Source organism: Biomphalaria glabrata, chromosome 13 (genome assembly GCF_947242115.1).
Source record: "Biomphalaria glabrata chromosome 13, xgBioGlab47.1, whole genome shotgun sequence".
NCBI classification, from domain to species: Eukaryota; Metazoa; Mollusca; class Gastropoda; family Planorbidae; genus Biomphalaria; species Biomphalaria glabrata.
The window spans coordinates 2734324-2878502 of record NC_074723.1 but is presented as its reverse complement, the minus strand read 5'-3'; the positions used below and the strand labels follow the sequence as shown (position 1 = coordinate 2878502).

The window sequence follows — 144179 nt, the reverse complement described above, 5'->3', positions numbered from 1 at the left end:
GCTTTCCTGGCTGACTCAGGCAACCCATTCCACGCTCTAATAGCACTAGGGAAGAAGGAGCGTTTGTATTTATATAAAGGAGGTTGATAGATAAACTATCCAGCGTTGTTTAATAGCTCCTTTTTAGTAGACATTAACTGACGCGTGAAATCTGACATGTCTCCACAATTGGTTTTACCACTGGTATATTTCTAGTGTGAAAAACGGGTGCTGGTTTTAATTTGATGAAATTAAAATCAACAGTGATTGATTGACATTGAATTCTGCGAGCTTAACCAATTAGATTTCTGCTATCTCTGAGACTAAATGAAATGACTTGAGAAACTGAAAACCTCCTCCCGTTTTTATCCTCTTTCGGCTCACAATCATCTTAATTTTTTTTAAACCTCCCAACTGATTTGAAACCAACTGATTTGAAACTCTTTTCTCTGCTCCCTGACCAAAGAATCTTTCAAGATTTGGCAAGATCAGACCAGATTGACCTTTGTGATTTCCATCTTTCACCATTCCCGAAGTTCATCGCCCACCACCAAAAAGAAGATTTTTTTGTTATCCAGAGGCGTGTCATGACTAGTCAAAGTCTAGAAAGTACCAGCTTAATGAGGGGTGGGTATGAAAAGGGTGGGGGGGGGGTCATCCTTGACTTTCAGATCAAGAAAGAAGAGTAGGAGGAAAGATGGCAATGTCTGAATCAAGACATCCAAAGTGGAACTTAAAACTAACAAGCAAATTTATAAAAATTCTTTAAAAAAAAGGCTTATCTAAGGAAGAACTCTGTCCTTACATCTCTCGGCAATGTAGAAGACATTTCTCTTATTTGATATCAAACAAAATAATTAATTACCAATATTTTTTTTTATAAATCGGTTAATTTTTAAATAGGTTCATGTTTTGCTGGGTACAATAAATGATAGTTTAAAGTTTCTACTTGATCTGAGAATGGGTTGGGAGAAATACCCACACACCAAATGTGGGAGAAATACCCACACACCGAGTTCATTTCCAAATAAAAATCCTGGATTAATTGTGTTCGTGATTTACAGCCTTACAAGCTCCCAAATTTTAATGACACATAATCTACATTTCTGTGAAACACATCTTCTGTAATAAAGCGGAACGATACTGTTATTTACAGGAACAGAACAGACACAACATCGGGCTTTTTTCTCTTCACTTATAAATGTTTTAGGGAAATCAAAGTAGACTGTAGCATAAGAGGATTAGAGCTTCGCGTGCCACCAAAGTGGTGTTCAGCGATAGGAATGTCTGAAGGTTCACAGAGAGATAGCACTTGGGTCAATACTCGGAAATAGATATGCCAGGTCTACGTAATCGTGTGTAATTTTCTACATGCCAGGTCTGGTTAAACATGTGTAATGGTCTAAATGTCAGGTCTGGTTAAACATGTGTAATGGTCTACATGACAGGTCTGGTTAAACATGTGTCATGGTCTAAATGTCAGGTCTGGTTAAACATGTGTAATGGTCTAAATGTCAGGTCTGGTTAAACATGTGTAATGGTCTAAATGTCAGGTCTGGTTAAACATGTGTAATGGTCTACATGACTGGTCTGGTTAAATATGTGTAATGGTCTACATGCCAGGTCTGGTTAAACATGTGTAATGGTCTACGTGCCAGGTCTGGTTAAACGTGTGTAATGGTCTGCGTGCCTGGTCTGGTTAAACATGTGTAATGGTCTACATGCCAGGTCTGCTTAAAGATGTGTAATGTTACAGGGAGGAATGGCTATATTGGCATTCGGGCAAATGTCCAAACGGGCCGATAAGAGCCAACCAAGGGACCGAATGGTTGCTATTTTTTTGATAACGTCACCAATAGCCCATAGCCTAAGGATAACATATACGTTAACATTTTAAAACTACTTTCAAAATTAAGGTCGCTAATTAAAGAGTGCCTAATTATCCGGTGCCTAATTTTCCGCCTTGTCAAAAAGTGCCTAATTATCCGGTGCCTAAATTTCCGGGTGCCTAATTATCCGGGTGCCTAAATTTCCGGGTGCCTAAATATCCGGGTGCCTAAATATCCGGTGCCTAAATATCCGGTGCCTAAATTTCCAGATACCCCTCACACAGACACACACACAGACACACACACTTGCCTCTCACCAAAGACGTGAACTACGGTGTGTATCTTTTTGTGCAGAAGAGCCAGGGAGAGGGGGCATACCGTTGTAAACACAATTAGACAAAATATTTGTTTTAATTCATGATTCCATTTTTTTCTCTGTTTCTCTGTTTATTTCGGTCATAAATATGTCGAATGAAGCGTAGGCCTGACTTTATTTGGTCTAGTTTTGATTTTAAAGGAAAATTACAGTCTAAGTTGAGCAAATAGTTCTAGATCAGTACATTTGGACTGAGATGGGACAGAATGGCGTCTTTGGTATAAATACTTTTGAAGTCTATTTCTATAAATATATATTTTTTTTAAAAAATATTTTACTGAAAAAAAAAATTTGTGTTCGTTTGTTGGAAGCTTCTGTCCAAGGTCACTTGTAATTATGTATCTCTGAAACAGAAGATGTCTTTAATCTTGGCACTAGACGCACAGATCAAACAGACAGACTTCCTAAACAACATGTTTCAATTCCAAAGCTTCCATCCCACTGATAATTATATTCATACCGTTGGTATTAATATGCTACCAGCTAATTACAGCCAAGCCAGCACCCAGTTTATTAGTCTACATCGTCAATATCTCTTTCTCTCTCTCTTTCTCTCTCTCTCTTTCTCTCTCTCTTTCTCTCTGTCATTCTCTTTTTCTGTCAGTTATTAGCTCACATCTTCAACATCACTCTCTCTTTCTCTTTCTTTCTCTCTTTCTCTTTTTCTCTCTTTCTCTCTTTTTCTCTCTTTCTCTCTTTCTCTCTATCTCAGTTATTTGCTCACATATTCAACATCACTTTCTTTCCCTCTTTCTCTCTTTTCTCTCTCTCTCTCTCTCTCAGTTATTTGCTCACATATTCAACATCACTCCCTTTCTCTCTCTCTCTCTCTGTCAGTAACTAGCTTATTAGTTATTAGCTTACAGCAGGGGTTCTCAACCTGTGAATCGCGACACCTTGGGGGTCGACTGACGATTTGCCAGGGGTCGCATAAGACCATTGAAAATAAGGGTTGTTGCTTTATAGTGCAATACGTCATCTATATTCTTTTAATATTTTTTTTTAACTAGTCACATGAGTATGCAACATAAAAATGGTGAGTACGAAATAGAATAATAAATTAATGCATGTCACAATTTTATTTATTTATAATGTTATCATAATGAGAACTCTTTATAAGACTACAGTGACAATTGTTTCGTGGTGAAACCTAAACCTTTGGCAACGCTTATCAAATGTTTACATTAAGTGAACTGTTTAGCGGTTCTCAACCTTTTAAGCTCGACGAACCCTTTTTACAATCCCCCACTCTGCCGCGACCCCCCCCCCCCCGACACACACATACAGCAATAGAAGAGTAGACAATAACAATCCATATTTTATTTTCGATGGTCTTAAGCGACTCCCCGGCAAATGGTCAATCGACCCCCAAGGGGGTAGCGATTCACAGGTTTGAGAACCCCTGGTTTAGAACATCATGAAAAGCACAGTCACTTGGACTTAAGATTTGTGGGGTCGCCGAATACTTTAGAATCGTAAAAAAAAAAAAAAGGGTTCACCGACCTAAAAATGTTGAGAACCGCTGGCTTAAACCTTTAACATCTCCTTTTATTGTTATTTTCATGACCATTACCTTGAGACTAACTTACATACTCCTTCGCCGTTCTGTGCCTTTGACGTCAAGTTGTCTCCCAAGAGTTGTGGAACTTCATTAAACAGGCATGAAGGTTGCCGCGAATGACGCAAACTAAATGTATATACAGTGACACAGTGTACTTAACAAAATTAGAAGGGGCGACTAAGTTAAATTTAAAACGAGGCAGTGACCTAACACCACAGTGCTCTACTTATTTATAAAACAAAAAAAAATTAAAGAGAAAATAAAATGTAGGTTAATTCTGCTAATGAAATCGCTACCTGGTCCCTTGATAGACAGTATTTCATTATACTCCTCTGGAATTGTAAAGGATAGTTGCTGTTTTCGTTTTTTTCGGGCTTTGTAAAGTGGAAACATAAGATCATATTTGTAAATACAACACTTTGTGATTTTTTGTGTGTTCCTGCGTCATGAATGTATGGATGGTGTCCCAGGTGTGTGTTTACGCTATGGAATATTATCAGGAAAGTTGAACCCTGACCACTCATACCCAGGCCAGCCCTGATCACCCTTGTTACCTTTAGACTACGGCTTAATTATCTTCAGTAGTGAGTAAAAATTGACTCTGTTTCACTCTGTCTCTCTTTTCTCTCTCTCTCTCTTTCCCTCTCTCTTTCTTTCTATCTCTTTCGCCCATTCTTTCGTTCTCTTTCTCTCTTTTTTTTCTCTATTTGTCTTTCTCTCTCAGTCTGTCTCTTTTCCTCTCTCTTTTTCTCTCTCTTTTTCTCTGTATCTCTTTTTTTCTCTCTGTCTCTCTTCCTCTTTTTTCTGTTTTTTTTCTCTCTCTCTTTCTCTCTCTCTCTCTTTCTCTCTCTCTCTCTTTCTCTTTTCTCTATGTCTTTCTCTCTAAGTCTCTCTCTCTGTCTCTTTTTTTTTTCTCTCTCTCTTTTATCTATGTCTTTCTCTCTAAGTCTCTCTCTCTGTCTCTTTTTTTTCTCTCTCTTTTTCTCTTTCTCTCTCTTTCTGTCTCAGTCTCTCTATGTCACTCTTTCTCTCTCTCTTTCTCCTTTTTTTTCTCTCTCTCTCTTTCTTTCTCTCTTTCTCTCTTTCTTTCTCTCTTTCTCTCTTCCTTTCTATTTTCCTCTCTCTTTCTCTTTTCTCTATCTGTCTTTCTCTCTAAGTCTCTCTCTCTCTGTCTCTTTTTCTCTCTCTCTCTCCTTATTCTGTCTTTCTCTCTGTCTCTCTCTATGTCTCTTTTTCACTCTATTTCTCTTTTCTCTATCTGTATTTCTCTCAGGACGTCATGTGGCCAGCAAAACAACCTACTTAAGCTAGGTACCCATTAGCGTTGGGTGGACTCTGGGGAGCCCTAAAAATCCCGAAATTCAAAATCCCAGTGTTCACCGAGATTCGAACCCAGAACCCCAAGTTTGTAAGCCAAGCGCTTTAACTACTCAACCACATCGCCATTTCCAAAATAAAGATGACAAAATACATACAATTGATTTTTCAAATTTTTTAAATGCTCTAATATCACATTGAAAAAGTACTGTCCACTGATAAACTTAACGGTACTTCTTTTATTGATAACAAACCTATATGGTACTGCATGTATTTTGGTTACATTTTTTCTCATTAACAATTAGTTCCTCGTTCCATATGCTATGACAAATTTGTACAAATACTCCTTCTTCAACGGTGCTATAAGAGCATGGAATGGGTTGCCTGAGCCAGCCAGGAAAAACCAGTGACTTTGCAGAATTTAAGTCTAGATGCATGATGCGTAGAACGTAATCATCTTTTTTTTGAAGTAACGTCTGTATTTTATAAGTTACAGTACTGATTCAAAATAATGAATGCACTTTCACGCAATATAAGTTAGGATTTTCAAATCAAATATTTTTTTTTCGTTTATATATTCCTAGTATAAGTTGAATGTGAAAAGGCAGAAGAAGGCTGGAATTTGGTGATAAGACTTATGACATAAACTGAAGTAAAAAAAAAAATTGTGCAGATAGACGTTTGGCTGGATGATAAGCTGATAAGTAGTCTCGCTTATAACGCGAAAGTTCGACATCTACATTCGGGGATGACAACCTATCCCGCAAAGACGACGATCGTATGCCATTAAGAAACTGGAACAGACACGAAATAGAGCTTTGAGATTCATAACAAACGAATATTCACATTTGACTAGAGCAGGGGTTCTCAACCTGTGGATCGCGACCTCCTCGATTTACGATTTGCCAGGGGTCGCCAAAGACCATCGAAAAAGTTAATTGTTTTTGTCTATTCCTCTATTGCTGTGTGTGTGTGTGCGGGGGGGGGGTCGCGGCAGAGTTGGGGATTGTAAAAAGGGGTCGCCGAATTAAAAGTTTGAGAACCGCTGGACTAGAGTACCACCTTTAGTAAAACCACTAAATTTAGAAAGCCTTCAGGACAGAAGACTCAAAAGTAAAATTGCAATCATACATAAAACACTGAACCATAATCTTCAAATACAAAAACAAAATTTAATAAAATACTCAGAAAGACACAAAGATAAAGGCACATTCCTCGTTCCATATGCTAGGACAAATTTGTACAAATGCTCCTTCTTCCCTAGCGCTATTAGAGCATGGAATGGGTTGCCTGAGCTAGCCAGGAAACCAGTGATTGGCGGAGTTTAGGTCATTGGTTAATATGCATGACTAAATGTATGACGCGTAGGACGTAATCATCTTCTTTTTTGAAGTAACGTCTCTATCATATAAGATAAGATAAGATAAAGGAAATCTTTTTCTCGTGAGCTGAAGCGGTGATGGCGTAGCACCTTAAAGACCAGCACTGGCGCAAGTTTGGTTTAACGGACAGAAGAAAGCAGCAGGCGACTCTCTAACGAGAAAGCCGGATATGTCTTCCCAAGGCGCATGCGTGAGATACGCTCAAGGCCATAGGAGATCTACTTCAAGGACAGGCGAAGACGTCAAAAAGAGAACTCTAAACTGACAACCTGCAGACAATGTCCGCGCTGAATTAGGCAAACTGTAAGGATCAAGGCTAGGTCTGCGGTGCCACGTGAGATGCTGTATTCGTTTTTAAGCTTTGGACCCGAGGAAAAGATTTATTATTATTATTTACAAGTTCTGATTGACTGCGCTGTAAATTTCCCCATTTCAGACCTTGCGATCTACGTGGCAGATGATGTAAAGGTCATCTGTTTCTCTGGCCCACGGTTACTTTATCCCAACTAATGCCCATGAGAGCTGGGTGGACTCAGAGGCGCCCTAAAGATCCCGAGTCGTCACAAGGATTTGAACCCGGAACCTTCAGTTCAGAGGCAAAGCAAGCACTTTATCACTTATCCACCGCGCCTTCTGAAAGAGATAGACTGAAAAGATATAAACTGAACTATAATAAATATCCTCACCCTGGTAGCTCAGAAAGCCCTTTCGCTTTAGCAAACACCCAGGAGATGAGCGTTATCGCTTCTGAATGAAATTGTAAGAGACATTTGTATTTATGTGCGTGTTGGGGGTGAGGGTATCCGCTTGTATGCATGTGCGCATCTTGGGGGAATTTGTGAATGAGAACTGCTGATCGCTTCTATGGAATCTGCTGTGTCTCATAAGACATGAGCTCTGCCTATGACGCCTCTCTTTATCTGCCCTAGGGAGAGGCGTTGATGATACGAAATCCCGGACTCTTATTGTAGAGGACTTCTGTTTCACGCTAAAGCAGGTATATATTGCATGGTCCCTAGCGAGGACACGACCCTATGGTCAAGGGGTAATGGAATTAAATGAGGCAAAAGCCACGACTATAGCCAGGTCATCGAAGGAGGAAGTATTGAAAGAGGGAGGGGGGCAGTCTTGGGCGATGACGCTGGAATAAGGAGTGTGGAGGGGGGTTTCGGCTGTAAAATTTCTATAGCGCCCCCCCCCCTCCTTTCAATCTCAATTATCCCAACGCCACAGCTTCGTCGACAAACGAAAGTGCTTGTCTCCAAAGACAAGCAAATGAAAAGTCTGAACCGGAAATGGACCCCCCTCTCCTTCCCAGCGTTCCACAATCACCTTCCTCAGTTTGAATGACAGGCCTGCGATCTTCTGTAATTTTACACAGGAGAAGTGTTTAGCCCCCGGCCACGACACCCACTCCTAGCGCCGTCCGCCCCTCCCCCCCCCCCCATCTTTCACACTAGCCTCGACGCAATCGCGGACAAGGTTAATTTAAGTCTTATTTCGTCTGGACAAGTCCGCTTATTGCTAAATGCAAGAGAGAGAGAGAGACACTGTGGATGTATTTATAGACTAGGTTGCATCCATCACGAGATGCACGATTGTATCATAAAAATCAGAGAACAAACAGAATAAACATTGGGGATTATGTATACCCGCGTAATTCCAGATAACAAAGGAAGTTTGTGTTTTACTCAAACTCGAGGGCGGCCCCTGTTGTGGTACAAATTGTGAACAAAACGTAATAGGCAAACTTTACTGTGGAAAAAGGTCAAACACTCTCTCACTATGTTATACACACTGTCTTTCCAATATACACACACAAACACGCAATCTCTCTTTGTAGTATACCTACACTTTACCTCTCTATTATATTAGTCTGTCTGTCTGTCTGTCTCTCTCTGCACGAGTTTACACATCTGTGCGAGGCTATATACTGATCCAGGCGTTTACATTTACATCTGCATCTGTTGCAGACGACATCGTCTGCCGATTATAGATTTCTTTTCGTCGTCGTCTGCGCATCTTTTAATGAATTTAATTACCCTTTCGCGAAGTGCTGCAAATTTAGAATTACATGGAAGCCGAGTGGTTCGTCAAGCTTCACTCATTACCTTAAGCCCTGGTAAAAACTTGCATTTTCAGAGACCATCCCAGTCTGATGGGTCTTACTTACTTAGACTTAGGTCTTCCAGCTCCGTTCAGCGCATAGGGCGACAAATTTACTCCACAGAGATCTGTTAAAGGCGACTTTCACATCCATGTGCCCATTTTGGTTAATTTATTTGCAAGACACTGCCATCATATAATAAAGGACCCACAAGGTACATGTCATAATTTTTTATTTTTTTTTAAATCCGCGTTAACGAAATGAAAAGAAGTTTATGTTTCACACACACTCGAGGGCGGCCCCTGTTTGTCTGAATTTGTTATTGGTTAGCAATTACACACACAAGTTTTTTACCAAGACTTTGCACCAGTGCGCTCCTTTTTAATCTTCGGAATCGAAGACATTGCCATAATATAATAAAGGACCCGCAAGGTACATGTCATAATTTCGTTTTTTTTAAATCCGCGTTAACGAAAAGAAGTTAACAAAAGAAGTTTATGTTTCACACAAACTCGAGGGCGGCCCCTGTTTGTCTGAATTTTTTATTGATCAGCAATTACACACACAAGTTTTTTTAGCAAGACTTTGCACCAGTGCGCTCCTTCTTAATCTTCGGAATCGAAGACATTGCCATAATATAATAAAGGACCCGCAAGGTACATGTCATAATTTCGTTTTTTTTTAATCCGCGTTAACGAAAAGAAGTTAACGAAAGAAGTTTATATTTCACACAAACTCGAGGGCGGCCCCTATTGGTCCGATTTTTTTTTTTTGGTCGGCAATTACATACACAAGTAGTTTGTATATACTGAGAGCGACGGACTTGAGAACGATGATTTCAAAAACACTTTTTAAAAAAAAATATTTTAAACAACCGGTTTATGGCCGGTTTCTTTGCAAGACACTGCAGTCCGCCTTAATCTTCGGAATCGAGGACATTGCAATAAAATTAACCACAAAAGTGCATGTCATAATTTGTTTTTTAATCGGCGTTAACGATATTCTTTAAAATTTGACAGTGTATGTATATCTTTGAGAAACAAAAAAAAAAAGTCATTATCTAATTTGCAACACAGTGAAAGCTCTTGTTTGACTGTTATAGTTCTTCAGAAATGTTTAATCAAGTTAAAAATTAAAACAAAATATTGGCTTAAGTTTTTTCATCAACTAAATTTTTTTTTACACATGATGCCACACGGCTTTTGTTGGAACTGCGGCAAACGACTCAAACATCGTAAGTGTGCAAACACAATGGGACGACTCTTTGCATCACAAGAAACGAATGGAATGAGACCTCATTGACTACTATCAGCTGTTTAAAGTAGGGATTGATTTTTTTTTTAATTTATGTTCATTGTTTGTTTTAAGTTGACAGACAAACAGAGGTGTAGCTAGGGTGGGGGGAGGGTCCTAGTTTGAAAATCCCCCGGGTCCCCACTTGAGGGTTGCAACCAAATGAGTCTCCGAAATGTGTTTTTACATTAAATATTACGCCATTATCTCACGTCATGATGTCGAATGTCAAAATGCAGGGGCCCCTAAAGAGGTCTAACTCCCCCCCCCCGCCCCAAAATCCTTAACTACACAACAATTCAAAAGACAAAAGTATAGGATCTGGGAATGTCTCGTAGAAACCTATAACGGAGCCGCCTTATAATTATTTCAGAATCTACACGTGGCTTCACTGTTATACGAGACATCGGAAAACCTGAGCCTCTCTATCGATTACTGAACTTATATAGCAAACATAATCTTGAACCAAATAAATACAAATTTTTGAAGGTCAAATCAACCTTGGAAAAACATCTGGGTCTTTTCATTTGGGAAATGGAAGAAGACCCACACACGTGTCATATAAGCTAACATCATCTGATTGGTCAATGTTGATACATAGTAAATTAAGTTCTTCTGATTTTAACCTGATTGCCAACCTTTTCGTAAATATTTGATGAATTTTAATCTAAATAATGGTCGAATATTTGTTGAATATTAACTATAGAAAAAAAGAGGGAGAGAGGGGTTGGGATTGATTATTATAAAAAGGAGGCAGAAGCGGCTTCAGCGGGGGGGGGGGTAGCTATTTGGGCAGCCATGAAGGCCCTGCTCCTTAGAGGTCCCCGCGGTAATCTTTTGTCACGCCAGACCATCTTACGAATGTTGATATGACGCTCGCCCAGGCATTGCTAAGGCTGCTTCTGGCGAGTGGGACAAACGCAAGCAGGCCCCGCACCTAAGAGGGCCCAAGGTGAAGGAAAACTTTCGTACCGTAAGCTTATCGTACAAATATTCTTGGATTGATGTGATACTCTCCCAGGGCCCCCCGCATTGCTAAGGCTGTTTCTGGCGAGTGGAACAACCGCAAGCAGGCCCCCCACCTAAAGGGGGCGGGGGGTCAAGAGATGAGAAACGTTCTAACTGTCAGCTTATCGAACAAATATTCTTGGATTGATGTGATACTCCCCCAGGGCCCCACGCATCGCTAAGGCCGCCTCTGGGGGAGGAGAGAGGGGGGGGTGTCACTTTTACAATGAGACCAGAGATAGAACAACACATTTCAAATGATATATGATACTAGACTATCCCGCTCGGGAGTGAACTGCTCATCTTGGCTGATATAGTAACAGTATACCATTGTTCTTTCTAGGTAAAAAAAAAAAGTCCTTCCTATCCTACCAATAAAAAAAAAAAAAAGAGAGAAACTGCCCATCTTTGGTCAGCAAATGTCATCGACCGCCATTAGTCAAAGACACCTGTTGTGCTGAAAACCTACCCCATTACAGCCCCCTCCCCCGCCCCTCCATCTTTCACCCTCCACAATCACTTTCCTATTTCGTCGTCCACGTCTGGAGATGGATTTGAAAAAACTAGACAAAGACAGATATCTGCGCATGCGTTGTCACATTGGCAATAAGGTCTGGGGGAAATACGAGGTAGCAGGATAGAATTGTAGCCCTTTATACAAATATGGAGATTACAAGAGTCCCTCTCGCTCCCTACCTCCCTGGAGATACGTTGTTTTTTTTCCTCCCTTCCTTTTTTTTTCAATCTTTAATACACTGACCAGGGCGTGATGGATATACTATTGAGAGGGGGAAAGGGGGGGGGGGGGGTAATAGGAGACGAGGAAAGATGATGAAAGTCTTAATGTTACATCGTCGTTAACTTGAAGCTAAGGAGCTCAATAGCAAGTCTGTTTGTTTTTAATTAATTTTTTTTATATATGATGTAGGGATGAATGGTCGTGTGGTAAACACTCAGGATTGTTGTCAGTCCAGAGTTCGAGCACTACCTGTGACCTGTGATGATCTCCAGTTCTAGGAACAAGTCTGAACGCAAGTCCTATACAGCTGAAGTATTTCCAGGCACGTATTTTTAGCGCATTTGTTTTCTGACCTAATCTCAAAACTAGTCTCTGTTAATGTCATAGAGAAGAGAAAAAAAATGTACTCAGGGGCGGATTGCGACAATAAAAAGCGGTGGGGCCAAGGTCATAATCGTTCTTTTTATTTGTTCAGTTGTTGTTTTTTTTTTACAATGCTTATATCAACTCACTATGTCTGTCTATCTGTCTGTCTGGTCAAAAGTTTATATACGTTATTTCTCCCAACACTCATTCTCGGATCAAGATAAGACTTTGCACAATTAATTATTGGGATAGACGAGACATGAATCAGTAAAAAAAATTAATTAATTAATTAATATACTGGTAATTTATTACTTTTTAAATTCCGGCTAAATATGTAAGATTTCGTCCCATTACATAAGTGAACACACGTTATTTCTCCGATAACCATTCTAAAGTTGAAACTTTAAAAAAAAAATTATTATACTTAACAAAACGTGAATAAATTTAAAATTAACCAATTAGTCAAATTGGTATTGGTAATTAACTATATCAAATAAGGAAAATAACTTCTACATTATTGAGACAAATATGTGCGTGCGAAGTTCTTTCCCTTGGATAAACTCTGTTTTTTTAAAAAGGATTTTTATATTTAGATTGTTTCATTTATATCTAAAGCGGCTTGGTATAGCATAGTAACGCCCTGTCCGCCATTCTCCCCAGAGGCGGCCTTAGCAATGCTCGTGGCCCCATGCCCGAGTGTCACACCAAGCCCACGAATATTTGTAAGATGGGCTGATGGTGACAAATGATTATCTTTGATCTGAGGCCCCCTATGAAGCGCGGTGCCTGGGCCGATCGCCCCACTCGCCACCTCCTATGTCCGCCTCTGTATCCATTGCAGTTGGATATGAGTTTAAGACTTTGTGGTGAAATAGTTACTATTTGTTTATGTTTGTGTAACGTCGTGAGAATGTGTTCACAACATTGATTTAGTGTGCTACTGTCCAAGTCTCTTTCGTCAGTTCATGTGTCGTTCTAGTTTAATAAAGCCTTGTTTTAGGTTACTCTTCAGTGTTCCTTTAGTTCTTATTACACGTATCTACCTTGATTTTTTAGTTCTTATTACACGTATCTATCTTGATTTTTTAGTTCTTATTACACGTATCTATCTTGATTTTTTAGTTCTTATTACACGTATCTACCTTGATTTTTTAGTTCTTATTACACGTATCTACCTTGATTTTTTTAGTTCTTATTACACGTATCTACCTTGATTTTTTAGTTCTTATTACATGTATCTATCTTGATTTTTTAGTTCTTAATACACGTATCTATCTTGATTTTTTAGTTCTTATTACACGTATCAATCTTGATTTTTTAGTTCTTATTACACGCATCTATCTTGATTTTTTTAGTTCTTATCACACGTATCTATATTGATTTTTTAGTTCTTATTACACGTATCTATCTTGATTTTTTTAGTTCTTATTACACGTATCTATCTTGATTTTTTAGTTCTTATTACACGTATCTATCTTGATTTTTAAAGGAAAGTTTGAAAATAGGTCAAGTCTTATAAAACTGGATTCTATTTCCACTAAATACGAAACTATTTTTTTTAGCGCATTACTAATGAGTTAAAGAAAGTTAACTCTCGCTAGTTTGTCACAAAATGGGCTCAAGGAGTTGTCAAAGTTTGCTACAGTCCGAATCAGAAACCCCATTTGCAACGAACCATGCTGAGATTACTCCCTTAGAGCACGTGAAAGAAAGCGGGCAGTGAGTTTTAAGGTCGCCTTCTCCCCGTACATGGACAGACAAAATGCCGCACACGAACCAGTTCTCTTTCAAATCCTTGTCCCGATCGTCCTTCATACAGAATGTGGTCAATACCACCACTTCAGTCAAGTACAATTTCTTTCCCTTGTTCGAGATACCAAACAACTTATTACCAATAGTTAATTTACTAATTGGTTATTTATTTTAATCGATTCTTGTGCTGTCAGGTAAAAGAAATAATTGTGCAAAATTTCAGCTTGATCCGAGATTGGGTGTGGGAGAAATAGCGTGCTCAAACTTTTTACCAGTCAGACAGAGTTGATAAGCTTTGTAAACAAACAAAAAAAGACCTAGATGTACAGGAAACAAAAAGGAACTAGAAAATGTAAAGAAAAAAAAAAAGAAAGATTTTTATATTGACATATACACAAAACTCCTTTATAACTCCTTGTCATCAAAATCTTTCACATATGAATGAGTCAGAGAAAGATCGTAAATAAATATCAATAAAAAAAATGTTGATTATGTTAAAAAGATTTTTTTTAAATTGGGTTTGGGCTGCGATATTTAAATCAGATGCTTCATATGACGCCATTCAAGCTAACAACACATAAGGCAAGGGACCATACTCATATAAAGAATCACAACTCTGGTAATACATTTATCAAGTTTTTTTTTATTTTGCTGCCATCTGATAGGGGTAAGCTAATGCATTTGAGGCACGCGGTGCTATTTTTAGACTAGGAATATTAACAGAGCTGCTATTTACAGAGTGAACTTACATGATAGGCTTTTAAATACCACTCTTCTATAATAGAACAAGATTTTTGTTTTTTAAATATGCATCCATCATGAAATAACATCCCTTTATATGCATCTGTCATAAGGTATTAATGCATAATTATGAATTAATAAGTAAACTGTAGGTATATTTCTCTGTTCTAAAATAGTTTGTCTATATCTTATCTTATAAAATACAGACGTTACTTCAGAAAACAAGATGGGCACATCCTATGTCAGTTATAAAGAAGTCAAACAGAATGTTACCCTGTTATAACATAATTTGTTGTTGTATGTCTTTGTTATAAAATAATATTTCAGAGTTTCCTCAGTTGTAGGATATTTTTTAACTTTACAGCTACAAAGTTGTCTGGAGCAAACAGATTTGGGACATGTTTGTAAACAACTGCCCAGACAGATGAACTTAACACAACTGCTAATTCGTACATCCAGTTCTGTGAAATCATGATTGTACCAAAGAAGAAAATTAAAACATTCAGTAATAATAGACCCTGGATGACAAACATTAAAAATTAACATTCGAGAAGTACATAGAAGTCTATTTATAAAGCGCTGGTTATGAGAGTGTATGTGTTTAGTGTGGGAATGTCGTTCGCATGTGCATCTATATTGTGCATCTATATTGTGCATCTATATTGTTATTGTATAGTATTTACGCTGAGGTTGTCAATTGTAGTCAAACCGAATTTCCATTTGATTGGATCAATAAAAGTTATCTTATCTTATCTTATCGTATCTTTAGCGGATCCGGTGTACAGAATACAGTAAGTGTTGACCTTCTAAATATTTTGCCATCACAAAAGAGATACAAGACACCGATAGCAAAGACAAACACATAAACTCCTTCTTTTTTTCCCTAGCCATCAGATCATATAATACAATTTAAATATCTGATATAAACATTTCACATGTGAATTATGAGTGATTCTGATGTGAATGTATTTTGGTTTTCTATAGTTATAATGTTGTTGTTTTTTTTGTTTGGTGTAATGCACAACTGCTAGACAAATTTCCAATATAATAATAATTATTATTTTAAAAGGTTTAAGATAAATTATTGCACATTTTTTCAGCATTGTAGAATTAAATTACGGAATTATTTCGCTTTTAAAACTAATTCTTATATTATAGTTTTCAACAGTGATCTTCCAATAAAGTTTTCTGGACATTTGTCAGTTTATTTCAAAAAATCTGCTGCCAACTTTCCACTTTTTTATTTTAAACGTTTTTCTTCAGGTTTCCTAATACCGCGTTCACAGTTTCTCCGAATCGCTTTCCCTTCTTTTTCTATGTGGCTGTATTTTACAAAAGCTTATATGATCAAAAGCTCTGTCTGGTACAAAATCTTGTACACGTTATTTCTCCAACTTTTCATTATTGGATCAATTTCAGCAAGCTGAAACTTTCAACCATTATTTATAGTCGATAACAAATCGCAAATCTCTTGTGTCTGAACACCAATTTAAATAATTGGGAAAAAAAAATGTTGTTTTAAGCTTTATTTTTACGTAACAGATGAGGTAGGCCAATACAGATTATTTCGTTCTGCTTGTATGATAAAAGTAAAGTTCCCTTTTCAGACCTTGTGGTCTATAGGGCAGATGATGTATTGGTCATCTGTTTCTGTGGCCTACGGTTAACAAGGGTGTCATGTGGCCAGCACCACACTATTCCTCAACTAATGTCAGGTACGCATTAGAGCTGGGTGGACTCAGAAGCGCCCAAGGATCCCGAAATAAAAAATCCCAGTCGTCACCAGAATTCGAACCCGGGACCCTCGGTTGTATGTACTGCTCTTATTCGTGTTGCTGTTAATTACAAGAAATGTTTTATGAAAAAAAAAAGACACATTAGTCCATACAGTAAAATCTGGAACATTCCCTGAAGTAAACATGCCTGAGCTTGTTTCTTTGATAAGATTAAAATGTAAATATGTGGCAATATCTACGAGTCCAAATATTTTGTCTGAAATATATTCCAAGTAATCCAATGTAAACACATTCATCTTGTTTAGATATCGGATTAGTAGATGTTGAAAAAAAAATATAATTAAATCTACAACACGATTTTTAATAATTGACACAGTTTATGCATTTCGGACGATATGTCTTTTTATTAGAATACAAATGAAAAGAGAATTGATTGCAGAAACTCTAGAATCTGCGATAACAATACAAAGTTATCAACACTGCTGATAGCATCAGCGCAAACAACCAGCAAACCAGAGTTTTATGGACTTTTAAAAGGGAGGATTTAACCCAGCAAAGTTCTCACATGGATTGTATCGATGATGGTGATGACCTAAGCGGGAGATTGGCAAACGTTTTGGGAAATACATTTTGGAAAATCTGGCAATCCGTACTACACTTTTGCACAAACTTTGAAACAATGGCACATATTTCCTGTAGTCAGTGAATAGTATATACTCAGCACTAAAGTAGGACAGATTAAGGCTTCAATCATGACTTTGAATTTTCTAAATATTTAGTTAATTCATATTGGTCTAGTCGATAATCGTATTTTCAGAAGCAAACATTGAAATAAAAAAGTAAGTCCAAAAATGTTATTATACTAGGCAAGTAACTTAGAACTTGCTCGGTGTTTAGGCGTTGCTCGGGTGTTTAGGCGTTGCTCGGGTGTTTACAGTTTAGGTGTTGCTCGGTGTTTTAGAATCTGATATTTTACATAAAACTTAAGGAAGATTGGAAGGCCCAGAATACATGGCGCCTCGATTTTGGAAGCAGATGCCAAGCAGATAGGCAAGACGTGGGGACAGTTTGAGAGAATCTCCCAGAACCGAGACGCCTGGTGGTAGGTGGTTGGTGACCAACGCACCAGACGGGCCTACAGACAGAGATGTGATGAAATTCATTTTATATATTGTGTAGTTTTAAAGCTGTACTTACCACGTATAAAGTCCAAAGCTTGTTCTAGGCCGTAAATATCCGTATCACAGTCGTCTTTAGCAAGGACTCCAAGATGTACTCCTGGAATAAGAGGCTGTCCGTACTTCCCATTAATGTGGTCCAGGGTGTACAGCATCACCTCCAGGGCTTGTATCCCTCCCTGGTCCATAATCCTCCCACAGCCGTACTCTTCCGATCTCTCGTGGATCATGTGCAGGGCGCCGATGGTAATATCCCCATCAACCAAGCTGGCCAGCTCCCTAATAGGCCAGGTGTAGTTTAAGTTGTGCTTGGGCGCCAAGCGAACCGTGGAGTCGGACTCCACCAAAAGATCGTCCATGCCTTCAGCGAAGAGGTCAGATTCTGGTTTTCGCGCCTTGGTAAGGGCGTTGATGTTGGTGGTGGGGTTTCGGTGATGGCGGCGGGTGTTGTGACGGCCGCTGCGCCCCGAGTCGCCATCCTCTTTCCCCATCTCAAACAAGTGATCGGAATTTTTGAAGAAGTTTTCCTGGAATTTGTAGCCATTGAAGTTGTCGCTGGGAGTTGAAGTCATATGAAAAGAGTTGGTAGCGAATGAGGTGCTTGCCAAAGAGGCTACTCCGACAAACACCAGGAAGACGCCGAGATGGAAAGAATACGGCCTATGCATGCCTTGATGTTTAAGCTTTACCTCCCCTGATTGGAGTGATGGTCCCTTTCCTTTTTTGGCTTTCATTCTTAAGTCCAGTTGCTTGCCTTTAACTTTCCGGTATGAGCATGTCTATATCAATGTATTGCCTAATTTAATCACAAAACTCAGATACAAGTTACAGGGAGCATAGTCCTCCTGCCAAATAGGATCATTCTCTGCGTGTTGAATATTGAGAATTAAATGTTTTAAGAAGAAAAAGTTTTGATGAATGTGAATTTTATGAATTCAATTCACAATCCCAAGCCTATAGTTTTTTTTTTACAACGTAGCCCAATGCGGTTGTAAGGTGAGCTTTCGAAACAAAGTTGGAAAGTAGGTTTTCAAAATGAGGTTGGAAAATAGCTTTTCCTAATGAGCTCGTAAAGTAGGTTTTCCAAATGAGCTCGTAAAGTAGGTTTTCCAAATGAGCTCGTAAAGTAGGTTTTCCGAATGAGGTTGTAAATTAGGTTTTCCAAATGAGGCTGTAAAGTAAGTTTTCCAAGTGAGGCTGTAAAGTAGGTTTTCCAAATGAGGTCGTATAGAAGGTTTTCCGAATGAGGTTGTAAAGTAGGTTTTCCGAATGAGGTTGTAAAGTAGGTTTTCCGAATGAGGTTGTAAAGTAAGTTTTCCGAATGAGGTTGTAAAGTAGGTTTTCCTAATGAGGTTGTAAAGTAGGTTTTCCTAATGAGGTTGTAAAGTAGGTTTTCCTAATTAGGTCGTAAAGTAGGTTTTCCTAATGAGGTTGTAAAGTAGGTTTTCCTAATGAGGTTGTAAAGTAGGTTTTCCGAATGAGGTTGTAAAGTAGGTTTTCCGAATGAGGTTGAAGAATAGGTTTACTGTGGACATAAGAACAATGAAATGTTATATAGAGTTTGACCTATTATTAGTATTATACTTACGATTTCAAATACCGTATTTTACAATTAAATTAAAACCAGTGGCGTAGCTAGGAATTAGCCATCAATTGGGGGGGCGGCGGGCTTGAACTCTTTGGCGGCCCCTGCATTTTGCGTTTTATATTTAATTGTTAATGTAAAAAAAAACCACTCATTTGGGGGCCCCCTTCAAGTGGAGATTTTTCAAATTCCCCCCCCCCTCCCTCACCCTACCTTAGCTACGCCTCTGATTAAATCTGAGCGGTGGCTGAACCAATAGCTACAGAGTAAGATTAAGAACATCACGAATCTATGAACAACACATCAAACCATCTTTTTCTCCTACAGACTGATGGTCATATTTTAATTCCAGTTTTAATCGCCATTCTTAACAATGATCAGTTTTGTGTATAGAGGAGGCACAGCAAAATTTAAAAAAAAAGATTAATACAAAAAAAAAAAAAAAAAAGAAAAGACAAAAAAATCAAAAAGAATTTGCAAAATTTTGTAAAAAAAAAAAAAAAAAAAAAAAAAAAAAAAAAAAGATTTTGTGTGTGTGCCTTTGTTAAGGTACAAATTTCTCCCGAAAATTCTCCAATTCCTTTCATTCTCAATTTTTTTTTTTTGTTTCGAAACTTGGCCACCCTTGACATTTTTTTGTCCCCCGCAGGCGCCACAAGTCCTGGTAACGTTAGAAGTCGTTAGGGCCCCAAATTAAAGAAGTGATCGTCATTTCAACATAATTGCTTCAAAACCACTGCCAACTACAGAATAATGATAACATCGTGAAGAAGATAAAGAGAGACTGGAAAGAGATAAAGAAAGAAGCCAAAGAAGAAAGAAAGAAAAAGAAAGAAGAGAAAGAAACAGGGTGAAAGAGGAGGAGGGCGAAATTTAATGGGAGGAAAGGGAGTAAAAACTGGAAGGTAAGAAAGATGAAAAAATAGGAGGGAGGGAGGAAGGATGGAGGGAGAGGGGTATAGCAAGAATGAGAAAAACAGAGAGAAAGGGAAATGAGGAAACAGAGAGAGAAAAGATAAAGAGAAACAGAGAAAGAGAAACAGAGAAAGAGAAACAGAGAAAGAGAAACAGAGAAAAAGAAACAGAGAAAGAGAAACAGAGAAAGAGAAAAGAGAAAGAGAAACAGAGAAAGAGAAACAGAGAAAGAGAAAAGAGAAAAGAGAAAGAGAAACAGAGAAAGAGAAAAGAGAAAGATAAACAGAGAAAGAGAAAAGAGAAAGAGAAAAGAAAAAGAGAAACGGAGAAAGAGAAACAGAGAAAGAGAAACAGAGAAAGATTGACAGTCACAGATTCAACCGTCTTTCAGCACAATCATTGACTCAGGCTGCTAAAACATTTTCAATTTACCCACGGAAACTTCGACCACAATTAGGCCTCACATTTCTCGTGATAAAACATACAAATGCTTAGCGAAACTCCCAGACCTGCCTCTCCCCTTCTCAACAGAATGACAGAAGGGATCTTCTTGAAACACGGGAATGACGGGATAGACTAGGAGAGGAAAGATTGCTATCCATGGATAGAGGTTATCCAATGCAACTTAACGCTAGATAGAGGTTATCCAATGCAACTTCACGCTAGATAGAGGTTATCCAATGCAACTTAACGCTAGATAGAGGTTATCCAATGCAACTTAACGCTAGATAGAGGTTATCCAATGCAACATCACGCTAGATAGAGGTTATCCAATGCAACTTAACGCTAGATAGAGGTTATCCAATGCAACATCACGCTAGATAGAGGTTATCCAATGCAACTTAACGCTAGATAGAGGTTATCCAATGCAACATCACGCTAGATAGAGGTTATCCAATGCAACTTAACGCTAGATAGAGGTTATCCAATGCAACTTAATGCTAGATAGAGGTTATCCAATGCAACATCACGCTAGATAGAGGTTATCCAATGCAACTTAACGCTAGATAGAGGTTATCCAATGCAACATCACGCTAGATAGAGGTTATCCAATGCAACTTAACGCTAGATAGAGGTTATCCAATGCAACTTAATGCTAGATAGAGGTTATCCAATGTAACTTCACGCTTGATAGTGGTTATCCAATGCAACTTCATGCTAGATAGTGGTTATCCAATGCAACTTCACGCCAGACGACCAAACGACAGTCCAGCGCAAAATACCTTAGGATCAGGCAGCTATCCAAAGTCAAATGGAGCACTCAAAATGTGCTCTGAGATTTAGGCTCACTTGTTTCTTACAAATTAGAAAAAACACAAGGTTACAAAGACGGTTTGTCTGGAAACAAATACTCAAAATCGGCCCCTGATGTGGTTCACCCAGGCAGGTAAAAAGGCCGTATCAATAGTTTCAGAAAGAACATCATAATTAAATTCTATCAAAGACAAATGACAGAGAAGAATGGAGAAAGAAGGATTAACAGATCTTGTGTGGTGCCCCAGCGGTCCAGCAGACCAAAGGATAGGTTGAATTCAATGTGAAGCTAAATGCGAACCTGGCCTAACTGATGTCTTATAATGAATATCTAATTGATCTCATTGTTTTGTAAAGTGTCAATCTCTTATTCAAATCCTCAAAACAAGAAAAAAACATTTTCTTAAAAAAAACAAACATGATATTTCCTTTCCTAGTAATGTAGCACTACAGGTCACGAGATAATAAATTATTGTTTTAAATTATGTCCAACTTATATGCATGCTAAATAGCTTTTTTTTTCTCTTAAAAAAAAAAGTAAACATTATTTTTGGGTAAACTTAGTAGTTAGTAGGACAGAACACTTACATAACGTAGCAATACAAAAGTTAAAAAAATAATAATTTTTTAACAAAAAGTATAAAACCATTTGCATAAATATGTTTAAAATATGGCATATGATATTATCCACTACTGAAAGGCCTCACATTTTTGTTACTATTAATAGTGAATAGTTATAAAAGTGGTGTATTTTTATGAAAAAAAACTGTTTGCATAAGTGATTTAAAAAATTAGATTACAGAAAAGAAAAACGTAGCCGTTGCATCAGAACTTTGAATGGACTAAAATATTATGATGTCAGATTTTCACTATCTTTTCTAGTTTACGAGATCTAAACGGGACGGACGGACGGACAGACGGACGGACAGACGGACAGACATTTCACACAAAACTAATAGCGTCTTTTCGCCGCTAAAAAACGATATTTAAAACTGTAAATAACGAAAATATAGCGATGTGTTGAATGACTCTGTTGAAAGCAAATCTTTTCGTCCCCTTGGAATGCTCAATGTGGCTAAACATGAAATGTTGGTTCTATGTATAGAAATTTCAATTAGCCTGCAAGTCTTCCGTATCTGGCCTTGACATCGAGTGCTATTAGTAAGTGATCTTCTGAACCCTGATATTTGGTTTAAATCTTTTTTTGTTTGGTAGAGTTTTCATCCCTCTCCCGATCTCTCTCTCTCTCTCTCTCTCGCTTTCTCTCTCTCTCTCTCTCTTTCTCTCTCTGTCTCTCTCTCTCTATCTCTTTCTCATTATCACTCACTTCACTCTTTCTCTCTTAATGTTTCTTCTGTCTGCCTCCAAATGACTTTCTGACTTTGTATTTCTCTCTCTGTCTCTCTGTCTGTCTTTCTCTTTCTGTCATTGTATATCATTATTACTTTCTTCTATCTTTCTCTCTCTCTCTCTGTCTCTTTTTCTCTCTCTATGTCTCTGTCTCTTTTTCTCTCTCTCTCTCTCTGTGTCTCTCTCTCTTTCTCTCTCTGTGTCTCTCTCTCTTTCTCTCTGTGTCTCTCTCTCTTTCTCTCTCTGTGTCTCTCTTTCTCTCTGTGTGTCTCTCTCTTTCTCTCTCTTTCTCTCTCTTTCTCACTCTATGTGTCTCTCTCTCTTTCTCTCTCTGTGTCTCTCTTTCTCACTCTATGTGTCTCTTTCTCTTTTTGCTCTCTCTCTGCGTCCCTCTCTTTCTCACTCTGTGTGTCTCTCTCTCTTTTTGCTCTCTCTCTGCGTCCCTCTCTTTCTCACTCTGTGTGTCTCTCTCTCTTTTTGCTCTCTCTCTGCGTCCCTCTCTTTCTCACTCTGTGTGTCTCTCTCTCTTTTTGCTCTCTCTCTGCGTCCCTCTCTTTCTCATTTTGTGTGTCTCTCTCCGTATTTCTTTCTCTTTCTGTGTCTCTCTGTGTCTCTCTCTATATATCTGTCTCTCTGTGTCTGTCTCTCTATCTGTCTCTCTGTGTCTGTCTCTCTGTGTCTCTCTTTCTTCCCAGTCCTCAAGGGCATGACGTCAAACCCTTTTTAAAAAAAAAAATGTTTCCATTTGCAGCTTCAGATATTCTACTGCATAAACAAGTGCCAGTTTTAGCACAGTTGTGCCAAATGTCTGAAAGCGCATCATCAAAGCCCTTGAGGCGTCAATCATGTATGTTAAGGATTCGCCTCACAAGGCGCCTAGGGCGATCTAAGGCGCTAAGCTGCGCCGCACGCTCCCTTTGAACAGTCTCAGTATGACGTGACAGAATGTCGAAGTCGTCAAAGAGAAACAATCCAGTGGAAGGAACGTCTGCAAAAAAAAAAAAAATATATCGGGGGACGGTCGGTCGAGATATTGAGCCCGCGGGCCACGTTCGTGTCACTTAGAGAGAAATGACAATTACAGGGTACAACAATTACTCCAAATACATTCCAAGCTTAATTAGTATAATCTGATTGGCAGGGAGAGAAATTTGAATATCTAATTATGGCTCACGATTATTTAAACAAAGATTAGATCTCATCAAATTTAGCATTAACGTGTTGGTCAATTCGTTATTGTAATCATCTTGACCTCAATGTGATGGGCGTTGTCACGTTGACCAATGTCCCTCCTTACCCACATGTTGTGTTCTCTGTCTTGTAATATTCTGGAAGTTTAAGTACTAAATACTTAATCAGAATTTCGTATCGAAAGGGGAGTGACGATTAAGCGGTAAAGCGATTGGCTGATTGATTTTCGAAGACTAATTGAAGAATCAATGCATATCACTGAAACATAGTTACAGCTGTCTTATGGAATTATTTCATGAAAGATGATTTTCTAAAACATGCATGTTTCCTTAAAGGGAAACTCATGTGGTTTTTCAAATTTGAGTTATTGACATAGTTGAATTCTGCGTTAAAAGTTGTAATAGTAAACATTGTACCATTTTTTATTTAAATGCTTAGAAACATTTATATTTAATAAATTAGTCAGCAAATTCTTGACATCTAAAAAAAAAACGGGGTTCTATGAGATTTTGTTTTAAGCTATGTCAAACGTCACTTCCCTCAACAATACTGTAAGAGAAACTAGATTTAACCAATCGTATCGCTTCATTCTTACAGTAGCTGTTAGGCTTAGTGACGGCCTAGTCAAGCGCTATGATACAGTTATATATACATGTATAGATAGATCTAAAAGCATTAAGATAACCAACTCGAGAAAAAAAGTAACATTTTCATCTAAGCCTCTCCCTGTCCCAAAAAGTAAATAGATCGTGTGTCTGACTGATTCGAACAAGCTGGTCAGTGTAAGGCTAGTCGAGACTACGTGTAGTCGGTCATGAACCAAGCGATAGTGTTTGTTGTGTGTTGAGTGGTCAGGCGAGAAAATACACACTGCCGTGGTTAGTCAAGCATGTAAATCTACTTTTAATACGCATTTTTTCTTGGCTTACAAGATCCTAGATCTAACTGCATAGACCAAGATATATTTCTTTACGAGAGTGTAAACTTTACTGTATGGTCTCCCGTTATACATTAAGTCAATAGATTTAATTAGTAGGCTAGTGTGACGTCACATAGAAACCCGGTGAAAGTCTGACTGTTTTGGATGCGCAGGAAAATTTCTTCGGAAAAACATCAATTACTAAGTTATTATTGCAAAGAAAAAAAAAAAGAATCATATATTCATTATCTGTAAATCAAACCACATATTATATCAAAAATTGTCAAAACCATCGGAGTTACCCTTTAAAGACGATCTGCACCCAGGACACCACGGATGTAGGCTACAACTGAGAGATTTTATCCAACTTTGAGGTGTGCGGTGGCTGAGTAGTTAAGCCTTTTGGCTTCAGAACTTGGGGTCCTGGGTTCGAATCTATGTGAAGACTGGGATTTGGAATTTCGGGATTTTTAGGGCGCCCCTAAGTCCACCCAACTCTAATGGGCTACCTGACTTTGGGGAACGTAAGGGCGGTTGGTCGTTGTGCTGGTCACATGACACCCTGCTCGTTAACCGTTGGCCATAGAAACAGATGACCTTAACATCATCTGCCCCGTAAATCGCAAGGTCTGAAAGGGAAACTTTTGCCCAGCTTTCAGTCAGGTTGTTTCAAGGTCACTTGTCGTCATCAAGAAGCAGATATAAACTTCATTCATAAAGCGCTAGTCGTGCGTGGGTGCCTGTTTGTTTGTCTGTCGTGTGTATTTTGTTTCTGTTTAATTGTTATAGTTGTTATAGTTATAGTTGTCATAGTTATAGTTATTATAGTTATAGTTGTTATAGTTATAGTTGCTATAGTTATAGTTGTCATAGTTATAGTTATTATAGTTATAGTTTTTATAGTTATAGTTATTATAGTTAGTTGTTATAGTTATAGTTATTATAGTTATAGTTGTTATAGTTATAGTTGCTATAGTTATAGTTGTCATAGTTATAGTTGCTATAGTTATAGTTGTTATAGTTATAGTTATTATAGTTATAGTTGTCATAGTTATAGTTGCTATAGTTATAGTTGTTATAGTTATAGTTATTATAGTTATAGTTGTTATAGTTATAGTTGCCATAGTTATAGTTGTCATAGTTATAGTTGTTATAGTTATAGTTGTTATAGTTATAGTTGTTATAGTTATAGTTATAGCTGTTATAGTTATAGTTGTTATAGTTATAGTTGTTATAGTTATAGTTGTTATAGTTATAGTTGTCATAGATATAGTTGTTATAGTTATAGTTGTCATAGTTATAGTTGTTATAGTTATAGTTGTTATAGTTATAGTGTTTATAGTTATAGTTGTTATAGTTATAGTTGTTATAGTTATAGTTGTCATAGTTATAGTTGTTATAGTTGTTATAGTTATGGTTGTCATAGTTATAGTTGTTATAGTTAGTTGTTATAGTTATAGTTGTTATAGTTATAGTTGTTATAGTTATAGTTGTTATAGTTATAGTTGTCATAGATATAGTTGTTATAGTTATAGTTGTGATCGTTATAGTTGTTATAGTTGTTATAGTTATAGTTGTCATAGTTATAGTTGTTATAGTTAGTTGTTATAGTTATAGTTGTTATAGTTATAGTTGTTATAGTTATAGTGTTTATAGTTATAGTTGTTATAGTTATAGTTGTTATAGTTATAGTTGTTATAGTTATAGTTGTTATAGTTATAGTTGTCATAGTTATAGTTGTGATAGTTATAGTTGTTATAGATATAGTTGTCATAGTAGGACAAAGCTTGTCAATAAGCGGACAATTTTTTATCACGAAATTTGTTGCCACCAGACGTCAGATTTAAAGTGTTGGCGTTTTTAAAATTAGGAAAAAAAAAACAAATTTAAAGTTTGTGACCCGTCGAAATATCGAAACTCCGATTTTTTTTTTCTTTTGAGGAGGCCCCCTCTCTTGTGGAGTCCCCGGGTCAGTAGCTCCGCTTGTCCTCTCTTAAATGCGGCCATCCCGTCAATCCTCGGCCACTTCCGGTAGTCACATCAAACTTGTTCCCGTGTCGTGAAGAACTGACAGGAATGGTCAAAGACGCGGCAAGAGAATCTTGCAGATAACACGAGACGACATCAGCTTAGGCGGTCACGGGGGGGGGGGGGCTCAACAGTCATCTAACTAAGGCTGTCCCATCCCATTAACTCCATGAAACAAAGTAAAGCACAACGCCGGCCCCCACTGTCCAGAACACTCACACCTCACAAGGCAAACCTTTCCTCTACCTCTACGTCACACCCAAACACACATACACACACACATATACTTTATCAGTGTAGAAGCTTAACGAACATGTTTTAAATGGCCGCTCAATCTGAACAGATTCTAATTTTCTTTTTCTAACTGTTAGCTATGGGAATGTTTTAAGTAAAACAATTATGGAAACACAAATCACTGCGATTCACACACCCGTTTTTTTAAATAATTCCTTTGATGTATACACACATGTATGAATTAACTAATCGCTATTCTTATCTTATCTTATATAATACCGACGTTACTTCAAAAAAGAAAATGATTACGTCCTACGCGTCATGCATTTAGTCATGCCTATTAACCAATGACTTAAACTCTGCCAAGTCACTGGTTTTGCTGGCTAGCTCAGGCAACCCATTCCATGCTCTAATAGCACTAGGGAAGAAGGAGTATTTGTACTATATTTTCCTAGCATATGGGACTATTCATGATATAATAGTCTAATAGTTTTGATTTTGTATATCTCCTGGAGGTGGCAATCTGAACATATAGGCCTACAATAAAAATAAACTTCATAGAATCCTACTGCTGGTAAAGTCATTGGCAAAAAAAACAACAAAAAAAAAAAAACATTAGGCCAGCTGTTTGAGAAAAACATTCATGAAAAAAACTAAAAAGATTCTAGAAATAAAAAAATCACCCTTTGGGTCAGGAGTTTGTGATTTTACCATTACAGAAAAAAATAGAAGACACCAATAGCAAAGACAAATGAATACAAAAACTCGATTGTTCCTCCTGGCGATCGGATCTTTAAATAGAAACAATCTGATACAATCTTTTCCCATGTAAATTATGAGAGAGTCTGATGACCATGTGAATGCATATTTTGGTTTTCTATAGTTATCATGTTTTGTTTGGTGTAATACACAAATTGTAAGACAAATTTACTAATGGATAATAAAAATTATTATTATTATTATTATCATTCCTGCTTTTCGTTGAAAAACCATCAACATTTAAGATGTAAGATTATTTTTTTTGGACTTTCAAAAATTACCTAATGTTGGGGAGCTAAAAGGTGGTTGATGGAACAGAGGTGCCCCACGGAAACGTTTCAAAGACCAGCTTAGGCGTCAACTTGCCTTAGCTGACATAGAAGAGAGCACCTGGTTGCATGCAGCTTCAGAACGAGACAACTGGCCGCGGGATACACATTTGAGACCAAAATAAAATCCGCTGCCAAGGACAGACGCAGACGGGGAAAAGAAAATCTTAACCGACCAACTGCGAACAATGGCTATGCCTGCGCTGGATGTGGCAAAATATGTAGGTCACAGTTGGGGCTGCGTACCACGGGAAATACTGCATTCCTCATTAATCTTCAGACTCTAAGACAAGCCTTATATTAATATACATCTCATATACGTGTAGGTCAACGTGACATTGCTGATTGTAAATGGCGTGGGAGGAGAAGAAGTCAAGACCTTGCCATTTCTGTCTAGGTATTCCCAACAGGTTTTTTCTAATCCGTAGATTAAGAATTCTACATTAAGGGACGCAATATATAGAAAGAAATGTATCCATAACTAATTATTCTAATTACCGTCATTTTTTGGGGGGGAATATCGGAAATTCCCAGTTAAGATAAGAAATACAAATGTGTAGGGAAAAAAAAAAGACAACAGAAGTGTGAGTAAATATAAAAAAAGTGTTGTTTATATATCTAGCTAATAGCCTCCATTTCCGATGTCACAATAACAATAAACAGAAATAGCCAAAAGTTAAGGGCGGATAATCTTTCGATATTTATGGAGGCTAAGTGCGCTTGAACTAGGAAGGGGGGCAGAGGTTCGACACCCGACCCCGGGCAGAGTTGTGCTAAGTGAGCGCCTGAAGGCAGCACGGAAAAACCTTCTCCTAGATACCCCCCCCCCATTGGTCCACAAATGAGATTGGACCAAAGCGCTCTGAGCATGCTATTAGCATGAAAGTAGCGCTATATAAAAGCCATAATTTATTTATTTATACTGTATCACTGTTTTACTTCATGAAAATGTTGGAGTCCAGATTTCTTCCCGCAGGCCCCTAACATTGATGCCCAAGAGGTTTGTTATAAAACAGAAAAAGAAAAATGGCAAGAGTTTCAGAAGGAAGGCTTGCACCATCAAATACAGCGTTATTCAAATTTTGATTTCTTTCAAATGAGTCCCTTAAAAGCAGTGGCGTAGCGGGGTACCCAGATTCAAGAAAAATGGTGTTTCACTTCTGCACTCAGAAACTAGAAATTCTAACCTGACAATAAATAAATAATATTAGAAAAAAAAAAAGGTTGAAACAAATAGCAATGATGCCCAAATAGCAATGATGCCCAAATAGCAATGATGCTCAAAATAGCAATGATGCCCAAAATAGCAATGATGCCCAAATAGCAATGATGCCCAAAATAGCAATGATGCCCAAATAGCAATGATGCCCAAATAGCAATGATGCCCAAATAGCAATAATGCCCAAATAGCAGTGATGCCCAAATAGCAATAATGCACAAATAGCAATGATGCCCAAATAGCAATGATGCCCAAATAGCAATGAAGCCCAAATAGCAATGATGCCCAAATAGCAATGATGCCCAAATAGCAATGATGCCCAAATAGCAATGATGCCCAAATAGCAATGATGCCCAAATAGCAATGATGCCCAAATAGCAATGATGCCCAAAATAGCAATGATGCCCAAAATAGCAATGATGCCCAAATAGCAGTGATGCCCAAATAGCAATGATGCCCAAATAGCAATGATGCCCAAATAGCAATGATGCCCAAATAGCAATGAAGCCCAAATAGCAATGATGCCCACATAGCAGTGATGCCCAAATAGCAATGATGCCCAAAATAGCAATGATGCCCAAATAGCAATGATGCCCAAATAGCAATGATGCCCAAATAGCAATGATGCCCAAATAGCAATGAAGCCCAAATAGCAATGATGCCCAAATAGCAATGATGCCCAAATAGCAATGATGCCCAAATAGCAGTGATGCCCAAATAGCAATGATGCACAAATAGCAATGATGCACAAATAGCAATGATGCCCAAATAGCAATGATGCCCAAATAGCAATGAAGCCCTAATAGCAATGATGCCCAAATAGCAGTGATGCCCAAATATCAATGATGCCCAAATAGCAATGAAGCCCAAATAGCAATGATGCCCAAATAGCAATGATGCCCAAATAGCAATGATGCCCAAATAGCAATGATGCCCAAATAGCAATGATGCCTCCCCCCGCGAATAGGTTCATCAGGCTCGCCGAGACGTCGGTAGAAAGTTTAGGAAATCCCCCTAAATTGACAACCCAGTGATCGTCAAGTCTGGACAATTTATGAACAATTTTAACCGGAACTGTTGTGTAAACCGTAAACTTGTGTTAGTGTCTTATGTGTTGTTGGCAAGGTAATCTCTTCAGTACTGAATAATAAAAAATTGATTAAAAAAAAATATGATGAGAATAAAAAAAAAAAAGCAGTTGTACATTTTTATCTTATCTTATAAATTACAGACGTTACTTGAAAAGATAAGATGATTATGTCCTACGCGTGTTCCTGTGTTAATCTAGTCGTCTTCATCAGTGACTTAAACTCTGTAATAACGTTGGTTTGACTGGCGGATTGCTGTAATAGCAATATGGAAGATGGCTACCTGGTCGTGCGGTTTTCGCGCTGGACTGTCGTTCAGATGTTCCCGGGTTCAAACCCTGCCCGCTCCCATCCCCCGTCGTCCGGCGTGAGGTTTGGGCTAAGAAGGAAATTATCTTCAACTCTGTAGGAACATCTGAAACATGTAAAACAAAACAAACAGGAGCACTTGTACGAATTTAGCCTAGCATAGGGAATAAGAAATGTGCCTTTATCTTCGTGTCACTCTGATTTATATTTTTTAAAAAATTATATTTTGTTTTTGTATTTTTTAAAAAGACATTAAAACAAAATGTACGGCCTTTTACCAACGCCATGATTCTTAACGCTTGAATATCTTCGTAAAAGTAGTAAGCGGCTCTATGGGCGATGGCGTATCAACTATGGCATCAAGGGACTCGATGCGCCCGGGCCCTCGACCAACATGGGCCCAAAAGGGTTCTTGTAGGGGGGGGTAATTCGAATAGTTCAAATTCTTACATAATTTTAGTTAAACCGTTACGTGTTTATATCTTAATGTATATTCCTTTTGTATACTTACCATAATTGTAAAATAACAATCTAGGTAAATCTTACTGCTACAGTTTCATTTTGACGTCAAAATGAATTCCGCACACCAAGAGTTGCGATAACATGGAAGCCAAAACGAGGAAAGCGCAAACAGGGACGTCCTCGTATTACTTGGCGACACACCGTCATGGAGGACCTCAGAACAGTGGACACCAGGTGGAAGGAGGCTTCAGACATTGCCAGTGACAGCTCTTTATAGAGACAGCTTGCCGCCCAATGCGCCGAACGGCGCGGGAGGACCTAAGTCTAAGTAAGTAAGTCCAAGTCTTACTGCTACAGCAGTGATGCCCAACCTCATTCGACCAGCGGGCCATTTTAATTAACGACACTCGTGTCGCGGGTCACATGACTGAAAAGGGAAAAAATAAAATGAACTAAACAAAATTTGACTTTAAACTAATTTTATGAGAAACCCATGGATGTAGTACTTACATTAATTAATGGGATATTTGAATTTTTTTTTTTCACGCGTCGGAAAATGGGTTCATTTCTCTACTTCAAATGTGAGCAATATTTTAGCAAGTTTTACCACCGACTAATTTTCTTGTCTCTTTGTGTTAAATATTCCCACCAATGCCGCCATATTTGTTTCATAATGCTGTTCATATGCTGTTTTTTTTTAGTTAAACAGCCACACGTTCTGTATAAAACAAATATGTTGGCTTATCATCATGTTCCACGTAAAGTAAAGATCCGTTCACTTTTCCTGGTACATTTTCCATTAAAGTGTTCCATGTTGTGGTACCGATGCATTCGAAAAAATGAGGGCCCTAACGTAGGTAACGCTTCATTTTTTCTTTTTCTAAACTTTGAATTGATGTTTCGGCGGGCCGGATAGAACCACTTCGCTGGCCGGATCTGGCCCGCAAGCCGTATTTTGGGCATCACCGTGCTACAATATTAACCTTATTAACGGGAAGTAACTCTATAATTGTCAGTATAATGCCTCATTTAATTCTGACGTGTTAAATTTTTAAATAATAATAATTATAATAATGAATGTAACAGTCATAGAAACAAATTAGTCAATAAGGTGAAAGTGCTATACATTTTATTTGTTTCTAATATTGTTTTTTTTTATATATATCTTTCTCTTATATTTAGGTGTATTCTTACTTGTTAAGATATACAAATTAATTATATGAGTAAACATTACAATCAACGTTCTGTAGCTATTGTAATTTCAAATGAAGACTGTAACTGATGTCAAAATCTAAAAAAATGAGATGACCTAAAAAAAAAAAGGAATATAACATCAATATCTTCAGGATTGTTAGTCTAGAACAGGGGTCGGCAACCTTTTGAGTCGGAAGAGCCAAACATGACAATTTACAAAATTTCGAAGTTTTTAAAGAGCCACACAGTTTTTTCTTGCCAGCTATGAATAGTTCTCACACTATGAATTTTTTTAAAATGAAAAAAAAAAAAATAATAATTCATATAAGTAGTGTTTTTCACAACAAATTAGATAAGATATATATGGCATTATTAAATAATTATTTTTTAATTCGTTAACAACTAAATAAGTTAGACATTTAATTACAACACTAACATGTACTTCAGTAACAAACAATTGAGGAAACAAATTCAATGGGAGCATTGGCTTTGCATGGTTTTAGAAAGTTTGGAGACATTTTGTCTCATAACTTGTTGCTTTTAGTTTCAAACACAACTCTAAATGTTCATTTGTTAGTGGGCTTCTTACTTTACTTTTAATTATATTCATGCAAGAGAAAAAAGGCTTGCACGAATAAGTCGATTCATAGATGGTCATCACTCCCAATGCCAACTTCTTCACCTCACTGTAGCAATCTGGAAGATTATTCCATGTGCCGAATCAACTCGTGGCATTCCTTAGAAAGCTGTCCACTTTTGTTGCGTTACATACATTTCTGGACGTACAACTCTTCCAACTTGCTTTTCAACTCTGTAAATTTTCCACCCCACAAAGCTTTACTTTTTAAATCGATCAATTGCATTTCTAGAGATCCAGTATCAATGTGGATTTCGTTACTATTTGTGTTGAGATGGTGTACTAGGAATGCTAGAATAGTTTTGTAGGTTTTCAACTGCTCAAATCTATCAAGAAATTCCTCTTTGATTTTTTGTATAACTGTGATGAAGTAATTTGTGTCTAAAGTTGCACTGATTGTATCGCAATGCTGCTTTAGACATTCAAAATGAAATAATTGACCGCTCTGATTATCTTCGGCAAAAAGAATGAATTGTCCTTCAAAACAAACCAATTCTTATACCAAAACATAGGCTGGGTTTCCCTTTCCTTGCAGCTTTAGATTCAGCTCATTTAATTACTCTGTTAAATCAACCATAAAAGTAAAAGTTTTGCAACTATATGTCGTTCTCTAATTCGATGTGATCAATGCCTTTTTCATTTAGAAAAATATATATTTATTTCATTCAAGCACAAAGCAAAACGTTTCATCCCCTTACCTTTGGAAAGTCATAGCATTTTTTGGGGAAGAAGGAGGTCGGTATACTGAGTCTCTATTTCCTTAAAGTGGTAGAGTGCCTTTCACAAGATGCTGTTAACAATCTTTACCAAATTCATGACCTCACCTATTTCGATCGGAATTGTTTGGGCTCACAGTACTTCTTGGTGCATTATTCAGTGAAACGTAAGAATTTCTTGGTTTATTTTGCTCCGACGAATCGTTGTTGGCCCTTTTTTCCTGTCATACTTCTGGCTCTATCAGTTGCTATTTAAATGATTTTATCTAAATCGATCTTATTGTCTTCAAGGTATTTTCGCTTAGCTTTCTCTCTATCGTCCCCTCTAGTTTGTCATGAGAGCGGTAGAAATCCTAGAAGTTCTTCTTTTGGACTTTGGGAAGACATATACCTGACAAAATGGGCAACTTGTGCCGAGTCTTTATGTTGCAAGAATAATTCTATAGCAAGTGATAAGTGTTTTTGAAATCACGAAACAGTTCTTCAGATGCAAGTAGGAAGCAGTCTTTGACATACTCATCATCTGTAGATGGTATGCGTTTTTGTGCAATTTCTAGTGGTACCGCAAAGTTGGCCAGAATAGCATTACTTGTAGATTGTTTCTACCTTTGAGATCATTCGCTTCTAATCATTTACTTGAAACAACAAACTATACGTCACAGCCAAAGCATGTGGTTAAGATGCCAATTCGTCTTGCGTCAAAACGAATTAAAACATCTGACGACGGCGTCATTCGAGAGCTTCTGACGGACTGACAACAGTGACGACGCGTGCAATGGGGGAGGGGTGTGGCGAAAAGCGAGTACAAGTGGCTGAGAGATCGAATCGGCGCCTAATCTTTGTTAAAAGATTCAAAACTATTTTCAAAAAAATGTTTCCATAAAATAAATAATATTTGCGTGTGGAACTAAAGAGCCGCAGCTTCACATTCAAAGAGCCGCATGTGGCTCGCGAGTCGCAGGTTGCCGACCCCGGGTCTAGAACTATGCTCCCCGGAGCATTAAAGTTCAACGAATAATTGGAGTCATTAACTTATATGCCTTCACTACACGTGAATTAATTCCGCAGTAAATGCAGAACAGAAAGATTGATTTTATTAAGTCTTCTCGGAAACGAAAAAAATTCTATAACATCCCTACCAACTTTAAATCCAGATTTAACTTTAATTTGATTTTAAAAAAGGCAATTAATAAGAAGACTATCGACATTCCTGAAAGAGTACCACAATATTCTAAAACAAAGTATTAATATTTTACTTGCGTTTCCCGCCATCGGAGGCGCGACGGCTGAGTGATTAGGCGTCCTTGACATTGCTTATTTTGATTTCTATTTCTTTCCAAATCTCTCCAAATGCCACCACATTTGATTCTATTGCTATTGACAAATAGGGTGTTGTTCTCTTTCTAAGCTAATAACGTATATTCATATACCGTCAAGTTGGTGCAACAGACTCAAACAGTTCTACTTTGTCTATTTGTATTAAACCACACGGCGTCAAAAAATCCCCCCAAAAAAACATGCAAATATTTTTTTATGAGAATACACGAAAAATGATACAGCACAATACACATATGTTAGCAAGAATACCAGAAACTCATAGCGCATTTATTTATTTTTTTTTAACAGATATTTTTATAAAAGAAACATTGATTTAACTGTATAGAATTTAGCTCTTGTTAATATAAAGGGAGAGTGATCCTTAAAGGATTACGGGCACGACATGGCCTAAATTGTGCCGAATTGCCTAAACTCAAAACTCAAACTCACAATCGTATTCCTTGTATAGAATTTATTTATTCATATGTTAAACAATTTAATCCTCAATATTTTTATTTACACCCAGACGTTATTAAACGAGGTTATAGCCCTTGGATTCACGGAGACGTCACGAAGCTATAGCCCATGGATTAGGTTTATCCAGACTCCCAAGTGGACAGGTCCTCACATTGCTACTGAACTGTTTCCACTAAGTGTCCTCTCCCAAGGGTCCTTATTGTCCGAAAACGTGTGACCATAAAGCGCAACTTAATGTTAAGAACCTTGACTGAGCTGAACTGGATGGCTTCCTGGTCGTGAGGTTTGAACTCTGGATTATCGTCTTTATGGTTCATGGGTTGAGCTCTGCCCTCCGCATTATTTGATGTAATGAACTTCTATTCTAAAGGGAACATCCGGGACACGTAAAATCAAAAGCATATAGTTTTCCCTCAGATTCCAATGAGCAGGAAAATAAAATCTATTTATAGAAGAAGCTTGATGAAACCCAAATAAAGACAAGAACAATAACCTTCCAAAGTGTTATGTGCACAATGTAAACCAATACGAAGTAACAGTAAAATGGAATAGAAATAGTTTGCAGGTCATTCAGAAGGTAGGGGGTAAAATAAACCATAATGTTTACAAATAGCCTTTAGATCCCCTGGCAATCAAATCATTAAATAAGAACAATCTGGTAAAAACTTTGTCACATGTAAATTATGAGTGAGTCTGGTGTGAATGTACACTTTGGTTTCTTATAATGTTTTTTTGTTTGGTGTAATGCCCAAATTGCAAGAAAAATTTCCATACGGACAATAAAGATTATCATTATTATTATTATAAAAGATAGATAGGTAATTATATAATAATTAAATATTGTTTGGCTTAGAACAGTTATTCTCAAATATTTACCTCAACAGAACGTCAGAGAGCCTCTGAGTATTTAGCGTAACACTTTGCTTATTTTAAAAGAGATTATTTCAGGTGGAGGCCTACTAGTTTAAGTATTCCAGTAGTTCTTGGAGCCACCCAATCAGGCCTTGAGGAACACTAAGGTTCCGGGGAACGCAGTTTGGGAAACACTGATCTGGACTTATAATTTCGGTGTAATCTACGAGCACTGACAACGACGTAACGTGATAGTATCTTAAAGGGAAACTCCGATGGTTTTTCAAATTTGAGTTATTGACCTATTTGAATTCTGCGTAAATGGTTGTAATAGTAAACATTTTACTATTTTTTATTTAAATGCTTAGAAACATTTACATTTAATAAATTAGACAGTAAATTCTTGACATCTCCAAAAAAAAAAAAAAACCTTTTAGGTTAGGCATACGTCACTTCCATCAACAATACTGAAAAGGAAACTAGATTTAACCAATCGTATCGCTTCATTCGTACAGGGTCTTGGGCTTAGTGACGGCCTATTCCAGAGCTATGGTACAGTTATAAATACATGTATAGGTAGATCTAAAGGCATTAGGATAACCAACTCGAGAAAAAGTAACATTTTCATCTAAGCCTCTCCCTGTCCCAAGAAGTAAATAGATCGTGTGTCTGACTGATTCGAACAAACTGGTCAGTGTAAGGCTAGTCGAGACTACGTGTAGTCGGTCATGACAAGACAACCAAGCGATAGTGTTTGTTGTGTGTTGAGTGGTCAGGCGAGAAAATACACACTGCCGTGGTTAGTCAAGCATGTCAATCTACTTTTAATACGCATTTTTTCTTTGCTTACAAGATCCTAGATCTAACTGCATAGACCAAGATATATTTCTTTTACGAGAATGTAAACTTTGCTGTATGGTCTACAGTTATACAATAAGTCAATAGACTAAATTAGTAGGCTAGTGTGACGTCATATAGAAACCCGGTGAATGTCTGACTGTTTGGGATGCGCAGGAAAATTACGTCAGAAAAACATCAATTACTAAGTTATTATTGCAAATTTAAAAAAAAAAGAATAATATATTCATTATCTGTAAATCAAAACACTTATTAAAAATTGTCAAAACCATTGGAGTTCCCCTTTAAATAAAAACTAAACCTATTTTAACGAGAGAGTTGTCTCCCTTCTTACAGCTGTGGCGCCCCCACCTCCACCCACAAAAAAGAGTACATACTTATTAACAAAAAATATTCAAAGATATATTGTATGACGAGGTCAGAAGATTAAACTATAACTTTAAGAATGCTGTGCTATTAAATTGCCAACAAAAAGCCAATAGATCAATAAGATCGATATCTTACCAAAATGTTTACGAAGCCTGTCCATTAAAAGCACTTGTCCATTCACAGTAGCCAATTGATTTAGGCCGCTCGACCACACATCCCTTCTTTGTATCACACATTTTTTTGGTCATTACAAAACAGATTTTTATGATGTCACATTAATTATAATCCAAAAAGAAAAACAAAAAAAAAAAATCATGAAAAACTAGAGACATAATTATCGACAAATACGCAACAAAATAAAGTGCAAAAAAAAAAAAATTTAGAATTTCTATTCCAGACCAAGTTAACTCAGATTGTCGTTTCTATTTCCGGTTGCCATACTAAAACAAACTCCTGAGGATACGGGGTGAAACAACAACAACAAAAAAAAAAAACTGGAATAGATCCGTTTGGTGACCACTAACATATGGCCCCAGGGACAGTATCTTTTTCCCACAGCTTGTTATGGCTTCTTAATGATCGCTGCTTGAAAGCTCCAGTGTCGGTCCTCCCCGATTTGCTTTGACTAACATCGGTGTGCGTGTGTGTGTGTGTGTGAGTGTGTGTGTGTGTTTCATTTTCTGGAATTCACGTTCTCAACGATATTAACAGCAGCAACACACACACACACACATACGCACACGATAAGACGTTTAGGTAAATGAGTATTTCTTGAGATTCAACTGAGAGAATTGATAACTTACTTAACTATTCGATTCAATTGGTACTTTGTGTCATTTGGTACTTTGTGTCATTTAGTACTTAGTGTCATTTGGTATTTTGTGTCATTTGGTACTTTGTGTCATTTGGTACTTTGTGTCATTTGGTACTTTGTGTCATTTGGTACTTTGTGTCGTTTGGTTTTTTGTGTCGTTTGGTACTTTGTGTCATTTGGTACTTTGTGTCATTTGGTACTTTGTGTCATTTGGTACTTTGTGTCATTTGGTTCTTTGTGTCATTTGGTTCTTTGTGTCATTTGGTTCTATGTGTCATTTTGGTACTTTGTGTCATTTGGTACTTTGTGTCATTTGGTACTTTGTGTCATTTGGTACTTTGTGTCATTTGGTTCTTTCTGTCATTTGGTTCTTTCTGTCATTGGGTTCTTTCTGTCATTTGGTTATTTGTGTCATTTGGTTCTTTGTGTCATTTGGTTCTTTGTGCCCTTTGGTTCTTTGTGCCATTTGGTTCTTTGTGTCATTTGGTTCTTTCTGTCATTTGGTTCTTTCTGTCATTTGGTACTGTCATTTGGTTCTTTGTGTCATTTGGTTCTTTGTGTCATTTGGTTCTTTCTGTCATTTGGTTCTTTCTGTCATATGGTACTGTCATTTGGTTCTTTGTGTCATTTGGTACTTAGTGTCATTTGGTTCTTTGTGTCATTTGGTACTTAGTGTCATTTGGTTCTTTGTGTCATTTGGTACTTAGTGTCATTTGGTTCTTTGTGTCATTTGGTACTTAGTGTCATTTGGTTCTTTGTGTCATTTGGTACTTAGTGTCATTTGGTTCTTTGTGTCATTTGGTACTTAGTGTCATTTGGTTCTTTGTGTCATTTGGTACTTAGTGTCATTTGGTTCTTTGCATATTGGTTCGTGTTTTCTTTGAATTGGCCCATTTGTTGTTCAAAGGAATTGAATTTTCTAGAGAGAGTTTCCAAGAGACGCAAGCGTACAAAAATGTGGTCATGACCAAAAAGAGCATCAGTCTTAACGTCGAGGGCTACGCCTTTGTCTTTCCAGATCGTCCTGAGCTTCTGCTGCCGCAGATTGTGCGATTCTCGCCCGTAGTTCAGGTTGGGTTTCTCAGACAGTATCGAGGTATTTAAAACTTCTGACAATTGACAGTTTTTCGCTTCCAATGTCCATTTTAAATATTTGTCGGCTATTAATGTGTTTTTGTAGTGATTTGCATACCATATGCTGCGGAAGTCTTGTCTATGCCCATCACCTAGTCAGCTAACTCATTGGCCATATATGTCAACGGCAAAGCCATGGAATCAAGGTGCTAAAAAAAGGATCCTGGTAGAACCTACAAAGACCACAAAAGAAGAAATTTGAAACAGGATCACAATAGAAACTGAAGCCAGCGATGACCTGGTGATCACACACACACACACACAAACTGTATGGCCATATCATGAGATCCTCAAGGCTCGCAAAGATCTTCCTGCAGGGGACAGTACCAGAAAGAAGAAGAAGAGGAAGACTAGGAAAGCGATGGGATGACGACAGCTACTCACATAGTCGTGCAACGTTTACGCCTATTTACAATATCTAGCCTATAATAAACAGTCCTATTTCCCAGATATGTTTGGCATGAGAACAATACACATGCTGTGTCGGGATTCGAACTAGAGATCCCTTGCTAAGTAGTCAGGGGTTTACGCAACTCAGCCAAACATCCCGTTGTTGGACGTAGTTATTATTTTCCTTAGAAGAAACGTCTGCAATTTTATAAGATAAGGTTATAAGGTGAGGTGAAGTTAAAAGAAAAAGGTAAGCCAAGGTAAATAGGTACGGTAAGGTAAAAATTGTAGAGTAGGGTAAAAAGGTAAGGTAAAAAAAAAAGGTAATGTAAAAAAAAAGGTATGGTGAAAAGGTAATGTAAAGGGTAATGTAAAGGGTAATATAAGATAAAAGTAAGGTAATGTAAAAATGTACAGTAAGCTAAGGTTAAAAGGTATGGTAAGGTAAAAAAAATGTTTAGTGAGGTAAAAAGGTAAAGTAATGATAAGGTAAAATGTAGGGTAAATTAAGGTAAAAAGTTTGGGCAAGCTAAGACAATAGGTACGTTACGGTAAAAAAGTAAGGTAAGGCAAAAGGTAAGGTAAAAAGATAAGATAAGATAATGATTCTAAACAAGATAAAACTTCTCATTTCATTAGTCCATCAGACTCAATGGCGCCCAGACACTAGATTCAGTTTGAAAAGAAATGTCAGTTTCTGGAACATCGAGGACTACATTAAACTGGAGCACAAACAATCTGGTTATTCCTAATAAGCTAATTGGCCAGCGTTAAGTCTTGGAGGTATCAGGGGCAGCTAATCCAGCTGAGTCAGACAGTCCGAGCTTTCATCTTTTTACTTCACTATTACATTAAAAGGGAACTCACTCTAACTGTCAGAGTATGTCAGAGACGGACGCATATTTCCGTGCAGTGAAATTAATACCGAGGTTAGGGACCCGACTCTGACGTTGTGGAAAGGGAGGGGGGGGGCTGAAGGCAGAGGCGTAGCGAGGTACCCGTGGGCTCGGGTTCATTAATAGGACTTAGGGCCCCTTACAATAGATTAAGTGTGACTGAACCCAAGTTGAGCAATACTGTATCTAATGTAAGAGCAGATATCCAAGAAAAGAACACATACGACAGACAACACATACGACAGACAGCACATACGACAGACAGCACATACGACAGACAACACATACGACAGACAATACATACGACAGACAACACATACGACAGACAACACATACGACAGACAAGACTTTTGAGAGAATGACAGCATGTGCAGAAATCCCAGACAAAAAAAGAAAATGCTTGGAAAACAAGAAAAAGTAACCCAGCAAAATATTACAACAAAATATTACAACAAAACAGCGAGATGCACCGAGATGCACCGAGCGACCACACATTCAGCCTGGGAGCAAAGTGTGGATGCAAAAGAAGCCTGGCGATTTATGGGAACCAGCAGTGGTCATCTCAGAAGCGGAGACCCTACTGCAGGGGTGGGCAACCTTTTTGCATCGAGGGCCGCATTTTTTAAAAAATTGGGAATGGCGGGCCGCATATACGATTTAAAAAAAATTGAAGTTGTCTTTTTATAAAAACAATATCCCCGCAAATATGCAGTTGTACATATTGTGCAGTATTTTACTTTTTACACTCGTGCACAATGTTCCGGAACTGTGGAACTAGCTTACTAGTAGTTGCCCTTGTGACTGCTGTCAAATAACAGTCAGTCAACTTCGAGCAGTGATTATACCTGTTTAGGTTTTTGAAAAATGTTTATTCACTGAATGAGACAATATATGTTGCGAAAGTTAAATGTCGGGACGAGCTAAGCCTGTCATTGTTAAACATCACCAGATTATGATGACCATGTCCTTCAATTGTGCATACTAAAACAAGGGACCCGAACAACACTCAGACCCCGAAACCCTTCCATGTAACAAAACCTATTTGGAGAACTGCCCGATCTGGAAACCAGTACTATTACTATGCAAATTTTCCCAAATAGAAATTTGCAATTATATGCAGCTTTGTGCAAACTTTGCTGTTTAAATTTTATGGTTGGGATATATACAAAATAATAATAAAACAACAACTATTTTTATATTCAAAGCACGAACTCCATCAGTTGTTACACTTGCCATCTTGTTTCAAGCATATTCAATATTTAACACATTTATTGATAGCATTTAATAAATACTAGCATGAGATTGTGTCTTTGACTGAGTGTATTGATGTATAGCCAATTAGCTTAATCTTAGTTTACTTAACACTTTTTATAATGAAACAGTTTCAATAATTTATATAGATATTATTTTTAATATATTTGCATTTTAATATGTATGTACTGTGGGCACACCTGATTTCTGTAGGTGTCGGCGGGCCGCATAAAACACTCCGGCGGGCCGCATGTGGCCTGCGTTCCGTAATTTGCCCACCCCTGCCCTACTGGGTAAAAACACCGAATGGGATACCATACCGAAGAAAAAGAAGAATGTTAAGAGACACATGTAGAAGATCATGGGTCATGCCTGATATTTTTAAAATGGACAACCCAGAGACAGTCATCAATGGTCAAACCACACAGCCAGAGAACGTGAGCGATACAAATGTGCAACAGGAACAGACTAACACTACCAATCCGCCGCCTGTAATAACTCGATATGGTAGGCAAGTTCGGCCACCAGTACGTTACCCTGACGCAGATAATTAGATACATGTATATCTTTTAATTATTATGCAATTTGTATATAATTAATGTCTATTTGTAAACCTAGACTCTTGTTTTTTTTTTTACTACACATTTTATTATTTATATTGTTACTATTGATAATATTATCTATTGAATATTCTGTAGTGTTAAACATGTATTCAGTTTACTAATTTGTTTATAGTGAGACAGAGAAATCATTTGTATAGTCAATTGATATCTCAAAGCTTTTAAGAAGGGAGATGTGACAGTAAGTGTATGTGTTTTGAGTGGCTGGTAGTGCAGTGTGTGTGCCTGTGTATGAAATGACCAGTGGACCTTGAGTGTACATGGTTGAGTGAACAGCAGTGTGTCAGGACTGTGTGTAAAAGGAAGTCAGCTTAGAGCACAAGTGGCTGGAGTAAAGAGCATAAATAGAGACTAATAAAATCATTGTGTTTAGTGAAGCTCATGTTGTTTTAGTGGGTCTATTACAGTCATCAGCAGCAGACTTCTTGGACATGTTCACAGAATGTCAGAGCAGGGTGCCAGGACATCAGCGGTGTCATCAGCAGGAGACTCCTTGGACATGTTCACAGAATACCACAAGGTCCGCTTCCACAAAACATTCTGTACGGTGAGCCGCTGGTCGCCCACTTCTAAAATATACTGATGCATGCAAACACGACATAAAGCTTTTCAAAATCGACACTAACAGTTGGGAGATAGAGCACTGGATAGATCCACATTGGAGCAAGCATAAGGGAAGGGTCATTTTTTTGCAGATGGCTTACACACCGGAAGTAAAAAGTAAAGTAGCAATTATACATAAAACACTGAACCATAATATTCAAATACAAAAACAAAATTTAATAAAATACTCTGAAAGACACAAAGATAAATGCACATTCCTCGTCTCATATGCTAGGACAAATTCATACAAATGCTCCTTCTTCCCTAGTGCTATTAGATACCGTTGTAATGGTTACCGATTCCCAGTCCTGACTCCAAGCCATGGCTGGCTTAAGGGAAAGTCCAAATTGGTGGAAGAGGCATTAGGCGCCGCAAATAACATCCGCCTACTTATTGGAGCTGTCATCGTTATGCAGTGGGTGCCCTCGCACTGCGGCGTGAGGGGCAATGCCGTGGCTGATGCTCTAGCACGAGAAGGAGCGCTGGCCGTGCCCGCTTTCGAATCGCCAAGTACGTTCCAACAGGCTACGACAGTAATACGAGAGTGAGTACATGAAAAGTGGTTGAAATCCTGGGATGACTCCAACACTGCCAGGGGAGTCTGGCAGCACATGCGCCGCCCAAATCGAGAGGACCCGTGGTGGAGGCTAAAAAGGTCGGAACAAACAACAATAGCGCAGAGGCGTACGGGACACTGCCCCATAGGTGCGTACTTCGCCCGGTTCCGGCCAAATTTTGATGCCCGTTGCCGACACTGCGGGGAATCAGAAGAGACGGTGGCGCACGTCTTGCAAGAGTGTCCGCAGCTCCGCGAGCTAAGGGAAGACGTATTTAGTGGTTCACTATGTTTGTACGGAAGCTATGAGGCACTACGCCAAACAGCAGAGTTCCTTACCAGGGCACTACGGGAGACCTAGGTCCCCCTGCCTTGTCACCAATCGGAGTTCATCTCAGTGCTATTAGAGCATGGAAAGGGTTGCTTGAGCTAGCCAGGAAAACCAGTGACTTGGCAGAATTTAAGTCATTGGTTATTATGCACGACTGAATGCATGACGCGTAGGACGTAATCATCTTCTTTTATGAAGTAACGTCTGTATTATATAAGATAAGAAGATAAGAAAGAAGGGTGAAAGTGCAATAGCGCCTGGTGACTACATATGCCCAACCTGTGACTGCAGCTGTGTATCAAGGATTGGCCTCTTTAGTCACACGAGAAGTTGCAAAGGGGAAACACTTTTCCTCAAGACATAAAATAAGATAAGATAAGATAATTTTTATTGATCCAGTCAAATGGAAATTCAGTTTGACTACAATTGACAACCTCAGCGTAGCTACTGTACAATAACATGATAGATGCAAATACGAACAACATTCACACACGAAACACATACACATTCACAACCAGCGCTTTATAAATTAGACTTCTATGTACTTCTCAATGACGACAGATGATCTTGTAACACTCTGACTGAAAGTGGGATAAAAGGAGCTTTTAAATCTTTTTGTTTTAGTCCTAATGGAAAGGAGACGACCATTTCGTTCAGATCTTATGTAATAGTTGTTTGATTTAAGAATCGTGAGTGTTTTGGAAAGGCAGATTGAAGGTTATAAGAGTCTGTTGTATTTTTTAATATCCCAACATGAGTTATCATACTAGCAATGTAGGAAGGCAATACTAGTATATAGTCGCGCTAAAACTTGAATGAATTCAGACATTTCTAAATTATGTTTCTTCCACCAATAATTAGTCCTATATGACTCTTGCAGTGAATAATCGTCTCATCAACAAGTGAAATGCAGAGATAAAAAAAAACTTAGGTCTAGGTGTTAAAACTCACATACATTTCCCTGGCATTTAGCTGACGATTTCGATGTAGCTCTATTTGAGGAAGTGTGTCTCAGCCTAGGAGTACACACACTCTTTAATATCGTCTAGTGGTGAATTTAGAGGAGCTACTTGTAGGACACAATAGCCCGAAGGATGAAGGTGTGGGCCATAAATGACAGAGGGGTCAATATTTAGACATTTCTTGTAAACTGAATACCAACTGACATGTTTTCAAGCTTAAATATCGATTTCAAAATTAAAATTAGTATAATTAAATGACAAAAATGTCGTCTGAAGTTATGAAATTTATTGACGTCTGCTAATTTGACAACAAACCGGAAGTCTCTAAGGTTTTATTAAGTATCGATTCCTTTTCAATTAATACTAATGAAACGTCTTTATCAGTGTTTGTGGTTGGGGGGGGGGGAGATAAGAATAGAATAAATATATAACACAACATTCAAGTGTTAACTGAAGCTATTTGTTTAGAAATAAGAACAAAAAATGCATCTAATTTATAAAGCGCATTTAAATATTTTTTTGTGTCTATTAATTAACTTTTTAAATTAGTTATTTCTCAAATGAGAAACCAAATTAACACAATTTGTTATTAATTTAGGTTTTCGCATTAGAGAGAGAGAGAGAGAGAGAGAGAGAGAGAGAAAAAAGAGAAAAAGAGAAAGAAAGAAAGCGTGAGAGAAAAGAGAGAGAGAAACAGAGAGAAAGAAAGAGAGAGAAAGAGAGAAAAAGAGAGAGATAATGAGAGAGAGACAGAAATATGGAGAGAGAGAAAGAGAAAGAGAGAGAGAGGTAAATAGACGAAAAATGGAAAACGTAGGGAGGCAGAGAAAGAAAGAAGTTTCGATGTAGATAAATATTTTTTTTTCATTGAAATTTAACTGATGGTACTACGGGAAGTTTTACTAGTATGTAAATATCTTCATTTCTGAAGGGATTGTTTGAAACTTGGAGGCTAAGTCAACCCAAATATAAACGTTAAGTCGTCTTTTCTTCCAAACATTTCCGAGACATGAAGAGCTGCAAAACAAAAAGGAAAACCCCAGACCTTCGCCAACAGTTGCCTACGCCAAACATTAGGTATTGAGTGGCCCGAAGAGATGTGTACCATCAACTAGTGGAAGAGAGCTAAGATATGAATCAGCGATAATGTAGCTAGATAGGACACGCCATTCGAAAATCAACTATCGTACGTTGCATAACTGGCACTTGATTGGAATCCGCAAGGAAAGTGGGCACTAAAGAAATCTGGAAAAAGTCATCAGCGAAGTTGAAGCTGCTGGTAAGACATGGAGGAAGACAATAAAAGCTGCTTAGGACAAAATTCCTTTGAGAAGTTTGGTTGAGGCTCTATGCATCCTTGGGGCTCACAGAAAAAAAATCAAACACAAACAGCAGAGTTGTGTATGCTGAGCGTACAAAGACAGCATAAGAAACATTCTCCAAGATGTCTCTACATCTCTATGGCTCCCCACAGTTGCGAAACACCTATAAGTAAACACACAGAAATGAGATGAATGCCTGGGCATTAGCTATGGCCGGAACGATGTCTCCCACACTACTATTTTTGCCTCTCTACACAGCTGATTAGACCAAAGGGAAGGGGTAGGTGTGGAGACAGGTTTGGATCAGCAGAGTCACAGAATCTGTCAATGTGTAGCGCTTTTAATAGCTTCTGATTCTTCAAGAGTAATCCCAAAGCACTCATATGTTTGGTTATAGCCCTAAAGCAGAGGATGATTGTATCCGCGGTTTTCCTCAGCCATGTGATTCGTGGAAAGCTAGCCAAGATTTACAAGCCACTCCTGCCTGGTCCAGTGTTTTATGAATAATTGCTACTTTACTTTTGAGTCTTCTCCCCTGAAGGCTTTCTAAATTTAGTAATTTTACTAAAGGTGTTACTCTAGTCAAATGTGAATATTCGTTTGTTATCAGTGGCGTAGCTAGGGTGGGGGAGGAGGGGGGGGGAGAATTTGAAAATCCCCTCGGGCCACAACTTGAGGTGGGCTCCCAAATTAGTATTTTTTTGCATTGAATATTAAATATTACGCAAAATGCAGGGGCCCCCAAAAAGGTCAAGTCCCCCGGGCCCCCAAATGATGTCAAACTCCTAGCTACGCCCCTGTTTGTTATAAATCTCACTACTCTATTTTGTGTCTGTTCCAGTTTCTTAATGTTTTCTTAAGTTGAGGGGTCCCAAACGGAGGATGCGAATTCTGTTAGTGGCCTAACCAAGGTTAAATAACATTTTAGTTTTATGTTCTTATTTGATCTATCGAAATTTCTTTTAATAAACCTTAACGCTTTGTTTGATATTTCTTTTCAAACAACTATACAATCAAACTGTGAAGTAATTCTGCCCTCCTAAATTGTACCTTTTACTCAATTATTTTACAAGAATGGATCATAAAACAAAATCTCCAGAAGTCGTAAAGATTTTCCTACAAGGAACAGTACCAGGCCAGACAGAGGAAGTGATGGGAGGTAAACATTTAGGAATGGATGGGCATGTCTATGGACGATACTTTAATCTTTTCAAAAGAGAAAAGGGAGGGGAGAGAGACGGTCGTTAGATCACGGGTGGCGCCCAAACGGTTGAACAGACAAAGAGGTAAGTGAGGGTGATTATTAATTTATCCATAAAGATTGTAAAATTGTAACAAAGATTGTTTAATATTATTGGTCAGTATTTTTTCGAGCCTTGTTGACGTTAAGGCTCCACGTTTATATCGGCCGTTTAGGCCCCACCTGTATTAGACGTTAGGGCCCCACCTGTATTAGACGTTAGGGCCCCACGTGTATTAGACGTTAGGCCCCGGGTGTATTAGACGTTAGGTCCCACGTGTATTAGACGTTAGGCTCCACGTGTATTAGACGTTAGGCCCCACGTGTTATTAGACGTTAGGCCTCACGTGTATTAGACGTTAGGTCCCACGTGTATTAGACGTTAGGCCCCACGTGTATTAGACGTTAGGCCCCACGTGTATTAGACGTTAGGCCCCACGTGTATTAGACGTTAGGCCCCACCTGTATTAGACGTTAGGCTCCACGTGTATCTCATGCGTCAGGCTACACATCTAATAGAAAAAGTTCAATGCTATAATCTAATAAGCATTAAGTTATACACAAAGATTGTAAAAGGATGAACTGTTAAATACTATTCGTCAGTATTTTCTCGAGTCTTGTTGACGTTAGGCTCCGCGTGTATATCGGCCGTTTAGGCCTCACGTGTATTAGACGTTAGGCTCCACGTGTATCTCATGCGTCAGGCTACACATCTAATAGAAAAAGTTCAATGCTATAATCTAATAAGCATTAAGTTATACACAAAGATTGTAAAAGGATGAACTGTTAAATACTATTCGTCAGTATTTTCTCGAGTCTTGTTGACGTTAGGCTCCGCGTGTATATCGGCCGTTTAGGCCTCACGTGTATTAGACGTTAGGCTCCACGTGTATCTCATGCGTCAGGCTACACATCTAATAGAAAAAGTTCAATGCTATAATCTAATAAGCATTAAGTTATACACAAAGATTGTAAAAGGATGAACTGTTAAATACTATTCGTCAGTATTTTCTCGAGTCTTGTTGACGTTAGGCTCCGCGTGTATATCGGCCGTTTAGGCCTCACGTGTATTAGACGTTAGGCTCCACGTGTATCTCATGCGTCAGGCTACACATCTAATAGAAAAAGTTCAATGCTATAATCTAATAAGCATTAAGTTATACACAAAGATTGTAAAAGGATGAACTGTTAAATACTATTCGTCAGTATTTTCTCGAGTCTTGTTGACGTTAGGCTCCGCGTGTATATCGGCCGTTTAGGCCTCACGTGTATTAGACGTTAGGCTCCACGTGTATCTCATGCGTCAGGCTACACATCTAATAGAAAAAGTTCAATGCTATAATCTAATAAGCATTAAGTTATACACAAAGATTGTAAAAGGATGAACTGTTAAATACTATTCGTCAGTATTTTCTCGAGTCTTGTTGACGTTAGGCTCCGCGTGTATATCGGCCGTTTAGGCCTCACGTGTATTAGACGTTAGGCTCCACGTGTATCTCATGCGTCAGGCTACACATCTAATAGAAAAAGTTCAATGCTATAATCTAATAAGCATTAAGTTATACACAAAGATTGTAAAAGGATGAACTGTTAAATACTATTCGTCAGTATTTTCTCGAGTCTTGTTGACGTTAGGCTCCGCGTGTATATCGGCCGTTTAGGCCTCACGTGTATTAGACGTTAGGCTCCACGTGTATCTCATGCGTCAGGCTACACATCTAATAGAAAAAGTTCAATGCTATAATCTAATAAGCATTAAGTTATACACAAAGATTGTAAAAGGATGAACTGTTAAATACTATTCGTCAGTATTTTCTCGAGTCTTGTTGACGTTAGGCTCCGCGTGTATATCGGCCGTTTAGGCCTCACGTGTATTAGACGTTAGGCCCCACCTGTATTAGACGTTAGGCTCCACGTGTATCTCATGCGTCAGGCTACACATCTAATAGAAAAAGTTCAATGCTATAATCTAATAAGCATTAAGTTATACACAAAGATTGTAAAAGGATGAACTGTTAAATACTATTCGTCAGTATTTTCTCGAGTCTTGTTGACGTTAGGCTCCGCGTGTATATCGGCCGTTTAGGCCTCACGTGTATTAGACGTTAGGCTCCACGTGTATCTCATGCGTCAGGCTACACATCTAATAGAAAAAGTTCAATGCTATAATCTAATAAGCATTAAGTTATACACAAAGATTGTAAAAGGATGAACTGTTAAATACTATTCGTCAGTATTTTCTCGAGTCTTGTTGACGTTAGGCTCCGCGTGTATATCGGCCGTTTAGGCCTCACGTGTATTAGACGTTAGGCTCCACGTGTATCTCATGCGTCAGGCTACACATCTAATAGAAAAAGTTCAATGCTATAATCTAATAAGCATTAAGTTATACACAAAGATTGTAAAAGGATGAACTGTTAAATACTATTCGTCAGTATTTTCTCGAGTCTTGTTGACGTTAGGCTCCGCGTGTATATCGGCCGTTTAGGCCTCACGTGTATTAGACGTTAGGCTCCACGTGTATCTCATGCGTCAGGCTACACATCTAATAGAAAAAGTTCAATGCTATAATCTAATAAGCATTAAGTTATACACAAAGATTGTAAAAGGATGAACTGTTAAATACTATTCGTCAGTATTTTCTCGAGTCTTGTTGACGTTAGGCTCCGCGTGTATATCGGCCGTTTAGGCCTCACGTGTATTAGACGTTAGGCTCCACGTGTATCTCATGCGTCAGGCTACACATCTAATAGAAAAAGTTCAATGCTATAATCTAATAAGCATTAAGTTATACACAAAGATTGTAAAAGGATGAACTGTTAAATACTATTCGTCAGTATTTTCTCGAGTCTTGTTGACGTTAGGCTCCGCGTGTATATCGGCCGTTTAGGCCTCACGTGTATTAGACGTTAGGCTCCACGTGTATCTCATGCGTCAGGCTACACATCTAATAGAAAAAGTTCAATGCTATAATCTAATAAGCATTAAGTTATACACAAAGATTGTAAAAGGATGAACTGTTAAATACTATTCGTCAGTATTTTCTCGAGTCTTGTTGACGTTAGGCTCCGCGTGTATATCGGCCGTTTAGGCCTCACGTGTATTAGACGTTAGGCTCCACGTGTATCTCATGCGTCAGGCTACACATCTAATAGAAAAAGTTCAATGCTATAATCTAATAAGCATTAAGTTATACACAAAGATTGTAAAAGGATGAACTGTTAAATACTATTCGTCAGTATTTTCTCGAGTCTTGTTGACGTTAGGCTCCGCGTGTATATCGGCCGTTTAGGCCTCACGTGTATTAGACGTTAGGCCCCACGTGTATTAGACGTTAGGCTCCACGTGTATCTCATGCGTCAGGCTATACATCTAATACAAAAAGTTCAATGCTGTAATAATCTAATAAGCATGGTGTCGTAGGATAACACTAAATACCGATTATTAGCGGCACCTGAAAGTTTTGGGCAGTCTGTCTGTCTGTCTGTCCGTACGCCCCATACAATATTCGATATAATGTAGGTATTGCAACGGCTACTATAACATCAGCAACACTTTCGATAAGCACACGTCTCTTCGTTCGGCATTTGTGGAGACAACATTTGTGGTTGTTGATAGTTTGTTGTTCATATCTTCTGATATTCATGATAAAAAATATAGAAACCTGCCATTTTACCTGACTGAATGGACCACTTCGGTGGACGACTCTGAGTTTGTGTTTCTACACAAACTATCTTTGTAACCATGTTTGTTTGTTTGTTTGTTTTTTTGTGTGCCACAAATATTGCAAGCATTTCGTATAAAAGCATATGCTAACTGATTTCAGATGTAAAAAAAACATATACAACAGCTGATTTTTTAGATATAAATTTAAGTAGATCTTCTCACGTCTTTAAATATGTTATATCATAAAAGGAATCACTGATTTAATCCCTGCAAACAGAAAATGCATTATTGACAGGACTGAAGTTTGAATGTCTAAAAAAAAAAGAACTTCCGCCCAGTGTCTCTGCTTCAGATTCCAACATTTCACAATGTCGCCCCGAGCATGACATATTTTAGTTCTAAAAGAGCTCTCCACCTTTCTGAATTTAAACAGGTTTATTTCAATGAGAATCTCTATAGAATAAAACTCTTTTTAAAAAATTGATTCAGTTTTTTATTTCTTTTCCAGAAACGATTAATGGGGATTGGGATATAGGTCAAGGACATAATCTGGGCTTAAAAATTGTGTTCTTACCTTTTACTTTAAAAATTGTGACATTAATGTCTTTAATTGGTATTTGTTTGAATTTTTGTTCTTTTTTGTTTCTCTATTTTAATGGTGCATCACTTTCTTGTCCAATTACTTTTCTTTATTCTTTTTTCTTTCGTCCATCTCTCGAGCTTTTTCTCTTTCTACCTCTCTCTTTCTCTGTCCCGCTTTCTCTTTCTCTTTCTTTTTGTTTCTATATCTCTTGCTATCTCTCTTTCTAGCTCTCTCTCTCTCCCTGTCTCTCTTTCTTACACTTTGTCTCTCTTTTCTCTCTTACTTTCTCTGTCTCTTTCTCTCTTTCTCTCTATGTCTCTCTCACTTCGTCTCTTTCTCTGTCTCTCCCTTTCTCTCTCTGTCTCTCTTTCTCTCTTTTCTTTTTCTTTTTTCTATCAGTCTCTTTCTCTGTCTCCTTTTCTTTCCCTATTTTTCACTCTCTCTTTATCTCTCTCTCTTTCTCACTCTCTTTCTCTCTCTTTCTTCAACTTTTTCAAATGTTTGTGTCTCTCTTACTTCTCTGCCAATCTTTCTCCTCCTTTTCTTTCTCTTTCTCTCACTCTCTCTTTCACGCTTTCTTTAAATTTTTATTTTAAAAACTATAATTGTCAGAAAACGAAAAGAGCTTAATGTCGTATGGCTTGGTCGTGTGGTTTGTGCGCTGGACTGTCGTTCGGATTTATCGATGGTTGAGGGTTCAAATCCTGCCCGCTCCCATCCCCCGTCGTCCTGCGGGAGGTTTGGACTAGGAAGTAAACTATCCTCAACTCTGAAGGAACATCCGAAACATGTAAAACATTTTACAACATGATTTGAAATCGAAGGGAGACTAGAATATCAAGGGAATTTTTAAAATGATGTTTAAGATGTCTTTTTCCCATTTTTTTTCTTTTGGTAAATAAAACAAAATATTACAGTCCTGTTTTTTAATTGCAACATACATTATTTTAACTCTTTCTCTCCGTTATTATTATTCTCGTTTCAACTGTATTATTCGTTTTGTTCCTATGTATTATACTCTCCTGTTAGGGTTAAACTTCAATAACTTTTTTGTTTGTTTGTTATCAGTCAATGTTATATTTAGTATTGAATTACAGGAGAAAGCATGCACTTTTTACACAACACATATTAAAGTCTATAAATCCAAAAACCAATTTAGTTTAATGGGGGGGGGGGGGGGTCTAATCAACGTTGGCATCGTCGATTAGGAGAGAAAGAGTTAAAGTTATTTCTAGATTACGCCTTAGATACAACGGCCCAATTAGTAAGTAGTCAATGGGAGCCCGGGCTCCACGCGACCCGCGCTTAGTAAAATTCGTAAGAGGAAATTGTTTTTTAGCATTAATATATAACAAATGTAAAATGATTAGAAGAAGACGATGCTGGTGTCTTCCGGTTGAAATCCTTAGTGGAGGTGATAACTCTAGGAATTTTAAATATGTGTCTAAACTTTAAACTAAATAGTGGTATAAAGATCGCCGGGCGTATCCGGTGGCTAAATACTTATATTTTAATTTAAAATTAAATGAGATATTTATTCATTGCTCTACAACAGAAGCGAGCGTTTTAAATACTGGCCTACAAGCGATGTGAAACTCAAAGAAACCATATTTTTTTTTAGCCATTCGTTAGATTACCCCCCTTCCCCCCCAAAAGATGAATCCAGTAATTATGATGCGAAAATAGGCCGAAATCGTCTCACAAAACGGACATAAGGCGCTTACTTCAGAGGCTGGTACGTGACTTGGGGAAGATTTGCCTAGTGTAACAAAGACTAAGGGAGGGGGAAGGGGCGCTGACTTTACTGCCGTTATTTTACAAATATTGATTTCTGGTGATCAAGAAATGCCGAAAATTTAAAACGTTCATAAATATTATTGATGATTGATTTTGATCTAAGACTTATTTTAATCGATCATTGATTTTGATCTAAGACTTATTTTGATCTATGGTTGATTTTGATCTAAGACTTATTTTGATCGATGATTGATTTTGATCTAAGACTTATTTTGATCGATGATTGATTTTGATCTAAGACTTATTTTGATCGATGATTGATTTTGATCTAAGACTTATTTTGACCTATGGTTGATTTTGATCTAAGACTTATTTTGATCAATGATTGATTTTGATCTAAGACTTATTTTGATCAATGATTGATTTTGATCTAAGACTTATTTTGATCGATGATTGATTTTGATCTAAGACTTATTTTGATCTATGGTTGATTTTTATCTAAGACTTATTTTGATCGATGATTGATTTTGAAACAATATTTAGTCCTCATAAACTTTAACATGTAATTTTTTTTTTTTCATGGCAATTCCTCCTGTATGAAGTTGATAATCTTTGTAATAGTGACTATTTACACTTAGTCATCAATGATTAGTAGAATTTTAAAACTATCCCCCCCCCGGCAGGGGGCGGCTTTAGGTAATTGGAAGCCGTACCCAAGGTGAACTAGGTGGCCCCCCAAATGAAATAGAAAAATAAAAAGACCCTAAAATTAAATTAGGCAATGAATTACCACCTTCTTGTATCTATATCTAAATCAGTGATTCCCAAAGCGGTCTATATAGACCCCCAGGGGTCTCCGTTGACTTCCAAGGGATCTACGAGAGGAAAAAAAAAAGACATGGGGATCTAAAAGACGTGAATAGGAAACTACGAGAGTGGACCTTATTTAGGCAAGTCTTGACTTTATTTTTGGAGTGGACCTTATTTAGGCAAGTCTTGACTTTATTTTTGGAGTGGACCTCATTTAGGCAAGTCTTGACTTTATTTTTGGAGTGGACCTTATTTAGGCAAGTCTTGACTTTATTTTTGGAGTGGACCTCATTTAGGCAAGTCTTGACTTTATTTTTGGAGTGGACCTTATTTAGGCAAGTCTTGACTTTATTTTTGGAGTGGACCTCATTTAGGCAAGTCTTGACTTTATTTTTGGAGTGGACCTCATTTAGGCAAGTCTTGACTTTATTTTTGGAGTGGACCTTATTTAGGCAAGTCTTGACTTTATTTTTGGAGTGGACCTCATTTAGGCAAGTCTTGACTTTATTTTTGGAGTGGACCTTATTTAGGCAAGTCTTGACTTTATTTTTGGAGTGGACCTCATTTAGGCAAGTCTTGACTTTAGTTTTGGAGTGGACCTCATTTAGGCAAGTCTTGACTTTATTTTTGGAGTGGACCTCATTTAGGCAAGTCTTGACTTTATTTTTGGAGTGGACCTCATTTAGGCAAGTCTTGACTTTAGTTTTGGAGTGGACCTCATTTAGGCAAGTCTTGACTTTATTTTTGGAGTGGACCTCATTTAGGCAAGTCTTGACTTTATTTTTGGAGTGGACCTCATTTAGGCAAGTCTTGACTTTAGTTTTGGAGTGGACCTCATTTAGGCAAGTCTTGACTTTAGTTTTGGAGTGGACCTCATTTAGGCAAGTCTTGACTTTATTTTTGGAGTGGACCTCATTTAGGCAAGTCTTGACTTTAGTTTTGGAGTGGACCTCATTTAGGCAAGTCTTGACTTTATTTTTGGAGTGGACCTCATTTAGGCAAGTCTTGACTTTAGTTTTGGAGTGGACCTCATTTAGGCAAGTCTTGACTTTAGTTTTGGAGTGGACCTCATTTAGGCAAGTCTTGACTTTAGTTTTGGAGTGGACCTCATTTAGGCAAGTCTTGACTTTAGTTTTGGAGTGGACCTCATTTAGGCAAGTCTTGACTTTATTTTTGGAGTGGACCTCATTTAGGCAAGTCTTGACTTTATTTTTGGAGTGGACCTCATTTAGGCAAGTCTTGACTTTAGTTTTGGAGTGGACCTCATTTAGGCAAGTCTTGACTTTATTTTTGGAGTGGACCTCATTTAGGCAAGTCTTGACTTTATTTTTGGAGTGGACCTCATTTAGGCAAGTCTTGACTTTAGTTTTGGAGTGGACCTCATTTAGGCAAGTCTTGACTTTAGTTTTGGAGTGGACCTCATTTAGGCAAGTCTTGACTTTATTTTTGGAGTGGACCTCATTTAGGCAAGTCTTGACTTTAGTTTTGGAGTGGACCTCATTTAGGCAAGTCTTGACTTTATTTTTGGAGTGGACCTCATTTAGGCAAGTCTTGACTTTATTTTTGGAGTGGACCTCATTTAGGCAAGTCTTGACTTTAGTTTTGGAGTGGACCTCATTTAGGCAAGTCTTGACTTTAGTTTTGGAGTGGACCTCATTTAGGCAAGTCTTGACTTTAGTTTTGGAGTGGACCTCATTTAGGCAAGTCTTGACTTTATTTTTGGAGTGGACCTCATTTAGGCAAGTCTTGACTTTATTTTTGGAGTGGACCTCATTTAGGCAAGTCTTGACTTTATTTTTGGAGTGGACCTCATTTAGGCAAGTCTTGACTTTATTTTTGGAGTGGACCTCATTTAGGCAAGTCTTGACTTTAGTTTTGGAGTGGACCTCATTTAGGCAAGTCTTGACTTTATTTTTGGAGTGGACCTCATTTAGGCAAGTCTTGACTTTATTTTTGGAGTGGACCTCATTTAGGCAAGTCTTGACTTTATTTTTGGAGTGGACCTCATTTAGGCAAGTCTTGACTTTATTTTTGATTACCCATTTATGGAATAATTAGTGGCGTAGCAGGGTTCAAGAATATAATGTTAGGCCCATGCGGTAAGTTGAGTGACACTGAACCCAAATTGAGCCATACTGTATGTAGTGTGAGAGTACATTACCAAGAAAGACAACACACAGGACAGACAACTCACAGGACAGACAACACACATGACAGACAACACACATAACAGACAACACACAGGTCAGACAACACACAGGTCAGACAACACACAGGTCAGACAACACACAGGACAGACAACACACAGGTCAGACAACACACAGGTCAGACAACACACAGGACAGGCAACACACAGGACAGACAACACACAGGACAGACAACTCACAGGACAGACAACACACAGGACAGGCAACACATAGGACAGGCAACACACATAACAGACAACACACAGGTCAGACAACACACAGGACAGACAACACACAGGACAGACAACACACAGGTCAGACAACACACAGGACAGACAACACACAGGTCAGACAACACACAGGTCAGACAACACACAGGACAGACAACACACATGACAGACAACACACAGGTCAGACAACACACAGGTCAGACAACACACAGGACAGACAACACACAGGACAGACAACACACAGGACAGACAAGAATACCCGCAAAACACAGGACTGACAACAAGACAGACAACACACAGGACAGACAACACACAGGACAGACAACGCACAGGTCAGACAACACACAGGACAGGCAGCCCACAGGATAGACAACACACAGGACAGACAACACACTGGACAGACAACACACAGGACAGACAAGAATACCCGCAAAACACAGGGCTGACAACAAGACAGACAACACAACAAGCACGCGTGTTCCTCACTGGTAAACGAGAACGAGGTCCTCAATTTACGGGCCATTAGAAATATTAATGTCATTGGTCAACCATATCACTATTCAGAGTCACTCAGTAAAAGGTCGATTGTAATCACGAACTCAAATTTTCAAGAAAAATGTTTTTAATTAAGTTAATTGATTGGATTGAAGCCCTATCGTCAATATCTGAATGAGGTGTTTGTATTGTACAACGTTTCATAATAGGATGTCTAGACAATCGTCCAACATCAATCAAATTTTGTGTCATTGTAACTGTAAACAATTCTTTAAATTTACTGTCTACTCATATTATAAATCTATGTATTTTATCTGGTAAACACATACGTTCATTTTAAATAAAGAAATAACAAACATTGTTTTTATTATAGAATTTAATTATTATTATTAGTAGTAGTATTATTATTAAAAAATCTAACACGTATTAGGCAATTAGCGAAGCGACTCACCATAGTTGATGGACATTAAACGCTACATTTAGTGATGTCACGGGAAAGTGGGGTTCGGCGTGTCCGAGTTAATTTTATTCAGTTGGTATTAGGACTTCAAGGTAATAACATCAATTTATGACAGAATTTCGACGGTGGCCTTTACATGTTAAACATGGTCCAGTCTAGACTTAGTTCTGGAAGTTTTTATTGTGATATTGTTTGTCTGTTACATCGGGTTAGACAGAATATTTTAGAGTTACCTTAATTTAAGTTATTTGACGCTACAGTCATAACAGAAGATTCACATCAATGTTTTTTGCTCGGACTCAAGAATTATGATTTTAGAACAATACATATCACATGATTTAAGAAAATATTTTAGCGCTCAACAATGGAGAAATGTTCATCCGATGCGACTGATTTGATAACTTTAAATATTGATTCGTATTTATTGTTAATTGTCAAAGTTGTCACAAACAGCAGCTTTTCCATGTATTTTTTAATTCCATAATAGAACTAACGTCTGCCAATAATAATGCTTCATTAACAAGCAAGCCTTGGCACCAGGCCCATTCCTCCTTCCTGCCGCTCGTGTTCCACTGGTACGCTTCTATTAATTGTTAAGTCATTTCTTGTAATAAATAAAAAATTTATTTAGCTGCGTTTAAATATGAATCTCATTCATATATAACTACAACTTAGCATGTTGGTTTGTTGTTAGTTTTAAACCCTCACTACACTTTCAAATCTGTTACCAAAAAAAAGCACATTTGAAATTGGTTAATTATGAAAAATTAAATACTCTTAAAGTGATGGTTCATATTAATTGAAACTCGGAAAACATAGCAAAAATAAAGGACCCCTCAACTCAAGAAAACATTAAGAAACTGGAACAGACACAAAATAGAGCAGTGAGATTCATAACAAACGAAAATTTACATTTGACTAGAGTAACACTTTTAGTAAAATCACTAAATTTAGAAAGCCTTCAGGACAGAAGACTTAAAAGTAAAGTAGCAAATATACATAAAACACTGAACCATAATCTTCAAATACAAAAACAAAATTATTAAAATACTCTGAAAGACACAAAGATAAAGGCACATTCCTCGTCCCATATGCTAGGGCAAATTTGTACAAATACTCCTTCTTCCCTAGTGCTATTAGAGCATGGAATGGGTTGCCTGAGCTAGCCAGGAAAACCAGTGACTTTTCAGAATTTAAGTCATTGGTTAATTTGCATGAATAAATGCATGACGCGTAGGACGTAATCATCTTTTTTTTTTTGAAGTAACGTCTGTATTATATAAGATAAGATAAGAGAAAGGTTTTGGAACCACTGATCTAAATTAACACATGAAATACATTCATATAGCGCGAATCTCTTAGCATTCTTGAATTCTTGAACCAAAGTAGAGGCTTACAGCTAGTCTAGTAAACGGACTATAGAGTTTTTCTACGTTTGAGATTTGATTCAATTTTAGCTTTTTTTTTTCTCAAAATTTGTTCCTATTTGAGGCCCCCCACCAACTGGAGGCCCTAGGCTGCTGCCTAGTTTGCCTATGCCTAAGGCCGGAGCTGTCCACCCTTCTGTAAAAAAAATCCTGTTTAAGCGAATGTATACATCTACTCAGAATCCATAGAATTCTACTGCTAGGTCTATAGATCCAGGCTTAGAAGATGGTGAGCAATATGTTTCTAAATGTCTAATTATTGTAATGAATACATGCGGGAATACCCGCTGACGTACGCATGTTCAAAATAAAGTGGGTCAAGGCGCTACAGCTCCAGACCAAATTTAAATTTTAGACGGGTTTCCACTTTGACAATTTGTAACGGTCTAACACGGGTTTTCCCTATATGGCCAATTAGCTCGTAATTCTTTTCCCCAGTTTAAGCAGATGAACTTTACATCAACCACCCCATAGATCGCAATGTCTGAATGGGGAACTTTATTTTTTTTTATACATAAACTGTCCGATTTCTAGGTAACTCAGTGTCTACTCAGGATCCAGTTTGTTGACCCGATGAAGAGTTTGCAAGCTGATTAGAGGAGTTGTGAAAAAAGCGGTGCCCAATCTTATTCTATATACATGCCGCATTAGATTATTTGCGTCTTCAATACGCACTTTTGGTAGAAGTTTTGATAGGCCGGAAAGTACTGTGACAGAAGTCGGATCTGGCCCGCAGGCCATAGTTCGTGTATTACTGGATAAATATATTAATTAGGTGATTATTTTTATTAATACGAGTCTTTAGCATCAGGACTTTTCAGATCAGCGGCGTATCAACCATGGCTCGAAAGAGGATTAATACGTTCGGGCAAATATAATTTTTTTATAAAATGTTTTACAGGTTTCGGATGTTCCTTCAGAATAGAAGAAAAAAGTCTACATCCTAGTCCCGGGACCATCGAGACTTAGTAACAACAGTACAGTGGGGAAGCGTGGTCGAGAGGCCAAGTGCGCTTGAACTTGGCTTGGCTTGGCTACCTAGAAGGGGGCTCGATGTTCGACACCCGACTCGGGCAAAGTTGTGTTTACTGAGCGCCTAAAGGCAGCACGGAAAACCAACTCCTAGATACCCCCTTCCCCTCCACTGGTCCACAAATGATATTGGACCAAAAGTGCTCTGAGCATGCTATAAGCATGAAAGTATATAAAAGCTATAATTATAACACAGTGCGCATAGAGCAGGTCCAAGCCCGAAAGAAAGATATATAGGTTTCGACTGTAGAAACTTAACCTTGAATGCATATTACGAACTGGAACTTGATTTCAGATAATCGTCACACATGACAAAAAAGTTAGTCTTGATAAATATTTTATTATAAAGATATTGAATGATATTATTTAATTTTTGGATTTAATGAGAACCGTTTTTAAGTGCTCTTTATGTTCTTATTATTTGGTACGAAAAGGGAGATGACTGTAAAGGGAGATAACTGTAAAGGAAGATCACGCATAGAATTAATAGTGTGTCGTTTTATTTTATTCACCCCCAAAGCATCCTCTTAGGAAATCAACTATGCGGAACTTCTGTCAGGGCCAGCCCTAGATAGTTGGAGGCCCTAGGTGAAGAGAATTTGACGGCCACAAATGAAATAGAAGAATATAAAATTAACAAAGAAATAAACATTAAAAATTGCGCAATTTATTAAAAACGTAGTGTATTTCATATGCCCAACCTGTGACCGCAGCTGTGCATCAAGGATTAGTCTCTTTAGTCACACAAGAAGTTGCAAAGGGAAAAGATCGTCTCATGAGACGTAAAATGCCACAGAGTGTATTTCAACATTAGTATTGAGGAAAAGTTAAGCTATTTCTTCTTTTAAAAAATTGTATAGTATGAAGCCCCCCACCAAGCCCTAGTTTGCCTATGCGTAAGGCTGAACCCGGTCTGCATGGAAGAGAGGCGTGTTCGACTAAGTGGTTACTAAACGAGACATCGTACAGGACCCTGCATCGTTTGAGAACTGCCAACTTCGTAGATACGAAACTACTGCCGTGTGTGACGACATCTCCACACCATGACGTCACAACTGGGTATTTACAAAGGCATTGCCAGCAATGTCCTTCAACTATGAACTACGATTTATAAAAAACAAATCTTGCCCCTTTGATTTATTTACTTTGAATAGCTAGAATATTCCTAGAAGCCTCAAATTAGTTACAAAAAATAAGGACGTACTTTTGGAATTTTTTTTTCAAATCTCTAAATTTTAATAATTAAAATAAAATTAAATAATAAGAGTGGTCTATTTATGATCATGTACAATTTCAACTAAAACAAATTGGTTTTACCTCTATTTCTGTCGCTTGGAAGTATACCTATATGTTTTACATGTTTCGGATGTTCCTTCAGATAGTTTACTTCCTAGTCCAAACCTCCCGCAGGACGATGGGGGATTGGAGCGGGCAAGGATTTGAACCCTCGACCATCGATAAATCCGAACGACAGTCCAGCGCGCAAACCGCACGACCAGCCATCTATCTATCTATCAATATATATATTCTAAAAGATTTATTTGTAAACTTACTATACAAATTACATTCAATTGTAACATATGTATCATATCATACACATTTACAGACAGGGACCGTAAACTATTTCTTTGAATTCCATTCATTTAAACAGCACGCTAACACCATGTATTAATTCAGGACTGATGGTAGTCCAAACTAGCTGTCTGGATGGCTGTCAGCGGTATGCGCGCTAGAATATCGTTCGGTCGTATCGATGTCCCTGGTTCAAACCTTACCCGCTGCGTCGTCCTGCGGGAGGTTTGGACTAGGAAGTAGATTATCTTCAACTCTGAAGGAACATTCGAAAAAAAAACGTAAAATATACAAAATACTAAAAGGAAACATGGAATCAACAACAGAACTAAAAATTAAATAAGACTTACGATTTATTAGAGCTCACACTTTGTAACACACCGTATTCTACCTTCAACCGCGACGCACTCCACTATATGCAAATACATAATGCAGTAACGAAGAGATAAACATATACAACTTGTTTTTTTTTTTAAATCCTAATCATAGAAATTGATGAGAATTATGAACATTTTTCTGTAGATAAAAACCACAACACTTTTTGACCGTAAAATAAGTTTGTTTTTAATATCCAAAGTCTGAATTGTAAAAAGCACAGACAAATGCTTCAAATATTTTACTAACTTCTAAACGAAAACAATTTTGGAGGAGAAAAAAAAAAGAACTTTTGAACATCTAATTTAGAGAAGCCAAACTTCAATCGACCGAATTGCCAAGGGCACGTGCCGAGGAGATGGCAGTGATCGGGAATGTCCGTGTCCCAGAGATGGCAGCACAGATCGGAAAGGTCCGCGACTCACGTTCATCCTGCGCGTGCTTTGCCCCGTCAGACTGTCGTAGAGAGTGCCAGAGAAGAGGGCTGCTGTAGTTAGAGATAGGATATCAGCGAGAGTATAACCACTTTCTTTTGAACGATCAGACGAGATACAACCGTTAGTTGAGTGGTCACCGCTACGCAAAGCAAAGCAGATTATAGTTCTTAAGCGTTCTACTTTCTACCCAGAGGCCAAACTAATTATTGACAAGATTTTGATTTTGCAACAACAAATTACAACATGCAACAAATACAACATAAAACAACATGCGATAACAGGAAAACACACAACATAAAACACAACATGCAACTACAGAACATAGTATGCAGATTTACCAAATATAATAGATGCGGGCCCGCCGCCAGGGGTTTAGAAAATGGACCTGATAAATAAAAAGAGGGGGGAGGGGCTTCTCAAGACAAAATTTTGATAATTTTTAAATGTATTTAAATAAGTTTGGAATGTGAAGAGGGGCGAATCGGCCCACGTGTACCGAGTTGTCTGTGGTCCACGTGTACCCAGTTGTCTGTGGCCCACGTGTACCCAGTTGTCTGTGGCCCACGTGTAGCCAGTTGTCTGTGGTCCACGTGTACCCAGTTGTCTGTGGCCCACGTGTACACAGTTGTCTGGGGCCCACGTATACCCAGTTGTCTGGGGTCCACGCGTACTCATTGGTCTGTGGCCCATGCTTACCCAGTTGTCTAGGGCCCACATTTTCTGACGGCGCGCCTGATACAACATAATGTTGTTTCTTATTTGTTCTGCACTTGTGTCTGGTGTCTGTTTGATGTCTGTTTGATGCCGGCTTGATGTATATCTGATACACGTCTGATGTCTGTCTGATGTCTGTTTGATGTATGTTTGGTTGTCTGATGTATGTTTGGTGTCTGTCTGATATCTGCTAGCCTCGTGTTTACTGTCTTGTGTTCAAAGCTAATTAATAAACTGAACAACTAAAATACTATATTCGTACATAAAAAAAAAAGAAAGCAGATCTCATGTTCTATTGGACTGATCTTACAGTTTTATATTAATACATTATTACTTGAAGTTTTGGGCCACTTGGAATCAGAATTGAACAGTTGGAAACTGTTGTGTGGACGAAATCGTTCCGGCCAGAGTTAATGCCAAGACTTTCATCTCATTTCTATTAGATGATTCACTGTCGCAGCGTGACTGAAGTGTGACCATATCAGAACTACAAGCTTCCGATACCCACAACTCTTAACTCCCTCCTTTTTTAATGAAAGCAAGATAGCCTGCAAGTACATGCATTCGATGCGAAACCAGAGGTGGCCTTAGCAGTAAGGGCCCCGGGAGAATATCATACGCCTAGACTTGTCTCTATCGCGACTTCATAAGCGAGATTTAAGCGTAAACAAATGTTTCTTAATTTTATTTCATTCCCTAATGTGACGTATTTTTAGGGACTATATTAGTAAGTCTCTACGTCACAGTAGACATTTATGTATAGGCGGAGTTTTCAACATTTTCCAGCGATGCCTTGATCGTTGTTGTTGACAACTAAAAGAGGCTTTAGATAAACTAGATCTACAAGACGGCCATGGCTTATTGCATTTGGTCTATTCTTTATGGTGACTGCTTTAACCCCTTTTAAGCTTCTTTATATATCTTTCGAAGGTCGCCTCGAATTTACTAGTTCACATCTAGAGATTTGAGGTTGTTTTTTTTCGTTGTTGTTTTACAGCCTCCGAAAGGTGAAAAAGCCGCTAATAGTATGTATGATGTGTCAGTCCATCCGTCCGTCCGTCCGTCTGTAAGTCAAATTTGTTTATAAAATTACACAATTTAAAAACTGGGACGAGCCCGAGATAGGCTATAGAGGCTTTAGGAACACGATTAGGAAATTGGAGCGAAATGTTATTTGTTTCGTCTAAGAGGTAAAGTTTTGACTTGACGACAATGACGTGACTAGTAAAAAACAAGACTAGGTTTTGAAGTGTAAGTGGCAGCTTTAGAGAAAGGTTGGCTTTAGGTTCTGACCTAGATATTTCACTTAGCGACATTCGATGCTTCTCTTCATTACGTAGTAAACTTATTGTTCCACATCCTTCCTTAGTTTTGATTATTGTCTGCATTGTTGGTCTTTCTCCTGTGTTATTTGATTATTATTAGTTTAGTGTTACCTCCGTTTGGACCTATACACACAAGACACAGCACACAGGCACCTAACAAAGGAAGACGAAGAGACCATTATAAAGAGAGAAACAAGCCATCCTAACCCTGTTCAGAATCCAACATTATCCAAAAGGCGTGTACTTTGAGCGATTCGGAGACACTTTCCATGAACCCTTTCCCCTTTGACGGTGAACCAATAGAATATAGTGTGTTGCGTCTTGCACGATACAAAGAGTAGAGAGAGGCAGAACTGGTACATATTCGGTTACGGGTTATTCCTTGAACAGGGAGATCTTAAAACACACTGAGGGAATAGTCGCCCCGTATCGCTTATCAAGGGGTTTCAGCTAAGGAGGATCCATATAAGTAAGTCTGAGTGCAAGAAAACGCTTTGTACCGTTCGCTTGACTGTTAAAAATGGAATCGTGGGGTTAATACTGTCAGGTACATTAAAACAACTATTGTGAGAATAAACAGACCCAAGGGGGTGTTTTTAGAGTTATTAGAGTAAAAGTAACATACAACGTAACTAATAATAATAAATTACAAAGTAGTATACCATTTTACCACTGTCCAAAAAATATTTAAAAAAATGAAAGCTAAAACTATATCACAAAGTCCTCGGGGCTCGGATAGACCTTCCTTCAGGGAACAGTACCAGGACAAAAAGAGGTAGACAGAAAAAGAGATAGGAAGACAACATTAAAAGAGATTCTATTCAAATGACTGAGAGGAACGGAGGTAAGAAAAAATATAGGTGCATGTGATGGTGATACTTAAACTTGATGACTTCGCTTCGACACCATCCAAGACTTATTTAGGACGTAGAAGACGAAGAGTCTATACAAAGTAAGACACCACAACATCCACTGTTTCTCGTTCTGGTACCGGCACTAGATTCTTAGGTGTAAGTTATTAAATTTAAACCATTTTAACTTATTATTAAATTCTTCGAATTCTCCTGAAATTGCAAAATCTACGAAAAAGTCATGAAAATCTCCTGAAATTATTAAAATCTTCTGAAAACTCATCCGAATCATATCGGGTTGTCATTCAGTATGGAAAATATAGTCACTGGCATACAAATAAATATGTAAATCTATATTGATCTCTTATAAAATAAAAAAAAAACGATATTTTGCCAGTCGATGTTAAATCTTAAAGGCAGATCCGGATGTTTATCGGCTTTTTATTGGAAAACTACTATGTACTGTACATGGCTCGTAAAGTTAATTTGACAGTGATTTGTAGTTAGTAAAGTATGAATAAAATGCAAAAACGAATTTATTTTCTAATACAAAATCTTAATTTTCACTTATTATCCTTATCTCTACCCAGACTGGGTCCCTCGCGATCCGTTTCGCATAGGGCCCCGCAATCAGTAGGACTGAATCTCTTAGGCATAAAAGTGGAGTTATGTTTTCTTTTTGTTTAGAAATTCTTAATTTCTTAGAGATTATATATTCGTTCTTATTCAGTCTCACATGTCTTGTATCTCCTAGCTACAAGGTTCAGACAGTTCTCAAGCCACATAAACACTGGCCCTAAATAGTGTACAAACGACATAGTCTAATTCTAGACACATCAACCATAACTTCAAAAAATACCATAAACAAGATATTCACAAGAAAAAACAACAACAATTAACTTACCCACTAGAACTGGATAGCAGATAAACTAACAAGAGTTAGGATATATCCATTATGAATAAAACCAACACACACAATTGCTGCCTGTTAATAGCCACAGGGATACTTGACCTCAGCCCTTTATATCCAAACTACACACTGAGCATTATCACACATCAAAACATTGAAGGGTCATCCATAAAATAGCCAAAAGTCATATGTAATACTTGGACCACTGAAATGTGTATACTGGTTAATGGAATTTAAATGTGTTGAGCCAAACCCAAAGTAGGGCAGGGAATCTAAGTTCAATTTAAGAAATATCGTAATTTCATTTTTTTTAAAAATAGTGTAATTCCTCAAATAGAAATCACAAACATATTGAACACACTCTATAAACACATGTTGGACACACTCTATAAACACATGTTGAACACACTCTATAAACACATGTTGAACACACTCTATAAACACATGTTGAACACACTCTATAAACACATATTGAACACACTCTATAAACACATATTGAACACACTCTATAAGCACATATTGAACACACTCTATAAACACATATTGAACACACTCTATAAACACATATTGAACACACTCTATAAACACATATTGAACACACTCTATAAACACATATTGAACACACTCAATAAACACATATTGAACACACTCTATAAACACATATTGAACACACTCAATAAACACATGTTGAACACACTCTATAAACACAGGCTATACCATTTTACAAAACATTTCTCTCTCGCTCTCTATTGTCCAAAGTACATTGATCAACGATATGCTTTTTCTTCTTAAGTATTTTGTCCGGGTATGCCAAATTTATTCAAAATCTTCAAGAGCTGTTCTGTATCACTTTTATTATACAAGCACCTGGTCATGAGTGAGGCTATAGAATAGTGCAAACATAGTTCAATATCAGTTATATATTAAACCTTGACCGTATGAAAGAATGTCATGTTTACAATTTAGACCAATATCTACCGGAATGAGGATAAGACCCCAAGTAGAAGGACATGTCCTCCTTTTCAATGCGTCCGGCAACCCTGACTAGGAGATGTACGGCTTAGCACTGGTGACACTAAACAATAAATGTAATCTTGATTTGGACAGATGTTCTGTTATACAATACGTGTGTCAACAAAATTGACACATAGGCCTACACTGTCAACTTCGATCATTTAGAAAATAAAATAGTTGGATAGTCCAAGGGAAATAATTCAGTTTTTTTTATATACTAAAATGTTTCAAAATGGTTCCCCTTTGTATTTACTTTTTAAACAGCTTCCACTGTTCAGAAATCATTGAATGGATTTGAAACTAGACCAGATTGCAATCCAAAACAATTTTTCCCCAGTGTCAATATTGTTCTACAATCATTGGCTTCAATTATTTAGTGACGTTGAACATTAGGGGCCTGCTGACTATTTTAGTTTCCGGTAATCGTGACGCGGGCCATTAAATTTGTATCTCTTGAAAGTGTATACAATTTAAAAAAAAAATATTTTTAAATATGTAATTGATCAGAAATGTGAAGTTTATCGTAATCCAACTTCTTATTTTCAGGTTTCATAGATGAGACACCAATATTGTTATATTGTAATAAATTGGAGCTACTGAATCTAGAGTAATTCCAAGCACTGAATCTAGACCAAATCGAAGCACTGTATCTAGACCAAATCGAAGCACTGAATCTAGACCAAGTCGAAGCGCTGAATCTAGACCAAATCAGTGCACTGAATCTAGACCAAATCGAAGCACTGAATCTAGACCAAATCGAAGCACTGAATCTAGGCCAAGTCGAAGCACTGAAACTAGACCAAATCGAAGCACCGAATCTAGACCAAATCGAAGCACCGAATCTAGACCAAATCGAAGCACTGAATCTAGGCCAAGTCGAAGCACTGAATCTAGACAAAGTCGAAGCACTGAATCTAGACAAAGTCGAAGCACTGAATCTAGACCAAATCGAAGCACCGAATCTAGACCAAATCGAAGCACTGAATCTAGACCAAATCGAAGCACTGAATCTAGACAAAGTCGAAGCACTGAATCTAGACAAAGTCGAAGCACTGAATCTAGACCAAATCGAAGCACCGAATCTAGACCAAATCGAAGCACCGAATCTAGACCAAATCGAAGCACTGAATCTAGGCCAAGTCGAAGCACTGAATCTAGACAAAGTCGAAGCACTGAATCTAGACCAAATCGAAGCACCGAATCTAGACCAAATCGAAGCACTGAATCTAGGCCAAGTCGAAGCACTGAATCTAGACAAAGTCGAAGCACTGAATCTAGACAAAATCGAAGCACTGAATCTAGACAAAGTCGAAGCACTGAATCTAGACCAAATCGAAGCACTGAATCTAGACAAAGTCGAAGCACTGAATCTAGACCAAATCGAAGCACTGAATCTAGACAAAGTCGAAGCACTGAATCTAGACAAAGTCGAAGCACTGAATCTAGACCAAGTCGAAGCACTGAATCTAGACCAAATCGAAGCACTGAATCTAGACCAAGTCGAAGCACTGAATCTAGACAAAATCGAAGCACTGAATCTAGACAAAGTCGAAGCACTGAATCTAGACCAAGTCGAAGCACTGAATCTAGACCAAATCGAAGCACTGAATCTAGACCAAGTCGAAGCACTGAATATAACTCATGCCACAGATGTGACCTTGAACTGTATTGTTGCTTAAAGAAATTCGTTTAATAATATCAGATGTAGATTTGTGTAAAACAGTTTTTTAAAACTACAACGGCGGGTAAAACCAATGTTGTACCTTTAGCATTTTTCTTTTTTTGCTATGAAGAGATTTTGTAAGATGCTCACCAACTATTATCTTCTCTATATGTTGTAGAAGAGAGATTGTTATGGGTCTATTCTGATCTTTGAGTGTTTGAACGTTTTTCAAATCTTCATGTATTTTGTCAGGGTGCAGGCATTGTCTCAAATGATCCTCCAGCATAATTGATTTCAAATCGGTATAAAAAGGCACTTATGGCAACCACTAGTATTACAACGAAGGAATAAATACAAATTTTAAATAATCAGCTTTGTACAGTCTACAATTTTTTTTAAACATTGGTTGCATGTCGATAAAATGAAGCTAGTTAAATAAGTATTTAAATTAGATACAACAATATTTCGTTTGAAAAGCAGGATAAATATTTAAAGGATTAACTCGGGTACAAATCATATATTAGTGTATGAAAAAATTACAATAATTTGATGTTAAAATTAGAGTCACGAACTGCTTAAATGAAATCTATTATCGTAGACCCCCGTGGACATCTCATAGACCCCCAATTTATGTTTTCCCTTTCGTAGACTCCATGGAAGTCTTCGTAGACCCCTGGGGGTCTATATGGACCACTTTGGGAAACACTGTTCTAGCCTGTAGTTGCTTCAAAGCATTGAGATCATCCTTAACGCTTGATTTCGGAGATTTAGAAAAGTTTCTGCAGGTGATATCAATTGTCAATCGTCTTCATTGCTCTAAATTTACCAAGCATGGATAACGATAATTACTATTAAATTAAATTTAGATTGGTAAAAAAAATAAAATTATCACAAAATTCTAAACCAAAAAGAGTGTGCAACGCAGGGGAGCTAACCGACACTAAAAGTAATTTTAGTAGTGTCCCCTGTAACTTTGTCTACAAATATTCATTTTATGTGTTTTAACACTAAATTATAATAGAATCTTGTTTACGCGTGCATATTTTTAATAATTTTTTAAATTTTAACGAAAATATATTAATGAATCTTTGGAAAGTAATTTCTCAATATACTTTATAATAACAACTGAATGTGAAAACCGATTTTCTCTTACAAGATCGAAATGCCTCAAAATCTCATGTTGTTAAATCGGTTAAAATCGCTCTCGTATATATATATATATATATATATATATATATATATGTTTCTTTAGTGTATGCATCACAGTATCTATAGTAATGCTAAATATATTTATACGTGTTTCATCTTAAAGTCCTTTATTAGTGTGAGACTACATTAAATTACAGTGTTATTAGTGTGAGACTACATTAAATTACAGTGGCCTACTTTCCACATGCCTACAGCACATTGTGACACTAAGTTACAAAGACATATTAGCTATTGTTATAGCTTTGGTTTGAATTAAAAAAATAAAAATAATAATGAAGTTATTGACTTTGGCAAAGCCGCGTTTAGGAGACCGACATTTTGGCGCGGTGGTCGTTTTGGCGACCGACCTTTTTGGGGTTAAATATTGTACAAAATTGTATAATAAAATAATGTAAACATGTCTTTCAAACGAATAATTTATCCTCAAGTTCTGTATATTGTTAGACACCTTATTTATAGTTTAGTTATTTAGCGACGCACCATAGAAGACGTATATTGAACGGGACGTGACGTTTGGGATATGTTGGGTTAGAGACCGGAAAATCAGTTAGCGATATAATCCTCTAGGGTAACGACGTGTTTAGTTGACAGAGACTTTTACTGTGGCCTTTTCTTAGAATAAACATAGGATCAATTGTTCATCAGCGTTGACTACATCTCTTTACTTGTTAAATAGATGTGTTGTTCATTCTGTATTGTTGATCAACTACACTGAATACACCCGAACAATAAAACTCAAACGCTTGCAGAGTAATTAATTGAAATTCAAGTCATCTAAAGTTGACCTCAAGACAGTCTGAACAAGCAACATCACAATATGTATTTCTGTTACAATTATGTCTATTTTTATGTGCAGATTTTTTCCCTTGAGATTTTGAAATGTGGTGTTTTTTTTTTATACCATTATATTAGTTTACGTCATATAGTTTGAGACCTTGTTAGTACTATTATTACTCGCCTTTAAAAGGAGTTAGGGGTCTTTTCAAAATCTTTAGCCAGGTCCTCAGCCTCAACTGCTGCACAGATAGTATTGATCTAATAAACCATGTAATAATAATGTCTTCGATTACGAAGATTAAAGATGAGTTCAGAGTGTCACATGATTACCCAAACCCAGCTGTGACCTGCATAGTTTTCGACACCTGATGCAGTTGTTGTCCTCTGGGGGTCTATTTAAGTTAAATAACTAATAGGCTTCATTGATGATAGAGGCACATTTACTTGTAATGAGATTAGTACGGAATTAAACCAGGTGTTGGTGGCGACGTAGGGGTACCCTGGGGAGAAAGAGATGACAGTGTTACCTGACATTAAATAACTAATAGGCTTAATTGATGATAGAGGCACATTTCTTATTCCATACACTAAAACAAATTCATACAAGCGCTCCTTCTTCCCTGTGGTGATTGTGTTTGTATAGACCATTGTGGACAACACTTTATAGAACCTTGGTTGTAAGATGTGAGGATTTCTATGATTGTTTATTTTATTTATTATTTTATTTCATTGGTCGACTAGGTAAAGTGGGGTGACGGCCCTTGAATTTTGTTATTGTTGTTAGAGGCCTGAGTTAGGAGCCTAGTGGTACGATATGAGTAATATAGAAGTCAGTTTTATAATTATGTGTATATTCATTTAGTTAAATTTTGATATATTGTCTTCAAGATACCCTGATTACTTTTATTAAAGTTATATTTTAGTTGTTAATTCACCTCTGGCGTCTCTTTGAGGTACTGAAAGAAGTATTGCTAGTACGTTCTGTGTCAAGTATAATCCCAGTAAGAAGTTCACAACAATCACAACATTCCCTAGTGCCATTAGAAAGGAAATGGGTTGCCTGAATCAGCCAGGAAAACCAACGATTTAGCAAAATTGAAGTCATTGATTAACATGTATATGAAATACGTAGGAGATACTTATCTTCTTTTTTTTTAAAGTAATGTCTGTAATCTATAAGACAAGGCAAGATAAGATAAGGCAAGATAAGATAAGGCAAGATAAGATAAGGCAAGATAAGATAAGGCAAGATAAGATAATGTTCGTGATCTTCTTCTAGGGTTTTTCTTTGAGCCTCAAATGAGTGTCACGCGGGCTTTCAGGGGTCATCTGATGCCATTGCTTACCTCTATATCAGCGAGGGCAAAATGTCGTCAGTCTGATGTTATACATATCAATCAATCAATCAAGCAATCAATCAATCAATCAATTATGATTTTAAAAAAGAAGAAAACTTGTTATGAAGCACAAATTATTTATTTCAGACTTTGGAAAAAAGGGTACATTATAATTTATTGAAACATACAATTTTCGTAACATGACTTACTAAAAGAATCGTGCAAGTTGGAATCGAGTAATGTGTGTAATGTGTCAGGATCGATTACTGTGTTGGAATCGAGTCTAGTGTCTGACACTAATCACCAAGACAAGTACTACGTTAAAAAACAAATGAATGAATGTTGACCAGCGCTTTGGGTTTCAGGTTCAGCAATGGCTAGCAATGTCCTCACTTTGAGAAGTGTTGAAATATTGCTGCTGGAGTTGGAGTCCCAAGTGCCTCATCACGTTGTCCATCTCCGGAGTCGAGCGACGCCTCTGAGGCGGTCGTATGGCAACCGTGTCGGTGACTTGGCTGCTATTTCGACATGTGGTGTTGAACGTGGAGTAACGACGCTGTGGTTTCGTGGAGTTGGATTGTAAACTTTTGGTCAGCTGGGTCAGTTTGGGTGCTATGGCCAGTCCCACCAAAGTAGTAAAGTAATAGAAACTGAGCAGCATCTGTTTTCAGAGACACAAGTCAGAAATAATTGATTGTAATGAATGTAAAATAAAAACTCAACTTCGGCATTAAAGGGAAGTGGGGGGGGGGGGTTGACCTTTAAGTTCAAAGAGGGTAAAAAGTAAACTTAATCGATCACCCTAGAAGGTCATTGGTAGATCTATATTCAATACGACCAGGGTAGGCCTTAAGCATGGGTTAAACTAGGCAGTCTGAATCAGATGTCCCTAAGGTCCGAGAACGACCCCTTCCCTTGACCTCTTGACCAAGGAAAAGCTTTAATCCATGGCCAGGATGAGAAATTGGCTCCTCACCAATCTCTCTGTCCGAAGTCCCGCTTTATCCGAAGTGATTATGTATTCACACCAGGTGTGTCGCTGGGCACGGCCCCCTTGAGCCAAGCACGAGTTCCCTCTACCATGCGAGGCCGGAGTCCGAGCCGCGTGGGGGCCCTTCCTATGCCTATAATGTCCCACCGCACCCGTGCGAGAACCATCACAGCTCGAATGGCCCTGTTAGGGAACGAAGCGGTGGGAGTTTGGACGGGTTAGCGGGCCTTTGTTACATCCCTACCACGTGCAATGTACACTCGCTAGATCCTACGTGTGGTAGCCCACTGAGAGCTATGTGTGCTACCGTACGTAGCCTATCCGACTCCCTTGGCGGAAGTTTCCACGGAGGCGCCACGCTGAGGCGACGGTAGCCGGAATTTCCTCTGAACCAGGCAGCCAGCTAGGGCCTCCGATTGATGGGGACCTCACACAGGACTTAGAAATTATTTTTTTTAGACAAAAGAATTGCAAAAGATGGATCAAATCTCAAATATGGCCTCTTTAGATCTACTTGTTTGACTACACACGTAAGACCATTGTTTCTTTTTTCTAGTCACGTGATCATGAATCGTCCATGAAGCCCATTCGTGCTATTGGTGCTATATGAATTTAACTTATTGGTTGATTTAGATATAGAGACAGGAAGATTATTAATTCATTGCGCATTTTTCGGTCTTAATTTTTGTTTTCCTGTTTCATTCGGGCCACCTTAAATTGCTTCGACTAGGGCCTCTTAGGCCGGCCCTGACACAAATCATAGGTGTAAGTTAGGGATGTTTTCTGAATTAGAAGAATTCTAGGAAAATCGTTAGAGCCGTTTTTAAGAAACGCGCCCACACACCTAGGCTATCGAGCCCATGTAATTGCCATAAAAGAAAAAAAAGTAATTGATGGTAGAACAAAACCCAATCTGGGATCAGCAATCAATTATTTATATACAATAGATTTTTAAAAAAAACTTACTTGTAATGAGATTAGTACGGAATTAAACCAGGTGTTGGTGGCGACGTAGGGGTACCCTGGGGAGAAAGAGATGGCAGTGTTACCTTACATTAAATGCCTTATAGGAAACAGTTTGGAGAAAATCTTTTGTTTTTCCTAGCTCACAGATAATATACGCGATTTGCTGATACGGTGAGTATAGAGCACTAGGCTTTGGCCTACAATGATATGAACATGTCTTTTCAGTGGCTAGTGTTTGTTTTCTAAATGTATAGGCCTAATGATGATAAAACTGATTTAAAGAGCATTTTGTTTGGTCATATGTTTAGATATATGTATAATAGTAATAAGATAAGATAAAATAAGACAAGACAGGATAAGATAAGATAATAATAAGATAAGAATAAGAATAAGAATAAGATAAGAATAATATAAGATAAGATAAGATAAGGAAATATAAGATAAGGTAAGATAAGATAAGATAATTTTATTGATCCAAACAAATGGAAATTCAGTTTGACTGTAATTGACCACCTCAGCATTACTACTATGACAATAGAGATGCGAATACGTATAACATTCGTGCGTGTACATTATAGACACACACACACGACCAGCGCTTTGTGAATTAGGTGTTCTATGACACTTTTCGGTGGCATTGAGGTAACCTGACTGAAAGGTGAATAAAGGAATGTTTAAGATCTGCTTGTTCTAACCTCAATGGAGAGAGGCCGACCACCTCGTCCATAACTGATTCAACTGTGGTCAAAAGAGTGCAAACTGTCTTTAATGAATTGTATGTGTTTTGGAAAGGCATATTTCATTAAAAAGTTCTTTAAGAGATTGTAGCAGTGGCGTAGCTACGGTGGGGGGGGGAGGAGGGGGTAGAATTGGAAGATCCCCCCCCAGGCCCCCCACATCCCTAGCTACGCTCCCTGGTTTGTAGCCATGCTAGAGTGCAGTGCACGATTGTGCAAGAAAGAAAAAACATTAGAAACACGTCTGTGTTGTCATGAAGCTCAAGGAAGATAACCCAACCTCGCCATGTTGTCGTCTGCAAGTCATTTTTCATACAAACTTGAAGGAAAGTTGAGTGTTTCTTTTGTTTCTTTTGTGTTTTTTTATATATTTTTTTTACAATATAACGTTAAATGCTTAAGAAAGTATTTACAAACTTTGTATCTCAGAGTGGAGATACACAAAGACAAAGATAACTAGCACAAATTGATACACGGAAACAAAGATAACTAACACAAATTGATACACGGAAACAAAGATAACTAACACAAATTGATACACAGAAACAAAGATAACTAACACAAATTGATACACGGAAACAAAGATAACTAACACAAATTGATACACGGAAACAAAGATAACTAACACAAATTGATACACGGAAACAAAGATAACTAACACAAATTGATACACAAAAACAAAGATAACTAACACTAATTGATACACAAAAAAACAAAGATAACTAACACAAATTGATACACGGAAACAAAGATAACTAACACAAATTGATACACGGAAACAAAGATAACTAACACAAATTGATACACGGAAACAAAGATAACTAACACAAATTGATACACGGAAACAAAGATAACTAACACAAATTGATACACGGAAACAAAGATAACTAACACAAATTGATACACAAAAACAAAGATAACTAACACAAATTGATACACAAAAACAAAGATAACTAACACAAATTGATACACAAAAACAAAGATAACTAACACAAATTGATACACAAAAAAACAAAGATAACTAACACAAATTGATACACGGAAACAAAGATAACTAACACAAATTGATACACGGAAACAAAGATAACTAACACAAATTGATACACAAAAACAAAGATAACTAACACAAATTGATACACAAAAAAACAAAGATAACTAACACAAATTGATACACGGAAACAAAGATAACTAACACAAATTGATACACGGAAACAAAGATAACTAACACAAATTGATACACAAAAACAAAGATAACTAACACAAATTGATACACGGAAACAAAGATAACTAACACAAATTGATACACAAAAACAAAGATAACTAACACAAATTGATACACGGAAACAAAGATAACTAACACAAATTGATACACGGAAACAAAGATAACTAACACAAATTGATACACAAAAACAAAGATAACTAACACAAATTGATACACAAAAAAGCAAAGATAACTAACACAAATTGATACACGGAAACAAAGATAACTAACACAAATTGATACACAAAAACAAAGATAACTAACACAAATTGATACGCGGAAGCAAAGATAACTAACACAATTTGAAAAGATTTTTAAAACATCTCAGAGCTGACTTTAACTCTCTACTACCCTCATTATTCATAAATCATATATGTTCTAATCTCCCGCTTTTATGCACTGCTCGTGTGGTCAATTTTAACAATCTTATATACCAACACACACACCCACACATACGCACACCAAACAACTATACCCATATCTGTCTTTTTACTTAAGTGGTTTGGTTGTTTGAATTATAAAGTCAGTATAAGAGAATGAGAGGGATAGGAAGAGAGTAGAGAGTTAGACAGAGATAAAGAGAGAGAGAAAGCAAGACAAAGAGAAAGAGAGAGAAAGAGAAGATATAGGGAGAAAGTAAAGAGCGAGTGAGAGAGAGAGAGAGAGAGAGAGAAATAGAAAGAGATAATAAGAGAGAGCATGATAAAGAGATAGGGAGAGAAAAAAAGAGAAAGAAACGGCTAGTAGAGAAAGATACAGTATCAGAAAAAAAAGACGTCTTCTCAAAGTAGCTTGTTATTTGTTTGTTTATTTTCCATTAAGCATTGACTGTAGAATGTCTATTCAAGGTGTTCGACCCGACCTTCCAATTAACTAAATCACGCTAAACACCAAAAAAATTGCATTCAGCAAGTTCATGCTATCCCCCCCACCCCACCCCCCCAAAAAAATCGTTCAGCGTTACAGCCACATTGCCAACTGACCAACACATACCTGCAAGAGTGGCCGTAGAAATGGACAGAAGCAGAAAGACGGAATAGAGGACGAACACTTGATGTCTGTCCACACAGCTGTCTCCGCAGGTACCCCCCACGTGATCACCGTCCTGAACACGCCAAGAGGATTCCTGAAAAGTATCAAGATGTATAGACCTTAGATTCTATATTTTATTTTGACGGTAAATCAGTCTTTGAGCAATACAGTGGAATAATTTTAATTGTAATTTGCGAATTTCTCTTTGGACTAAAAGAGGCTGTAAAAAAAGGTGTGTTTGTTAAGAGTGAGCTGTGTGTATTGTGTTTGTGTTGTGTGCTTGGGTCTTCGTCTGTTTTTTGTGTTGCATGTGTTGAGTTTGTGTTATTTGTTGTACGAGCCAACCCGCGGCGTAGCATACGCCCCCCTTTTTTTTTCTGAGCCTCGCTCTCTGTCTCTGCAAAAGTTACGTGTGGTAACTCTAGTGACCTAGTCCAGGGGTCGGCAACCTTTTGAGTCGGAAGAGCCAAAAATTAGAATTTACAAAATTTTAAAGCTTTAAAGAGCCACAACATTTTTTTTTCTTACCAACAACAAATAGCACACACACACTATACTTTTTATTCCTTTATAAATAGTGTTTTTGCAACAAATTAGATTATATATATATATATGGCATTATTAGATAATTATTTCTAAATTTAGTAACAACTAAAGCAGTTAATTATTTACTTATAACACTAACATGTACTTAAATATCAAACAATTTAGCAAACTAAGTCAATGGGAGCTATGGCTTTGGTTTTAGAAAGTTTGGACACATTTCGGTCATAACTTGTTTTTAGTTTCAAACACGACTCTAAATTTTCATTTGTTAATTGGCTTCTTACTTTACTTTTAATTATATTTATGCAAGAGAATGCTTGCTTGCATGAATATGTCGATTGAGAAATAGCCTTCCAAATACCAACTTCTTCACCTGACTGTAGCAATCTGGAAGACTATTCAGCTCCAATTCTTCCAACTTGAAATCAACTCTATAAATTTTTTACTCCACAAAACTTCTCTTTTTATATCGATCAATGACATTTCTAGAAATCCAGTATCATTTCTAAATGGATCAGTGTGGATTTCGTTACTATTTGTGTTGAGATGGTGTACCAGGAATGCCAGAATAGTTTTGTTGGTTATGAACTGCTCAAATCTGTCAAGAAATTCATCTCAGATTTTTTTTTATGCTGAAGTAATTCGTTTTACAAGCTGCACTGATTGTATCGTGAGACTGCTTCAGACATAAAAATGAAGTGACTTACCGCACTGAATATCTTCTGCAAAAGAATGTTTTTCTTCAAAACAAAACAACTCTTCTACCAAAACATTGGCTGGGTTTTTACTTTTTACTTTCCTTGCAGTTTCAGATTCAGCTCATTTCATTTCTTTGTTATATCCAACATAAAGTAGAATGCTTGCAACCATTTGTCGTTCTCTAAGTCAGGGTGATCAATGCCTTTTTTTTTTAATTTAGAAATGTATTTAATTCATTCAAGCACAAAGAGAAACATTTCAATCTATGCAAAGCCCTCGCACTCTATTGGACAGAATGAAATCGGAATACTGAGTCTACATTTCGTTTAAGAATTCATTAAACTGACGATGGTGCTTTTGACAAGATGCTGTTAAAACTGAACGAATGTTTGGACACAACGCGCTTCCTGATGTATTATTCAGTGAAACGTAAGAATGTTATGGTTTATTTCGCTCCAAAGAAGCGTTGTTGCCCCTTTATTTTTCCCTATCATACTTCCGACTCCATCATTTGGTATTGAAAAGATTTTATTTAAATTAACCTTAATGTTTTCGAGGCATTTTTGCACGGCATGCGCTACATCTTCTTCTTTAGTTTGTCATGAGAGCAATCCTAGAAGCTCTTCTCTTGGACCTTTGGGAAGACATATATCTGACAAAATGGGCAACTTATGCCGTGTCTTTTATGTTGTAAGACTCATCTAAAGCAAGTGATCAGACAGAAGAAAGTTGAATTTTCCCACCTGTAAATATGTTACATTTGAAGACAATTGAGCTATTCTATCTTGCACTGTTTTAATGGATAGTGGCAAACCTTTGATTTTTTTTTCAATATATCTGGTTTGTTTTTGAAATCACTAAACAGTTTCTCAGATGCATGTAGGAAGCAGTCTTTGACATACTCATCATCTGTAAATGGTTTGCCTTTTTGTGCAATTTCTAGTGGTACCACAAAGCTCGCCATATTAGCATTACTTGTACATTGCTTCTATCTTCGAGAAGATAATCGCTTCCAACTCATTACTTGAAACAACAAACTTTACGTCTCAGCCAAAGCGAGTGGTGAAGATACCAATTCGTCTTGCGTAGAAAGCAAATTAAAACCTACATAGACACATCTGACGAAGGCCGAGAGCTTCACGGAGACTGACGAAAGTGACGACGCGTGTAAGGGGGGAGGGGTGTGGTGAAAAGAGAGTACAAGTGGCTGAGAGATAGAATCAGTGCTTAATCTTAGTTATAAAAAATAATTTTTCGATAAAATAAATAATATTTGCGTATGGAACTAAAGAGCCGCAGCTTCACATCCAAAGAGCCGCATGTTGCTCGCGAGCCGCAGGTTGCCGACCCCGGACCTAGTCTGACTTTAAGAAATAAAAGAGTTATCTTTCCATGACTTTTTCATTGTTGAACCGCGTCAAATAAGGGCTCTCTATTTCGTATTTGTGTCTACTTTTGTGTGTAGTGTTTATGTAAGTATTTGTTAGTTGTATTTGTGGTGTTGGTGTGTGTGATTACCTGGACTAAGCTGGATGTACAGTAGATACCTGTGAAGAACAATGTGGTGGCTATGAACAGCTGGGTCAATGTCCACAAGTGTAGAGTCTGCTTACACTGCTGCTTAATCACGTGACCTAGGGACATAGAGAACGATCAAACTGAATAGAAATGGTATAGCAATAATTGCAGCCTGGCCGTGCGGTATGCGCGCTAAACTTTCGTCGGTCTTCTCAATGATCCCGGGTTCAAATCCTACCAGCTGCCATCCCCCCTTCGTCCTGCGGGAGGTTTGGACTAGGAAGTAAATTCTCTTCTACTCGGAAAGTGCTATTAGAGCATGGAATGGGTTGCCTGAGCTAGCCAGGAAAACCAGTGACTTGGCGCAGTTTAGGTCATTGGTTAATATGCATGACTAAATGCATGACGAGTAGGACGTAATCATCTTTTTTTTTGAAGTAACGTCCGTATCATATAAGATAAGATAAGTTCATCCGAAAAAAACGTCCGAAACATGTCAAACATCGAAACATGTCAAATAGTTTACAAATCATTTACAAAAAGATTAGGTGGTCTTTAAGCTAGAGATCAAGAGAGCCTCGATTGGTAACTGCCAGGTCATATGCAATGCGAGCAAGATGATCCCGGGTTCGAATCTTGCCCGCCTCTAATCTCCTGCTATCCAGTAGGCATGGGCTAAGACGAAGTAATCTTGACCTCTGAATGATCGCCCGAAACATTCATGTCGAATCTGTTCATTATCACCAGGCACAAAATCTTTTCTTCAGCAATGGAATTAAAAGGACATTCGCACCTTTAAAAAAATTGTCAAGTCAGCAATAAAATAATATTAACAATAAAATGCAATGTCTCTGCTTGGATCAGGCAGAAAGTCACACTTATCTTGTATACCTTTATTTAACTCTTACAACATTTAGATATTGATAAGTTGAAGTGGGGGGGGGGGGTTTCATTGTTGTTAACAAGACATTCTTGATTTAAAAAATTTACAAACCTGTCGTCATGGCAACAAGAACGAAGCTGAAGAACTGAAAAGTGGACATGATGCTGATACTCTGAAACAAAATATAAAAAACAATAAGAAAGTTTTAAGAAGCTATAAACCAGGGGTTCTCAACCTGTGGATCGCGACCCCCTTGAGGGGTCGATTGACGATTTGCCTGGGGTCGCCAAAGACCATCGAAAAAAAATGGATTGTATTTTGTCTGTTCTTTTATTGCTGTGTGTGTGTGTGCCGGGGGTGGGGGGGTGGGGGTCGCGGCAGAGTTGGGGATTGTAAAAAGGGGTCGCTGAGCTTAAAAGGTTGAGAATCGCTGCAGTATAAACAAATAGATTCCTATCGGTAATAAATGACTACATTCGTCGTGCGAAATAAGTGTGATACTAGGGAAGTGTGTCGGTGGTCCGTTCTGTGTGATACTAGGGAAGTGTGTCGGTGGTCCGTTCTGTGTGGTACTAGGGAAGTGTGTCGGTGGTCCGTTCTGTGTGATACTAGGGAAGTGTGTCGGTGGTCCGTTCTGTGTGATACTAGGGAAGTGTGTCGGTGGTCCGTTCTGTGTGATACTAGGGAAGTGTGTCGGTGGTCCGTTCTGTGTGATACTAGGGAAGTGTGTCGGTGGTCCGTTCTGTGTGATACTAGAAAAGTGTGTCGGTGGTCCGTTCTGTGTGATACTAGGGAAGTGTGTCGGTGGTCCGTTCTGTGTGATACTAGAAAAGTGTGTCGGTGGTCCGTTCTGTGTGATACTAGGGAAGTGTGTCGGTGGTCTGTTCTGTTGTTCTGGTATGAAGTAGGACTCTTAGAACTTAAAGACATATTACTCCCTGTGACTTTATAGAAGAACCTCCAAGTCTAACTAGTAACTATTACTATTTGTTGATGCTTATACTAAATAAATACATCGTTTACTGTTGCCGATCTTTCGTTGAATGCCTGCCTTAGAGAGTGACAAGATTTGTTTTTTTAAAGCTTTTATCAGCTCGCTCGATCTGTCTGTCTGTCTGTCCGTCTGGTTCAAAGTTTTAACACGTAATTTCTCCTACACCCATTCTAAAGATGAACTTGAAACTTTGCATAATTATTTTTCGTACCTAACAAAATATGAGTTAATGAAAAAAAAAAAAAAAGAAATTCGTAATTATTTTTTTAAATTGTTAACACTGACACTAACACTCACGGCAATATAAATGTCTGTCTCTGAAATATTTTCTTTAGGCCAAGAGTCCACGACAGAGATGACAATCAAAGCTGCGAACTGGAATATTTCGTCACAAGAAACCCATCATTAGATATCAAAGACATAAATCTGTTATATTTAGTACATAGCATCTATTTAATTTTTGTAAACACATTTACTGATAGGTTTATATGTGGGGGAAAAAAAAAAGGGGGGGGGGCTACTTTTCAAAATGGAATAAAATAACTGTATTTCATCGCCTATATTGATGTAAGTCATTTAGATACACACAGACACAGACACATACAAACACACTCACACACTGACATACACACACACACAAACATACACTAACACACATCCAAACACACGTACACACAGTTCGTTTTTCCCGTACTCTACTTCCGGGACATAAAAAAAAAAGAAAAAGGAAAGTTTCCCCTTTCAGATCTTGTGATCTATGGGGCAGATGATGTTAAGGTCATCTGCTTCTATGGCCAACGGTTAACAAGCAGGGTGTTATGTGGCCAGCACAACGACCAACCGCCTTTACTTTCCCCAACTAAAGTCCGGTACCCATTAGAGTTGTGCGGACTCGGAGGCGCACTAAAAATCCCGAAATTCAAAATCCCAGTTTTCACCGAGATTCGAGCCCAGGACCCCAGGTTCGGAAGCCGAGCGCTTAAGCACTCAGCCACCGCGCCCCCTATTTCCGAAACAGACAAACGCTAAAGATGACTGCAAATTTTTTAGGTTTTAAATGTTCAAAATATAAGAACTGGAGATACTTAGACTGTATTTACGCTGGTCAACGTTGTGGCTACCTGTAGTCCGGCTGTTACTATAGCAATGTAACGGTAGAGTTTTCTTCTTTTCTCCGGCCAGCAGTGTCGACCCCACCAGCTGGACACTATACGTGAGTTGACCTCAACCACTGGATCTTCCTGCAAATAGGGGAACATTTGGAAATTTGTAAACTTCAACATGACCAACATGACTGACAGACAGACAGACAGACAGACAGATAGATAGATACAGAACGAGATAGAGAGAAATAGATAGATAGATAGATAGATAGATAGATAGATAGATAGATAGAAAGATAGATAGATAGATAGATAGATAGATAGATAGATAGATAGATAGATAGATAGATAGATAGATAGACAGACAGACAGATAGACAGACAGATAGATAGATAGATAGATAGATAGATAGATAGATAGATAGATAGATAGATAGATAGATAGATAGATAGATAGATAGATAGATAGACAGATAGACAGACAGACAGACAGACAGATAGATAGATAGATAGATAGATAGATAGATAGATAGATAGATAGATAGATAAATAGATAGATAGATAGATAGATAGATAGATAGATAGATAGATAGATAGATAGATAGATAGATAGATAGATAGATCAGACAGACAGACAGACAGATAGATAGATAGATAGATAGATAGATAGATAGATAGATAGATAGATAGACAGACAGACAGACAGACAGACAGACAGACAGATAGATAGATAGATAGATAGATAGATAGATAGATAGATAGATAGATAGATAGATAGATAGATAGATAGATAGATAGACAGACAGACAGACAGACAGACAGACAGATAGATAGATAGATAGATAGATAGATAGATAGATAGATAGATAGATAGATAGATAGATAGATAGATAGATAAATAGATAGATAGATAGATAGATAGATAGATAGATAGATAGATAGATAGATAGATCAGACAGACAGACAGACAGATAGATAGATAGATAGATAGATAGATAGATAGATAGATAGATAGATAGATAGATAGATAGATAGATAGATCAGACAGACAGACAGACAGATAGATAGATAGATAGATAGATAGATAGATAGATAGATAGATAGATAGATAGATAGATAGACAGACAGACAGACAGACAGACAGACAGATAGATAGATAGATAGATAGATAGATAGATAGATAGATAGATAGATAGATAGATAGACAGACAGACAGACAGACAGACAGACAGACAGACAGACAGACAGACAGACAGACAGACAGATAGATAGATAGATAGATAGATAGATAGATAGATAGATAGATAGATAGATATGCATGAAAGTGCTACCTCAAAGATGACGATATATTTATCAAGCACGTGCCTCGTATCCTCCAAGACCTTCAAAATCTCAGAAATCTGGCACTCCGTCAAGAGACTACTCTCTGGCCTGGATCAAAAAGTGGGCGGCGTTAATGAAAATTTAACACAGGCATGATCTACTTAATTACAAATATATTACTAAAGATACTTAAAGATGTTACCTACAATGTATTGGTTACTACCTACTTCTTTGTGCTTTCCTGATTGCTGATGTGGTTGTTCTTACTTTCAAGTTTGTCTTCCATCTGGTACATACTGGTCTACCTATTGGATTGTCTACAAGAAATGATAATGTCAGTCTACTGGTAGTTCTCCAAAACAATACAATGTTCAGACTATTTGATGCCTTATAACAGTGATGCTCATCCTAATTCAACCTGCGGGCCATTTTAACTTTTGACACGCGTGTCGCGGGCCACATCAACAAAAATGTAAAAAAAAATGAAATCAAAATTCACCTAAAACTATATGAAACTATTGGATCTAGTGCTTACATTAATTAATGAGATATTTAAAGTCTATCATTTTTACACGCCTAACAATGGCTTCATTTCTCTACTTAAAATGTGAGCGACATTTTAAAGTAAAAAAAAAAGTTAAGTTTCTCCCTTTCCGACCTTGCGATCCAAGGGGCAGATGATGATGAGGTCATTTGCTTATATGGCCAACGGTTAACGAACTGGGTATCATGTGGCCAGCACAACGACCAACCGCCTATACTTTTGCCAACAAAAGTCAGGTACCCATTAGAGTTGAGTGGACTCAGGGGCGCCCTAAATATCTAAATATTCCGAAATTCAAAATCCCAGTCTTCACTGATATTCGAACCCAGGACCCAAGGTTTGGAAGCCAAGCGCTTAACCACTAAGCCACCGAGCCCCTTAATTAGTTAATTAATTATTGGTAATTAATTATTTTGTTTTCTATTGAACGACATTGTAACAACCTTTATCACCAACTTATTTTCTTGTCTCTTTTTTGGTAAATATTCCCATCGACCCCGCAATCTCTAGGCGTAGTTTGACCAATCATTTATACGCGGCTCAAACCAAGAAGGCCTTCATATTTGTTTTATAATGCCACTGTATATGTTCTTGTTTTTGAAACAGCCAGACTTTCTTTACAAAACAAATATGCTGGCTAATTATCATGTTCCACAAAAAAAGATCCAGTCATTTTTTCTGGTAGATTCTACATTCAGAGTTCCATTCATAAACTCATAAATGCTCACTCGTTAAAGGTCAAGTACCAATCCATCAGAGAAAAAGTGAGGGCCCTAACGAAGGAAAAGATACATTTTCAACTTTTTTTTAAGGGAGAGGATTTTCTACTTTTTGAGCAGATGTTTCGACGGGCCGGATGGAACCACGTCGCGGGCCGTTTCTGGCCCGCGGGCCGTACTTTGGGCATCACTGCCTTATAATAAAACATTAAGATACACTGTAGCCAATTAGTCTGAACTGTCAAACTAAATATTTAAGGTACCGGTATACCGAGTAGCTATTTTAGGAAGGTTCCAGTGCCGGAAGTGGCAATGTATATACGAACTCTACTATACATAAAACTACCTACTACCTATAAAATGCTTCCAATGGCATGCTTCTCAGAGAGAGCTTCTGACAACCAGTCCAACTTTCGAGTAAGGCTAAGATATTGGGTCGCGGGAACTGTTATCCCTAACAAGAGAAAGGGGGCAAAGTAACTGGCGCCTCAACCAGTAGGCTTCGGGCTAAAGGGGCTAGTTAGCCTTGGATGACTATCCACCAAGGAGAATAAAAACTCTGAATTCAAAACTCTGTGGCGTTGCAGTTTATACCTAAATTTGGGAAAGGGAGTCAACCCTGAGAGGAAAAGAGCAGCCGACAGCTTGCTGCACACAGTGATACTTATTGGTAGAGCCTGCGACGCCGCTGTTCCCATGCTGTTTCTTTGGATAGATCTGCTGTTTGGAGAGAGGGGAACTGTTGTGTGGGCAACATCGCTCCAGGATAAGCTTATTTCCGGGCGTTCATTTTGTAATTCTTGGTCACTGGTACTTATGCAGGTGGTACTGGGTCATAGAGGAGTTAAAGATGGCATGTATTATAATAGGTTGGGATCTCAAAAAATTAAAAGTACACTATCCATTTTATAAATTGAAAAAAAAATATAATATTTTAACGGATTGCGGTAAAAGTTCAAAATTAGTTGTTAAATTATCGAAGACTATTTAATGTTTCAAAAAAATAATTTTTTCGTAAAAAAAAAGACTAGTTTTTCTAAGAAAAATGTACCACAAGGTAAAGGTGCTTAACAAAGAGCACTACGTCCTTATTTGATATATATGAGTTGTTTCCCTTCAAATCCTCATCGTATGATGGTACTAAAATTTATTATTATTATTTTTTTTTTAATCAAACTATATTTCTATTTTATACATAATCGATTGTAAAAGTGTTAAATATTACCTTAGAACTATTGAAATAATTGATTGCGAGTAATTTCGGTCTAGAAGATATAAGAGAGGCTAAGTGCGCTTGAACTTGGCTTGTCTTGGCTACCTAGAAGGGGGCTCGAGGTTCGACACCCGACTCGGGCAGAGTTGTGTTTACTGAGCGCCTAAAGGCAGCACGGAAAAACCTTCTCCTAGATACCCCCTCCCCCCCCCCCACCCACACTGGTCCACAAATGAGATTAGACCAAAAGCGCTCTGAGCATGCTATAGGCATGAAAGTAGCGCTATTTAAAAGCTATAATAATAATACTAAAACTAAAATGAACTAAATGTTTGTAAAAATTTTTTTTACTTATTTCGGATGTTCCTTCAGAGTTGAAGATAATTACTTCCTAGTCCAAACCTCCCGCAGGACGACGGGGGATGGGAGCGGGCAGGGTTTGAACCCGGGACCATCGATAAGTCCGAACGACAGTCCAGCGCGCAAACCGCACGACCAGGCAGCCATCCAAATAGACTTTGTAATAACGTTTTCAGGTGATAAACAGAAAATGCATGTCTTTGCATTAACAATTACATAGACATTTTTAGGCACAAAGGAACAATATAAACTAAATCATACCCCTGATTGATGTGCTACAGGCCTAATATTTCACAGGCTAAAACTCAATTCGATTCAGATTTCAATTACTCAACTTCTGTATTTAAAATACCACTGCTTATTTCCCTTTGACAGTGTATTCCGGACAATGAAGACTCCGAGCAAGAATTACCCGACAAAATTTAAAATGTTTCCCCTTAGAGTAGTTTCCTTTAAAAAAATACTTTAAAAAATACTTTAAGAAAAAAAACAATATACTATAGTAATTGTAATTGTAATTGTATCAATTAGTTTGGATCAGTCATGTCATTATATCTAGGCTAGACCTAGACTTAATCAATCACAAAGAAAAATGTGTACAAATACTCCTTCTTCCCTAGTGCTATTAGAGGATGGAATGGGTTGCCTGAGCCAGCCAGGAAAACCAATGACTTGGTAGAAGTTATAAGTTAACATGCACGATTCGATAGACCTAGGAACACGCGTAAGACGTAATCATCTTCTTTTTTGAAGTAACGTCTGTATTTTATAAGATAAGATAAATCTGTGCGATTAGAAATACTTTTTACCAATTGTTTTTGTTTACCTTTTAGCTCGCTCAATGCGCTATGATCCTGTCACGTGTCTGGACCAGTTGGGAAAGGGGGAGGGAAGAGGATGGTATGTTGGTGAATGTTTACATGATCGCTTTTTGTTTAAATTGCATTAAAAAAAAAATCACTCCGGGCTCGAGTCCTCAAGGGGACTAATTCAACATTTACCACTCATCTGTCAAGTATAATTTATTTCCCTTGCTCAAGATACCAAACAAAATAATTAACAATAGTTAATTAACTAATTGTTGTTGTTTTTTTTTTATTTGTGTTGTCAGGTAAAAGAAATAATTTTGTAAAAATTTCAGCTTGATCCTAGATTTGGTGTCGGAGAAATAACGTGTACAAACTTTTGGCCCGACAGACAGACACACTGACAGACAGACAGAGTTGATATAAGCTTTTTTAAAATCACCCAAACAAATACACTCTCTTTTTTTTATTGATGTAATTACAATGTGTAGTTTTGTAGTTTTACAGAGGAAGTTTGCCCTCAGTTTGATGCACCCCAACACTTGATGCCCCATGAGGTCCTCACCACCCGCACATTGCTAGCTACGCCACTGATCTGTTTATATCGACAAAGCTAATAAGGGTGCCATGTGGCCAGCACAATGAAACATGTACTTTTACTTGCGCAAACAAAGGGTAGGTACGTTTTTCTATCAAATAACCAAACAAAGGGTAGGTACGTTTGTCTATCAAATAACCTTACAAAGGGTAGGTACGTTTGTCTATCAAGTAACCAATAAAGTTAGTTAGTCATAAGGCTTTCACAAATTGACGAAGTTTCGCCCATTCTTCAACAGGATTCGAATCTGAGATCTCTCGGTTGGGAAGAGAGCGCTTCATCACTCTGCCACCACGCGGACCAAAAAAAAAATTGGAATGTTTCAAAAATTAGCGTGTCATCCCAAGCGCATACGAGGAGATAATCATCAGGCAATGAACAACTAAATAAGTTATTTCTCTGCCAGCCAATACAAGCTGTAATGCCTCAATAGTAAGACGCGTAGAAGTTGGGTTTAACTGGGTATTTCCTTAGTGACGAAGACAGTACATTAAAAAGTTAGAACGGAAATAGGTCAGACGGAATAACGGACAAATTACGAAGCAGACGACTGGAAGGGAATTTTGACGACCTGGACTGTACCCTTCTTTATATCATGAAGTGTTGTGTTTCAAAGTCTGTATTATCTTATTCTATTCAATATGTCTCACCGTGGAACATGTCCTCCTTGATTGCCCCAGATACCAGGATATTAGGTGAAAATTTTTTAGAGCGCACAACTTAAAAACACTGTTCGATAGTGTCGACCCTGGGAAGGTACTGGGCTTTGTCCGAGAGGTGGGGTTGTCTACGAAGATTTGTTTTGTGAAATTGTGATCATATAATATTTACAAAAGATTTTTACTAAATTATTAAATTTTCACTACCTTTATTATTTTAACTGTGAATAGACTTTGTTTTTTAAAAACTTAACTAAATAAAACTTAACTCTTGTGATATGAAGGGAGAGTAATCTTTTAGGGATTACGGGCACGACATGGCCTAAAGTGTGCAGAGGTGCCCAAAACTTAAGACTCAAACTATTTGTCCTGTTGGTGAGTTGTATTTAAGAACTCGCTATTGTAATTAACACCATCAATATTAACGGATTGTTCAACATCTCTACTCAACTAGATCAGGACTCTACCAACCACCAATACAAGTCAATACTTATCCACTATACAAGTCTATTGGTATCCACAACAGTTTTATCGGAGGAGATGTGAATTAAACGCTTTGAATGGAATGAAAACACAGCACAAGGATACTCTGATACAATATTTGAAACCGGAATTAGTATATATTGCAATGTCTTAGCATTTACCTGTTAGGAGGTTCTCCAGCGCTGACCACACACAGATATAATGACCGGCGTTTTGAAGACGGCCACTCGGTCACTCTAGGAAACAAAACTGTTCTGTTGCCTAATGTGATAATACCGTGAGGGTAAAAAAAAATTCAAAACTCTGACCTCCTCCCCTCCCCCCCCTCCTCCAGACACAAACACCAGGAGTTGACCAGTGAGGATGAAAAGCTTTTCATGTCCAGTAATTGAGGGAAGCCACCAAGTCTGTTAACCGTAATGTCTGTTGGTACAAGGCTTAGTTTTAGTGTGACCAATGACGCAACTACAAACTTGACTGGTTTTATTTGGGAAAAGGCGGGGGGGGGGGGGGGGGGGGAGAGAAGCGTGGACTTCATAGTGAGGACATTTTTAAGATATTTGGAGCACAAGCCAATCGGGCGGTGATCAATCAATACTACACGTAATCGATTTCTTAGCAATATCGATGTTTGTTGTTATCTTCAAGTGATCGGGTTTGCGATTGTTTTCTGTATTTTCGGCACATCGTCACGATGCAGAGATTGCCGAGCTAAAAGACATAAAAGTCTCGTTAGATTTCTTATGCTAAAAATGTAAACCATTCGTAAAACAACTTTGTATTGCATTAGTAGTGTACTACTCGTACTTACTGCTCATGCCACCACATCCCTTATGCAATTTAGAATAATAATGGGCATAAATGATATAATGAGCCCCCAGGACACAAGACTATAGAGAAAGACCAAAATGACCAAGGCGATGCTAGGTGAAGTCGAGAGGACAGGAGAACGCTGGGAAGCCATTAAAAAACTAACGAGGGTCCTTGGAGAGTGGCGTGCCCTTACTGTGGCCCTATGTTCCACAAGAAATTCAAAGGAAAGATGATGATGATGATGTCATATTGTCAAGACTACATGACAAATAACCATGTACTTCTGGAGGCTGGTGTTGACAGTATAGAGCAGCGGTTCTCAACCTTTTAAGCTCGGCGACCCCTTTTTACAATCCCCCACTCTGCCGCGACCCGTCCCCCTACACTAATACAGAATTGTAGGGTAGACAATAACAATCCATATTTTCTATGGTCTTAGGCGACCCCTGACAAATGGTCAATCGACCCCCTAAGGGGTCGCGACCCACAGGTTGAGAACCCCTGGTATAGAGACACTAGTTACCAATTGACAGCTGCGCTGGGTCGGACACTTATCCCGCATAGGGACGACCGCATGCCAAAGACGATCTTCTTTGGCGAGCTTCAAGGAAGACGGCGTAACAGAGATGCCCCCTGTAAACGTTATAAAGATTAACCCAGGCACCATTTTGCCCTCACTGGCATAGAGGAAAGTATCTGGCAGCTGATGGCTTCTGAAAGAGACAGTTGGAGAGCGCTCACAAAATCACAAAAGTTGAGGAAAAAGTAAAGGCGGTTGGTCGTTGTGCTGGCTACATGACACCCTGGTTAACCGTGGGACACAGAAACAGATAACCTATACATCATCTGCCCTATAGTCTGAAAGGGGAGCTTTTCTTTAATGTGTTGGAAATTAGGGATTCCACACATGATCTATTGACCATCTCTTTCCGTTCCCTGCTCAATTTTGCCATGGCTAGTATTTCTTTCAATGACAGGCCCGTCCATCTTTGATGTTCTCATCGCTTCCCATCTGCCCGAGGCATGAACTGTGAAATATTTATTCTTCCTTTCTGTTTTTTTTTAGATCAATACATTCATTCAAGTGAAAGTCTCCCAGGAGTACATTTAACAGAGACTCTTGCTACGCTGTACCTACTTTAAAAAGCCTTATTCCGATCTCCTGACATAAAGAAATGATTTTGTGGACATAAAAAATTATCCTACAGATTCTTTGCTAATTAAAACTGTGGCCCTGTGGCATGTTACGTTTGGAGAGGGAATAACCCTCCCCCCTACCTCCTTTGCAATTTGTCCTGTGACCAAACAGACCAATCCATGACATAATTACTTGGTCACAAGTTGGACATTTTAAAATTATCAGAAGTTGCAGCGTTACATTAATAGTATTGTAGTAACTCCAGTGGCGGACTGAAAGGGTTAATGCACTAAATACATGACGCGTAGGACGTAATCATCTTCTTTTTTGAAAAGCAACGTCTGTATTATATAAGATAAGATAATGTGTGTGCGGACTTCTGACACACACGACTCAGGCCAATCACACAGGTCAACGGGTCAACGGCTGTCGATAGACAAGGGACAGTACTGCTAGTACACGAAAGTATGACCCGTGTTGTGGTCATGCGATCGAGAGCCTTCACGGACTAGCGACAATGCGTAAGAAAGGACATTTGAGTCAAGGACAGCAAGGCCGTAAGGACAGTATGGTACCTTTTGAGTCCTCAAAAAGCTAGAGAGACTTGTAGTGTTTAGTAGGCAGTTCTGTTAAGTACAAAAAAGTATTTGAAGTTAGTGTAGCCAATTGTGTTGAATTGGCTGTCGATATAATTGTAATTAAAACGCCACTTTGTTTATTGAAACTCTTGTTGTCAAGTTCTTGTGTTAGATGTGCTGTATTTGTGTTTAGCAGGGTTTACAGAAGGACTGATTGAGAAGATCGTAACAGTATTATAAAACACTTAAATTAGCTTGACAAAGAAAAAATAAAACATTAATGTCATTGGAGTGTAGATAAAAAAAATTTATTACAGTCAAACAAAAACAAAAATAATTTAAAAAAACACAACTGGTTAATCATTGGGAAGAAACTGAAAGAATGTGTCCACCCAACATTAGTGTAATCCATGAAACAGAACGCACGCGAAAGTAACTCTTGAACTGTGAACATTGTTTGCAGACAGTGTGTTGAAGATTTTGGTTTAAAACAAACACAATGTATGGAATCTTCTCGCGTCAATTCTTTGGCAAATGTCACCAAAGCTAAGTGTGCAAATGCTATTTTTTAACATCAAAAAGACGCGGTTGTTTTCAAATCGACGTTAACTCCCCACTGCGTCAAAGTTTTGCACTGACATGAATCGAGACCTATCGTTATCGGACATGTTTATATACATATCAATTTACAATTGGTTTTAAATATTACTTGATTATTAAAGAAATATGATGACTATATTACTTATCGCTTTTGGACATGTTTATATACATATCAATTTACAATTGGTTTTAAATATTACTGCATTATTAAACATATAGCCCTTGGTTTTGGCCATTTGTAGTCGTTCCTCTAGTTTCTTCAATTGTACAAAGTGTTCGTTAAAAATAAGGTATGGGAAGCGTTATCATACAACATACTGAAAACTGTAGAAAAGACTATCATACAGCACATATAATTCACACAACATTCAAAATGTTTATTTTGTAATAAGTATGTTACTAAACAACTTGAAAATATATTGCCATTATCGTGTAATACTTCTCCAAGTACCCAATACCCATTAAATACTATCAATACTGTGCAACATTATCTCCCTTATGAATGTTCTATAAATAGTTAAAAAAAAAACTAGATGCGGCATTTCTATCTACAAAAACGAATTCAATGAAAAAAAGATATGGAACAAGATTTATTAAAAACAACAATGAGATGCAGCCGTTTAAAAAGTAGAAATATAACTATGAACAAAACAAAAAAACATGTGAGTATTGATAAGTACTCAGAAGAAAGTATATTTGTGTTTAAAAAAAAACATCAACTAGCTATTGCTTTTACTACATAGTAATGTATATCCTGCTTATTGCAGATTGATATAATTATCTCTTAAAAAATTTATAGGAGCATAATAACTTATTAAAATATTTGCCTGTGTAATTATTCAGTTTGAATTATTCCATACAAGTAAAAGATAATGTCCTTTCAGCGTTTTTAATGCCCAAACATTTGGTTTAAAAATCTCTCCTCCCCAATTGAAGATGTGAATCTTGTCTAATCTTATGTATTACAGACGTTACTCAAAATAAAAGAAAGATAATTACTTTTTACGCAATTCATGTGTCTATCTAGTCATGCATGTTAATCAATGACTTAAACTCTGCTAAGTCGTTGGTTTTCCTGGCTGATTCAGGCAACCCATTCCATTCTCTAATGGCACTAGGGAAGAAGGAGAACTTGTACGAACTTGTCCTAGCGTACGGCATAAGAAATTTGCCTCTACCTTTGGTGTATAACTCTAGATAACAAGCTTTTTTTTAATGTTTTTGATGCGAGAAGTAAAGTAGTGTTGACAGGCTGTGCAACTTAACAGATTTATTTCATTGTTTTCGTTCTTACTTTTTAATAGGAATCAGCTTATACTCTTTTCGTTGGTGGAAGGTAATAAAGTTTAAAGTTCGGAAATTCCCCAAACTATGCCAGTTGATAGAGCGTCGCACTAGGGCCGGCCCTAGATAATTGGAGGCCCTAGGTAAAGTGAATTTGGTGGTCCCAACCGAAATAGAAAAATAAAAATAAACAGCGAAAAAATTAAATGACGCGAATTATTTAAAAACTAAAGATGTTTGCAAGGGAGACATGAGAGCCACAGGCATCAACGAAAGTATGTGGGAAAACATAGCCAAAGACCGGAGTGCATGGAGACAGACTGTGCGTGCTGGGACAACCATCGCTAAGAACAAAAGAATTGAAGCGGCCTTAATCAAGAGGGACAAAAAAGCTGCCCTGTCCGCTAGCCCTGAATCAGATGCATACACATGCACGAATTGTGGCAAAGTCTGCCGCTCTAGAATTGGCTTGATTAGCCACACCAGATTCTGCCCCGTCTCAAGATTAAACCAAAATCAGTGACTCATGTTCGCATCCATTGCCTTTCGAGACAAAAGGAGTCATATAGAAAGTAAGGTGGCGTGCGGGGTTTGAACCCAGGGACATCAAGGCGACATCCCAGAGCCCATACCACATCACCAAGCCGCCGTCCATTTAAATTGCAGTGACCTTTCAAAGTAACGTGATAGGCATAAACATCTATTTTACTTTTTAAATTCAAGGTTATGTTTCAGTTAATCCTACATCTTTTTGTTTTAATTTTTCTTTCAGCCGATACATCCTTATGTTTTTTCTTCGTCGGTCCTAATGGTCTGGGAACACAGAACTCTCTAAAACCTTTTAGTTTACATTTAATGTCAAGTGCGGATTATGCAGACATAAGATATTGCTCTTTTTAATGTAATATAAATGAAAAAAAATTCAACAAAAATGTTGCTTATAACTGAAATCTACAATAACAAAAGAAAACACAAAAATACTGATAGAATGACAGTGATGAAGAACACTGCCAACTAAAGGATTTATCAACAGAAACTCTTTCTATACAATAACATTCGAGTAATATACATAAAACAGGGAAATGTTGTGGACAATAAAAAATGCTATTCGTGATTGTTTAAGAAAAAAACTTTTAAAAACTCAAAAGAGGTGTGCCTAATATGTATATGTACAATAAATTACAATAATATTATAATATTTTCTAAGTTAAAAGAGTTTGTATTTGAAGAACGTGAATTAAGAAATGACTACGTGACGTCAATATTTACTTGTAGACTCAGCGTGTAAGGGGGGGGGGGAGTCAGTCACTGTCTGACGTGAATGTGGATGTGACGTCAGTGTGTACCCCGACGTCACCGTGTACGTGAGGTCGAGGTGTGGCAGACGGTCACTGTAGACCAGTGGTAATACAAAAAAACTTACTTGTTGCGACTAGCATATGACGTCATTAAATTATGGAAGACATAATCTGTATTGAACAATCAAGAGATCGCGTACATACATATTCAAACATACATACATTGTCATACATACATACATATTCAAACATACATACATACATACGTATTCAAACATACATATATACATACATACAGGTTGGTGAAGATTTATACAAATGTCAAGGATAATATGTATGGTTTGCTTTTGTACTATAAATCAGCTGAATATTTTTCTTTAGAAAATATGCAATTTTAGAACACCAAACCTAATTTACTTTGTCAACTAAATAATAATTTCGCTTCAAACACCATATTTCCAGGATTATCTTTGCAAATTAAATATATTTGTACCAAAGCCATGTTTTAGATAGGACCAAAACTTCAGCCTAAAGTCTTATTTTGGCTTGTCAATACTCAATTTGTAAAAAGACATTTAATACAATCTTTGTCATGTTTAAACTAGCCTCGTTTTAGCCAGTAAGCAGGGTACCTTGTTGTGGTGCCTGAGTTTTAACCGTCGAATTATTCATTATAAAACTTTAAAAGTTCAGTTTAAAAAAAATAAATAATTTATTATCAGGAGCCATCTTTGAAAAATATGATCGGCAATATCTGTAGCCCCACTTTTCAGCTTTCGGAACATGTCTTGTCCGATTCTGTCCATTTAGAAGGCAAACAACTTTAAGTTGAAAACCTGTCCGATTTGCTAAGTTTTATCAATCCAGAATAGAAAAGATAACTATTCGTTTTTTTGGAATAATCCCTTCAGCTATAAAGTGTACTAATCTCCTCCTTATATAAACATATACCTATGTAATTTAACTGTTGGTACGACATAGCTCTTATTCTGTATTACATTTCATGTATGTGCTGGCCACATGACACCCTGCTCGTTAACCGTTGGCCAAAGAAACATCTGATCTTAATATCATCTGCCCTATAGATCGCAATGTCTGGAAAGGAAACTTTACTTTTTAAAGAAATGTTACTGTTATTTTGATTTATTGTGCTATTATTAAAAGTATTGTAAGCAAACTCTCTAGGTTTCTGGTGTATGTTTCACCAATAAGCTTTATCGATCTAATAAACGAATACCCTCTGTGAAACTAAACTACAAATTGAACGGCTTTAGTGTAAATCCGAGAACCAGCCTCACCCAACAGCGTGGATGGCATCATGATAGTGGTGACGACGATTTAGGGCAACATAGGATGAGAACATACAATAGTAAATGATGTCTCGACAACAATGATTCATAATAAATATCAAAGCAAACAAAATAATAATGTCACTAAATACTCAGAGTATAAGATTCCACTGTAGATCTATTGTGTCTCTTGTGTGCTCCGACAGCTTTAGATAGTAAATCATTATAGTGAAACTTAGTCTCTTATCTGTTGATGTTTTCATATATAAAGTAACTGTTTTCAAAGCTGTCCAATAGTTTGTTTCCTTTCATTAAATATACGTCAGTTGTAGAGGCAGATGTGTTGGCTTCATAACCTGATTAACAATATATAGTAGATAGCGTTTTCTGTAAAGTATTTATATATAAATTTTTTGTTAACGTTATGTAAATATCTATAAATAAATTTTGTGTGGAATGCCTCTAATGGTTGCCAGGGAAACCAATATTCTCATAATTTGTCAAGGAGAACCTGGTCCTCTGGCATTTGACTTTTGACTAGAGACTTCATCTGTCTTATGGAAGAGGAGGGAGAGGGGTGATGTGTCTTAAGGTCTGCGTCGTTTTGCGTCGGAGTGTCCTCGTTCAGGGATGCGCTTTTATCGGGAACGCTTTGCCTCGATTCAGCATCAGCTGCACAATCTGGCGAACTGGAGGATTCGTTTACGGTAGTTGGAAAATCTGGGTAGCCAGTATTTGTGCTCGGGTCTTGCGGGGTTGTTGGGGTGAAAGCCATGTTGATGAATTCACCACCGTGGAGACCCTGGTTGTCCTCAGGGGCAGATGGTTTAAGTTTCTCCTCACACGAGGAATCCACGGAGACGCCCCTGGAAGGTTTGACTACCAATTCATCGTCAGGGTGATACTCAGACTGACCGAAAAACTCGTTTCCTTGGTTGGTGGCGGAAGAAAGACTCACGTCCGACTGAGATAGTCCGAAATAAGAGCTTTCAGTCAAAGGGCTTACTAAATCTAGGTCGATGTTCTCTCTTCTGTGGCCACTTACTGGCCCACTGGTGAGGTCTTGGGCCATACTTGGGCCACTTATCAGGCCTTGAGGCTCACACTGTCTGTTTATTGGGGCTTTAGATTCACTATTTTCTGGTGCTCTTTTGCCATGGATTTCTGAGGATATACCATTTGTGAGTGCTATTTCTGTTACCTCTGCGCTGACTGTGTCTGGCTTAATGCTCGTAGATGTGGAGTCAGAAGAGTCTGCCGAGATTTGCCTGTCATACACTTTGGCATCTTCCTCGGTGCTGACAACTTGATAGCCCTTCGCTCGCCCCAAGGATCTCTCCCAGCTCCCGTTTCTCCTTGGGTGAATAAAAAAAGCTTTACACCTTTCGGCCTTCAGAATGTCCGGATTGCCCACGAGTTGGTAGATCTGGGCCTCGTCGCTAACCTTGGGGTAGTTGGCGCCCTCCTTGCCTCGCAAGATCTGCCCGTTTAGCTTCACCGGCTTGACAACATCCTTGCCGTTGTCAGGTGGGGCGGACATAATGATCTTCAGGGAGGTCCGCCTCTCCATGTTCGACCTAGGGTTGGGGCGACTCTTCAGGGAGCTGCCCCTTTCTATGCCTATGTGGTTGCGACCTTTCAGAGAGTCGGAGCGCTCAATAAGGGAGATGGGCACGTGACCCAGCTGGGTCTGACGTAATGACACTACGTAGCATCCTTCCGTGCCGCCATTTTTCACTATGGAGACAGGGGGAGCAACCTGAAAAAAATAAAAAAAAACATAAAATTCATGAAACTCGAATATATTTTTAATTTATAGTAATCTTTGTTTACAAGACGTTGTAATATAACATTTGCATGTGCTATGTAATAAGAACATACTGTGATACTTTATTCTTTCTTAATTATACTTATTTATATCACCCAGTAATTTCCTTAACATTATATAATAAAACACTTAGTGAAGTTTCTCCGTTATAAGATTGAAACCCAGTTCTAATGAAGATAAAGTCAGGATGCTAGTACTTTACAAATATTAATTGTAATTTTTCAAGGACTTTGCGAATTAAAAAAAAATCCAGACCCAATTTTAAATAGAAAAGAGCAGATGAAATAAAATGTCCAAACCACTATTGATTACTGAGGAATAAATAACTGATGACGTTGCCAAGATGTGTAAACTATTGTCAAAAATTTTGTGGCAAAAGATATTTAGGTAATAATAATAATAATAATAATAATAATAACACTATCCCATAATATAAGGAAAACTGAAATGGAAAAAGTGAAATTATTAGAGCCTTAATTGCTTATTTCATTTGTTCTAAGTTTATGGCGATTTATTTCTTGTAATATGTTTAAAAAAATAGTACAAAGAAAAAGGTTTGTTTTGTTTTGTTGAGTTTGTCAAGAAGAAAGAAATGTTTCCACAATCCACAATTTAAAAAAAAAACCAAAAGAGGTAGAATTAAGGAGGATAAACTTTCAGCGAAACCAAAAAGTAACTACTCCAAGAGAAAGAGAGAATGAAACAGGAGAAAGGAAAGAGTGAGATTACTACAGAAAGAGAGAAACACAGAAGGAAAGAGAGAAAGAGAAAGTGAGAGAGAAAGAGAGAGAGAAAGAGAGAGAGAAAGAGAGAAAGAGAGAGAGATAGAAAGAGAGAGAGAAAGAGATTAAGAAAGATTAAGAGAAAGAGAGAGAGAAAGAGAGAGAGAGAGAAAGAGAGAGAAAGAGAGAGAAAGAGAGAGAGAAAGAGAGAGAGAGAAAGAGAGAGAGAGAAAGAGAGAGAGAAAGAGATTAAGAAAGATTGAGAGAAAAAGAGAGAGAAAGAGAGAGAAAGAGAGAGAGAAAGAGAGAGAAAGAGAGAGAGAAAGAGAGAGAGAAAGAGAGAAAGAGAAAGAAAGAGCGAGAGAAAGAGAGAGAGAGAGAAAGAGAGAGAGAGAAAAAAAAAACGAAACAGAAACTAAATATATAGATTTTTAAAAAAGAAAGAAAAAGAAAGAGAAAAAAAGGAAGAAGATAGAAAATTTAAAAACAAAAATGGAAAGAAAACTTGCAAAAGAAAACTTCTGGAACTAATGCCCTGATTCCGAAGTTTCAAAATAAAACCCAAGTAATGGGGACGTTATGTATTTATAGCAAGATAACCTTTGACCTATAATCTAACAATGGCTTGGTGACCTCTGAAGAACTGAACCTATAGGAGCAAACAATGATTACATTGATTAAGTTCTTATAAGAGTGATATGACTCCCCCGTCCTCCCCCTCTTCACCCAACAATTTCGTTTTCAGATTTAGTCCAATGTATTTTTCTGCATTTTTATTTCTTAATTACAATTTCTTCATTCATTCATTGGCCTCCTTCAGTCATAGAACGACTCTGGTTCATCTCAGAGCACACTTCCTTATGTGGCTGTGGAGCCCTATTTTGGAGAGACACTTCGGTTGTAGAGGAGCTGGCCGTTTTTCGGATTGTACGTTTTTCTTCCTGAGCTGGAACCCATGTACTTTCACTGTCCATAGCTTTCTTGGTCAGTGTCTCTCTCCACCTGTTGCGGTCTAGAGCTATGTCTTCCCGATTGTCAGTATTGATGTTCACTGATTTGAGGTCACGTTTTATTACATCTTTGTAACGGAGGTGGGGGCGACCAGTTTTTCTTGTGCCAGTCGCGAGTTGACCATAGAGGATGACTTTTGGGATGCGCTTGTCCTCCATTTCTTCATTAAGCTTGCAAATTCTTCATTGATTCGAAAAGTGGAACACCGGGTTTGAACCTGGACACTTAAACATTGTGAAAACGGCTCTAACGATTTTCCGAGAAATTTTACATTTATTGTATCTTTATGAAAAAAAAAACAACAACAACAACTAATTGGCCACATAGTGAAAACTTTGATTTGACGTTAGAGGTTTTTTCTTTTAAATATTATTTTAAAATTAATTTTGACTATTTTAACTAGCTTTCAACGGGTATTCCCGGAATCGACTCGAATGTTTCTTAAAACTCCGTAACGAGTTGACATAGAAGTTCAAGAACATTTCGTGCATCATCTTGTTCAGAATTGAAGAGTCCCCCTTTCATACCTTGTGGTCTATAGGGCAGATGATGTAAAGGTATGTGTCATGTGTCAGTAGAGTGTCATGTGGCCAGCACAACGACCAACCGCCTTTACTTTCCCCCAACTCATGTCAGGTACCCATTAGAGCTGGGTGGACTCAGAGGCGCCTGAAGATCCCGAAATTAAAAATCCCAGTCTTCACCAGGATTCGAACCCGGGACCCCCGTTTCGGAAGCCAAGCGCTTTGCCGCTCAGCCACCGCAAAATTAAGCCTGGACTGTAATGTAAGAACGTCGTTGTGTAAGTTATTAAGTGTATCATACACTTTCATTGTCTTTCTATCTTCGCTGGACAGGGCACGTTCCTTATGGGGAACGACCGTACGCCAAAGGTGATCCATTTTAATGAGCTGAAAGGTGGTCGTGGTTGTTAAAGAGGTGCTCTATAGACCAGCTTGCTTTCACCGACTTATAAGAAAGCACCCGGCATCTGGCATTTCCGAACGAGACTGCAAAGTCCAAGAGATACACATTTGAGATACACATTTGAGATACACATTTGAGATTCACATTTGAGATACACATTTGAGATACACATTTGAGATACACATTTGAGACCGAAAGGAAATCTACTGCCGAGGACAGACATTACCTTTATGTTTTGAGACCGAAAGGAAATCTACTGCCGAGGACAGACATTACCTTTATGTTTACCTATCCCTTATTCTGTTGGACCGTTGGGGCACCACGCAAGATTTGTCGACCGTCTTTCTCCATTCCTCTCTGTCTTTTGCCTTAGTTAGAGACCAGACATAGACGTGGAAACATTAACCTTAATCGACCACCGACAGATAACGGTTATGTCTGCGCTCAACAAAAAAGCTGAGAGAAGAAGCAGGCCTATCTGAAAGTGACATAACCCACCCATGCCACATATGCGGCCTGCTTTTTAAATGAGAAGTGTGCTCATCTTCGACCATTTATATATTTGTCTGCTCTGGATGTGGCAAAATATGTAGATCACAGCTAGGTCTTCGTAGTCACGTGATATACTGTGCTCCTCCTTAATCTTCTGACTCATCTCAAGCATGATTAAATGATTATTGTTATAAGGATTCTGTTTTTTCTTCTAATTTTAGATGTAAAGTTTAGTTTTCTTATAGGGGAGCGAAGCACAGCAGGGCGCCCTTTACTTTGTATAATTATGGGGAAGTACTCTCACATACACAGACACATAACTATTGGGGAGTAGACCCAAACAGGCGCCCCCGATCTTTACACAAATAGTGAGGAGTACACCCCAATCTAAAGCTTTGTTCCTTGGCGCCTCAAGTGGGATTACATTAGTGCGCGCCTCGCTAAATAAACTTGACTCGCGATAAAGCGAGTTCCTGACGTCATTAAACAATGTTCTGGAAACATCCTATCTTAAACCTTACTCCCCAGCTCTCTCTCTCTCTCTCTCTCTCTCTCTCTCTCTCTCTTATTTTTCTTTTCCTTCTACTATCTTTTTTTGGACCAATTTCTTTTTTCTCTTCTAGTGCACTCTTTTTTTTGTGTCTGTCTGTTTCACTCTTTCTGGAGCTTTCAGCTCCTTTCTCTTCTCTCTCTATTTCACGATTTCTCTCTTTAAATATCTCTCTTTCTCTTGAACTCTATTTCTCTTATTATCAAGACGTCCCTGACTACAACTGAATGTCTAAAACAAAAGATTAAATTAATTTCTCTATGATAAGTCAAATACTATTGTTTATTTATGAAACCAGAACAGAATCATTAACATATAATTACTCTTATATTAGCACTATCTAGCCAATGCTTAGCATTATTGAACACTATTTATCTGCTGTTTACACTATTTAGCACTGCCTATCTACAGTTTAGCACTATCTATCCAATCTTTGACACTATAGAGCATTACCACTTTACTGTGAAAAGATTTGAGCCAAAACTCTTGAAACTCTAGGCATGTAAGCCTGATTGAACAAAGCGCTCTGGAAGAGATCCAAGCTTATATCCATATTAAACACTGCTTTTTTTTCAATGGGTCGGACAATTTAGACGCACGGACTAGAATTCGTGGCCGAAGGCCGAACACACCGGGAACACCCGCCATTTTCCTTTGGTTTACCAAGCTAACCGTGCAGGACTCGACATTAATGAAACGGTCCCTTGAGGAATGGCGCCTGGATTTCGACAAGGTCTCGGAAGCTCTTTTACAACTCCGCACTGTGCAATGGGAAAGCTCTCGCATTCCCTTAGACACTTTCACAGGAGTCTTTTGTTGCTACCCATTTAGGCTAATCGTTTCCTCTTGCGATCGTTTCCACCCGAGTACCGCCTTGAAGCAAGGTAGCGTACCCGGATATACTATCAACAAATGTCTTAGTCGGGATAACAAGCTCTCCGTCAAAGGACCATTTGGCGTACTACTAAAGAGTCCATAAGTGGAATAAATTTAGTAAAAGTGCCTTTTCAGACCTTACAATCTACGGGCAAAGACTCTATCTCTAGGGCAGACGAAAACCTTGCAATCTACGGGCAAAGACTCTATCTCTAGGGCAGACGAAAACCTTGCAATCTACGGGCAAAGACTCTATCTCTAGTGCAGACGAAAACCATGCAATCTACGGGCAAAGACTCTATCTCTAGGGCAGACGAAAACCTTGCAATCTACGGGCAAAGACTCTATCTCTAGGGCAGACGAATAACGAGGATGTCAAGTGACCATCAGAAAGGTCACGTGACCTGAGGAAAGACAAACCACCTTTACTTTACCCATTTTTTAAACATTTGAAATAAGCCAAACTGAAATTAGCTTAACGATGTATAATTACAAAGTGTTCACTTTGGTTAACGTATGCAACAGTGAGTAAAAAAAAAATGAATTAAATAAACGAACAAATACATAGCTAATTATAGCAATGACGTCAGTGTTCGTCTGCCGGAAGAGATGGATGCTGAGAGTGTGAAATAAATGTAGATTAGCATCTCGGTAATATTGAGCAGATGTTGAATTAATGAGAATCGAGCTGTTGGGATTTTAAAATGTTGTACGAGTTAAATTAAATCTTTCTGCCACTTATATCTTCTGGTACAGACTTATTCTCGCTCGCTGGCAAGAATTAAGTGTAATGAGTATTAATTATTAGCACATGGGTTTGTTATCTGTGGCATATCTCATTAAATTTACAGATTCGTGGAGCATGTGTTTTTTTTTTTGTGTTGTTATTTTTTTTTCTTTTGAATGATTTCTGTTGATTAGAATAAAGTGTTATTAACTATCATTATAAAGTGTGCTTGATGTTAAGATTTATATGTTATTGTCAAAGCTATTGTTTATTCATTCATTGCGCCTTTGTGGTTGGATCGCCCAGGTACTATTGTATATTAATAAATAAGTTGTATGATGACAAGTGCGTTATTAAGTGAATTTCAATAGTTTGTCGTCCTACAAGACACGGGCACAAGAACCCATAGTAACATCCAACACATTGTTTAGTAATAGTGGAGTTACACAAAGTAAGATTCTTAGAGACAGAGATAAAGAGAGGGGCAGAGAAGAACAGAGACAAAAAAAGTGGCAGAGAAAAACAGAGACAAAGAGAGGGGCAGAGAAGAACAGAGACAAAAAGAGAGGTGCAGAGAAGAACAGAGACAAAGAGAGGGGCAGAGAAGAACGGAGACAAAGAGAGGGGCAGAGAAGAACAGAGACAAAGAGAGGGGCAGAGAAGAACAAAGACAAAGAGAGGGGCAGAGAAAAACAGAGACAACGAGAGGGGCAGAGAATAACAGAGACAAAGAGATGGGCAGAGAAGAACAGAGACAAAGAGAGGGGCAGAGAAGAACAGAGGCAAAGAGAGGTGCAGAGAAGAACAGAGACAAAGAGAGGGGCAGAAAAGAACAGAGACAAAGAGAGGGGCAGAGAAGAACAGACACAAAGAGAGGGGCAGAGAAGAACAGAGGCATAGAGAGGAGCAGAGAAGAACAGAGACAAAGAGAGGTGCAGAGAAGAACAGAGACAAAGAGAGGGGCAGAAAAGAACAGAGACAAAGAGATGGGCAGAGAAAAACAGAGACAAAGAGAGGGGCAGAGAAGAAAAGAGACAAAGAGAGGAAGAGAAGAACAGAGACAAAGAGAGGCAGAGAAGAACAGAGACACAAAGAGGGGCAGAGAAGAAAAGAGACAAAGAGAGGGTCAGAGAAGAACAGAGACAAAGAGAGGGGCAGAGAAGAACAGAGACAAAGAGAGGAGCAGAGAAGAACAGAGACAAAGAGAGGTGCAGAGAAGAACAGAGACAAAGAGAGGGGCAGAAAAGAACAGAGACAAAGATATGGGCAGAGAAAAACAGAAACAAAGAGAGGGGCAGAGAAGAACAGAGACAAAGAGAAGCAGAGAAGAACAGAGACACATAGAGGGGCAGAGAAGAAAAGAGACACATAGAGGGGCAGAGAAGAAAAGAGACAAAGAGAGGGGCAGAGAAGAACAGAGACAAAGAGAGGGGCAGAGAAGAACAGAGACAAAGAGACGCAGAGAAGAACAGAGACAAAGAGAGGAGCAGAGAAGAACAGAGACAAAGAGAGGTGCAGAGAAGAACAGAGACAAAGAGAGGGGCAGAAAAGAACAGAGACAAAGATATGGGCAGAGAAAAACAGAAACAAAGAGAGGGGCAGAGAAGAACAGAGACAAAGAGAAGCAGAGAAGAACAGAGACACATAGAGGGGCAGAGAAGAAAAGAGACACATAGAGGGGCAGAGAAGAAAAGAGACAAAGAGAGGGGCAGAGAAGAACAGAGACAAAGAGAGGGGCAGAGAAGAACAGAGACAAAGAGAGGCAGAGAAGAACAGAGACAAATAGAGGGGCAGAGAAGAACAGAGACAAAGAGAGGGGCAGAGAAGAACAGAGACAAAGAGAGGGGCAGAGAAGAACAGAGACAAAGAGATGGGCAGAGAAGAACAGAGACAAAGAGAGGGGCAGAGAAGAACAGAGACAAAGAGATGGGCAGAGAAGAACAGAGACAAAGAGAGGGGCAGAGAAAAACAGAGACACAGAGAGGGGCAGAGAAAAACAGAGACACAGAGAGGGGCAGAGAAACACAAAAAGAAAGCTGCAGAAAGTCAGAGTCAGAGAGAGAGACACACACAGAAGGGCGAAGAGAGACAGAAAGAGACAGAGATAGAGAGATTAAGAGATGGATCGAGCCAGAGAGTTTCAAAAAAGACAGAGACAAGAGAGTACGAAAAAGCACACAGAGAAAGAGACAAAATAAGACACTTAAAGACAGAGACAAAGACGCAGAGAGAGGCAGAGAGAGTCACAGACACAGAGCGTGACAGAGACACACAAAGAGAGAGCTTGAGAGAGACAGGGAGAGTCAGAGACAGAGAAAAAGATTCATTTCTTCTATACAATATCTCTTTCATTCTCAGCGTTCAGTGTCCAACGTCCACAACGATGTAGAGCTACAGACCACTAGCTGGGACTGAAAGAAGAACTCAAGCCTTTAGAGTAAATGCTACAGTGACCACTAGCTGGGACTGAAAGAAGAACTCAAGCCTTTAGAGTAAATGCTACAGTGACCACTAGCTGGGACTGAATGACGAATTCAAGCCTTTAGAGTAAATGCTACAGTGACCACTAGCTGGGACTGAAAGACAAATTTAAGCCTTTAGAGTAAATGCTACAGAGACCACTAGCTGGGACTGAAAGACAAATTTAAGCATTTAGAGTAAATGCTACAGAGACCACTAGCTGGGACTGAAAGACAAATTCAAGCCTTTAGAGTAAATGCTACAGTGACCACTAGCTGGGACTGAAAGAAGAACTCAAGCCTTTAGAGTAAATGCTACAGTGACCACTAGCTGGGACTGAAAGAAGAACTCAAGCCTTTAGAGTAAATGCTACAGTGACCACTAGCTGGGACTGAAAGAAGAACTCAAGCATTTAGAGTAAATGCTACAGAGACCACTAGCTGGGACTGAAAGAAGAACTCAAGCCTTTAGAGTAAATGCTACAGTGACCACTAGCTGGGACTGAATGACGAATTCAAGCCTTTAGAGTAAATGCTACAGTGACCACTAGCTGGGACTGAAAGACAAATTTAAGCCTTTAGAGTAAATGCTACAGAGACCACTAGCTGGGACTGAAAGACAAATTTAAGCATTTAGAGTAAATGCTACAGAGACCACTAGCTGGGACTGAAAGACAAATTCAAGCCTTTAGAGTAAATGCTACAGTGACCACTAGCTGGGACTGAAAGAAGAACTCAAGCCTTTAGAGTAAATGCTACAGTGACCACTAGATGGGACTGAATGACGAATTCAAGCCTTTAGAGTAAATTCTACAGAGACCACTAGCTGGGACTGATAAACGAATTCAAACCTTTAGAGTAAATGCTACAGAGAAATGCTGAGGAAAGCTAGACACATGAGTTTGTAAAACAAAACATTTTGTACATCTACAAGTCCACACTGTGGCTTGTAAAAGAGGAAGATCTTATGTGAAGAGACAACAGCTGAGCTGGTTTGGTCCTACTGTAAGACGATGACTCACTATTCAAAGTCATTCTCAATGGAGCAGTAGAGGGAGCAGGAAGGAAGGGCCGTCCAAAGAAAAGCTGACTGGACAACGTAAAAGAGTGGACAAGCCTCTCTCTTGACCTCCTGCTAAGTACAGTTGCTGACCGGGAAAAGTGGAGGGCTTTGGTTAAGGGAACTGTCACAGGCACCCATACGACGAAAGTTAGGGACAGATAATGACAATGATAATGATGATGATGATAATGATAATGATGATGATGATGATAATGAGGATAATGATGATGATAATGATGATGATAATGATGATGATAATGATGATGATAATGATGATGATAATGATGATGATGATGATGATGATAATGATGATAATGATGATGATGATAATGATGATAATGATGATGATAATGATGATGATAATGATGATGATAATGATGATGATGATGATGATAATGATGATGATAATAATGATGATGATAATGATGATGATGATGATGAAAATGATGATGATGATGAAAATGATGATGATGATGATGATGCATTGCTTACTTTTTTCTTTGCGGCCTGGCTAACTTCGTCTATATACTGCAGGGAGGAGTTGGACCCGGCGGAGGTGGACAGGTCAGCGGGGCGCGTGATGATGAGCAGAGGCGCCGTATCGGGCTCGTGCCGTGGAGAACTGGCAGACGAGTTATCCCTGGATGAACCATTGGTTTGACTTCCATTACTTCCCTTGGTTGTGATACTGTTCTGTGGAGATACGAAAAAAAAAGTTCGTTAAACTGTAGAGTAAATATTATTAAAAGCCAATTTCGATACCAGCAAGGACAACATTTGTGGAATTAGCGGCACATTAATCGTGTAGCTTTGGTTAGAATGAACATGAAAAAAAATGTCTAAATAGTTCCCTTAGTGGATATAAAAAAATAAATATGCAAATTTTTACTTTGGAAAAAAAATGTGTTTAAGATATTACATAATTTTGGTTAGTTGATTATTTCATTATTTGATTGACATTTCAAAAACATATATACCAAATTATTAATATTGTAAAAGTCTTCAATTGTAAGTCATATATTTTAACTTGAAACGTGAAAAAAAAAATCACAATATCAAAATTAGTAAATGTAATATACATTTGTATATATAATATAGAATTGATTCGTAGACATCTGACTTACACATTATAGACCAGTGATGCCCAAAATACGACCCGCGGGCCATGACGTGGTCCAGTCAGGCCTGAAGTAAAGTCGGTACAAAGTTTTTTGTTTTTCTATTCGCTATCTTTTAAACCAATTTTAAAACATTTTTGGATGAACTTATTAAGTAACGTTTAAAAAAAAGAAAAAAGTCACCTTCGTGACAAAATGATATAGAACCATAATTAATCTAAGAAACCTAATCAGATCAAAGAGAGTCGTATGTTTCATATAAATAAAAAAAAAGAAAGTCTGACTGGAAGTTTCATATGCGCTTTGGGCTGTCGTCTCGATGGCCCGGTTCGAACCCTCCCCACCGCCATCCCCTGCCCCCCTGCTGGGGGCCCGTGCTATGACGTTAGAATCCACTTCCTGTAGAAACGTCTGAGACTATAAGTCTACTGTATTGGTTGTCTTGATGAATTAACGCTAAACTTTTGCAGCTGGAATGAAAAAAAACGGGGGCTGGTGGCTGAGTGGTCAGGCGCTTATCTTCCGAACCAAGAGGTCTGGGTTCGAATCTCGATGAATGCTGGTATTTTAATTTTTGACCATTCAACAAAGTGATATTAAAAAGCTGAAATATCCTAAACCTATTTTTTTGACAACAGTATACGCTTACACACACACACATATATATATATATATATATATATATATATATATATATATATATATATATATATATATATATATATATATATACGGGTGCTCATGCAAAAATGTGTGAAGTTAAAAATGAACATGAAATAAACACGTAAAGAAAACCAATGGTTTTTACTCCTTAATGGCGTCATAATATGCAATGTAGGCATATAATGTATTTATCATCTGTATCAACAAACACTAAAAAAAACAAATGTAAAGTTCCCCTTTCAGACCCTGTGGTCTATAGTATCGCTCCGTAAATATATTTTACATACTACTGTAATTATAAATTTGATTTGAGATCGATGATCAAGTAGGAATGCAATATTTCACGTGGCTACGAAGTCCTAGCTGTGACCTACATATTTTGCCACTCTCAACACAGACCTTACCGTTGCCGGTTAAGTCTTCTTATGGTCGTCTACGCCAGTATTCGGCAGTAGGCTTAAATTGGACTTAAATGTGTATGCCGCGGCTTTGGTAAGAGACCTCCCAGAACGTGAAATACCAGTCTAAAAATTGTTTACGCGCGAGTTGGAAAAAAGATCATTAATCGTAAATTTAGCATGAGGTAAATAAGTCTTAAATACACATTAATTACTTCGATTAATCTACGCATGTAATATGTAAGAAAATTGAACTGCATTATTTTTTAGAGTACAAAGATCGTTAATCTGTAACGTGGTCTCGGCGCCACATCCGCCCCACAGAGGACCCCGCGCAATGTCAACATAACATCTATCCTGATACAAGTGTCAGATATAACAATTACCCGAGACGAGTAGAACTTCGATCTGTCGCGGGAACATTGCGGGAACATTGCTGACACTATTTGCTTGCTCCATTAATACGATCCCTCTCCCTCCCACCTCCCGATTGCCTCTCTTTTTCTCTGATTTGTTTGCATGAATGAACAGAGCACCTCTGTAGCCTCTTTCTGATATTTGTCCTCGAATTGAATGTCGTCTGCCATTAAAACGTGTTCACACAAGGGCTGTAACTCTTGTTCTATCTCCTTTTTTTCTAAAACAAGATTATCTTAATCTTGTATATATAAGTAACTATTTAGGAGGCGCGGTGGCTGAGTGGTAAAGCACCTGAGGTCCCGGGTTCGAATCCTGGTGAAGACTTGTCGTTTTTAATTCCAGGATCTTTGGGCGCCTCCAAGTCCACCCAGCTCTAATGAGCACCTGACATTAGGTAGGGAAAAGTAAAGGCGGTTGGTTTCGCTGGTCACATGACACCCTCGTTAACCTGAGAGGAATTTCGATTGTGCCCCGTAGTGCTCTGGACTCTCGTTAACAGAGGGCCACAGAGAAACAAGTGACCATTACGTCATCTGCCCTATAGATCGCAAGGTCTGATAGGGCAACGTTGCTGTAACGCTTTCTCTCCGTAATTACTTACCACATTCTGGTGGAATCAACGCTGGTACCGTCGGTTAGGAGAGAAAGAGTTAAGTAACTGATTGTTTAGTATTTGTATACGATATTTAAGTCCAGGATTAATGTATGAAGTGCTCCCTGCTCTTCCGAGCTAACCCGCCTCTTGATACATCTTCTCTTTTCGTTGACATCAAAACAACTAGAGAGATGTCACAAAAAAGAAAATGTCAAAACAATGTTATGGACTAACAAGATTACAGCCCCTTGGACTAACAAGATTACAGCCCCTTGGACTAACACGATTACAGCCCCTTGGACTAACAAGAGTACAGCCCCTTGGACTAACAAGATTACAGCCCCTTGGACTAACAAGATTACAGCCCCTTGGACTAACAAGATTACAGCCCCTTGGACTAACAAGATTACAGTCCCTTGGACTAACAAGATTACATTCCTTTGGACTAATAAGATTACAGCCCCTTGGACTAATAAGATTACAGCCCCTTGGACTAACAAGATTACAGTCCGTTGGACTAACAAGATTACAGCCCCTTGGACTAACAAGATTACAGCCCTTTGGACTAACAAGATTACAGCCCCTTGGACTAATAAGATTACAGCCCCTTGGACTAACAAGAGTACAGCCCCTTAGACTAAACTGACACCCTGTTCGTGTGGCATGCATTCCCGACTGTCATTCGGTGTGGTCTCGATGGTCCCCCGGTTCGAGCCCTGCCCGCTTTCAATCCCGTCGTCATGTGGGCCTGTCTCCAACTAATGTCAGGTACCCATTAGAGTTGGGTGGACTGAAGAGGTGTCAGTAAAATCCCGGCGATCAAAATCGTGCTTTCTTTCCAATAGAGACAAAAACAGACGAATTAATTGTTCACAACCATAAACTTGTGACTTCTATAGAAACAGGATAGAGCTAACCTCTCTAATTCTCTCTCTCTTTCCTTGACTCTCTCTCTTTTCCCTCTCTCGTCTCTCTCTCTCTTTTCCCTCTCTCTTGTCTCTCTCTTTTCCCTCTCTCTTGTCTCTCTCTCTTTTCCCTCTCTCTTGTCTCTCTCTCTTTTCCCTCTCTCTTGTCTCTCTCTCTCTTTTCCCTCTCTCTTGTCTCTCTTTCTTTTCCCTCTCTCTTGTCTCTCTTTCTTTTCCCTCTCTCTTGTCTCTCTCTCTTTTCCCTCTCTCCCTTTCGCTTTTCCCCATTCTCTTTCTGTTTCTCTCTCTGTCTTTCCCTCTCTCTTTCCACTCTTTGTTTCTCTCTTTTCCCCATCTCTCTTTCTGTTTTCTCTTTCCACCTCTTTATCTCTCTTACTTACTTCCCCCCCCCCCAAATCTCTTTGTTTCTCACTCACTTCCCCCCCCCTCCCCACATCTTTCTGTTTCTCACTATTTTTTAGTCTCTCTTGTTTTCTCTGTCACTTTCTCTCTCTCTCTTTTTCTGTTCTCTTAAAAAAGAGAATTACCGGTATCCTGCTCCTCTGTAGGGGCAGCACTTACTCCGTCTTTGAGTTTGGAATTTCAGACTTAAAAAAAAGATTTGCAAATTTAAATTCCACCTAAGTCAACTCCTAATTATGGGTTGTCTTTCTTTGTTATTTGATCTTCCTTCTGGTTCATCAAGTGATCCACTTTCATCCTGTCTCCTTTGTACCTTGTATCACTTGAGTGTCTTACTTTGTTTCTCTCGCTGAGCATAATATCTGGCCTTCAATGTCCAACTGTTCGACCAAAATAGAAACGCCATTTAAATATTTAAGTCTCCTTTAAGCGATGTTGTTTGGGGGAAAGGTCATGGCCGCGTGCCGGAGAACAAGTCGAGATAAGAACTAGATCTGTGGTCAGGGCTTTTGATACGCAGAGTAATCCTCCCCCCCCCACCTCCCAATTTTGTGTGTGTTGGTATCCTTGTCTTCTTCCAAACGTCTAAGTTACTGCTGTAATATGTTTATATTATAACCCCCCATTGTAAATAGCTACTATGCCATTAGATCATTCTTATGTTCATTGTATTTGCCCATATTGTATTTATTCATTCTTATATAATACAGACGTTACTTCAAAAAAGAAGATTATTACGTCCTACGCGTCATGCATTTAGTCCTGCATATTAACCAATGACTTAAGTTTATGCCATTCTGTCATTCGTAAGTTCATTGTATTAACCCAGAATGTGTTAATTCATTTAGACATATCAAAGGAATTTATTGTATAAGCCCGTATAACGTTCGCTCGTTTTTTGTAAGCTTATGTCGAAGGACGGTTTAGGTACCTTATACAAGAACTTTTAGTTATTGAAAAAAAAAAAAAATTATACTTTTCGTCTTTATAAAAAAAAAAGAATGAAATTAAAATCTATTTTACTGCAAATAATGATTATATCAGTAAAAAAAGGGCAGCAAAGATTACGATTACTGAGAAAATTGTCCTCGTTTAATGTTAGCGAAAAGGCCCTGGCTATGTTTTATCACGCTCACATTTCAATATCAGTAAAAAAAAATTACGATTGCTAAGAAAACTGTCCTCCTTTTAAGTTAGCGAAAAGGCCTTGGCTATGTTATATCACGCTCACATCTGCAATACTTTAAGTTTTAATATCACTGCCTGGTACGGCAATCTGAACATTAAAAATAAAAATAAACGTCATAGAATCATAAATGTTGCTGGTAACTTAGACTTACTTAGACTTAGGTCTTCCCGCACCGTTCGGAGTATTAGGCGGCAAGCTGTCTTCATAAAGATTTGTTATTGGCAATGTCTGAAGCCTCCTCCCACTGTTCTGATGTCCTCCATGAAGGTGTGTCGCCAAGTTATACGAGGACGTCCCTGTTTGCGCTTTCCTCATATTGGCCTCCATGTCATCGCAACCCTAGGTATGCGTAACTCATTTTGTCGTAGAACATGTCCCGCGAACCTCATGCGACGCTCTGTCACAACCTCACTAAGTGTTCGACTCCCCTGGATTTGAGACCCGATCTGTATAACTGACTCCCAAAATCCGTCTCAGCCATTTTTGTTGAGCCACATTTAGCCTTTTCTCATTTGACAAATGACTTCCATGTCTCACATGCATATGTTGCAGTTGGAATGACGATTGTGTTGAGAATGAGTATTTTTGTCTCGAGTCCAATGGCTTGGCTCGTCCTAATAGGCTGCAGCCTTTGGAAAATGCTCCCTGCCTTTCCTATTCGGTACTCTACATCATGGTAGGCACTCCCATCATTTGTTATGATGCTTCCAAGGTACGTGAACTTATGCAGCTCTTCAAGCTTTGACTCGCCAAGTCTGACGGGGAAACTCTTTACCTTATATCCCACTCGCATAATTTTAGTCTTATCCAAGTTTATGCGGAGGCCAATTTTGGTTGCCTCTCTGTCTAGGCTCTCCGTCATTTCTTGTATGCCTTTATTGGTAGCCCCGAGTAGTTGCTGGTAAAGTCATTGGCAAAAAAAAAATGCATTTGGGCAGCTGTTTGAGACAAACATCCATAAAAAAGCTAAAAAGATTCTAGAAATAAAGAATCACCCTTTGGGTCAGGATTTTGTGATTTTACCATCACAAAAGAGATACAGGACACCGATAGCAAAGACAAACAGACATAAACACTCTTTTGTTCCCTAGGCAATCAAATAATTAAATAGAAACTTTTGATATAGACTTTTCACATGTATATTATGAATGAGTCTGGTGTGAATGTATTTTTTCTAGTTACAATGTTTTGTTTGGTGTAATTCACAAATTGTAAAACAAATTTCCTTACGGACAATAAAGATTATTATAATTATTATTATTATTATTCCTTCTTTTCGTTAAAAAACCATCAACATTTAAGATGTAAGATTATATTTTTGGACTTTAAAAAATCGCCTAATGTTTCAAAGGAATTCTTAAATAAGAAATTATTCTTTTTATAAAGACAAGCGTCAATTCTAGTATCTAATATTAAGCAAGCAAATTGTAAAAAATACTTTAAAGAAGAAAAAGATTATCACAAGAAAGAACACCACATTTCCATACATTGATATTGATTACTGTAGTGTTTATGTCCTTTTTCGATATCAAACAATATAATTAATTACAAATAATAATTTTATTAATAGGTTAATTTTTTAAACTGATTTCGTTTTGTTTGGTGCTGTGAATAATTGTCTAAAGTTTCAACTTGATCGGAGAATTTGAAGTCGGAGATATGAGGTGAACACAATTGTAGCAGACACGCAAGCAGATTGAGTGACCCGATAAAAGCTTTTAAAAACCAACAACACAAATCTTGCCTCTTTATGGAGTGGGCTACACTGAGAAACACAAGCCTAGCACTTTATGGAGTGGGCTACACTGAGAAACACAAGCCTAGCACTTTATGGAGTGGGCTACACTGAGAAACACAAGCCTAGCACTTTATGGAGTGGGCTACACTGAGAAACACAAACCTAGCCTCTTTATGAAGTGGGCTACACTGAGAAACACAAGCCTAGCCTTTTTATGGAGTGGGCTACACTGAGAAACACAAGCCTAGCACTTTATGGAGTGGGCTACACTGAGAAACACAAGCCTAGCCTCTTTATGGAGTGGGCTACACTGAGAAACACAAGCCTAGCCTCTTTATGGAGTGGGCTACACTGAGAAACACAAGCCTATCACTTAATGGAGTGGGCTACACTGAGAAACACAAGCCTAGCACTTTATGGAGTGGGCTACACTGAAAAACACAAGCCTAGCACTTTATGGAGTGGGCTACACTGAGAAACACAAGCCTAGCACTTTATGGAGTGGGCTACACTGAGAAACACAAGCCTAGCACTTTATGGAGTGGGCTACACTGAGAAACACAAGCCTAGCACATTATGGAGTAGGCTACACTGAGAAACAGAAGCCTATCACTTTATGGAGTGGGCTACACTGAGAAACAGGAGCCTAGCACTTTATGGAGTGGGCTACACTGAGAAACTGGAGCCTATCACTTTATGGAGTGGGCTACACTGAGAAACAGGAGCCTAGCACTTTATGGAGTGGGCTACACTGAGAAACAGAATTCTAACACTTTATGGAGTGGGCTACACTGAGAAACAGGAGCCTAGCACATTGTGGAGTGGGCTACACTGAGAAACACAAGCCTAGCACTTTATGGAGTGGGCTACACTGAGAAACAGAAGCCTATCACTTTATGGAGTGGGCTACACTGAGAAACAGAAGCCTAGCACTTTATGGAGTGGTCTACACTGAGAAACAGAAGTCTAACACTTTATGGAGTGGGCTACACTAAGAAACAGGAGCCTAGCACTTTATGGAGTTCGCTACAGTGAGAAACAGAAGCCTAGCACTTTATCAAGTGGGCTACACTGAGAAACACAAGTCTATCACTTTATCAAGTGGGCTACACTGAGAAACACAAGTCTAGCACTTTATGGAGTGGGCTACACTGAGAAACTGGAGCCTAGCACTTTATGGAGTAGGCTACACTGAGAAACTGGAGCCTAGCACTTTATGGAGTAGGCTACACTGAGAAACTGGAGCCTAGCACTTTATGGAGTGGGCTACACTGAGAAACACAAGCCTAGCACTTTATGGAGTGGGCTACACTGAGAAACACAAGCCTAGCACATTATGGAGTAGGCTACACTGAGAAACAGAAGCCTATCACTTTATGGAGTGGGCTACACTGAGAAACAGGAGCCTAGCACTTTATGGAGTGGGCTACACTGAGAAACTGGAGCCTATCACTTTATGGAGTGGGCTACACTGAGAAACAGGAGCCTAGCACTTTATGGAGTGGGCTACACTGAGAAACAGAAGTCTAACACTTTATGGAGTGGGCTACACTGAGAAACAGGAGCCTAGCACATTGTGGAGTGGGCTACACTGAGAAACACAAGCCTAGCACTTTATGGAGTGGGCTACACTGAGAAACAGAAGCCTATCACTTTATGGAGTGGGCTACACTGAGAAACAGAAGCCTAGCACTTTATGGAGTGGTCTACACTGAGAAACAGAAGTCTAACACTTTATGGAGTGGGCTACACTAAGAAACAGGAGCCTAGCACTTTATGGAGTTCGCTACAGTGAGAAACAGAAGCCTAGCACTTTATCAAGTGGGCTACACTGAGAAACACAAGTCTATCACTTTATCAAGTGGGCTACACTGAGAAACACAAGTCTAGCACTTTATGGAGTGGGCTACACTGAGAAACTGGAGCCTAGCACTTTATGGAGTAGGCTACACTGAGAAACTGGAGCCTAGCACTTTATGGAGTAGGCTACACTGAGAAACTGGAGCCTAGCACTTTATGGAGCTGGCTACACTGAGAAACACAAGCCTAGCACTTTATGGAGTGGGCTACACTGAGAAACTGGAGCCTAGCACTTTATGGAGTGGGCTACACTGAGAAACTGGAGCCTAGCACTTTATGGAGTAGGCTACACTAAGAAACTGGAGCCTAGCACTTTATGGAGTGGGCTACACTGAGAAACACACGCCTAGCACTTTATGGAGTGGGCTACACTGAGAAACACAAGCCTAGCACTTTATGGAGTGGGCTACACTGAGAAACACAAACCTAGCCTCTTTATGAAGTGGGCTACACTGAGAAACACAAGCCTAGCCTTTTTATGGAGTGGGCTACACTGAGAAACACAAGCCTAGCACTTTATGGAGTGGGCTACACTGAGAAACACAAGCCTAGCCTCTTTATGGAGTGGGCTACACTGAGAAACACAAGCCTAGCCTCTTTATGGAGTGGGCTACACTGAGAAACACAAGCCTATCACTTAATGGAGTGGGCTACACTGAGAAACACAAGCCTAGCACTTTATGGAGTGGGCTACACTGAAAAACACAAGCCTAGCACTTTATGGAGTGGGCTACACTGAGAAACACAAGCCTAGCACTTTATGGAGTGGGCTACACTGAGAAACACAAGCCTAGCACTTTATGGAGTGGGCTACACTGAGAAACACAAGCCTAGCACATTATGGAGTAGGCTACACTGAGAAACAGAAGCCTATCACTTTATGGAGTGGGCTACACTGAGAAACTGGAGCCTATCACTTTATGGAGTGGGCTACACTGAGAAACAGGAGCCTAGCACTTTATGGAGTGGGCTACACTGAGAAACAGAAGTCTAACACTTTATGGAGTGGGCTACACTGAGAAACAGGAGCCTAGCACATTGTGGAGTGGGCTACACTGAGAAACACAAGCCTAGCACTTTATGGAGTGGGCTACACTGAGAAACAGAAGCCTATCACTTTATGGAGTGGGCTACACTGAGAAACAGAAGCCTAGCACTTTATGGAGTGGTCTACACTGAGAAACAGAAGTCTAACACTTTATGGAGTGGGCTACACTAAGAAACAGGAGCCTAGCACTTTATGGAGTTCGCTACAGTGAGAAACAGAAGCCTAGCACTTTATCAAGTGGGCTACACTGAGAAACACAAGTCTATCACTTTATCAAATGGGCTACACTGAGAAACACAAGTCTAGCACTTTATGGAGTGGGCTACACTGAGAAACTGGAGCCTAGCACTTTATGGAGTAGGCTACACTGAGAAACTGGAGCCTAGCACTTTATGGAGTAGGCTACACTGAGAAACTGGAGCCTAGCACTTTATGGAGTGGGCTACACTGAGAAACACAAGCCTAGCACTTTATGGAGTGGGCTACACTGAGAAACTGGAGCCTAGCACTTTATGGAGTGGGCTACACTGAGAAACTGGAGCCTAGCACTTTATGGAGTAGGCTACACTAAGAAACTGGAGCCTAGCACTTTATGGAGTGGGCTACACTGAGAAACACACGCCTAGCACTTTATGGAGTGGGCTACACTGAGAAACACAAGCCTAGCACTTTATGGAGTGTGCTACACTGAGAAAGTTTTGTTGCTTGAATATGACTTGAAGCGAGACCATTACGTTACATAAGCCCTCAACACAGACCTGCAACGTCACAACCTATAGGCATTTTAGGCCGCGAAGTACAGACCTGTGACGTGGGAACCAGGTATTGGTCTAAACTGCCCACAGGTTGTGACGTTGCTGGTCAGTGTTAATGCCTTCTGTAACGATTGGTCAAGCCTGAAGTCTCTTTTTGTTTTTTTTTTCGGATGTTTTTTTTTTTGCAAAAATAAAGATTATTACGACCTTGCCCAAACGTCCAACAGGACGACCGGGGGGGGGGGGGTGAGCAGGGATAATTCGATAGTAAGGATGGCATACCACAGACCAGGTAGATAGGTTAGAGGGCATGATTTTCTTTGATGAAGTGTTTTGCTCTTAAGAAAATTTCATTTGAAACAATTTGTTTTTGTTTGTTTGGAGATTAGAGCAATCATCTAGATCACTTCAGTGCTTGTTGTCACAATGTAGCCAAATGTAAATATCTTGAGTTTAAACGTAGTGTTCTTGTTTCTTTTTGCGCGACAAAAAGGTGGTTTATTACCTTTAACAACAAAAAAATATTTACATTCTCCTGTTATAGCTAAATCTAGGTTTATACAACTAGATCTATGTTTTTTTCATGACCCAATGTACGAAATGATTCCCAGGGTCAGGGTCTAAAACCCTAGACACACCAAAATGATTTACTACGGACTCACCTGGTGGCTAGTTTTACTGGCCGATGAGTCCCGCCGTAGCTGTTCCATGGACTGCGTGGGGTTACGCAGGGCCACGCTGCAGGATCTAAACTTTGGCCTATTAGCTAAGGCCTGCTCCATTCTTGCTCTTTTAATGTAGTTTCTGGGAGCAAAAGCAATTATATAGTTATCTATCTATCTATCTATCTATCTATCTATCTATCTATCTATCTATCTATCTATCTATCTATCTATCTATCTATTTATCTATCTATCTATCTATCTATCTATCTATCTATCTGTCTATCTACTTATCTACTTATCTATCTGTCTATCAGTCTGTCTATCTATCTATCTATCTATCTATCTATCTATCTATCTATCTATTTATCTATCTATCTATCTATCTATCTATCTGTCTGTCTGTCTGTCTGTCTGTCTGTCTATCTGTCTATCTATCTGTCTATCTATCTATCTATCTATCTATCTATCTATCTACCTATCTTCCTATTATTTATGTATCTGTTTGTCTGTTTGTTTGTCTGTCTGTTTTGTCTATGTATCCATCCCTCCATGCGGGAGCAAAGAAAGCAATAATATCCCCACGAAATCAATTTTGTTATCTCGTAAAACATGCTACGTTAATGAATACATTATTTTAGCGTTTAGTTTATTTTGAACTCAGACTTTGCTGGTACACTTCTCTACATAACTTACCTGACTCTGAGAAAGGCTGCGACAAGGAAGAACATTCCAATAATGGCTGAGCAGGTCGATATGACCACGATCTGGGTTCGACTTAGACCTGGAACAGTGGAAACAAGAGACTTACATTTCACGTAATCACCTGGAAAGTTTATTGCACATAGCAGACACAAAAGGGATAGATACATAAACCCCTCCACTCAAACAGACACAAAGACACACACACTAAGAGACACACTCACAGACACACACGTCTCCACGCTGGCAGAAGAAAAGCGTCAGAGACAAGAAAGCAAGGCACTAGCCCCAGGTGGAATAACCTGGCCAGTGTGCGGCCGAACATTCCGGGCTGACATAGGTCTCAGCAGCCACACACGTCTCCACGCTGGCAGAAGAAAAGCGTCAGAGACAAAAAAGCAAGACACTAGCTCCAGCTGGAATAAACTGGCCAGTGTGCAGCCGAACATTCCGGGCTGACATAGGTCTCAGCAGCCACACACGTCTCCACGCTGGCAGAAGAAAAGCGTCAGAGACAAAAAAGCAAGACACTAGCTCCAGCTGGAATAACCTGGCCAGTGTGCGGCCGAACATTCCGGGCTGACATAGGTCTCAGCAGCCGCACGAGGAGACACAGTGCAAAGTCCTCATACCTCTGGATGACGAAAGTGGTAATCATCGAACCACAATGAACGAACTAACTAACTAACTAACGAACTAACGAACTAACTAACTATATATATATATATATACATTAATACACAAACTAATGCTTCATATGACGAGTCTTTTTGTTAGTGCACACGTCTTCGGGGCACCTTGTTACGATGTACTTATGTAAATAAAATTTAAAACAATAAAGGCTCCCCTTTCAGACCTTGCAATCTACAGGGCAGATAATGTGAAGCTCATTTTAGTCTATTACCAACGGTTAACGACGGTTATCGTCTGGCCAGTACAACGACCACTAGCCTGCACTTGCCCAACGTATGTCAGGTGCCCAGGGTGGATTAAGGGGCGTCCTAAAAAAACGAGAAGTTTAGAATCTCAGTTTTGACCAGTATTCGGAATCAAGACCCCCTCCGGTTCGGAAGTGAGGTGCGTTACACATTGACTATCACACTTCAATAATCTGTTGTATGCTGTCATGTAGCATGAAGCAGCTGTTACATTAAGTTTAATTTTAGTTTTCTGCAAGTGTCTACAGGCCAAGGTCGTGGTTGATTTTCGACGGGCTCTTGGAACACGCATGCTTTCTTGCAACAGAAGGGGGAAAGTTAATTCCATTAAGGAGCGAGATTATTAGGTTGTTTCCAAATATAGTTTGAGGTTGATTAACCCTTAAAGTGCTGAGCTGTTTTACAATGAGTGCATACAAAATGGAATTACAATTATGATGTTTAGAGGTAAAACTACCACACGCGTTTTAAGGGTTAATACAAAGTTTTTGAAAGGACGAGGTGTAGTTAACTCTATTCCTTCAGGCTCATGAAGACAGTTAACTTGTTTAATTTCATTGTAGTGTACAGTGTGTGTTTTTTTGTTAGAGCGTTTCCTAGTTCCAGAATTAAAGCTTTGTATTTTTGTTCAAAGATCTTCGTTCAGTGGCGTAGCTAGGGTGGGGGAGAAGGGGGAGAACTGCAAAATCCCCCCCGGGCCCCCACTTCAGGGGTGTCCCCAAATGAGTGGGTTTTTTTTTACATTAAATATTAAATATTGCGCAAATTGCAGGGGCCCACAAAGAGTTCAAGCCCCCCGGGCACCCAAATGATGGAAAATTCCTAGATACGCCTCTGTCTTTGTTGTTTTTAATTAATAGTTGCATTTGAATCACACGCATAACGATATTATTTGAGTGTTCAGTAATAGTTTAAAATAGAAATCTTCACTAAATTAAAACATAAGAAACGCCTTGTCTGATCAACACAATCTCATCGTAACATCAAGACATTTTCACATCTAGAACTCAAACACAATTGATCGTTACATGTGCTTTGTGTAAAAACATATGGAAGTAGTATTAGCAATGATATTTAAAAGTGCGTGAAATACAAATTCATCTCATGGACTCTAACATGTCTCCCACATAAACCAGTGTATGTGTATGATGCTAAATACATGAATGATTTAAAAAATACGGACACACATAAACCAGTGTATGTGTATGATGCGAAATACATGAATGATTAAAAAAATACGGACACACATAAACCAGTGTATGTGTATGATGCGAAATACATGAATGGTTTTTAAAAAATACGGACACACATAAACCAGTGTATGTGTATGATGCGAAATACATGAATGATTTTTTAAAAATACGGACACACATAAACCAGTGTATGTGTATGATGCGAAATACATGAATGATTTTTTAAAAATACGGACACACATAAACCAGTGTATGTGTATGATACGAAATACATGAATGATTTAAAAAATACGGACACACATAAACCAGTGTATGAGTATGATGCGAAATACATGAATGATTTTTAAAAAAAACGGACACACATAAACCAGTGTATGTGTATGATGCTAAATACATGAATGATTTAAAAAAAAACGGACACACATAAACCAGTGTATGTGTATGATGCGAAATACATGAATGATTTTTTAAAAAAACGGACACACATAAACCAGTGTATGTGTATGATGCGAAATACATGAATGATTTTTAAAAATACGGACACACATAAACCGGTGTATGTGTATGATGCGAAATACATGAATGATTTAAAAAATACGGACACACATAAACCAGTGTATGTGTATGATGTGAAATACATGAATGATTTAAAAAATACGGACACACATAAACCAGTGTATGTGTATGATGCGAAATACATGAATGATTTTAAATAATAGGGACACACATAAACCAGTGTATGTGTATGATGCGAAATACATGAATGATTTAAAAAAAAACGGACACACATAAACCAGTGTATGTGTATGATGCTAAATACATGAATGATTTAAAAAAAAAACGGACACACATAAACCAGTGTATGTGTATGATGCGAAATACATGAATGATTTTTTTAAAAAACGGACACACATAAACCAGTGTATGTGTATGATGCGAAATACATGAATGATTTTTAAAAATACGGACACACATAAACCGGTGTATGTGTATGATGCGAAATACATGAATGATTTAAAAAATACGGACACACATAAACCAGTGTATGTGTATGATGTGAAATACATGAATGATTTAAAAAATACGGACACACATAAACCAGTGTATGTGTATGATGCGAAATACATGAATGATTTTAAATAATAGGGACACACATAAACCAGTGTATGTGTATGATGCGAAATACATGAATGATTTAAAAAAAAACGGACACACATAAACCAGTGTATGTGTATGATGTGAAATACATGAATGATTTAAAAAATACGGACACACATAAACCAGTGTATGTGTATGATGTGAAATACATGAATGATTTAAAAAATACGGACACACATAAACCAGTGTATGTGTATGATGTGAAATACATGAATGATTTTAAATAATAGGGACACACATAAACCAGTGTATGTGTATGATGCGAAATACATGAATGATTTTAAATAATAGGGACACACATAAACCAGTGTATGAGTATGATGCGAAATACATGAATGCTTTAAAAAAATACGGACACACATAAAATAGTGTATGTGTATGATGCGAAATACATGAATGTTTTAAAAAATACGGACACACATTTCACTCACTTTTTAGTAAAACACACGAAAATATTTACAAAAAATAAAGAAAATTACAAAAGCATAAAAGAATTTACTGCACTAATAAGACTTCTTGAGTCACCATGAGTTGTCACCCTTTTCAGGTTTCGTACTAAAAATAAACACGACGCTCTAATTTCTGCCAGACACAAAGATGTTTCAAGCGAACAAATGGACTGACCTCTGACCTCAGTTAGTTTATGTTGTTTTAACAATGTTTCTACGTTTCACACATACAGATGGAAAGAAAGTCAAGAAAATGAAACGAAGATGTTGAAAATGATGGCCTATTGAACCTTTTAAACCTCGATAACTCGCTTTAAGTGCCACTTTTTGAAAGCCATTTAGACACAAAATTAGGTCACTCTTAAGAGATCTATTTTGTCTCTTTCCAGTCTAGACTTGAAACCGCCTCTTCCAACCCTCTTAGACCCTACTCTCGCCTACATTTTTTGGTGAGATATGGAGTGCATTGCATTGGATGAACAAACAGCTGAAGATGCAGAACACCTTAAGTTACAAATATAAAAGTGGTGACAGGGGCTTTGAATAATTGCTTGAGAAGGTCGAATTGAAAAGAATAAGCTTTCTGTAGACTTTACGACGTAGCTAACATTTTAAATAAGTTGAAATGCTATAGGTAAACGTATCTTTTTGTTTTTACAAAGCTTATATCAACTCCCTCACTCTGGTACAACTATTTTGTACACGTGATATCTCCCACTTCCCTCTCTCAGATCAAGTTGTAACTCTACACAATTATTTATTGTACCTAACAGAACCTGAATCGATACAAAATAATGTAACTAAATTCTCAAATCATATTCTAACTTCTTAATTTTGTTGTGCATTAGTAGGAACCCCTGAACTCCTAGCAGCGTAGGCAGGAAATGATGTTGAGTCAGAAGTTTTGTCTTTAGGATTCTGTTGAGCGCATTGACGACATGGGGCCATCAATTTACCAGTAACTGTCAAGAAATTTTTAAAGTTCAAATTGATGTTCTTGGAAATGTTCGTATTCGTTTGAACTCAACGTCTTCTTCCATCTTGTCTGGGTTATCCTAATTGCGTCTTTGTAACAAAAATAAACAAATTTAAATAGGTCTGAATAAACTAGGAAAGCCAACGACTTGGAGGATGTCGGTGCGTAGATTATGGTATTAGCACCAATGTGTATTAAGTGCACATTTTTTGAACGCACTTTCTTTGTTGCCTTGCTTGTAAGTTTATGGAGTGGTTTTGTTACGCTGGTGTAACGTTTGTTGAGATTCTTCTGTGTTCCCCTGTTTAGGTTGAGTATCTAAGGCATGACTGCATTTCGCAGTTGTTTTTGATGTCATAGTATACTAGACCTTTTTAGTTTGTCTTTATTTATGTCTTCTACAGGGAGTTAGTTTGGGATTGGAAGTCTACGCTGGTGACTAGAGATAGCAGTGTGTTGTGTTGTGGTTTCGAACATTAATGTGTACGTTGTGGGACAGCAAGGTGTAGAATTATTATTTAATTAATAGATCCACAATATTAGAATGTTCATCATAACTTAAATTTATATCATTAAACATTTACATTGTCAACAGTGAGTCACTTATTTATTGCAAGCACGAAGGTGCCTGGTTGAATGTCAGGGGCACGGGCAAACGAGCTAAGGTCTTAACACAACCCTGACAGAGGAGTTTGTGATTAGCATGCATGACTAGATTGACACATGAACACATGTAGGACATTATGTTCTACACTATTGAATCTACGGTTGTAACTTATAGTTCATATTATCGTTCTTGCAGAATAAATTCGTTGCTTTGCACATATTTAAATGCAATTCTTTTTTACTTTTTTTTAAATCCAAGCTTTTTGAATTTATACATTTTCATATACATCTGGAAATGTTTTGTGTAAATATTTTTAAACAAAGAGTTTTTACAAAGAAATATGAGTTTATATTAAAATCTCATTTTCATAATAAAACTCATGTGAAATGGTGACGAAATGTGAGTGATCTCTAAAGATCAAATTTGATTTTGTTAACAGTTGTCACGGGATGATTTCACTTGTTAACTAATGCGTAATTATCTTCTTTTTTGAAGCAGCATCTGTAATACATAAGTATATCCAAAAATCTGTACAGACAATCCTGGGTCTTTTTCCCTGCTACTCAAAAAAAAAGCTGTCTCAACCATGTCTCAATCTGTGTCTCAGCAGTGTCTCATTGTGTCTCAGCCGTGTCTCATTCTGTATCTCAACAGTGTCTCATTCTGTGTCTCAGCCGTGTCTCATTCTGTGTCTCAGCAGTGTCTCATTCTGTGTGTCAGCAGTGTCTCAATGTGTCTCAGCCGTGTCTCATTCTATGTCTAAACAGTGTCTCATTCTGTGTCTCAGCCGTGTCTCATACTGTGTTTCAGCAGTGTCTCATTCTGTGTCTCATTCTGTGTCTCAGCCGTGTCTCATTCTGTGTCTCAGCAGTGTCTCATTCTGTGTCTCAGCAGTGTCTCATTCTGTGTCTCACTTTGGCTCAGCCGTGTCTCATTCAGTGTTACAGCCGTGTTTCAGCCGTGTCTTATTCTGTGTCTCAACGATGTCTTATTCTGTGTCTCAACCGTGTCTCATTCTGTGTCTCAGCTGTGTCTCAGCCGTGATTACGCTTTACTATATTAGCCTCCGATCCAATTCCGTTCATAATATTACTGCGGGTGGTCCAGCTCGTATGTACGTTGAAGAGTGCTTCTATGACTTCAGTGTCATCGTTTTTTTTTTCTTTGGCATTTAGTTTCAAAATGTTATTTCAATATTCTGTAATGACATCAAAAGTTACGAGTTCATTAGTAGATCTAGATTTGTGTACTTTGTTTTGGAGTCGGTAATACAGTTTAAAAATAGATATTTATGTATCATTTTGTATTGTCAAAGGTCGCGAAGTGGGCGACTTCTGTCAATCAAGACTAGAACCGAGCGGTACAAAAACTCGTTCGTTCCTCACTCGGTCAAACTATATCAACGCCACTCGTTGATCAGAAAACATCAAAAGGACCAAGATACCTGTGTGTAGTCGCTGAATGAACTCTTTATGTTGTCTGTTCTATTTATGTGTATGTTTCTGTTGTGTTGTCTTTATATGAGAAAAGAGTCCTTGTAATCACAGCAAATTTCCATAAGGATCAATAAAGCAGTCTTAGCTGGACTTTACAAAAAAATCTTTCCGACTCTAAGTAAATATTAATTTTGTGTTCTTTTTAAAGCTTATCTGAAATATGATTTATTTTTCATAATAATGAAATCAACTAATTGATCAAACTTGGCTTTTCTTTTAAGTATCGATGAATGAATGTTTGGGTGTACGTATATTGGTTAGAAGCAGAGGAGACTTCTATTTCTGTCTGAGATTCCCTGAAAAAAACTTTAAAAAGTTGGATTGGAATAAAGATAAGTATATTAAAGTTTATGATAGAGTTCAAACACATCTGTATTTCCTTACATATTTCTAAAGAAAAAACATTAAAAAAAAAAAGCATTAAAAATACTTTTTTAAAAAGACAATACCTCCTTTATGCTTCGTATACAGCAATTATGTTCTCTCCATTACTAATCAATATTAGATTAAAATGATAATGCAACATTTTTCCCCCGAGAAAGAAGCCTGGTTAAGTGAATGTATATATCTAGCAGACTTAAATCACACGCACAACATGACCATATTTGAATGAGCTTCATGAACAGAAATGTCTAAGGAAAATCGGACAAATCTTGGAAGACAACAGCCACCCGCTCCATCAGAACTACGTCAAGTCTTGGCGAAGTGGGCAACTTCTGTCAATCAAGACAAGAACAGAGCGGTAGAAAACCTCGTTCGTACCTTACTCGGTCAGACTATATCAACGCCTACCCCCCCCCCGGTTACGCCCATGTTACATTTCTTATTGAATTTATTATTGAATTCGTGTTATATGTTGTGTAAATACATGAAGTGTATTGCGCTTTCTCTTGTTTTATCCTTTCAACTTAGAAGATGAAATGATTCTATTTCACTAGTACTAGCATCTTCGGAATACAATTCGATATAGGGTAATCAGATGTAACTTCTGGATATGCAAAATCGTCTTTACCAACCAAAACATTTACTCGAATTAAACCTTCTCACTTTACAGGGATATCATTCTTACATAATACACTGTAAGATTGTATTTTTTCTTAAAATCGGTTATCATAAGTTACTTCAGTGACGTCTCAACCTACATCTACCTTAGGGCCTTGAACCTTTATGTCATATTTGTCAACGGCCGCGTAACTACGAAAACACAATTGTGGAGTCTAATTATAAACACTGATCAGAAGTTTGGGGAAGCCGGACGAGAGGCTAAGTACGCTTTAACTAGGATTGCCTTCGCTACCTATGAAGGGGGCTCGAGGTACGACACCCGACTGGAGCAGAGTTGTGTTTACTGAGCGCCTAATGGCAGCACGGAAAACTTTCTCCCAGAACTCCACAAATGGACCATAGCGCTCAGAGCATGCAATAGCATTAAAGTAGCGCTATATTATTATTATTATATTATATTATTATTATTACTATTATTATTATAATTATAAAAGAACGAGTATTCATTCTCTGGCGAAGCCAGTGTCGAGTTTCGTTATTATTATTATTATTATAACACCGACTCAATGGCAGGATATTGCCCGCGGGCCGTGGTTTTGGCACCCATAAGATATTGTAGTCTTGAAAATTTACACAATGTTCCTTACCGTTGCGTGTGTCATCATCGTCATTATACGTGTTCCTGGGATCTACGGAGGCAGCCTTGTCTCCTGTAGCACCAGCTACATTCTGATTCAGACTTCCTATACCACTGCTACCTCCTCCACTGTTAGAAACTCCACCAGGGCCTGACCTCGTTGTATCGCTGAGTAACTCGATCATAGGGTCTATCAAGCACACAGATTGTGTCCTTGCGCTCCTGTTCTGCGGACTACTTTCTTTGGAGACGTTTCCCTCGGAGAGAGCCACTTTTTCGATGATGATATCAACGTCGAAAAATCCGACCAAGTTCCCGGATGGCGGGCTCGAGCGTTCCGAGTTCCTGCGAACGATTTTGGAAACGCGATAGCAGGAGTGCTTTGAGCCATCCAGCACGCGCAGCTGTTCCAGGGTGGTGATTAGGTTAGAGATGAGTTGGGATTTCTCGGAAGAATCTGTAGGGGGAGGGTGTGAAACAACGGGAATGTCGCTGCTGGAAGTGGAAGCTGAGTTGGAAGAACTATTCCCTGAAGAGCTAACTAAAGTGAAGTCGGAAACGTTCGTGGAATGAGAAGTCGTGCTCGAAGATGTCTTAGACGGAAGTGACCTTTCAAGTCGGTTATTTTTGTGTTGACCATGGTGGTCCAAGACAGATCGAGCGTCGCAGCAAGTTGAAATCAGGATGATAGATATCAGGAACAAGGCCAGCGTTTTTCTCGAGAGGCTGGGCAAAAATCTCCAAACGGGGGTTTCAGCAGCAACCACGGACTGACGTGGAGAGGCGCTCGGGGAGACGGTGAAGAGACTTTGAGAGAAGACACTTGTGATACTGCGGTCCTGTTCGTGCTGCTGATAGACATCGTTGTGCTTGTGCTGTAGAGAATGGTAAAAATGGTTATGATGGTAGTGGCTGTCGAGAGTGATGGGGTTGAAGTGTTTCTCTTCTTCCACCATCCTATTCAATTACTTGATGGGTACCATCGTCCTTTTTATCTAAAGAGAAAAAGAAACACAAAGAAATGTTTAGAATTCCGATGGTCTATAGATCTAGTATCATAATGTAAAACCACGTTTTTTTTTTGTTGGACTTTGCTTTGTTTTGTAATATGTAAAATATATATGAGAAACATATTTGAAAAAAAAAAACGTTTAAAAGCCAGATTAGGCACCAGGTCTGGAGCCAAATTAGGGGCCAGCTTAACTAGCATTGAACTGCAGACCTGGCGAAAAGTTGCTTGCAAAACGAGAAATCTAGAGATAATAAAGACCGATTGAAACAATTGAAATCAAAAGGAAGGTTCCTGTAGAAGATGTAGAGTAGACGGTTAAAAAGGAACTTCAATCAACCAGCGGTAAAGGTTTTGTCTGCGTTGGAAACGGCAAAATATGTAGGTCACGGGGGCAGTTTGGACATTGTAGCCATTCGTATTACTGCGCTCTAGGCCTACTATGAGAAAGATTGAATGTCCCAGATTTATGTTTAAAAAAATATTTCCTGTCCAAATGTAATTTACTCATAAATTAATGTTTCTTATACAAATGAAAAGGAGACACAATATGTAGGTCACAGCTGGACAAAATAAATCTTTGAAAATATATAGAGGAAGACACAGTTTATTATGTTTTTGACCATAGACATAAATAAATATAGACTGGCCGAAGGAAGTAACTTCATGTAACTTGAAAACATGTATATCTATTGTATTCGGATTATCGAATTATGAAAAATTGCATGATCTTCAGTCTTAGAGATTTAAAAAAAACACTAGTGAAAATAATGTAATACTTATATAGGTTATGGCTGAAATAGATATGAATACTTAACTTTTATACTGCTCATAAATGCTGTATAATAAAGTACACAAAATTGCAAGTCACAAATTTTCGTTTCATAACACTCTTTAATCGGCCAGTCTATATGTATTTATGTCTATGGTTTTGATGTAATGTGTGTTTTTCTTATTTCCTATTATTAGTATATACACTCTGCTATTGGGGTGAGAAAGTGAGAAAACGGTGGGTGGATGAGATCCCGAAACCGAAGTTGACGTCAATAGAGTATTTCAATAACAACGCGAATGTTTTGGGTTTGATTCCTAGACACATTTTTCAATCAGTGACGATCTTCTCACTCAAAGAACTTTTATGTTCTGTCTGCAGTCACTTCAAGAAATTCTATATTCTGTCTGTAGTCACTCAAGGAACTTATATTTCTATCTCTAGTCACTCAAAGAACTTGTATGTTCTGTCTGTAGTCACTCAAAGAATTTCTATGTTATGTCTGTAGTCACTCAAAGAACTTGTATGTTCTGTCTGTAGTCACTCAAAGAACTTCTATGTTCTGTCTGTAGTCACTCAAAGAACTTCCATGTTCTGTCTGTAGTCACTCAAAGAACTTCCATGTTATGTCTGTAGTCACTCAAAGAATTTCTATGTTCTGTCTGTAGTCACTCAAAGAACGTCTATGTTCTGTCTGTAGTCACTCAAAGAACTTCTATGTTCTGTCTGTAGTCACTCAAGGAACTTCCATGTTCTGTCTGTAGTCACTCAAGGAACTTCCATGTTCTGTCTGTAGTCACTCAAGGAACTTCCATGTTCTGTCTGTAGTCACTCGAAGGACTTCTATGTTATGTCTGTAGTCACTCAAGGAACTTCCATGTTCTGTCTGTAGTCACTCAAGGAACTTCCATGTTCTGTCTGTAGTCACTCAAGGAACTTCCATGTTCTGTCTGTAGTCACTCGAAGGACTTCTATGTTATGTCTGTAGTCATTCAAGGAACTTCCATGTTCTGTCTGTAGTCACTCAAGGAACTTCCATGTTCTGTCTGTAGTCACTCAAGGAACTTCCATGTTCTGTCTGTAGTCACTCAAGGAACTTCCATGTTCTGTCTGTAGTCACTCAAAGAACTTCTATGTTCTGTCTGTAGTCACTCAAGGAACTTCCATGTTCTGTCTGTAGTCACTCAAAGAACTTGTATGATCTACCTGTTTTTGTTGTGGGCTACTGTTAGTGTTGGTCCTTGTTACCACATTTCCAAAAGGGATGTACAAAGTAATCTTTGTACTGCCATGGTATCATTGGTGTTTTATACAAGACCTTTCATTGTGACTATAGAGACTAATTATTGTTACACAACTGTGGTCTTATTCTTAACGCAATGCAGTACGTGTGGGAAGGAGGCGATTGATAAGAAACTACCCATTCGAACTAAAGAGTTTAAAGTTCGATTCCAAAGGTGGCTGATAGTATAATTTTAGGATATAAAGAAACCTAGTGAAGACTTTGTTTCTTGGATTAGCTGATATTTAAGAAAATGCACAACGCTTGTTGAGTGTTTGAATTATTTCCCTTGACACACAAAGTGACGAAAAGTCATCAGTTAAAAATAAAAACAAAACAAAATTGAGTCAGCTCTTCCGTCTGGGTCAACGTGTTTAGGGGAGGGAGGAATGGGGGTAGGGGGGCTAGAGTAACGTTCTTACCACCTGGAGGCAGAGGTTAATGAGTCACGTGACGTCTGGTGCACGTCCCGGGCTAATAACCTTGATTGACATTGGCAGGTGAGCAAATAAAAACAGTGTACAATTTTTTTGGGTTATGTGTAAAAAAAAAATAATTTTTTGGGTAAGATCAACTTATTGTTCCTTTGATGCTCGCTCTCTCTCTCTGTGTATCTCTCTGTGTGTGTGTGTATGTCTCTCTCTCTTTCTCTCCCTCTCTTTCTCTCTCTGTCTCTCTCTCTCTGTGTCTCTCGCTCTTTCTCTCTCTCTCCCCTCTCTTTCTCTCTCCTCTCTTTCTCTCTCTGTCTCTCTGTGTGTGTCTCTCTCTTTCTTTCACTCCCTCTCTTTCTCTCTCCTCTCTTTCTCCCTTTCTCTCCCTCTCTTTCTCAAACTGTCGTCTGCTAAGGTGGCTGCTGGCAAAAATGATTGGTCTCGTTTATACTCTCTTCAGTATCCACGCGTCTCAACAATAAATTAAACTTTCTTTGACCTTCGCGAAGAGATATGATGCCAGAAGAATGAATCTCTGAAGCTGAGAACGCAGGAAAAGGCTTGGGGCTCAGGACTCAGGGCCCTACCGATTGCAGCGCTCCACTAGATCACCAAGATGGCTAACAAAGAAGGGGGAGAGTGGAGCGTACATGTCATTGGTAAAACTTTGAAAACACTGACTATGAATCAAAAACTAAAAAAAAAAAAAATAAATAGATCAGCATTTCTCAATGTATGTAAGTAGCTCTAGAGTCAGCATTTCATGTCTAGGTAACTTTCTTTTTCTCTCTCTCTGTGTCCTCACTTATCACCCCTAGTTCACCGATCCCCTCATTACGAAACTATTTATTTCGTAGTATTATGTGTCGGGGTGAACTCAGATTTCCTTGAGTTACCTGCCTTACCGAATCTGCGATAACAAATTTGGTATGGATTATATGCATATTTGTATTTCTGGGATGATGCAATCGATTTTTAAAGAAAATAACTGAATAGGTAAGGCTAGGTCTGGGGTCGGCAACCTGCGGATCGCGAGCCACATGCGGCTCTTTGGATGTGAAACTGCGGCTCTTTAGTTCCATACGCAAATATTATTTATTTTATCGAAACATTTTTTAAAATAGTTCTGAATAGTTTAACGAGGATTAGACTCCGATTTTATTTCTCAGACACTTGTACTCGCTTTTCACCACACCCCTCCTACATTAGACGCGTCGCTACTGTTGTCAGTCCGCCACTCTCCGCTAAAACAGTACAAGATAGATTTGCTAAAATGTCTTCAAATGTAATATATTTCCAGTTGGAAGATATTCAATTTTTTTTGTCTTATCACTTAATATAGCATAAAGACACGACACAAGTTGTCCATTTTTAAGGTATATGTCTTCCCAAGGTCCAAAAGAAGAACTACTAGGATTGTGACCGCTCTCGTGACAATCTATAGGGGAAGATAGAGCGAACGCCGTGCAAAAATACCTTGAAGACAGTAAGATCGAGTTAAAATAAAATCGTTTCAATAGCAATTGATGAGGCCAGGAGTATGACAGGAAACAATAAAAGGTTAACTACGATTCTTCGTTGCTAAATAAACCTTGAAATTCTTACGTTTCACTGCAGAATGCACCAAGAAGAGCCTTGTGCCCAAACATTTCCGGCCGAAATAGCTGAGGTAGTGAATTTGGTAATCAAGATTGGTAACAGCATCTTGTCAAAAGCACTCTACCATTGTCAGTTTAAAGGATTCTTAACGAAATGGAGACTCAGTATTACCTCTTTCTTTCCAATAATGTGTGTGATGGCTTTCCAAAGGTTAAAACGTTTTGCCTTGTGCTTGGATGAAATACACAAATTCCTAAATGATAAATGCATTACTCCCCCTGAATTTGAGAACGGCAAATGGTTGCAAAAATTTTACTTCATGGTGTATATAACAATGAAATTTAATGGGCTGAATCTAAAACTGCAAGGCATTGGAAAGCCCAGCTTATGTTTTGGTAGAAGAATTTGTTTGCTTTGAAGAAAAATTAATTCTCTTTGCAGAAGAAATTCAGAGCGTAAGTTACTTCAGTACAGTTATAAAAATAAAATAAAAAATGAATTTGTTGACAGATTTGAGCAGTTCAAAACCAACAAAACCTTCTAGCATTCCTAGTGAATCCTCTCAACACAAATAGTAACGAAATCCACATTGATCCGTTTGGAACTAATACTGGATCTCTAGAAATACAATTGATCGATTTAAAAAGTAAAGTTCTAGTGGGTGAAAAATTTATAGAGTTAAAAATCAAGTTGGAAGAGTTGGATGTCCAGAAATGTATGTAAGTTATGCAACAAAAGTGGACAGCTTTAAAAGAAATGCCGCGAGATGATTCGGCGCATGTAATAATCTTCCAGATTGCTACAGTGAGGTGAATAAGTTGTCTTTGGAGTGCTGACTATCTTTGGATCGACATATTCCTGCGAGCCAGCGTTCTCTTGCATGAATGTAATTAAAAGTGAAGTAAGACGCCAACTAACAAATGAAATGTAGAGTCGTGTTTGAAGCTAAAAACAAAGTTATCAGCCAAATGTAGCCAAACTTTCTAAAACCCACGAAAAACCAACACTCTCATTGAATTTGTTTTCTCAATTGTTTGTTATTGACGTACAAGTTAGTGTTGTAAGTCAATGTTTAACTGCTTTAGTTGTTACCGAAATATACAATAATTATCTAATAATGCCTTATTTATATAAATATAATTAATTATCTAATTTGTTTTTTTGAAAAACATTACTTATATATAAATAAATAGATTCGTTGTTTTTTTTCATTGAAAATTTAATTATTTGAGTACTATATATTGTTAGCAAGAAAAAAAAAATGTTGTGGCTCTTTAAAAACTTAAAAATGTAAATTGTAATTTTTGGCTCTTCCGACTCAAAAGGTTGCCGACCCCTGGGCTAGGTGACAGGAACATGTGCACTGAAAGGCGACAGGAAGTAGATTTCATAGAACTGAAATTAAATTATGCATATGAAGTGACGACAAAGACCCATCGGTGACCTACATATTTTACCACACAGTACTCAAACAACGCTGCTGTCTACCTGTCTACCAGGATCATTTAAAGATATCTTCTTGCCTTTCTTGAGCGTAAGCTTTCCATTTAATCCTGCATTTATGTAGAACTACCTATCATCAGGTATAGACGAAGCCCAGATGCGATGTCTTTAAAAATATCTAAATAGGTCATCGATAAAGTTAAAGTAATGAAATAGACAAAAAAAAAATTAGAAATATTTCATATAGTCATATAGTTGTACCTTAATTTTTGTCATTTGACAGTAATCAATGGACATTCAACAGACGATATAGTACTGTAAACTATAATACGTAGTTGTTGTTGTTTTTTCCCGCCAAATGTGTTCCGGTGAAAAAAAAGGTAACGAAAGCTTGTTATTGCCCATTCTGTAAATAAAATAAACTACACCCTATGACGTCATCAGTTGTTGTGTGAAATGTGTGTAGAACACAGAAAAAAAAAAACAAAAAAACTGGCCGATCTCTCAAACACTGCGAGCAGAAGTAAAGCAAAGAGTCAAACTGAATGGCCTAAGTCCCGGCGTCCAATCAGAAAGCTTGTCAACAGGAAGTGACGCCGGGACATTAGTGAAGTCGCTTGTTTTGATGACTGAGCGTGATAGTAAGAGAGAGAGAGAGAGAGAGCAATGGACAGATGAAAATATTAAATAGGGGAAGATAAGCTAGAATAAAAGAGATTGAGAACACGAGAGAGAAAGAGAGAAAAAAAAGAGAAACATATAGAACTTGAGAGAGAAATTGATGTAGAGAAAAGCAAGAAAAATGGAGGGCGAAAAACAAGAAAGAGAAATAAGAGAAAAACAGAGCAAGCTAAGATAAGAGAATGAAAGAGAGAGTAATGGAGAGGTAGAAAAAGGCAAAAAGAAAGAAATGTAGAGAGACAAAAACAAGAAAAATGAAAGAGAGAGAGAGAAAGATAGAGAGATATTAGGTAAAAGGGAGAGACAGATGGATCAGAGAAAGAAAGAAATAGAGAGAACTGTTGAGAAGAAGAAAGGAAAAAAGAAAAGGAAAAGAGCAACAAAAAGATAACTGAAAATGATAATAGAGAGAGAGGGGGAGAGAAAGAGATGAGAGATAGAGGTAAAGAGAGAAAGATAGAGAGATATCTAAAGAGAGAGAGAGAAAAAAAAGAGAAAAAGAAAAAAGAGAAAGAGAGGAAGAGAAAGAGAGAGAAAAAGAGAAAGAGAGAAAGAGAAAAAGAGAGAGAAAGAGAGAGAGAGAAAGAAAGAAAGAGAGAGAAAGAGAGGAAGAGAGAAAGAGCGAGAGATAGAGAGAATGAGAGAGAGAGAGAAAGAGAGAGATATAGAGACAATGAGAGAAAGAGAGACAATGAGAGAAAGAGAAAGAGAAAGATATAGAAAGAAAGAGAGAGAGAGAGTGAGAGAAAGGATGTAAAAAAGCAATGAAACTAAAAACACACGAAGGCGGTGACATAAGTAGGCCTCCCCCCCCCCCCTCAAACCCTGTGGACCGAGTCCTAACTGAAGGCAGGTCATGAAGTTGTTGTCGCTGTTCCATCTATTTGACTTTCTTTTTGCAATTACATTTAGCAAATGTTCCGGGACACGCCAACCTTCCATCAATTCAACGGTTCTCAAATGAAGCGACCCAAGAGACATCTCTATGTGCTCAATCGATTTGTTTTTTAACCGAATTAAACATAACATCTTTTGTTTATTTTCTACGGTTATACTAAACATCGCTCACCTCAATTAGAACATTAAATAAAACTATAATGCACCCTAATAGACCCTAGTCTCAACATCACATGTTGTGTGTGGTGACCCAGTAGTTAAGTCTTGGCTTTTTCACCGAGGGTTCGAATCCCTGTGATTTTTTAATTTCGGTATCCTTACGGCGCCTCTGAGTCTACCCAAATCTAAAGAGTACCTGACATTATTAGTGGATAGGCGGTTGGTCGTTGTGCTGGCCACATGTTACCCTCGTTAAGCGTGGACCACAGAAGCATAACATTGACATCAACTGCCCTGTAGATGACAAGGTCTGTAAGGGGTACTAAGTTACAGACGTGCACATAGAAAACCCTTCTTCATCAAAGAAAAACACGTCAGGGTCACGAGGCCTTCATCACATACAAAAGAAAAAGATAATAAACAGAAAATAGTGCGTTCTAAATAACCTATCTTTCTGTTGTTGGTGGTTATCGAGGCATTCATGTGTATGTGCATCATCAGCATCATCATCAACATCATCAACACCACCACCATCATCACCATCATCATTTTCATCATCATCACCATCATTACCATCATCATCAACATCATCTATATCACCATCATTATCATCATCAACATCATCAATATCACCATCATTATCATCATCATCGTCAACATCATCAACATCACCATCCTTATCATCATCGTCAACATCAACATCATCTTCATCATCAACGTCATCATCATCATCATCGTCATCATCATCATCATCATCGTCAACATCAACATCAACATCATCATCATCATCAGCATCATCATCATCATCATCGTCAACATCAACATCATCATCATCATCATCATCATCGTCGTCATCATCATCATCATCATCATCGTCAACATCATCATCAACATCATCAACATCATCATCATTATCATCATCATCGTCCACATCATCATCAACATCATCATCATCATCATTATCATCGTCAACATCATCATCAACATCATCATCATCGTCAACATCATCATCAACATCATAATCATCATCATCTGTCCATTGACTTTCGTCTTAGGTGTAGTGTGACAGTTTGCGCAATCAAATCCCTTCACTTTGCCAGGTCAGCGGTTGTTCTAAGCAGGACATCACGAGAGTGGCCGGTCCATTCCTTTACGTTGTCCAGCCAACTTTTCTTTTGGATGACCCTTTCTTCGTGCTCCCGCCACTGTACCCTAAAGAATGACTTTTAAGAGTGAGTCATGTCTTACAATAGGACCAAACCAGCTCAGCTTTCGTCTCTTTACTGTAATGGTGGGGTGAGGGGGGGGCCTTCTTTTTGCCAGCCAGAGTCTTGACTTAATAGATACATAATCGTCAGCTTTTGTTAGTATGTGTATTATATGTCAATTATTCTATTCAATACAGTTGTTCACCCATGCTGCACCATAGTAATCTTCATCAATCATAGTCTCTACACAATTTAGCTGAGTAGATCGCAAACATTTTTATCAGAATCGGGATGGATGCCTGGTACAGCGATTTGCGCTCTGGACTGTCATGTGGTCTCGATGGTCCCAGGCTCGAACCCTGCCCGCTGCCGTCCTTCGTCGTCCTAGAGTCAGTTTCGACTAGGAAGCAGGTTTTCAAGTGTGAAGGAACAAACTGAAGCGTGTCAAACAAGTGGCTCTCCCCATTCTATAAGATGTAGCAAGTTATCGGGTAGTCAGCACAACGACGTGAGACTCCTTAAGCTAATTCATCTGAGGACAGTGCTAGGACAGTTCATTCAGGTACCGCCATACCCGTTGAACTCAATATTGATCAATGGCGTGATCGAACTGAATGACGAAGTCAGACACGGTGGAGGGACAGGATGACTGATTGAGTGGGAGGTGCCCTATTTTAAGGAGTACATGCGCCTCTAGAGCCCCCCATACCCCTGGGACATATCCTAGTGACTTCAATGTCTACATACATCTACATTTTAAGATTTGGGATGAACTAGAAAGCAGTGTCAATCTATTAACTTCTTTAGTTTCTACTTTTAGATGTTAACTTTAGAGACAAGTGTTATAGCGATGTTATAGTCTTACTGGGTATTGATTTTTTTGCACAAATGTATTTTGAGCGGCGGCTGCGTGGCTTTAATCAGCCATAGTATCTCTACATGATATATTCAACTATACAATAGTAGGATGTATTTATCTTCTTTTTTCAAAGTAACGTCTGTAATATATAAGATATAATATGTGGGGTGTGGTGGCAGTGTGGTAGAGCGCTTAGTCTCCGTACTAAGAGAGCTCGAGTTCGAGTCCCGGTGAAGACTGGGATTTTGAATTTCAGGATTTTCAGGGAGCCACTAAATCAACTCTGGGGGGGGGGGGGGCTACCAGACATTTTTTAGGGAAAGTATGGACGCATGACCCACCCCCCTCGTTAACATTGAGCCACCGAAACAGATGACCTTTACATCATCTGGCCTTTAGATTGTGTCACGGATGAATGCCTGCATGTTTTTGTAATCTATTTTTAAAAATGCGCGAATGACCGGAAGTGTGTTAGTGGTCAGACAAGGAGAGACCAGTGTGTGATTTGTGCCATGACGTATAATAAAGTTTCTGTGTTTTGATTGGGTTGTTAATTGTTTAATGTAATTACAAATTATCACGATAACAAACATATTACATTCAATAAATAAACAAAAAAAAAAGTTATGAAGAGACTGATAGTCGTTGTACTGGCCACACGACACTCTTGTTAGAAATTGACGACCTTTTCATTATGTGCTTTCATTAATCGCAAGTTCTGAAAACCCAATAAGCATTGATTAAACTTACAAGTAATAACGCCTCCTGGCAGGAAGACGATAAACTCACTTGTTTCCTGCCGAATGTTAACTTGGGGTGTTACGTCATTAGTTCAAGGGATTGAACTTTTTTTTAAAGTCTTTCATGCTTACGTCATGCTAAGAGCGCTTTGATCCAATCTCCTTTGTGAACCAGTTGGGAGTGCAGACTTTCTGGGAGAAGGGTTCCGTGCTGCTGTTATACTCTCATCAAACACAACTCAGCTCGAGTCAGGGTTTGAACCCGTTGCCCTTTGATAGGTAGCCAAGCGACTTTTGCCACTCTGCCAAAAATCCCAAAGTTTTACCGATTGACCGGCTCGGTTCCTCCCAATGTCCAGGGGTGAATGAAATTTTTAAGCTCTGCGAATGGTGAAATTAAATGATGCGAAAAGCGGTTCGTATAAAAATCACGTAAAGCAGTGTTTCTCAAACTGTGGTCCGCGCGCGGACCCATAGTTTCCGCTAGACAACTGAAAAGGTTTGGGTAAATATGAAAATGGCGTACCATTTAAAATCACTTCGTATCCAAGCCAGTTGTCCGACTAAATAAGTTGAATACTTTTGAACTACTGACTACTGTTTGTCTATTCCGTATTATTCTACGCTTGCCCTGAATGTGGCAAAATATGTAGGTCATAGATGGGGCTGCGTAGCCACTGGAAATATCGCATTCCTCATTAATCTTCGGACTCGAAGATAAGCCTTATTATTATTCTGTGACCACCTAAACCGGAGGTTTTTTAAAACATTCTTCACTTGGAAATTTCTGACTGGGTTTTGAAGGTTTTAAGCGCGGACAAACTCGCAATCCCAATCATAGACAAACCTAGACCAATACAGGAGTAGCTTGAAATATCCCAATGTTTAAACAAGGAGACCACAAATTCTGGTTACAAAAATATATTCCAAAATTTTATTCTGCGTTATGGATCATTGTTAAGATTTGAGATTTTCTTGATTTTTCATTTGGTACAACGCGGATTCATTACCGTAATTAACCTCATCACAAATAAAAGAAACTAACTCGAAATTTGTGTTCTTTGAGTCGAGCATAAATACACTCATAAAATCTTATCACCCTCAACCAAGTCTCTAGATTTTTATTTTTATTTTTTTAAAACAAAAGTTATAATCTCAATAAACACTACTTTAACAAAATGTTTTTTTTAAATACATCTTTACATATATAATATTTATTTGTGTAGCTTTTATTTTACTTAGGGGTCCGTGGTATGCTTTGACTATCTAGTGGCTTCTCGATTAAAAAAAAAGTTGGAGAACCTCTGACGTCTGCAACAATGACACTAGAACAGCGGTTCTCAACCTTTTATGCCCGGCGACCCCTTTTTACAATCCCCCACTCTTCTGCGCCCCCCCCCCCTCCGCTCACACATACAGCAATAGAAGAATAGACAATAACAATTCTTTTTTTTTCGATGGTCTTTGGCGACCCCTGGCAAATCGTCAATCGACCCCCAAAGGGGTCGCGACCCACAGGTTGAGAACCCCTGCACTAGAACAACTCTGTGCCTCAAAACGAAAGAATCGTGTTTGTAATAGGAGGGAAGTCATCGTGCTATCACCCGGAAATGACGTCACAGAAAAAGACCAAAAGTGAGATATGCAAATAGCTCTATTAGGTATGGGTCAAGGAGCCGACAACACTATCAGATCACTGAGACAGAGACACCCGGAAGTATGTACAGAACTTCGTCGAAATGGCGTTTCGGGGGTTACAGTCAGGAAGAGGGCGTAGATTTATCCTCCAAAACAATGTTACGTGTTAGCATACATTAAAAAGAGGCGAGGTCACAGGCGATACAGGTAATGTAAATAAATTAAGACAGGTATAGGTCTAGTAGATTATCTTAAGATTAAAATCTTGTTGGTAGGTAAACTTTTAAAAATAAAAATCAACATCTTTTTAGTTTACACGCGCATCAGGTTTCCACCATCGCCCAAATCGTACTTTATAAACACTAAATTAAGCTATTCTGGGTGAGCTGGAATTATAACTCTCTAGGTCAGAGTGATTATCCTCCTCTCTGCAAAAATATCAAGTGTGAACTTTAAAGCGAATATATCTTACCACAAGTTTTATCTAGATCTAGTAGATAGGATAGTTATTAATAGCTTGTGACAAATACGCTCGTACATAGAAAACTGTTCGGATAGGTTCTAATTCTTTTGCCTCTTACATAAGACCTGTGTCATGCGGACTGTTAGGGTGATCCTTATTCAGTTTTTCTCTTTGCGTACTGCGTGGAAATGGACCAAAGGAAATGGTTCCTTTGTGCGCTTCGTCGCTTCTGATGCCTTGATTTTTATGGGTCTTTTTTTATTATTTATTTATTGTTGCCTTTTTTATGATGCTTCTATTTAACTCGTATATATGTGGAACCTAAATCTTTTCGTGTGTTTTTAGTTTTTCTTATATGCACGAACATCTCCACCAATCTAAATTCGTCAAAACTTCCATTTTTCCGATCCGAGCATTAAAATGAAAGTGTGCTGCAATTACCCTACCAATTATTCTATTGTTCTTTATGATTTCCTGGGGAAGTAATCAAATAATTGGTCTGACTTTTCAACATCTCATCTAGATCTAATTGTAGGATATAGATTTTACTCGACGATCCTACAGGAGATTGACCAGATGTATTCTCGCGTTCATGGTCACGTGGTGCGTATCAAGCGCTTCAAAGATCAAGGGAATGTATTTCATGTCAATCTTTTTTTTTTCAATAATTGTATCGAGTCTAGCTTTGGATCTAGACATCCCGGGCAAAGCTTCTCAGCCTCAACGTAGAGGAGGCGCTGAGGCGAATAGGGAAGTCAAAAAAAAAAGAACCCTTGATGAAATGCCTAAGGATCGAGTCCATTGCATTGGCGGAGATGAAAAAAAAGCTCCAACAAACATTCACTATTTACAATTTTTTTTTAACTTTTTTTTTTGGTGCTGCCACAAAGCACAAAGTGCCACAAAGTCATCGCGAATAATAAAAGTATACAAAACACACACCGTACCTCAGGAGGTCGTATTTATAGCGGACACATGTACGGCTGATGTGGTACAGAGAAGGAATATGGGGGAGTTTCCCTGGTGTGCTCGGCCTTTTAATAATAATAATAAAAGTACACAAATCACACACCGTACCTCAGGAGGTCGTATTTATAGCGGACACATGTACGGCTGATGTGGTACAGAGAAGGAATATGGGGGAGTTTCCCTGGTGTGCTCGGCCTTTTAATAATAATAATAAAAGTACACAAATCACACACCGTACCCCAGGAGGTCGTATTTATAGCGGACACATGTACGGCTGATGTAGTACAGAGAAGGAATATGGGGGAGTTTCCCTGGTGTGCTCGGCCTTTTAATAATAATAATAATAATAATAATAATAATAATAATAATAATAATAATAATAATAATAATCTTTATTGTCCGTCTGGAAATTTGTCTTACAATTTGTGCATTACACCAAACAAAAAAACATTATAACTATAAGAAACCAAAGTGTACATTCACACCAGACTCACTCACAATTTACATGTGACAAAGTTTGCATAGCTTATGACCAGAGCGTCTTGGGATAGAAGCAATAGGTAATAAGGGTGTAATAATTTGCATCTGCTTGGATCTTACCCCAGACAGACGTTTGTTCAGACAGACAGATAGAAGCAAGCTTCCGGTGACCTAGACTTCCAACAATACTAGACTATTACGACCAGATCTAGACATCAAGATATGTAAAAAAAACTTTTTTTTTATTAGAAAGGCTAAAGAAGATTTTCATAAATGGCGGGAAATGCGTAAATAACAAGCTTTTTCTTGGCGTATCCGGTGCGCAGAATTCGGAATAATAATAGACCATATAATGTTTGTTGTGAATTGTTCAGCATTATAGAATCAAATTTCTAAGCTTTTTGTACCGTAACACAAAGTAATGTCTTATTTTTAGTTGGCAACAGTCCTCTTTCAATATGGCGCCCTTGACATTGTCTTAATTTGAATATTTCAAAATCTCTGCCTATTTTGTAATTTTTTGTATTTTCCATTATGTATCCTCCACATTTCATCAAATCGCTTTCTCTACTTTTTCTATTATACTGAAATGGATCTCTCAGCATGGTGAACGGGATCTTAGAAATCACAAAGAAAACTCGGAGCAGACTACTCTGATTAACTTTTGGTGTGAAAATCCTAACTATATTTTTTTTTTTAATTTAAACTTCCAAGCCTTGTCCAGCTTTGTCCAGTCTGTTTCTATACATATATAAAGGTCTGCGAATTGGAACGGTCTAAATTTGACTCCATCGCAAGAGAGCTCCGCACGTCTGCCATCTTGCGAAAATCAATCATTCATCCGACTTGCCACCTAGGCTTGTCACCCGAACTTGACGCGGTTAGCGCTGCTTCGGGGAAATCCGATAATACTAATCAATTCTATTTATAGGATCATCCACAGAATTGGACTAGAAACACAGAGCTAATTTGATTCGGAATTTCTACCCTAGAAAAACTTGACTAAATAACTTTAACAATAAGTCTGTGAACAATGAAGCTGCGTTCGTTTAGTCTGAGTTTAAGTTTACGTTTAATGACCAATAAAAAACCCCCAAAAAATCAAGATTATAAAAAAAACAACATAAAACAAACAAGACATTCTCATCTATCACTATTAAGGACTGTTTA

General features: G+C 38.2%; 3 protein-coding genes across 3 annotated transcripts in view; all 3 read right to left on the bottom strand.

The window, feature by feature from the left end:
• LOC106059672 (metabotropic glutamate receptor 3-like) overlaps window positions 1-18325 on the bottom strand; it is a 311145-nt gene extending 292820 nt beyond the window's left edge. The window contains exon 1 of the mRNA XM_056009168.1: window positions 17384-18325. Within this exon, the coding sequence (XP_055865143.1) occupies window positions 17384-18098 (715 nt within the window). The 5' untranslated portion in view covers window positions 18099-18325. The remainder of the gene's footprint in view (window positions 1-17383) is intronic.
• Window positions 18326-72506: 54181 nt separating this feature from the next.
• Window positions 72507-90063, bottom strand: LOC106075708 (uncharacterized). Its single transcript, XM_056009170.1, has 10 exons — window positions 89951-90063; window positions 84635-84724; window positions 84416-84515; window positions 83104-83223; window positions 82280-82357; window positions 81100-81160; window positions 80106-80221; window positions 77304-77436; window positions 74313-74368; window positions 72507-73016 (listed from the first exon to the last, which is right to left on the bottom strand). Exons 2-10 carry the CDS (start codon window positions 84700-84702, stop codon window positions 72723-72725), a joined length of 1026 nt encoding a protein of 341 aa, XP_055865145.1. The 5' UTR covers window positions 84703-84724; window positions 89951-90063; the 3' UTR covers window positions 72507-72722.
• A 2496-nt stretch (window positions 90064-92559) lies between these two features.
• On the bottom strand, window positions 92560-129365 carry LOC129922539 (serine-rich adhesin for platelets-like). Its single transcript, XM_056009169.1, has 5 exons — window positions 128390-129365; window positions 119915-120002; window positions 119219-119360; window positions 107937-108137; window positions 92560-98548 (listed from the first exon to the last, which is right to left on the bottom strand). The coding sequence occupies exons 1-5, from the start codon at window positions 129333-129335 to the stop codon at window positions 97280-97282; spliced, it is 2646 nt and encodes an 881-aa protein (XP_055865144.1). The 5' UTR covers window positions 129336-129365; the 3' UTR covers window positions 92560-97279.
• Between the last annotated feature and the right edge of the window lie 14814 nt (window positions 129366-144179).

Bases quoted from the DNA above. Each gene is read 5' to 3' on its own strand.
- LOC106075708 (XM_056009170.1), bottom strand. From the start codon at position 84,702: ATGTACCAGATGGAAGACAAACTTGAAAGTAAGAACAACCACATCAGC. The intron at 82,358-83,103 runs GTAGCCACAACG...GAAATATTCCAG, and splicing joins TAGTAACAGCCGGACTACAG to TTCGCAGCTTTGATTGTCAT. The intron at 80,222-81,099 runs GTTTGTAAATTT...CTATGTCCCTAG, and splicing joins TCTTGTTGCCATGACGACAG to GTCACGTGATTAAGCAGCAG.
- LOC129922539 (XM_056009169.1), bottom strand. From the start codon at position 129,335: ATGGTGGAAGAAGAGAAACACTTCAACCCCATCACTCTCGACAGCCAC. The intron at 120,003-128,389 runs GTAAGGAACATT...CCACTGTTCCAG, and splicing joins CGATGATGACACACGCAACG to GTCTAAGTCGAACCCAGATC. The intron at 98,549-107,936 runs GTAAGCAATGCA...TATTTTTTTCAG, and splicing joins GCCAGGCCGCAAAGAAAAAA to GTTGCTCCCCCTGTCTCCAT.